Raw genomic sequence first — 144179 nt, 5'->3', positions numbered from 1 at the left:
AAAATAAAAAATAAAAGAAGAATACAAATACAGTGCATAAACAAAAGAACCCCGAGTCTGCAGGTTAGCTCTCTTACACTTGAGTTGTGTGCTTTACCTGACATGAATGAATTTTCCTTTGTAACCTGTTCATTTTTATGTGTCACTCTTGTTCCCTTGATGGAGACTGAACACTGAATCCAGGTTATTCGTTTTGAGAAGCCAGTCCATAAGGCAAAAACTCAGACGGGTGGTTTTACAGAGAAATCATTTAAATCCAGCCAAGATTAGAACCATGTAGACGCAGGTGTGTTCTCTTATTTCAGACTTCCCTCCTTCAGTATGACGTCACTTGTGATCATTTGTAGCAGGTGAATCCCTGTGGTGCATTAGGCCTCATCCAACAATATATCCAAGAGCACGGAGTGGTTACCTGAAGATTCATCTGTGAATCAGTTGCACGGACAGGGATTGACATCATTTGCTCACTATGTATGCCTATCTGAGAGGAATATGTGTTCCCTGTAACATTATTAATATCTGTCTGTGAAAACTTTCGTCAATTGGGGCACCTGGCTGGCTCATTCGGTAGAACATGAGACTCTTGATCCCGGGGTCATGGGTTCGCAAGCCCCACGCTGGGCATAAAGATTACTTTAAAAAAAAAAAAAAAGAAAACAATCTGTTAGTGTATAGTTGACACTTGAATCAAAGAGGCAGAAATAAACTAATAAATTCACTGCTGGGTCCTTTGCACGTATCCTCAGTTGGTCACCCTAGACTTTCCTATGGTTCGGGCACAACCAGGGTATCGTGGGCTCACCTTAACCTTTCTCCACGCCATAGATCAACACTTGTCTCCAGAAGCCCGACATTCCTTTTAATAACACCAGTAATAGTCAGAAACCAAGATTTGGGTCTCATTGTTTGATTTCTGCTATACTATCATTGCTACTAACTCTTTCCATTGTACTGAGTTACGATATAGTCTTTTTTTTACAAATTAAGAGTTCGTATTAACATTTTTCCTTGAAATTTAGCATGACAGTATTTTTAAATTATTTTGTATTTTGTTTTCTCTTACACTGAAAGCCTTCATTCCTCATGACATCACTATATCACTTTGTGTTGTTGCCGACATAACGTTGTTTTCTCAGTCTGATATAAGGTTAGATTCCTGGTTTTGTTGTTGGTAGTAGTAATGTTTGGTCTAAAAAAAAACCTCTTGGATTTAATTTTATCAACATATAAAAAATAAATACAAAATAAATATAAACATGAAATATTTATATGGTGTGAAAGTCAAAACCTCAAATGGGTGTTTATGATTATTTTTCATTTCTTTAACCCAGATTTTTTATTTAAAAAAAACGGGTTTATATTTGTTTTTACATCTATAATCTTAATCTGGATTTTTAATGAAATGCCTCATTTATTACAAGATTTTATTTTGCTGAAACACAGTCATAAAGGGTCATTTGGAAGATGGGAACATCACTATTTCTTGATTAATTCCTGTTTCATTAAAAAGGCATTTGGGAGAAAAATAAGGATTAATTAATGAGTAGAAGTCTGTATTTTCTGCTGTCCTTGCAAGTATGTGTTTTAAGTAGGTCTACTGATGTATGTTTTCATATATATTTATACATACATATATTCTATGCAGTTACCATCATTCTTTTTAGTTCTGGGTTTTTAAATATTTTCTGATAATCATTTGCACAATCATGATGCATAACAATTCTGTCACCTCAAAATTTTTCTCTGTGCTTTTTCATACTCGTACTTTCTCTGACGGGCACCTGGGAGGCTCAGTAGGTGACGCGTCTGCCTTTGGCTCAGGTCATGATCCCAGGGTCCTGGGATCGAGTCCTACATCGGGCTCCTTGCTCAGCGGGGGGTCTGCTTCTCCCTCTCCCTCCCCCCTGCTCCTGCTTTCTCCTGAATAAATAAATAAAAGCTATTAAAAAAAACTTCCTCCCAAACCAGAGTCCGTGGCAGACCCTGAGCTGATCTTTGTTGCTACCATTTTGCATTGTTGAGAATGTCATATAAGGGAATCAGGCTGCATGCAGACTGGCTTTCATCACCCGAAATAAAGCCCTTGTCCTGATGTGACTCCCACATCACATATATTGCTAGGCTTTTTTTTTTTAATTGTTGAATAATATACCAGTGTATAGATGCACTAAAATCTGTGTCTTTGTTCACTGGTTTGTGGACATTTGAGTTATTTCCCATCCTGTACACTTCTGCATAAACTTTGGGATTGCTGACTCAGATGCTAAGGATAGGCAAACCTTGACCAGAAACTGCCAGGCAATGGGTCATACTGTACCACCGTGCACCCCACCAGCCACAAATCAGGGTCCCATCTATTCTGCGTCCACACCAGCCCTTGGCAGCGGCAGCTTGTCGTTGTGGGGTCTTTCTTGTTGTTAGTGACCCTTTGCAACATTGTACTGTTTTTCAGAGTGGCTGCACCAACTTGCATTCCCACCAACATCGTAAGAGGGTTCCCCTTTCCCTACAACCTGTTGTTGTTTCCTGAGTTGTGAATTTTAACCTTCTGAGTGCGGTGAGATGGGATACATTAGCTATTTCGAATGGTTACCTGAGATTTCATGAAGACACTGAATTTTATGTAAGCACTGTCATGTTTTCCTACAAAACAACACATTGATCATGTTTCTGCTTGTGATTCAGATTAGTGTTTAACCACCTCTTTTCCTAAATTCACAGTGATACTTCAAGAAAAGTTTCTTTTGGAAATGTTTATCTAAGAGTTTCATAAAAGTTTCTTTTGGACTTCCAGATACAAGTTTCTTGTAGATATTAGACACACAGTCTCACATTCCTCCACTTTGTATTTCTGTAATTCCATATTTGCAAATAGTTATTGCTTTGATGAGCTTTAGTCTGTTTCTCAGAACACCACAGACTGGGTTGCTTCTCAACAACAGACATTTATTTCTGATGGTTTTGGAGGCCGGCTGTCCAAGATCCAGTCGCTGGCAGATTTGATGTCTCATAAGACGGTACTTCCTGGTTCATACGTGGCTGTGTCCTCGCTGTGTCCTCACATGGTGGAAGGGGCAAGGGAGCTTTCTGGGATCTCTTCTACAAGGACATTCATCCCATTCATGAAGCCATCCTCAGGACCTAATCAGCCCCGAAGGGCCTCACCTCCCAATACCGATTGAGCCGTCAGGATTTTAATACATAAATTTGCACGGGATGCAAACATGGACTCCGTAACACAGCTGGTTTTATTTTTTTTCAGCTGTTTTTAAATATTCACTTGATGATGCTTCATTTAATAAAAAAGTGTTAACATACTAAAACAAAAAAACAAAGAACAAAAACCCAGCAAGGAGAAACACTGCTGTGTAATTTTGTAGAATGATTTGCAAGTTTTCTCTCAGATGACTTCTCACTTGCTAGTTTTATTTCTGCCGCTCAAAAATAGCAACTAAAACACCTGTCATGAAGGAAGAGTGTTAAAATTACAAATAAGAGAAATACAGTGAGTGGGTTAACCAACTGAGCCACCCAGGCGCCCCAAGTGAGTGGGTTATATTAGGTGATAATAGGTAATGATATTAACTATTTTATAAATTAGAAGGCTCAAGTAAATTCAGAAAAAAAAACACAGAAAGATCAATGAGCTCTTAAAGGTGTGTATGTAAAGACAAATACTTGTAAAGTCAAAGGATAATGGTGTCAAATAGATTATTTCTCTGCAATATTCCAAATTAGGTCATAGGAACAGACTGATCTCATTATATCAATGTGTATCTGCACTGAGAGCCGTACTCTGGCGTGAACCAATGACAACTTTCATAAAGACATTGATTATGTGCTGAGTTATAATTACGGATTGATGTACAATGACGAACCCCTTTTTACTGCAAATCGCATTGAGAAGTCACCAAAGATTTTTGGTTGGCTCCCTTTTTACCTACCGTCTTCCCACGGGGTTCAGTTCCTCGCACATGGGATCAGCTGGGTTGAAGAATCAGACAAGACTCACGAAAGACTGACCGGTTATTGACAGAGATGGCAGCCAACCTCCGGATGAGCGTCTAGGGCCTTTGGGAACCAGCTTATCATGGAGCCCTCCGGCTCTCTGTTGTTGCCAGGGCGACTGAGTGTGATGTAATGCATTATGACGCCTTCAGCTTCCCTTGGTCAGAACCAATGGAAATGTGGGTTTGCCTCACTCCTCTGGCGTTGAAAAGGCAAAGGATTTCACTGTTATTTACGGTTTGGTTTGGTCTTTGTTTCATAAAATCAGGCTGACCTTTCCAGTTACACCTAAATTTGCTTCCTTTTCTTAGGATTATTAAACCTTGACATCTTTCTACCTTCCCATACATTGGGTTTCCCAGTTAGGATTATTAAACCTTGACACCTGTCTACCTTCCCATACATTGGGTTTCCCAGTTAGGATTATTAAACCTTGACACCTGTCTACCTTCCCATACATTGGGTTTCCCAGTTAGGATTATTAAACCTTGACACCTGTCTACCTTCCCATACATTGGGTTTCCCAGTTAGGATTATTAAACCTTGACATCTTTCTACCTTCCCATACATTGGGTTTCCCAGTTAGGATTATTAAACCTTGACATCTTTCTACCTTCCCATACATTGGGTTTCCCAGTTAGAGCAAGACTGTGCTTCCCACCTATCTTGCCAGTCCTTTCTTGAAAACTCTTGGTGAAGCCTGCATCGTTGTCATATTCCCGTTTGTGTATGTCCTACAGTAGCATTCCTGCTAAAGCAGTGTTAACGCTCAACATCATGAATTTGGAAGGAAAAAATGCAATCTTACTATTTAACAACAACAACAAAAAAGATGAAAACCATCATCCCTACGGCTCAAATGCAGCAGCGTAATATAATCCTATCAGAATATCCTCTTTGAGTTAGTGTTACTGTTCATTTATTTTATCAAGCTTACTTAAGGCAAATATTCTTTTAAGGTGTTAATTAACTATCAGCTTGAAAGGTGTCTACACTTGTCATCAGGAGATTCAATACAGAAGTTTAGAAAGCAATCATAAAACAAAGAGTAAAGGGCCAGCCTTGGCTTCCTCTGTGGGATCTGCATTAAACTGGCCGCCCATTTCATAGATCTATATTCCAGTTTTTGAATCCAAAATGAGGACTTGCATTACACTACTAGAGTTTTCACAGAGAACTGATGGTATGATTCTAGGTATCGCTGTCTTCATGATATAAAGCAAATGATTAACTCTTATTTTCCCCATCTGCTTCCTATGAAATTGGGCAGTTTTCTCATTAATAGACTGGCTTGATCATAGATTGATTTCAAGCAGATTATAGAAATGCAGGTAAGATAGATGGCAACGAGAGAGTAAAATCTAGACACATGGGCTTGCAAGGAGTCAGAAAACTTCCATCTGTCATAATTTTGCAGAGACCCCATATGGTGATATTTTATGGTACTGTCTTTTAAGTAATACATCCTTGAACTCAGACAACAAAAGTAGAACGTCTATCCAAGGGACACGACGTCATGGCTGCTTGCGGTTAAGGCATGACGAGGTCCCAGGATATTTGTGTGACAAACGACAGGGAAGGACCCCTCCACAGAAAGCATGGAGTGTGGGGCAGTGAGTTCAAGGATCCTAAAGGCTCATCTGGAGCTATAACAACATACAGACTCTCTCTCTGCTCATTTGTACATATATAGTCGACCCTTGAACAACATGGGTTTGAAACACGCGGGTCCACTTACATGTGGATTTTTTTGATAACTACTGTTATCAAAACTACTGTTTATATTATTGGAAATGCTTCTGGTCAACGGGGGGCTATTAGTAGGTAAGTTTTGGGGGTGTCAAATGTAGGCTAGGGAGCATCTCCATCCAGTGGGAGTATCTGCTGACATAAGAATTTGCTTTAGGTCGTCAATTGTGGCCCATGTTTAGAACGGTAGAGGCAAAAATTTGCTGCACAGAAGAAGAGAGGGAGGAAACCAGATGGCGGTGGATGAGCACCCCAAATGCCCTGTGTGCGCAGGTCTGAGTGAGAGAGGAGGGACATCGAGTGAACGTTGGATAATTCGGAAACCAAAGCCGTCTACCACTTTAACAGCCATCGAACACTGTATCCTCATACCATTTACTCAAAATAGAACTCTAAAGATTCAGGACCTACGTAAGGAGGAAAAGAAAAAGTCAGGTCTGCTCTCGCGGGAGACCTGGAAGGGTCTGCCCTCCCAACTACCTGCAAAACGGTAGTAGACGTTTTTCATTCCGAGCCTGAATCTAATTAATGGCAGTCCGTTTATGTGTAGAACTGCAATAATTTACCAAGAGATTTTTCACGTACGTTAGGTGGCAAAGTGGGTTTCCACCCATTTGGGTTTTTTCTTTTTTTCCCTCTCTTTGCAACAGAATGATTTAAATAGTGGCCCGAGGTCAAAGAACCCTGTAAAGTCCACAGAGTTTGAAACACATGGGACTAAATTAAGGATCAACTAGCAGAGTTGGAATCCGATCCAGATCATTTTTCTGGATCTTTGACACCCGTGTTCCCCTTCCCCCAATCTTGGGAAATAATCTTTCAGTAATGAATGAAGGCTAATGGGAATATACATTTTGGATTATTTTAGAAATACGGTTTTAAGAGTTTATTTATCTGAAAGAGAGGGAGAGAGCATGAGCAGGGGGAGAGGCAGAGGGAGAGAGAGAAGCAGACTCCCCGCTGAGCAGGGACCCCAACATGGGACTCGATCCCAGGACCCCGGGATCAAGACCAGAGCCGAAGGCAGACACTTTACGGTCTGAGCCGCCCAGGCACCCCTAATTCTATTTTTAAGGAGAAAATTTTGGAAACATCTGTTGAGGTTCCAAAACCATGATAGAATCTCATGCATTAGAAATATGCACATGAATAAAAAATTTTTATTCTCAATAATATTTCTCAATATTAAAATTTCTCAAAAATATTTTTAAGAAAGACCCCTCCCAAGAATACACAAAGAGATCTTCCTGGTTAGATGTCATGGCCGTAGTTCTAAATATAAAGCCTGCTCTCCTTTGTAGGTGTGGCAAACCCCCTTGGAGACTCCGGCACCCTGTTACCCATCTGCAAATTATTTTCTCTTCCTCGTCCCCTCTACCCCTGTACCTATTGATTCATAAAGTTAGGACAAATAAAGACGTTGTGAGGTTTGCCTTTAATTGCACATTGATTTTAAAACCGCCCCCAGGGTCCATGCATTGATCTAATTACCTTGCATCCATGTTTCCTTGGTGAGGAAATGCTTTCCATTATGGCTTTTCAACAATTCTGACAAAAACAAAAACAGACGTTAACCACACTCACGTTAATAAATGAGCTCAGTATAAATTATGAATTTGTGAAGTCATTTTTCCGGGGATTGGTAATTATTAGTTATATCCCAGTGGTATCTAAAAGGATGTCCCCATCATCAGTACACACGGTCATATTTATTGACAGAGACATACATGTACATGTATTCTATACATATATACACACAGATACACAAACAATATATTTTGTCTCTATATAATTATTTTGTATTTTATCTGTATAACTGTTTTGATTTTATTTATATATAATTTATGCATATAATTATAATTTTATACACATGTGTGAATATATATACATATATAGATGTATATATCATATCTAATAAACACCCATATAAATATGTTTATATAATTATGAATATATATTATTCATGTTTATTATAGCTCATTTTTATATATAGTATATAATTAAAATTATACAATATAATTTGCAATCTCTGTTCTATAGATTGAATAATATATAATTATATAATATAAAATATATAATTAAAATATATACTGTATATATATAAATAAGCATATATCATAATAAATACATGTGTTATATCATTCATATAATGTACACATTTACACATATATGTTATATATAATAAACCTACACATATAAATACATGTTCATATATAATAAACATAAATACATGTTTACAGTAAGTATAGTGAATAAATTATAAATATGTGTTTATTAAAATATATAAGAAACCTATATACATGTTCATAAATGTTCATGCATGTACATATAATCACACATATATCTGTATAATTATAGTTATGTACATAAATTATCTTTAAACAATAGAGCCTAGTATATATATTATGGTATATATATTCTAATATATATAATATGTTATATATTCTATATAGTATACACCTACTCTTATACTATTAAGTATATTACATTGCATTGTATTATATTGTATTGTGTGTATTAAATATAAATATTATATATTATGTTATATTATATGTATTAAAGTCCAGGATCTGAATCCAGTTATAGTTATGTGCATAAATTATATTTAAACACTCTAGTCTAGTATATATATTCTAGTATATATATTCTATATACTATGTTATAATTATATATATGCAATTACATATATACTATATATAGTATATACCTACTATTATATTATTAAATATATTATATTGCATTATATTGTATGTAAATATAAATATTATATATTATATTATATGTATTAAAGGTCCAGGATCTGAATCCAATTATAGTTATGTGCATAAATTATATTTAAACAATCTAGTCTAGTACATATAGTATATATATTCTATATACAATATTATAATTATATATATACACCTACTCTTGTATTATTAAATATGTTATATTGCATTATATTGTATGTAAATATAAATATTATATATTATATTATATGTATTAAAGGTCCAGGATCTGAATCCAATTATAGTTATGTGCATAAATTATATTTAAACAATCTAGTCTAGTACATATAGTATATATATTCTATATACAATATTATAATTATATATATACACCTACTCTTGTATTATTAAATATGTTATATTGCATTATATTGTATGTAAATATAAATATTATATATTATATTATATGTATTAAAGGTCCAGGATCTGAATCCAATTATAGTTATGTGCATAAATTATATTTAAACCATCTAGTCCTATACAATTTCTGCAAATGAGTGTAACAGACCAGTAATGTCAATTACAGCAGTTTCGCCACAGGACTAGAAATAAATTATTTCCAGATTAACGTGCTCTTAAGGTCTCGGGTCCCGTATGAGTAGTCTCGAAGGAAGAAGCCAGTATTAGAGACAATTCAATAACATGGGGGAAGGTTAAAAGACAGAAATAAAACATTCGCCACCCAAACATCTAGCTTGTGTAGAAAACCTTGCAGGTGCCGGATGTGACCGTCCAGGGAAGAAGGTGGTTTTGTATTAGGCACGTGGGTTGCTCCTAAGATATGAAGAGAAGTCCAGCAACACCTAAGAATAAGGATCCATAAGAAATGACCCTCTCTCACTACTCCTGGAGCAGGAGGGTGGGGGGCAGATCTAAACACCAAAATCCCCAGGGCCGGGGCACCACCATCTCTGCAGGCCCCCGAAGAGGGGAGATAAAACATCCCAAGCCAAAAAAAAAAAAATACGGACGAGCCCCTCTCGCTTCAGGGACTCGCTTTCATAAACTAGGAGAAAAAACTCTGAAGTCATTGTATGAAAACAAAAATCTCCAGCACGCTCATCCTCTCCTGTCCCGCCACTTCATTTATAAGCCTCGAAACCAAAAAGTCCTATTTTTCTTCCTACTCTGCAGCCTCCTCTGAAGAGAAACCTCACCACTCCTGCCAAAGCACCAAATATTTTACAAACCTGTAGTGAGCCACCGTGTGGCTTTCTGAAATGTGATGGGTACCATCCCCAACTTGCGCTGGCAGAAGGTGCAGATCCTGTCCTGCCTGGATGCCCACGCCCTACCTAGTTCGGCAACACAGTTTTATGTAGAAAGAAGGCTGTTGTTTGCTTCCATGGCTGTGGGTATCACTATCTTTCCACTTAGAATATAATTAAATTGCCTTTGGGTCCCAATATGTTTCTATCATGGTTTTCTGTGAGTCCCAGCGACAGACTCTAATTAAGCGTCCAAGACATCAGGCATTAAAATATTTGTGATGATACCTGGTAAAAGATACAACCTTCTTTCCTTCCTGGCGAGACAAATGGTGCCCAAGTGTGCTTTGCATAACAATTTGCATCCATGGGTAAATTTCCATAATCACAGAGCATGCCGTAAATTAATACGCCACACTTTGTCAACATAATTGGTCTGCCATTTTGCAAGGTGGCTCGGGGCTATTAGTTCCCAAATAACGAAAACATTATTTTCGTACATGATATCAAGTTACGGGAACACGAATGTACCTGCACTTCCCTAGACCTGCTCAGGGTTTAAATGTTTAACTTGCAAACTAGGAAGTGAAGTTTATGTTTCTGTGTGGGTTCCAAGTCCTTGCCACGGGGTGCTTAGACAAGAGTATATAAAGGTAGCATTAAAAGTATTTCTTTCTGTGCCCCGTCCTTCAAAAATTATAGCACAAAGAAATGGATTACAGGTACACTTCATAGTCATTAACCATTGGCTGGGATAAGCTAGGAGCATCTGTAAAGCCCATTCTGGAAAAATGTTACAAAAGCGATATTTTGTTGCATTAGGAACCATGTGTTGCAATTCGTTTGGCTTAATAAAAATAAGATTAGAAATGCATCATCTTTGATGCATTGTATTATTCGTATGTACAAAGACTATACTTACAATGCTATTAGAGGATGAATCGCGAAACTGCCATTTTCATAGGTCAGAAGGGACAATTCCCTGTGCTTCATCTGGATAAATTAACCCTCAAATATATTCTGAGATTTGTTGGTCCTGGAAAAATGCTCCTCTGAGTAGTGGAGAACTTGTGATTGGCGTCAAAAAGTTTTAATCACGTTAATAGGGAATTTTGATTCTGTCTGGCCTTTCCCCTAAAAAGGAAGCAAGAAAGCATGGGGAACAGAGATGGTTTACTGCCTTTTGAAAAAATTAAGCCGCATTCTTGGAACACGTATGCCACAATTTAAAAACACTGACTTGACGGAAATATCAGGGTCGTTAAGGTAAACCGGTTTATGACTCGAGGCCCCACGGTCAGCATCTCCACCCATGACAAAGAAGAAATGACCTTGCAAGGTTTTCTACACAAGCTAGATGTTTGGGTGGCGAATGTTTTATTTCTGTCTTTTAACCTTCCCCCATGTTATTGAATTGTCTCTAATACTGGCTTCTTCCTTCGAGACTACTCATACGGGACCCGAGACCTTAAGAGCACGTTAATCTGGAAATAATTTATTTCTAGTCCTGTGGCGAAACTGCTATAATTGACATTACTGGTCTGTTACACTCATTTGCAGAAATTGTATAGGACTAGATGGTTTAAATATAATTTATGCACATAACTATAAACACGGAATTTATAACACTAAAAACGGAATTTTAAAACCATAAATGTTATATAAACTTTACAGTTACATGAAATCACATGACATTGTAAATTGACAGAGCTTAGGAGAATGATCAATTATAGGAATTATCCAAATTATAAAATGAGTCGAGAGCAATTGATCCCTCTGCTTTTACTTCGAAATTGGATTGTGAAGAAATGTTATTTGGGAAAATCAATTGCAGTCACATATGGCAAAGAAATATCTGAAACAATATTGCTTGTAAAAAATAAAATCAGCCAGAATTCTGACTCAGAATGTCCATGCTCTTAGATGTGCATGTTGAATTTATCAGGGTGGGGAAGAATGTAACTTAAGGAATGCCCTGAACTTAAAAGGGTTTATAGAGGGGGCGCCTGGGTGACTCAGTCAATTAGGCATCTGCCTTCGGCTCAGGTCATGATCTCAGTGTCCTGGGATCGAGTCCTGCTAAGTAAAATCCTAAAAAAAAAAAAAAAAAAAAAAGATCCTTTAGGCTAGACAAAGAACCTCTTAGATTAACATTTCTTATTGCCTCCAAAGTTTTAAAACCTACCGTTAGGGTCCTGTTAGACCACTGTTTGCACAGAAGACTAACGTAAGTATTGTACTTGCTATGAGTTGAGTTTTACTCAAGTTACATTTTTTTGCGTCAAATAGTGAAAGGTTTGACACAGTCCATCCCTTCCTTACGAAGAAGGTTGCAGTTTTCACTTTGTCGACACAGCTTGGTATTTTCTCCGTGCATTTACATATTCAGCGTTTCTAGAGAGGTCTCTTATTTCCCTGGAAATGGAAGGTCCCATTCTGCGTGGCTGTAAACTCATCCTATTTCCTTGGTCATGTATTCCTTCTTCCCGGATGAGTCTTTTCCATTTGTCTTCCTGGAACTGAGTTTAATCGGCTTCCTGTGGTCTGATTTTAATCATGCATGTGTCCGGAGGCAGGGAGGCCCTTTTGGGGCGGGGGGGGCGGGGGCGGGGAGGGCCTTCCGATATTCGATTTAATTGCAAAGCCATTAGGTCATGCACATGCTGCGTGTAAGCAGGATTAGCTCATCCCATGAAAAGCACAGACGGTTCGGGGCATCCGGCGCCGTTCAGCTGGGTGTGGGAGCTGAGGGAACCTCGACTCACCTGAGGCCAATTACATCCCCTCGTCCAGTTCTTTGAGTCCTGTCTGGGACAGTGTCGTACCTGGGCCTCCGTGCCCAGCTCCAAGTGAACCCAAAACACAAGTGCTTGACACTGTACTCATGATGCTCATGGAGCATCTTTCGGGAACTCGGGAATGCCAAAAACATAAAACAAACGCTCAGTGTTTGGGTTTTCCAGTGAGAAACAGGAGACATCAGACTTAAGCCTTCTGAGAAGTGCATGCAACCCACAGAGCACAGATTACAGAAGGTCCCGGAAACTCTAGTCATCATTATATTTTCTGGGAACCAGGTAACACAACAAAGAAATGTCAGCAGTTGCATTGTTTAAAGAGCTTTGAGGGGAATCAGTCAGCCCACCTGCCAGCCGTAGCATGGATCAATGCATTGTGCCGTCTTCTTGGAATAATACAGTACAGGGAAACACAAATCAAAACCACAATGAGATGCCACCTTACACCAGTTAGAATGGCAAAAATTAAGAAGGCAGGAAACAAGTGTTGGCGAGGTTGTGGAGAAAGGGGAACCCTCCTACACTGTTGGTGGGAATGCAAGCTGGTGCAGCCACTCTGGAAAACAGTATGGAGGTTCCTCAAAAAGTTGAAAATAGAGCTACCATATGATCCAGCAATTGCACTACTGGGTATTTACCCCAAAGACACAGATGTAGTGAAAAGAAGGGCCACATGCGCCCCAATGTTCATAGCAGCAATGTCCGCAATAGCCAAACTGTGGAAAGAGCCAAGACGCCCTTCAACAGATGAATGGATAAAGAAGATGTGGTCCATATATACAATGGAGTATTACTCAGCCATCAGAAAGGATGAATACCCAACTTTTACATCAACATGGATGGAACTGGAGGGGATTATGCCAAGTGAAATAAGTCAAGCAGAGAAAGACAATTATATGGTTTCACTCCTATGTGCAAAGTAAAGAATAGCATGGAGGACCATAGGGGAAGGGAGGGAAAACTGAATGGGAAGAAATCAGAGGGAGAGATGTACCATGAGAGACTATGGACCCCGGGAAACAAACTGAGGGTTTTAGAGGGGACTGGGTGGGGGGAGGGGGTAACCGGGTGATGGGTATTAAGGAGGACATGTGATTGGATGAGTACTGGGTGTTATACAAAACTGATGAATCAGTGAACACTACACCAAAAACTAATGATGTTCTATATGTTGACTAATTGAATTTAAATAAAAATAATAATAATACAGTAGACAGCAGAGAAACAAAATGAAGCACAAGGCATTTGCAATAGATGCATCCATCCCATTATGTGACATTACGTGAAAGAGGCCAGAGGTGCAATCCTGCATACGCCACTTGCCCGTTTATATGAAACCCAGAGTTTGCACTCATAGGCATCAAGGTTCAGAAAAGAACAAGGAAGCAATTCTTATGGGATTCCAGATAGAGGTCACCCAAGGGAAAGTAGAGCATGCTCTGGGGAGAGCCTGGAGGTCCCGGCAATGCTGTTTCTTGACAAGGTGCTCTTTCTGGGTGAGAGAAAGCCTCTCATTTATTATTCAGCCTTTTTTATGAATGCAAGTCTCATGTCATCAAAAAAGCTTAATGAAGAAAGAACAGAAAGGGTCTAAACTGTATATGTAATCTTTATCTGCAAGGAAAATGCAGAAAGAATGTTTTATTTTCTGGACTTGGCAATATGGAAGGAAACAGCCCAGAAGGTTGAAGCAGGGGTTGAGAGCAAGTTTATCACCTCTGTGCTCACCACCGGCACCAAGAGACCAGACCCATTCTCTCCCTTGTGGAAAGCTGTGTCACTCCCCACTTCTTGAAGAGGAGGGGGTTGGGAACGGTGGACAATTTGACCAATAACTCAAGGTTAAAACTGCAGGGAAACTCTGCATTTTGCTTATCATCTCCTCTATTTTTTTTTTAAGATTTTATTTATTTATTTGACAGAGAGAGAGAGAGCACAAGCAGGGGTTTGGCAGACAGAGGGAGAAGCAGGCTCCCCGCTGATCAAGGAGCCCAACGTGGGACTTGATCCCAGGACTCTGGGATCATGACCTGGACCCAAGGCAGATGGTTAACCGACTAAGCTACCCAGGTGTCCCTCATCTCCTATATTTTGTGTACATAATTAACATTACATATGTGTACTTATCTCTATGTATGATCTACTTATCTTACCATCTATCCATCCATCCATCCATCTACCCATCCATCCACACATCCATCAGTCCACACATCCATCCATCCACCCACCCATCCATCCACCCACCCATCCATCCATGCATCTATCCATACATCCATGCATCCATGCATCCATCCATGCATGCATCCATCCATCCACCCATGCATCCATCCATCCATCCACCCATGCATCCATCCATCCATCCATCCATGCATCCATCCATCCATCCACCCATCAATCCATCCATGTATCCATCCATCTATTCATGCATCCATCCATGTGTCCATCCATCCATCCATCCATTGATCTACTGATCAAGATAGATCGATAAATGATAGAGAAACAGATAAGTAGAGACATATAGACAGATGATAGACGGTGGACCGACAGATGGATGGGTAGATAGATAACTACAAATAAAATATTCTTTTACTTTGCAACTCTTAGCTTTCAGTTGAATCAATTACACTTCTCAGTTCATGGCTTGATATCACCATCCTTGATCACTAGAAGCCTCCAGCCCACCCCTCCCCTTTCATTTTGTTTTACTGTTTTTATCACTTATTTCCAGGAGACATTCCCTGTCCGCACTCTCAAATGTATCCATTCTATTGAATTTCATGTACACGTTTTTTAAATTTCTCCTCGCCTGTATGTACTGCTTAACCCCTGACAGAATCCCCGTTCCTCCTCCGCCTCTGAGTAACACCATATTTCATCCTTCAGCTCTCATGACACCTCACTCAGTGGACCTTTCGTATCTGTTTCTCCCAGCACACTTGTGAGCCCTTTATCATTCTCAAGCAATCCACTTTTTATCTCCCTGGGGCCACTGAGATACTAAGTATTTATGTTTTCATTCCCTCATTTAAAGATGTTTTAGGTACAAAGCTTTCTAGGCTCAGGAAATTTTTATAGGAGGCCAGGAAGAAAAAAGAAATTGTCACAAGTCAATTGTCTGATTTTTGTGTTTTTAAAACCAGCAAACAATTCTGGGAAATTATGTTGGGTGTCTTGGAGAGTGATAATTCTGAGGGATGTATAAACTGGAAAGGTGGGAAGGAATTTACCAAACCTCCAGGAGTTTATTTCAGAGAGTGGAGGAGAAATCGCAGGTATGGTGTTTTGGTTTTGCAAGCAAGGAGGCTAGCTGTGCTCTCATTCCTAAATCTGAAATAGCTGCATGATTCTCCCTTGGCAAATGTCTCTGTCTGAAACACAACACAGAAGCACATTAGCTGCTAAACACTGAAGACACATTTGGATGAGGAAATGAGCCACAAAGAAACCCACCCCAGACACGTGGCACGTCCATGGCAACGTGAACTAGATTGAGTCTAATTTTCTCATCGGCTTGTTGAAATGAGCCCTCAGACTCATGATGTCAGTTGACCTGCAGAAACAAAGAAACGCAACATTCACTCTACCGTTTAGATGGGACTAACTTGGATGAGAACGTGTACCTACTGGCATTCATCAGCGTCTTCTGATATGCCCTGAATGCTAACGGATGTCCTCTCTCTTGCCCTTGTCGGTGGGCTTTGTAGGGACAACACACTCGTCTATTTATCATTGCAGTATTGGCTGCCACAACCTAGAAACTACATGAGTATCTGTTGATTGCATGGATTCGCAGAAGGCACACGCCTTCAGAAACTAGTCTGTGCACTAAAATGAGGCAGTGTGAGTAGCCTGAATTCTAACACAATGAAAAAAATGAAGGGTCGTGTCGGCTTGGGCTTCTTACAGCCATTAATTGATTATGACTCTTAGGGGCCATAGGTCTCATGGCATGCATTGGAGTTTGCAGCTGGTGTTTCAGAAATCCAATGGCAGTTCTTCTGTATTACCTACTTTGGTTCTTTCCCAAGGAACCCATCGTCATTGCCTAGAGAGTATTTTCCTTGTGGACCATCGCTCTTATCTACCCAAAGTCACGGGCATTGTAACTTTGGCAAATGCCACAATGTACTGTGAAGATTTGTGGCTCTTGGAAATAACCCGGGGTTTTGTCGCATAATCAAGACTGTTAATTAACGCCAGTGGATTTTGGGGGGCTGTAAGTAACTGTATTCATTTGCTAGAGCTGCCCTAACAAAGTACCACAGACTGGGTGGCTTAATCAAAGGACACATATTTCTCACCTTCCATAATAATATAGTGTTAAGAGCCTGGATATCCCACAGAACATCACATGGACCCAACACCTTGGTGGGCGTCATACCAACAGGTAAGAGCTAGAAGTCTTGGGCAAATGCATGCTCCAGAGGGTGGGCGATAAAGCCTGGGAAGATTTAGAGATAGCAGATCATTATCTCACTCTGGCCGCATTCCAAACTTGTGTTTTTCTTGCCACCAATTATAAAACCCCAGTTAGCATCATGTGACTATAAAAATTAATTCCCTTTTAAATTATTTCCATTGTAAGATGTTCATGAATTGCAAGAACTGGAAGAATAAACAAATAGCATAAACAGCATTCAGAGTCTCCCATGCTTTTCCGTAGGTGAACTCTAAAATTAAATGAAAGAAAAAACGGTCATGTCAGAATAGGAAAAAGGGAGTCCAGGGGCACCTGGGTGGCTCAGTCTGTTAAGTGTCTGCCTTTGGCTCAGGTCATGATTTCAGGGATTGAGTCCCACAGTGGGCCCCCGGCTCAGCGGCGAGTCTGCTTCTCCCTCACCCTCTACCCCTCACCCTTGCTCATGCTCATTCTCTCTCTCTCTCTCTCTCTCTCAAATAAATAAATCAAATCTTTAAAAAAAAGGGGAGGGGAGAAAGGGAATCCTGATGACCTTAGGTCATCGAAGGGGAGATGGAGTCCCACTGATTCTTCCTCCCATGCTCATTCTGTGATACTCGTGAGTTGTTGTTTAGTTTCTAAAGCAAATTACAATGACAGATGGGATTCTTGAGAATAAAGAAACCCCTTTGGGTGGGAGCTGAGGAAAAGTCTTGCATTTGCTTTTCTCAAAAGATGTTCCATCAACAGGAATACAAGAATTCGTAGAGGCTTATGAGCACTAATCCTGTTTAGAAATGGAAGGACCGTAATCCAGATGGCTTGAAAGCACAACACACGTCAGGGTAATGTACATCAGATGATGGACGTAGGGTCACCTGGGGGCGTGGACTTCACCTACCTGGGCTATGCTATAGAGGTACTCCTTCTTAGACCCTCTCGCTCAGCCTTGCGCTTTCTTGGAGATCAAGTTGCGTGGCGATCTTTTAGGATACGTGTTTCCTGTGATGTAGCAATTTCAGTGCAAGTTAGTTATATATGGAAGTGCACCTCCCCATAAAAACCCGCACACCGAGGTGCATAGTAGCGCTGTTTGTAATGGCTAAAAACGCAAGCCGCGTCGATGCCCATCAGCAGATGAATGCACAAGCCAAACGGGGTGTGTCCATTCCATCGGGGAATAGGATATTATCACAAATAATGGATGAAGTTGCGTGAGAGGCTGCAATGTGGATACATCTTGAAAACATTAAGTCGAAGAAAGCTGGCTGCGAACCATCACATGTTGTAGGATTCCACTGACATAAAATACACAGAACAGGAAAATCTACAGACCCAGAAAGTAGACGTGTGGTTTGCAGGGGCTGGGAGCGAGAGGCAGGGGGGAATAGAGAGGGACTGCTGATGGGCACAAGGTTGCTTTAGGGACTAATGAAAATGGCCTAAAACTGATAGTGCTGATGGTCGCACAACTCTGAAGAAATATAATACCATTGAGCTGTATGTTTTATTTTTTTAAAGGTTTTATTTTTAAGTAATCTCTACACCCAACATGGGGCTCGAACCTATAACCCCGAGATCAAGAGTTGCATGCTTCCTGAGCTGTATATTTTAAATGGCTAAATTGTATGATTTAAATATTAATTAAATTAATTAATTTAGGGGCACCTGGGTGGCTCAGTTGGTTGAGCGGCTGCCTTCGGCTCAGGTCATGATCCTGGAGTCCCGGGATCGAGTCCCGCATCGGGCTCCCTGCTCAGCGCAGGGAGTCCTCTTCTCCCTATGATCCTCTTCCCTCTCACGCTCTCTGTCTCTCATTCTTTAAAAAAAAAAAAAAAAATTAATTAATTTAATTAATTTTTTTTAAGAAAGATCCCTAAACATAGTCTTTTTTCCCCTATTTACTCGATTTTCTCCCCTGCTCCCTACAAAGTGTGAAAAGCCTGGGATTTCCATACCAATAGCTTTCTGAAAACGCCAGGGTATAACAACATCATTTTGTTTTGATTTGGGAAAATCAATTCCCCATTATTTCTGCTTTAAGCCAGCATGATCCAAGGACAAGATGATCAACCCCATATATCTGTGAACTATATGTTTTCATCTACCGAAGATGCTTAATAGGACTTGAATCCTTTTCTGAAAACATTATTACAAGTTATTTATATAGATGAGTTTATTCAGTGTAGTATTTTCTTGAAATCTGCTGCAGAGTTTGTGTGTACTTAAACTTTCCAAGCAATGTTATAGGGTTTTCCTCTGTTTTGTCTCTCTGCGTTGCCCCTGGAAGAAACGAGTGAGAGGGGGACACAAATACTTGATCCGTGTGGGGGAAAAAAAAAAAAAAAAAGGAACAGGTAACAGGCAGCTGAATCCTGTATCAAAATACCCGACGTAAAATGAGTGAGCGTCTTAAGTACCTGAGATGTAACGGACACAGTCTAGTGTCATTTCTAGAGCCCGTTTTTTGAGAAAGCATACCTGTGTGCAGGTGCGTTCCCATGCAGGGCGGGAGGCAGCCCCCTACGCCAGCGGACAGGTGGCCAGCACTCTGCTCAGTGACGCCCCCATCCGTGAAGAGACATCCACAGCCCCGTGCCCACGGGACCCACCTTGCCTCTGTGTGCACACCTGAAACCCTCCCTTCCCACACCCCGTCCCCCGACTCCTGCCCCCGACCTCATCACACCACCAGCTCCTGGGAACTCAACTGGGTCCCACTTGCATTGACTCATGTCCTCTGAGGCTCACATTCCATGGTCATGACCTCTGTCGCCATTTTGTCCTTATCCAAGACCCCTTTTATGCAACTGCTCTTCAGGTTTACTTTGTAGGGGGAAAGATCGTAATTTATACTCCTACTCGTAAAACACACATCGATTTCTGTTGTGAGAGCATCCTGGCATTATTGGAATCAGCCCCCTCAGGTCATGAAAACATGTCATTTGCATTCCTACTGCGATCCAGTTGCTATTGCTGGAGAAAAGTTGTATCATTAATCATAAATGATTTTAATCTCTAGGCGTTGGTGTTCAACGATGGCAAACCCATAAATAGAATAATGCTTTAGACGGTTTCCGTCTGTATCCCCAGTCTGAAGCAGCTTACATAGCTTCGAAAAAGCGTATTACACTAAGTAACATTTGTAGGAGGAAACATTTACGCTTTGCCTTTTAAAAAAAGTCATTGACATCGTCCTCAATAATTACACAATCATCATCTATGTATCTTCTGTCCTGTCATCAATAATTACACGATCGTAGTCTATATATCTTGTCACTATTTGAGTGGTTTTTGTTTCCTCTGAAAGTCATTTCATCTAGGCTTCATTTTTTTAATTTTTTATTTATTTTTAATTTAAAAAATTTTTTTTTAAATTTTTTTAGAGAGAAAGAGCACAGGGAAGCCATGGGGAGGGGCAGGGGGAAAGAGAGAGATTCTCAAGCAGACTCTGCACAGAGCGTGGAGCCCGATGCGGGGCTCAATCTCACGACCCTGAGATCATGACCTGAGGCTCAATCTCACGACCCTGAGATCATGACCTGAGCCGAAACCGAGAGTCCGATGCCTAATTGAGGGAACCACCCAGGCGCCCCCAGTTTTCTTATATAGCATCCGACAGCGAATTACCTGACACGTGATAACAGTTTCGCTCCTTGCTGCTTTCTTCTGTGTTCTCTGTTGTGACGCCTCCCCCTGCTTGTTTGGGAGCATTTCCAGTATTTCACTTGGCATCGACGATGTTCGTGATTGTTTATTCTCTCACCCCCTGACCCTGTATTCAGATCTGTATGCGTTAGCATCGTGTTCACGGTGATCTGTGTGACTTTAAGACTAGAACCGAGGCGAGAATCCGTATGCCTGGATCAGTGAGTAAGACTGTGCTAAACAGCTTAAGCAATGGTGTTGCTAGGCTGGAACGTTTCGTCCCCCCGATGCCGCAGAATTCCACATCGGTGCCAACAACGTAGGTTCGAAGTCAACCCCTCTCAACCATATTCTACGCCACCAGAGAATACTTTACGTGCACCGGATGCATTTCCAAAAAATTTTCTTTTTGCTGTTCTGATTGCCTTCCTTTCCTTCCTGAGAGAAAAATACTGGTCTTTCCTAGTAGGACAGACTTTGTATTTTCCAGTCGTTTATGGATCCTATTACCAGTAGTAGAGCTGATTCTCCATCTTTGGAATCCTGATGCACTCTGACAAGAGGCCACTCATTCCGTGTGGAGGCCGTCTTAGTCCAAACACCACAGACTCACTCGGGGGTCTTCAACTGGTTTCTCACTGTTTAGGGGGGCTGGGGAGTGCAAGGTGAAGGTGACCGTGTCGGTCGGTTCTGCAGAAGATCTTTTCTGGTAGACAGAGGGCCACCTCGTCTGTCCATCCCCACACGGTGGAAACAGACAGAGAAAGCAAGCTCTCTCGATCTTCTCCGTCTTGGGTCCTGCCGTCATGAGCTCATGGAACCCTGATCCCTTCCCAAAGACCCCACCTCTAACACCATCCCACTGGGGGTTTGGGGCTCCCACATAGGACACACAGGCATTTGCTCTGTCACTCCAAGTTTTCGACCTTTATGCTTGCAAAAATTAAAAAAAAAAACCAACAAAAACAAATGGAGACTATGCTTGCAGAAATTTAAAAAACAACAACAAAAACAAATGGAGACCAGCCTTGAAAACCCCCCCTGAGCTGACAAGATGTATGCATACAGGCAAGGCTTAATTTATTTTGAAAGCCTGGCTGATCCTGGTTCATGTCTTCCTTATGCCTCTGGAAGTCCTAAGCAAGTTAGTTTAAGTTTTAAACTGTTTTTTGTTTTTTTTTTAAAGATTTTTTTTTTTTAATTTATTCATGAGAGATAGAGAGAGAGAGAGGCAGAGGCAGAGGGAGAAGCAGGCTCCCCGCGGAGCAGGGAGCCCAATGCGGGACTCGATCCCAGGACCCTGGGATCATGACCTGAGCTGAAGGCAGACGCTTAACCGACTGAGCCACCCAGGCGTCCCAAGTTTTAAACTGTTTTTGCCTAACAGTGATGCAAGGCAGACACTCCCCAGTTCCCCTATCATTTATGAAAACTCTAATCTTCTAACCACTCGATTATAACCCGTCAGCGTGAGGAATAAACAGCCACGCCATCTTTTCCGAAGAAGCTGGTTTGCAGCTATATATTTATATATATACTCCTGAGCCTCCTTCCACGTTTGGGTTGAGGGCTCCCGCTTTGCAAACCATCTTCTTGGTGTGTGCATGATCAACTCATGCTGATTGCTGCTCACAGATTTATTGGCTTTGCCTCTGTTGTTTCTGGACTTTGGACACACTGGACCCCCGGGGTGGGGGGGGCACTTCAACCTTCACACGTCCCCCTTTCTCCTCCTTTTCCCATAAGCACTTTTCCTGCTTGCAAACAGCACTGAAATCCTTTACCCGCTAGGAAAAAGCGGGGGAAAATCCTTTACCCCTTGTTGTCAGATCCAACTTCGAAAACCACAGTTAATTTTAAGGCCGTCCGCAGGGGCAGGGAAGGTCATCAGCCAAAAGAAAACTCGTCTTCATTTTTAATGTTTGGTTTTTTTAAGTCCGACCATTACAGATGGGTCTCCTCTCTCCCTCTCATGCGTTTTATGTTCCTTCCAAAACACGGAACTTATGTAATCTGTGATTACTCTTTAAAGTGCGTATTAATATATTCAAAATCAGGGGCGCCTGGGTGGCTCAGTCGTTGAGCATCTGCCTTCGGCTCAGGTCATGGTCCCAGGGTCCTGGGACCGAGCCCCACATCGGGCTCCCTGCTCGGCGGGGAGCCTGCTTCTCCCTCTCCCACTCCCCCTGCTTGTGTTCCTGCTCTCGCTATCTCTCTCTCTCTCAAATAAATAAATAAAATCTTTAAAAAATAAAAAAAATATATATATTCAAAATCACATCCCGATGAATCAACATACACCTGATTCCTGTTCAAAAAGATTTGGTTAAGACAAAAAAAGTAATCGGCCTGCTACCTTCCCATAATCATTTCGAACTCAGTATTGTATTATTTCTAGCATTTCAAGGGATTTCTACTCACTCTCTAATAATCTGTGGAAGCACCTATCATAATATATCATCTTTAAGACAGCCACTTTCTTTCTCTATGCAAAGGACAGTGGAGATCTATTTCAAGTTGTACCTGGAAGGCTCTCTCCATCCACTCCTTTCTATTAGTGGTTTTATTGCCCTGTTTTGCATTTGAATAACAGAAGACACCTGCCCCCACGCCTTTTAGCATTACTGATTTGTTAAGTATGGATTTGATGTGCATTCCCTCGACTGGCTGGGTTTGGATTCACGTATTATTATTTCTTACGGAAGACAGGCTCCTTTAGGACTCCCAGGCTCGCCCGTGTTTGAAAATACCTTTCTCTTACATTTACACTTGAATGACGATGTTTCTGGGTATGAAACGCGTGAATCTCTATGACCTGCCCCAGGCATCTTGGATGCATTACCTTTCAGGGCATCGTACCACTAATAAAAATTGTGCATCAGTCATTCTTCGTCAGAGGAGTACGGATTATGCATATATTCGCCCCGTCTCCTGTCCCGAGACAGCTAGCATTCGGCTCTAACGGATGTTGAATTTTTGTCCTTCATCTCACGCAGCTTGGGACTTAGAAATCGAACCCCCAGCTCTATCTGTCTGTACGATTTTCGGGTCTTCTGCTCTATTGTACATTGCTCCACATATCAATTTCGCTTTTACAACAGCATTACTTTGCGATCAACTTTTCAGCGGGTGTGTGTTTGGGGTTTTCTTCATCTCCTGCGGTATTTCAGTTCCTTCTCAGATCCCAGGCATTGTGTCCATGAGACTGTATTTCAAAGACACCATAATATATTTATTTGTGTCATCCGAAAGTGAGTTCTGAAATATTATTTCATGTTCCTCCAAAATTATTTTTCCTGCGAATTCTTTTTTCATAAGTTCTACTTGCTTGCTTGTTTGGTTTTCCTTCCTTTCCTTTTCTTTCCTTCCTCCCTTCCTCCCTTCCTTCCTTCCCTTTTCCTTCCTTCCTTCCCTTTGCCTGTCTGTCTTCCTTCCTCCCTTCCTCCCTTTCTTCCTTCCTTCTTTCCTTCCCCTTCCTTCCTTCCTTCCTCCCCTTTTCCTTCTTTCCTTCCATTTGCCTATCTTCCTTCCTCCCTTCCTTCCTTCCTTCTTTCCTTCCCCTTCCTTCCTTCCTTCCCTTTTCCTTCTTTCCTTCCCTTTGCCTGTCTTCCTTCCTCCCTTTCTCCCTTCCTTCCTTCCCTTTCTCCCTTCCTTCCCTCCCTTTTCCTTCCTTCCTTCCCTTTTCCTTCCTTCCTTCCCTTTGTCTGTCTTCCTTCCTCCCTTCCTTCCTTCCTTCTTTCCTTCCCCTTCCTTCCTTCCTTCCTTCCCTTTTCCTTCCTTCCTTCCCTTTGTCTGTCTGTCTTCCTTCCTTCCTTCCTTCTTTCCTTCCCCTTCCTTCCTCCCTTCCTTCCTTCTTTCCTTCCCCTTCCTTCCTTCCCTTCCTTCCCTTTGCCTGTCTGTCCTTCTTCCTCCCTCTCTTCCTCCCTTCCTTCCTTCCACGAGGGAGCCGAAGGCTAGCCAAAGACAAAGCACAATCTGACACCCTGCAACTTCCCCGCACTCCCCACTGCTGGGTGGGACATGTGTGACATTCCTCCAGGAAGCTCCCACCTATCTTCAGGTTAACGCCTTGCTAGAGGGAAAAACAACCTTAACTTCACAATGGCAAGGCCTCCGGTCCCTTGTAGGTCCTCTTTCGCCGATGAACATTCTTTTGAAAACCTCCCTTTTCCTTACCTCCCCCAACTCTCAAGTATATAATCAGCCAGCCCTCACAAACCCAGCACCTCTTTCTGCCCACGGGTCCTGTCCCCATGCTTTAATAAACCACCACTTTGCACCAGAGACGTCTCAAGAATCCTTTCCTGGTCGTTGGCTCTGGATTCCACCCCACTGAACCTCACCCATATTCCGAAACCACATCACCTTCCTTCCCTCCTTCCCTCCTTCCCCCATTCCTTCTGTTAATGGCTGGCGCCAAAATGAGTCTCCTCCCGTTGTCAAATCTTCTACTCCAATAGCGCAAAACCCTCATTTCTGAGGTGCTGAATCTATGCGTGTCATCTCACCTCTTCTTTTCCTGACACTCTGTTAGGGAATCTTCAGCAACCCTCCTAAGCGCCTCTCACTCTCTAGAGCCTGCCGTTCCACTGACGGGCACATTAGGGAGCCACCGATTTTGGATGACTCGACTCTGGGGATGGAGGAACCTGTTCTCCAAAGCCTCCACGAAAACCACCAAATAGTAGGGGTGAGACCACGGGAATGATTTTCTCATTCTAGGAGAATCCCACCAGGGATTGTGCTGCATCCAACATTAAGTGTGATTGGAAAATATTTCCCGCAAAACGCAGTAGCTAAACCGAATGAGAAGTTGCAACACCTGACCCGGGGCTTCATTCCTATACCCCAACCGCAACAATGACAAATGACCAAATGCAATTAGCATAGCACAGAATCTAATCCAGAAAATGAGAGAAAAAGCAAGGAACATTGAATAGAACGTTCAACACTCCCTCTGGGAAGGTGGCACAGAGATTCTCCGTGGAGATGTGGGGAGGGAGGTCTTCCAGAGACCTTGCCTGTGCCCTGCAGGACGTCCTCGTCGTGTTTCACTCCCTTTGACTCTTCCCAGGCTCTCTCAGAGAGTGGCACCTCTTGTTCACGATGCCTTGATCTGGGGGCCACTCTCATCACAGCACCTGTGGGCCGCGGGTCACACTGAGGAGCCTCCGCAGCCCCATTCCTGCTCCTCTTTGGGTGTTTCTGGCCAATGCGGGGACATGTGTAATTCAGGCAGGTTGCAGACGCGCCCGGTGCGAGTGATGAGAGCTTTGCACTTTCACCCGGCCTCTTCCATTGTCCCCCTCCTTTCAAAGAAGGAATTGATCCTGAGGGAACATCATACTACAGCAGCATAAGGAATATCTGTAGGACATAATGAGGGTGGCGGCACCTTATTTTATCCCGCAGGGTCCTGCGCCTTCCCTACCCATCCATCCCGCGACGAGCTTTCCGAGGCGGGGAGTAAGCGTCCCGGGAAATCACAGTGCATTACAAATCATGCCTTGGCCTCCTGTTGACCATTCTCAACGGTGGCGAAGACCTTGGAGGGCTCTCTCAATCACTCATTTCACACTCTGTGTCGTGTGTTGAAAGATTTTTCGGTGCAGAAGGTGGTCAAAAGTTACAAACGTATTCTTAACGAAACCATCATAAAACTTTCAGAAAAAGAAGCAGCCGTGGGAGGGAAGATACTGTCCTGTATTTTTATGAAATACGATGACGCCGAAGAGGCACCGTTTATTACCACCTGCCCGAAGGTTATTGGACACTGAAAACAAACCTCCTTTCCGTGATACACATGCTCATGTGTGAGAAAGCAGTGAGGTTTTGCTTAGGCTAATACGTTATTGCTTCTTCATGATCATTACCCTGTGTTAAGTTCAGCCCTCACGTGGCGGACATAGCTTTCAATGTGCTCGGTGGGAGCAATAGTTGGTCATTTAAAACATACTGTGACAATTGCTCTCAACTATTCAGTTACTGACGTTAATAAACCGTAAGTATGCAAAAGAGTAATACTGAAGACATGAGTCATCAGCGATTTCGTTAACAAATGATCCATATTTGAAACAAGCTGTGCAGAATTTAGCTATAAAAAAACCACAGCAGGGCGCCTGGGTGGCTCAGTCGGTTAAGCGACTGCCTTCGGCTCAGGTCATGATCCCGGAGTCCCTGGATCGAGTCCCGCATCGGGCTCCCTGCTCGGCAGGGAGTCTGCTTCTCCCTCTGACCCTCCTCCCTCTCCTGCTCTCTGTCTCTCATTCTCTCTCTCTCTCAAATAAATAAATAGAATCTTAAAAAAAAAAAAAAAAAAAAAAAACACAGCAGGGGCACCTGGGTGGCTCAGTCGGTGAAGTGTCTGACTCGACTTTGGCTCAGGTCATGATCTCAGGGCTGTGAGGTCGAGCCCCACGTCGGGCTCTGCACTCAGCGAGGAGTCTGCTTCTCCTTCTGCCCACCCCCCCACTTGTGCCCTCTCTCTTTCAAATAAATAAATAAAATATTTTTAAATATGGCAGCATGAGCTGGTAGATGGACAGTAAAGGTAGCCTAGAAGTACAACTTAAAAAAAAAAAAGAAAGAAAATTATAGCAGTGATCTCTACAATAGTTGGGCCCTCATGAAAAGAGACCTTGCTTCTCGGTGCTTCTTCAGATATTTGGATGATTCAAACTAGTTATCTCTCATTTCTAACTTAAAAGCAAATGCACCGAGGGGCTGGCTTTGTTAAGTAAACAAATGTATCCGTAAAGACAAGTAAAAAAAACACCATATTTCATCCTCACTTGGGGAAGTGAGATGCTACATACATGCTTATCAGCCGCTCTCCTTGTGTGTTCTCCCTGGGAATCCACATTCACAATATGTTAATTCACAAGGAAATCTCCATACATCAAGCAATTACTGTTTTTCCCATAGACAAATAAAAAGATTTGTTGGTGGGGGGGAAGTGTGGTAATTAAAAGAACTCTGGAAAAGTTTACAGAGAAATATTTCAGAGTAAAAGTCACTTTGTGGAGCTTCGTGGGTGTTCACACGTTTCATTTAGAAAACCAAACTAACATCAACTCTAATTTCTAGAGCAAAGTGAGTACCATTTGGAAAAAAAATTAAGGATCAACACCAGTGTGGAAAAGAACTCTGATGGGATACTTGTGAATCGCACCTGATTCACAAACTGTAGACAGTTTTCGGAGGCTTTCATGTTTCACTTCTTCAATCGTGGATGCAGCCACATGTGTTCCTAAAACAACACCACAGATAAGACCGAAGTCCTCCCCACCCCATTAGAAAAGTAGCCAAATTGAGTCTCATAGTCTCTGATCCATTCATGTTGCTCCCGAAGTCTGCAAATCTACAGCCCGAGATATTTTCTCTGGGAGGGAAGAAGGTAAGACAATGGAGGATCTCATTTGTGAAAGGTCGTTTGAAGGTTTGCATATGGTAATGGGACAGAATCTGCTCCGTCTGCAGGGATGTGTTCACCCATTCTAACTGTGCTGTTATTTCCAGCCATTGCTAGTTCCGTTGCATGGCTCCTTCCTCCGTGAGGTGCACATGATCTCCAGTGCCCACGGAGAGATGTTTCCCTTTGGAACGTCGGTATCCCTTTCTATGGAGGGAGCATTGGAAAACTGGGTATCCCTCATATACACACAGGACTATTTCCATTCCTGCAGTAAATGTGAATCGTGGACACACCATTGTCCAGAGACTGCTATTTAGCTTCATTAAATAAAAATAACATTTTTGGGGGCGCCTGGGTGGCTCAGTTGGTTAAGCGACTGCCTTCGGCTCAGGTCATGATCCTGGAGTCCCGGGATTGAGTCCCGCATCGGGCTCCCTGCTCAGCGGGGAGTCTGCTTCGTCCTCTGACCCTCCTCCCTCTCATGTGTTCTCTCTCTCTCATTCTGTCTCTCTCAAATAAATAAATAAAATCTTTAAAAAAAAAATAACATTTTTGGTGGGGGGAGATATGCCTGTCCAATTAAGACCCAGACCAATAACAGTATCAACCCTTCAGTAAAGCCTGATCTGAACATCATCTCTTTCCTGCTTCACAAATGTAGATGGTAATTTTTAATTCTTCTGCCCTCTGAGAATGGCATACAGTAAGAGAGTCTGGTTTCTTGGGGAATGCCAAGTGATGTGCGATTGAAATGTAGACCTGTTGTGGATTGGTGTATTTTGTCTTAAAGATGGCTCCATGGACACCTGCCTGTGTAACTTCCTCTCTCTGGGAATGCTGATGACATTGCCTCTGAATCCTCTTAGAACCCTTCTTTGCTGACTTTCCATGTCCAGTCTTTATTCACCTGGAAATGCATCTCAAGACGTTGTTGGTAGACTTCTCTGTGAGACAGCAAGCGACCCGAACACCCCGATGTGTTGGCGTGTTCCTACAGCAGCCCCCCAGACAAGGCTCCCTCCTCCGCTTGCGCTCTCAGATGCATCATAATCTCCCTTCACCCCCAGCTGTCACTTTCGATGATTCTCACGGTTCGCAGTCAGATCATTACTAAGTAGACGCACTATGATTCTGGAGATGGAATACCACCATGAAAATACAGTCAGAAGGCTCGATGCATTGCTCACTCCCTTTTTATTAAGTGCACCTATGGGCGGAATCATGCGAAAAAGACTTTACACAAACTTCCTCAAAAGCAACAGATATGTGTAATCCCACCATTTTCTATGTTGAGATAAAAAATGGCATGTTTCATAGGATTCAGGATTTTAAAATATCAAAAGTGTCTCTCTTGAATCACATGTAATTAAAAAAATTAAGTCTATAATAAAATCAATATTGTAGGATCAAAATACTCATTCAGTTTGCGCATTAAAATGTCACTCTTTTGACACATAAAAATGTAACCGTAGTTTAAAAAGAAACACAAATGCCTATTAGAGATTCAAATTTATTGACATTTTGATGGTAATAATACTAGATTACGTCAGAATACTAAAACTTGTACACAAAAATAAAACACTTATTGTAGTTTTGTTTATAGAAAATGAACACAGTCTATTTAAATTAAAAGATTATGCTGAGTTTAGTGTTTTGTTCTCTTAAGAGAATGTTATGTTCTGGGAGAAGCATGAGCTTATAAAATAAATAGATGATGGATGGATTGGGTTGATAAATAGATGATAGGTAGATAGATACTTTGATAGATGGGTAGATGATAGATATATATAGTTAGATGAAAGATGGGTATAGGTAGATGGACAGTAGGATGATAGATAGATAGATAGATAGATGATAGGTAGATAGAGGATAGATAGGATGGATAGATAGAGAAGGATGGATGGATGGATGGATGGATGGATGGATGGATGGATGGATGGATGGATAGATAAATATGGATGATGATAGGTAAGTAGATAGATAGATAGATAGATAGATAGATAGATAGATAGATAGATAGATATGCTGGATGGATGACGGATGGATAGATAGATGATAGATACATATAGGTAGATAGATACATGAATAGATATTTTTTATATTAAAAAATCCAAGGTAAGCTAAAGTAACCTATTGACACAGATGTATACAAAAGTGTGTGGTTTGAGTTTTTCTTGAGATTGCTGTGTTTCACTCAATTGCAACAAAGCGAGGTACAAAGTTCCTGTACATGGTGTTCCCACCTTTTGCATTATTCATAAAAAAAGTACAGAGTGCATAGAAGCAGGTTAGGGAAACTCTCCCCAAAGTGCCAGCCATTCATGCGATTTTGTTCTAATTAGTGTTGTTTGTCCCCAAGCACCTACAGTCCCCTTCTCTGTGTTTCCTTCTGCCTCTTGAGAATTGGTGTCATCCTGCAGTAGGTTTTCCAAAAACTTTGTGACACACTGAAGCATCGCATCCTGCTGCTGTCGTTCATCACGCTGATACCTGGAATCAGAACTGCCCTATTTATTGAGCAGATGATCTCCTTTGAGAAAATCAGATCCTCGTCAATATTCGTGATGATGTTCCTTGCTGCAGGTCAGTGAGAGCCTCAGAAGAGATTGGGAGGCTAAGGCAGGGCCGTGCAGCATACTTTTGTTCCACTCCCGAATATTTGAAATACGAAATCCGCTATCACAGGCCTTCCCACCTGCGGCATAGAGCCTAGTGCAGTCAGACCAAAAATGAACCCAGTAGGTAAGCAAATGGAGGGATCTGGTGGAGCACTCCTTACACTTGTCACCCACCTCACACCAACTGATAAAGGTTACGTGCCCTGTGTCCAGGTTTGAGTAAAAGTTTTGAGACTTATTCACAGTACTTACATTTCATTAAAGACCATCATAAATTTATTTCCACTCATTGTGCCATCTGAAGATGTTGCATTTATTTGATATTTACCTATTTTCAAAACCCCTACAGGACCACCTCATTTCTGCATCAGGTTGCTAGCTTATGCAGAAGAAAATAATATCACACCCTGTTAAAGTTCAGAAAAAAATAATATCACACCCTGTTAAACTTCAATTCCCAATAAACACCAAATACATTTTCATATATGTATGTCTGTGCGGCCATTGGAATGAACTTATATTAATAATGAATCTGGTGTCTATTGGAAACTCAAATGTAACTGGGCATCCTCTAGTGGAACCACACTAATTCTGGAAGAAAAGTAGAATGGAATCACCAGGGCGTGCACGCACACACGCTCACACGCTCACACACACACACACACACACATCTCTCATTTTCATCTGGGAACTGGTAAATGCAGGATTGCACTTCTCAGGCCTACAGGGTGAGCACACACAGACACACAGTGAACTAGAAGGAAAATCCCTTAACTTTCCTTTGGACTATCTCAACCAGACCTGAAGGGACACCTGACCTTAGATGCTGGGAGTTTTTTTTACCTCATTTCAGATGCTGCACGGGGCTCAGAAGATCCCCAGTTTGTGTGCATTGTGGTTCCAGTGATGGTCTTTGCATTCCTGCCAAGCTCTTCCCCAGCACAGCTGACAGGGCAGGCTGGCTACCTGCTAAGATTCACGGCCATTCATCCTTACATCTATGATGTTTGTTGGCTCTCTTCTTGAGACTCCTGCTGTCTTGGGAACCAGAGCATCTCCTTAGAGAGTAAGAGCATTGAGCATTTTTTTTTTAAGATTTTTTATTTATTCATTTGAGAGATAGAGTGCAAATGAAAGCAGGTGCAGAGGGGAGGATCAGAGGGAGAGGGAGAAGCAGACTCCCTGCTGAGCAGCTGCCTGTTGAGGGGCTCAATCCCAGGACCCTGAGATCATGACCTGGGCCGAAGGCAGACGCCTAACTGACTGAGCCACTTATACTCCCCAACAAGAGCTTTTTGTGGAGATAAATTACATGTTAGATTAGGAAAAAAATAACAATTTACTCTAATACATAAAATCAGTTTATAGACAGTGCTCTAGATATTTAATGTATGTTTGTATAATTACCTTTTTGCTGCTAGGATATATATTTTATGTGGTTGAAGGTTGTTTCCCTTCATATGGACATAATTTCTGCATGTAAATCTCTACATGTAAATAAAAATATGAAAGTATTAATGAATACATATATATACATATGTGTTATATTATTATGATTATGTATATATGTGTATACAGTATTCACATGAAATTGCCATATTTTAAGTTACAGTTAGACATAGTCAATACCAGCAAATTTATATTTCATATGATAAAAACTACTGCATATATGTATGTCTACATACACATGTCTATCTGTCCATCCATCCACCTACTCATTCATCATCCATCCATCCATCCATTCATTTGTTCATTCATCCATACATCCATCCATTCATCTACCTACTCATTCATCATCCATCCATCCATCCACCCATCTATCCATCTATCCATCCATTCATCTACCTACTCATTCATCATCCATCCATCCATCCATCCATCCACCCATCTATCCATCTATCCATCCATTCATCTACCTACTCATTCATCATCCATCCATCCATCTCATCTATGTGTTTCCCTATACTCTTCCATTCCTCTCCACACGTGTTGATCCCAAAGACCATTCCTAATAATGGCATGTTAAATTCAATCTCAGAATCTGTATAGCAGAGAACACTAACTTGCACACCATCTCAAAGACAAGTGACACAACATCTTCTTTGCACTCTCTATGGCCACTGTCAGAATCATTCATTCATTTATTCCCTCATTCATTGTTTATTTGTTAGCATTTCTGTGTACCTTATGTTTTCCATATCATATAGGTGGTATTGAGGATATGGAGCCCATCATTTGTGCTCAGAGACCTCCCAGGCTAGATGATACTGAGGAAAAATTGTCAAATCCTCCCATATGTGGTTTAGTAGAAGTTTGAAACTGACATTCTAGAAGGAGCAAGAAGGATGGGCTATACTGTCCTAGCTGGGAAGGCAAATGAATTCTTGATTCCTGAAATTTCATGTTTGCTCAGGAGACTTGAATAGACACATTTGATTAAGGAGACCTACTACTTTTAAGAAAAGAAGGGAATTAGAAAAGAGGAGGAGGAGGACATAAGGAGGAAGTTAGAGAAAAGGGACAGGAAGGCGGTATGAAGGGCAAACTGAGAGATTCACACAAATACCCTGTAAAATATTTAAACTCTTGCTTTATTTTAACCAAATAACTAGCTTCTTAATCACTTTCCATCTGTCTGTCCCTCTAACTCATAGGATGGATATTTTGTCCATAACTAATCTTGAGTGGGTCATACACAAGACTGAAGGTAACTCAACTTTCTGAAATGAGAATTATTCTATAGGATAATGTAGCCTTGTTTCATAATCTGCTATTCTCAGAATCAGGTCCCCTTTCCTGAAATTCATTTTGCATGTTCTTTCAAAAATTTTTTCATACATTGTAAGTCTTAATACATAAATAAGGGACTTGGTCTCTGACAAAAACATGTATTTGAATGGTACATATTTTTCCCCCAGCAACACATTGAGAAGAATGAGTAGGGTGCCCCATGTGTAAACATTTGTCTCTGTCTGTGAAGGGCAAAGGCCCAAGTGGTACGAGATGGTGTGTTTCACTAAACCACCCCTTCTCAAGTATACCAGCAAACAGCAAAAAAAAAGTTTGCTTACCAGTCTTCACACCGTTTCCTATTTGGTATTCATGGAAATGATGCTCAGAAATCCTAGCACTTAAAAGACCCAGGGGTTCTCTCTTGATCCTCGGGATAATTTTTTGCTCTTTCTTCAACTTTAAATTGCATGGAAGCTCATCGAATGCATGCATAAAATCCACTCTGCTCTGAATTTAGTTCCGAAAGATAGTTCTGATATTCATGTTGTAGTTCATTTATTTGATATGTAGCTCATGTTAATGAAAGTGTTTCTGAAAGGCTCTCAGCACTTCTCCCCTTGATGTCTAAAATTTTGAGAATTATAACATTTATTCCTTGAATATATTTTGGGGATGAAGGGAGGGAAGGGAGATGTTTCCTTTAAAGTGGGGGAAGAATGTCTGTGGAAAGAAAGGGTTCCTTTCTAAACTCTTAAAACAACTGACCATCTTATTTGAATATATATTCAAATATAGTTCACTATATATACAGTTGAATATATATATGTCATTTCCTCCTAAAAATTTGACAATATTAAAGAAAATGTATAAAGTAAATGTATAAATATATAAACTAACGTTTGGCTAAGAAATGTCAAAGCATGGGGCACCTGGGTGGCTCACTCATAAAGCATCTGCCTTCAGCTCGGGTCATGGTCCCAGGGTCCTGGGATCGAGCCCCGCATCGGGCTCCCTGCTCGGCGGGAAGCCTGCTTCTCCCTCTCCGCACCCCCTTCTTGTGTTCCTTCTCTCGCTGTGTCTCTCTCTGTCAAATAAATAAAATATTAAAAAAAAAAATGTCAAAGCATGATGACCATGAATTAATTCACATTTCGAAGTGAATTATTTTGCACGTTACTTTCCCTCTCAGTTTGGTTCTGTCTTACATTACCTATATTCCTTTCAAGTAGCTTTCTTTTAAAAATGGTGTGTTCCAGCCATTTTTGAAAACTTGCTGTTTTACCAAAACAAACCTAGAAATTTTAAATCTTCAACTAGTAAATGAAGAAAATATTATCTGTCCTGCTCATTGCTGTCAAAAAGGACTATATATAAATATGTATATATGTGTGTACATATGCATAAATATATATACTATAAATATACATATATTTAAAGGGAACTTTAAAATCATAAGTATATATGCACATGCAGGTTATTATGATTGTTTTAATTTAAAATAAATCTCAATCATGACATTTCTTATTATAAGCCAATGTTCCCGTTTTGAATAATATTCCTTTCTGTGGAGAGACAAGAAGCACAAATCATGTTTAAGTACAAAGAAACACAGTATTCTTTCACTTAAAATGGACATAGTTCATTTACCAGACAGCACATAAGGTAACTTTTGGAAGTAGGAGAACTTATTTGTGTCTGTATAAATATGACGCTGTTTGGTGGAGGAGAAACCACAATACCAGGTTTATACAAACAAGTTAAGAAAGTAATTAGTAGTTTCTTTTTTAAGACTTTATCATTTTTTTTAGAGAGAGAGAGCATGAGCAGGGGGGAAGGGCAGAAAGAGAAGCAGACTCCCCACCGAGCAGGGAGCCCAAAGACGTGGGGCTCGATCCCAGGACCCTGAGATCATGACCTGAGCTGAAGACAGACACCTAACCGACTAAGCCACCCAGGCGCCCCAATAATTAGGACTTTAAGTTCACACGTAAGATGAGAGCAAGTATAAGGAAAAAAATGAAAAATGTCGCAGTTGGTCTTAAACTAACCTATATATTTGTGGAAAATGTTTGCTCCTTTTAACATTTCCAAAGTTTTTCGGTAATGGAGAATAAATATTATCAACTTGGTGAGCTAAGTGGTCTCTGTCTCAACTACTCAACTCTGCTTCTGTAAGCATGACATCAGCCACAGAAAATACATAAAACGAATGGACGTCACTGTGTCTTAATAAAACTTTATTTACAAAAACAGTTGGCCAACACATGGGCCATAGTTTTGCAGCCCCTGTTCCAGATTGATACAGTTGACTTGCTATATCCCACAGACTTATTGTTAAGACTACATCAACCTGATTAGACCCTTTCTTCCAGGCAGTGATTGGACACCAGTGTAAGGATGCAAATAATTTCAGAGTGAGATTCAGGACTCTCTGGAATAATCTATTCATTCAAAAGTTAGATGACTCTTCTGGATAAACAGCCTCCCTCAGAATCATTTATTGCTCAGAGGGGTAAACACTCTTGTTTATCACATCAACACTCTGCAAGACTCCGTCCAGAGCCCTGCAGGGCACTCCAACCCCAAACTGATATGCACCAAGCCTGCCCCAGTTCAATTTGACACCCACATCAAAAGGCCATCTTATAACCCTTGAAGTGAGACCTCCAAATGCTATCAGTAACGTCCCTTGATCTCCTGCTTTTAAAATATTCCTAAGATTCTCTAGTTGGTGCTCTGTCTCTGCTGTGCTTGATCAAGCCATTATCCCAAGCATCTTTTTTAAGTAATCTTTACACCCATCGTGAGGCTCAAACTTATAACCCTGAGATTAAGACTCACATACTCTACTGACTGAACCAGCCATGTGTCCCCTGAGCATCCTTTTTTTTTTTAAAGATTTATTTATTTATTTGAGAGAGCGAGAATGAGAGAGAGAGAGTACATGAGAGGGGGGAGGGTTAGAGGGAGAAGCAGGCTCCCCGCCGAGCAGGGAGCCCGATGCGGGACTCGATCCCGGGACTCCAGGATCATGACCTGAGCTGAAGGCAGTCGCTTAACCAACTGAGCCACCCGGGCGCCCCCCTGAGCATCCTTTTTGAGGACTAGATGTCAACAGGGAGAAAAACACATTTGTTCCAAAAAAGATGTCCTAGTTTTCCTATTTTCCTATAGATCCAGGAGGACAGCCAGTCTTCCCCCTTTCAGGAAAAGAAAAATCAGAAAAGCTAGCATGTATTCAAATCCCTGCCTTCTGAACAAACATTTGTTTTACTGGTTGTTTCAAATGAGAAGAGCAGAAGGCTTCTTTGGGGTTTAATTGTAGTCCTCGGAATCAGATTCGTTATGAATAACCCTCTTTGAATGCTCATTAAGTGAAAAAATGTTCACATTTTTTCCTCACCCAATTCCTTTAAGGAAATATTTGCATGTTTACTACTGAGGTATAGAACAGCAGAAGTTGGCACCCTAGGATGTCATTCTGCCCACCACTGGTGTTTATAAATAAAGTTTTATTAGAACACAGACTCACCCATTTGTTGACATATTATCTATTGCTGTTTCCATGGTTTCAGCACAGAGCTGACAGTCATGACAGAGATGAGTGACCTGAAAAACTACAAATATTTTCTGTCTGGCCCTTCACAGGTGTCCCTGACACCTGGCCTACAGAAGTTATCTTGCTTCCCCAAGGCCAGAAGACACCTAAGAAGTTCCTGATCCTAGTGATGTCCACTGATTAAGATGCTTTTTCCCATTCCCGCATTCCTAGCTATGTCTAAGGGACAAGCTATAGAGTGGTACATTTTTAGCACCCTATTAAAATAGTCTTATTTCACCACTTCCAATGCGGGGGAACATTTTGTTATTAAAAGTTTGAAAAATTTGTCTCTAAATTGTTAACTTCTGATATAAAAAGAACTGTATCCTACTTCCACAAATGATAATCACTCTTTTTAAAAAAGATGTTATTTTTAAGTAACTTCTATACCCAAGGTGGGGCTCAAAGTTACAACCTCAAAATTAAGAGTCACAGGGTCTACCAACTGAGCCAGCCAGGTACCCTGATAATCGCATTTTTTTATGTCAACTTTTTCCTAAAGACATGCAGACATTCAGTGTGTACAGGAAATGAATGAAAGGGAAATGTCCATGCCAACCACTTCTCGTGGGCTTCACACTGGAAATAAAGAGATTTTAAACTGACATTAATTCAACAATTCCATTCCAGGTATTCTTTGGGATTCCCAGATAGGCAAAAATAGTACTAAAACTATGAGGGATATTTATCTCCCTGAAGGTACTAAAAAGTACATGTATGTACATCTGTTTAAAAGGAAAACAAAATGTGAGATTTTAACCAAGCCCTTGCCTCCTTCTCTGCTTTCCATCCCACAACACCTAAATAAATGATCCTACTGTACAATGTATACTTTTGTACATTCTTCTCTACTTCTCTTAAACTCATAAAACAAATCCTACATACTTTTTAAAAAATCCTTTTTTAAAGTTGTTTTTATTTTTAAATTAAACTCTAAGCCCAACGTGAGACTCGAACGCATGACCCCAAGATCAAGAGTCACGTGCTCTAATGACTGAGCCAGCTGGGTACCCCAATCCTATATACTTTTAAGTATAACTGCAAAGCTAATGTTTTTAAAGATTTATTTGTTTATTTTAGAGAGAAGGAGAACGAGTAGGGGGGAGGAACAGAGGGAGAGAGGGAGGGTCTCAAGCAGACTTCCCACTGAGCATGGAGCCCAATACGGGGCTCGATCTCATGACCCTGAGATCATGACTTGAGCTGAAATTAAGAGTTGAACACTCAATGGGCTGAGCCACCCAGGCACCCCTAAAGAACACATTAATTATCTCCATATAATAGGTATGTTTTTCAAAAAAAAAATTTCTCAAGACACGTCTTATACCATGTACTTAAATATACTGCCTCATCAATGAATTGCAACATTATAATAATGACATTATTGAATAGAGATTAAGATAAAACTTAAAAAAATACAGAGATAGCTCTTCTCAAAGTAGGTGCTATGTTTTTAATATAAGACAGCACAATAAATTTAGAGATTTATTTGCAAATTAGATTTTTTTTGTCACAGATTACTCTGTATTAATCTAGTCCCTTTGATACTTCTGTTTGCTGGTATCTAGAAATGGTTGAATTTCTTTGGAAGCCAGTGTAGTTCCTGCTGTGAAGCTAATTGCAGCTTCTACCCTAAACAAGGGTCATTAAAGACACAATCTTGTTGAAAATATCCTCAAAATTCCCCTTGAGAAACAGATTCCTATTTTCTGCTTAGCAGCAGACTCTGGCTCTTCAAACAGCTTTTGACATGGGCAGCAACACTCTGATTTTATCTCTTCTAAATTTATCTACTTCCCTTTTTTAAAGTTCCTAGACTGTTTTGTACTTCTCCTTATTTTTTTCATTATTCAATCATCAAGTCTTTGTTGAATAAGGTATTAAGAAGGGCATCAGTAATTCAGAAATAAAAATGTCAGTGGATTCCCCTATAGTAGTGTCTAAGTAGATTCCTAAGTGATAAAGAAAATGTACATCATACAAAATTCAGATGAGAAGAAAGAAGAAAAATTCACCTGCAAGCTAACTAACCACCAGTACAACTCTCGCTTACATCTTAGAAGTATGTCATTTGGGGTTTTGGTGCATTTTCCAAAGTCAATATGATAGATTGGTTGCATAAATAGCCATGATTTTCCACCCCTGAGAATCGCAGATGACTTTCCACTTCTTCCCATCAATAGTTGGGGTGTGTTTCTCCATCCTTTGACTGTGCTCTGAGCTCGTGATTGCTTTGGACAATAGGATGGCTGCATACACATGGGGTCACAGCACACACTTGTGTGTCTTCTCCTGGATCCCATCACTGGACCGTGAGATACCACATGGAGCAGAGCTCAGCCATCCCAGCGCTGGCCATCCCACACCAGTCAGCCAGCCAGCCAGCGGTCAACTGCCAACCTGCCTTAGACACATGAAGAAGCCTGGCCAAGACCTACTCAGTCTGGCCAGAAAGACCTAAACTGTGCACCCATCCATTCGACATACCAGTGGTTAGTATTTTAAGTCACCAACTTTGGAGACATTTCTTTTGTGGCAATTGCCGGCAGAACTACTTCCAATCATACCCTACACTGTCACCTAAATGTGACTTACATTTCCTTTATGTGTATAAAACATTATAACTAGGGGCTCCTGGATGGTGCAGTCAGTTGAGCGACCTACTCTTGGTTTTGGCTCAGGTTGTGATCTCAGGGTGGTGAGATCAAGCCCCATGTCGAGTTCCATGCTGAGCTGAGTCTGCTTAAGGTTCTCTCTCCCTCTCCCTTTCCCTCTGCCCTTCTCTCCCCCATCGTAAAATAAATAAATCTTTAAAAAAAAATTATAACAATAAAGCAATTTCCCAGTGTGGGAAATGTAGGCTTCCCAGCATCATCTAATAAAGACTAAGACGTTCTTCCGTGAGCAGCTGTTTGAAGAGCCAGAGTCTGCTGCTAAGCAGAAAATAGAAATCTGTTTCTCAAGGGGAATTTTGAGGATATTTTCAACAAGATTGTGTCTTTAATGACCCTTGTTTAGGGTAGAAGCTGCAATTAGCTTCACAGCAGGAACTACACTGGCTTCCAAAGAAATTCAACCATTTCTAGATACCAGCAAACAGAAGTATCGAAGGGACTAGATTAATACAAAGTAATCTGTGACAAAAAAATCTAATTTGCTGGATGATTCAGTGTGTGTCTGAGGAGGGTGAGCAAAGCTATAAGCGCATGCAAACCAAACACTAAATTTTTAGCAGTTAAAACACTTTCCCCTTTGTTTTTCTGGGATTTTGTTTTTGTATTTGTTTTCATTTTTGTTTTGTGGCAGCAAAAACACTTTCCCCTTTGTTTCTGCTTTGTTTTCTTTTTTGTTTTGTTGTTGTTTTGGTTTGGTTTTTTTGTGGCTTGTATGATGTTCCTCTCTGCTATACTTTACAGGCTGTTGCTCCAGCCTTTTCTAGCTTGCATTGTTTACGACTAGAACACTGCCATCCCTCTTATCTCTGCCTTGGATAGGACACATTTGTTTTCCTTGGCTCCTATTAACATTTTATTTTTATCACTGGTTTTGAGCAAATAGATGATGATGTTCCTTGGTGTGGGATTTATGTTTCTTTTGCTTCAGAACCACTGCGATTCTTGTATCTCCGGTTTATAATTTTTTTTTATCAAGTTACTTCAAAATAAAGTTTATTTCTTCAAAAATAGATTTTCTTCTCTGTCCCTTTCATTGTGCTTCTCAGGCTCCAATCATGTGCAAATTACAGTATGTGCCATGATTCCATAAGCCCCAGTGCAGCTTATTTTTCTTCTTTCTTTAATTTTACATAATTTCTGTTAATGTGAATCAAAGTTCATAAGCCTTCCCTGGTGCTGTGTGTACCTGGCTGTGAATGACATCTGGTTTATTTTTCATTGTTCATCTCAGATACAGCCTATTTCCTTTCTGAGTCCAGTTTTTTGTCCTTTTGTAATCACTCACATGTCTCCTTTCTATATGCACTTTCCTGTGTTTCCTTGACTATGGAGAGTCGTCAAAGCCCTGTTCTCCTCGTTCCATCCTGTTTTTATGCCAGTCGCCAGGTGTGATGACTGCTTGGCTCCTATTCTTCCTTGTTCTTTTCATCCCCACTAAGCTTTTTTGTTGAATGTCCACCCACTGTCCTCTATATAGTGCTCGGTGCTATTTTTTAAACATATCTCTAGATGTGCTTTTCCTTTGTACTTCGGCTGTAGTTAATTTGCCTTCAGTTCCCCATTCAGGTCTTCATTTTGAGTTTTGAGGGTGCGGCACAGGGAAGTCTTCCATGTGGAGCTCATTTGGTCCCACCTTTTAGGTGATGCCACCCTGAGAACACTGTCGATGGTCCCCTGTGTTAGGTCATCCCACTCTGGTGATGAGGCCAGTACACTATGCTCAGCTCTGTGTGAGCTCCAGGGGTTGCTCCAGCTAAAGCCTCTGCATCCTGGCTCTTGTCCACATCCTGTTGCACATACCCTCATTCCCTCAATTTTCAGAGGGCTCCCTTGGCAGAGCTCCTACCTAATTGGTTCCTTCTCTGCATTAATTTGCTGTTCAAATTCTACTTGCGTTTGCTGCCTCAAACCTCACCCTCTGCCCCAGGATCAGAAAGATACCCCTGAGCTTTGCTTCTGTTTGCATACCCTGAGCATCAGGAAGTTGAGATGCTCACAGGGCATACTTAATTTGTGTTTCTTCCCCCAGTGATCACGACCTTGTGTTGCCTACCATCCAGTGTCTGAAAAGGAAAGGTGTCCCATAATTTTGTCTGGCATTCCCATTTTGTAAAGTGGTAGAGCATATCCAGCCTGGTATTCCATCATGTTCAAAAGCATATGTGTGGATATTCAAGTTAATTTGGAGTGTTATGTTGAAGTTTTACTCTGCTCTCTATGTTGTTGTTGTTGTTGTTGTTGTTTTTGTGGGGAAGGAATGGACAGATTTGGGTTTTTTTTTTAATTTGTGAGCTGTGGGGAAGAGAAGAAATAATTATAGGTAGGATTATGTGTCCTTCAGTATTTTTTTTTTTCTTGCAAGGTTCTATATGTCTCTTTCTTCTGCTTCCTGATACCACCCATGCTCAAAAGATAGCATTTCAGGGCTCCTGGCTGGCTCAGTTGGTGGAACGTGCAACTCTTCATCTCAGGGTCATGAGTTCAAGCCCCATGTTGGGTGTGGAGATAAATAAAAAAATTTTTTTAAAAAACATTTCACTCCTTGTTTTCATCTGATTTCTTCTCAAGAATTGATACTTTTCCATGTCTACCACCATAAAATCTATAAATCTTCCATGTCCATCTGTCTGGTCAACAGTCTGATATCCTAGAACACTCTTATGAATATTTTTACAGTTAGTGTGGATTTCTTATTTTTAGGAATACAATAGGCCCATCTTTGGCTTGTTACTCCTGTTCTCATTTCTGTGGCATTTTTACCTAGGATCCCCTGCCCCCAGTTCTTTTTTGCAGAGATGTGGGATCTCAAGAAATAGCTCTTCTGGAAATTGTTTTCTGGTTTTCGCATTTCTATTTTAATAGGTTATTTGAAGTTTGTAGTCTTTTCTCTCATATAGTTATGCAGTAGGCATGGGTTTTCTTGGTGTTATTTGGGGTTGTTCTGTGTTGTTGTAGTTTGGGAAGTCTTTTTTTTTTTAACTGTGTTAAGAGATGTAGCTGTAAGTGACCATTGTGATAGTGGTTTCCTCTTAAGAGTTTTTAATACCTACTCCAGTTTGGTATCGTATAAGAAATCAACATTTCAGTGTTGCTTTGAGATTTGTAGAAATGGCTCTGTTACCTCTTTCAACATTTGTTCTCATAAATTGTTCAGTTATGATAAACTGACTTCTGGGCAATATGCATTGTTTGGATTTCATTTTTTTCACCTTTCTAATAGCTAATAACTGGTAATAAACTACTGTTAAGCTACATTATAGGTAATAATTAAGTATAAGCAGAATACTACCTGGTGCTTTTGTTAGAACTGAAAGGTGAAGAATCGTTAGCCATGTTTAACTGTCCTGAAAAATTGACTTATGAAATATTAATCTTCTCATAGTTATGAGTTGCCTAAAGTTTTACTAAATTCTAACATTCTGCTGTTGCAATTTTTCTCTGTACCCTATTTGAATCCCAATAAATCCTGACCTATAGAGAGTTTTTCATACAAACATTGATCACTAATGAATGTATAAGATTTCTGAGGTTTTCTTAAGGGTCCACCAATGCATGCCCTTTAAATATACTTTACAATTCAGAAAAGACCCCATCAGGCATGATATTCTAAATAATACCTCCATAACTTCAGCTTCTTACCACTCAATCCACACGTGTGCCCATCAAACAACCTTTACTGTTAAAGATTTTTAAATAGTATTACTGGACAATTTAAGATGCAAATCCTGCATGCAGAATTAAAAACCATATCGCATTGCTTCTCCTGGCTTTAAGGAGGGAGTTGCTGAGGTTGTAAAGAAGTTCAAACATTCCACTTCCTCCACCCTGTGTCTGTCATCTGCGTGATTAAATACAATGGGTTTCTGGCAACATTCCTATAAGGCAAGGAGGAAGACAATTTTGGATTGCTAGTTAGGTTAATCTCTTCGGGATATCTCCCGTGGAGAGCCAAAGGCAAGTGTGTCAGACATCGCTGCTTCTATATAAGCAGGCGATCTGAATGCCCTGTCTCCCACTGGTCTTCAGAAGGAAACTCTTTCATAAACCTTCAAGGCTTTTGCTTTTTGTCATCCCCCATATTGCAGGAGCAAACATGCGTGTGATCTAAAACAACCACCGGCTTAGGTTTCAAAACGGGGCAATGATATAATGCTTCTTGGTAGAATTCTAAAAAAATAATCTTTTATTTAGAAAATGTTTGGGGGGGATTCACTTTTAAATGGTAACCACCCTTGTTAACTCTTCTTTCTGGAGAAAAGGCAATTATCTCTGCTCAGTTGGAGATTGAGGTCAATTTGCATATTTCTCTGTTCCAAGATTACTTCTCTGTTTAGGATTTTGGATTTGCACTTTGTCAAAGCATGCAGTTGAGCTCCTGAGTTGAGACAGTTTTCCCCATTTCTCTACGTAATATTGGAGAATTCATGATGGATGCAAATGTAGACTTCATTTTTTTTTTCCTATGCTGTGTATGGAGTACATATGAGGAAATCCTAAAAAGTACCCCAAAACCACATGTGTCAGAGTTTACCTTGATTGCTAAAGAAGCTGTTTCTTAATTTTTTAAATTTTTTTATTTAGTTTTTTTTATTTAACTACAAATAGTGTTTACAATTATTGTAATTATCTAAAGTCTTATGTTTTTGATGAAAACATCATGAAACATATATTGTAATGCTTATTCTGCAACATGCAAAAATGTAAGGGCGCAGTTTCGAGGTAACACATATTTGCTATGAACTTCTCTCCTTTCCACCTCCTCTGCGGTACCAGACAGATCTGCATGAGCATAGTGTACTATTGATAAAATCAGTGTTCCTCACCATCACCGAGAATGAGGATCTAGGGTGCCCAGGTGGCTCAGTCAGTGGAGCCTATGACTCTTGATCTCAGGGTTCTGAGTTCCAGACCCACATTGGGTGTAGAGATTACCTAATTTTTTTAAGATCTTATTTATTTACTTGTCAGAGAGAGAGCGCAGAAGCAGGGGGAGCAGCAGGCGGAGGGAGAAGCGACACCCTGTGGAGCAGGGAGCCCGATGTGGGATTCTATCCCAGGACCCTGAGATCATGACCTGAGCCAAAGGCAGACGCTTAACTGGCATCATTTCAGTGTTTAACTGAAAAGGGATCCAGGCGTCCCAAGATTACTTAATTTTTTTAAAAAATTTTAAAAAAAAGAATAAGGATCTAATAATCTTAGGACTTAAAAATACATTTTGATATAAAAAGCATATGCTATGGGCGCCTGGGTGGCTCAGTTGGTTAAGCGACTGCCTTCGGCTCAGGTCATGATCCTGGAGTCCCGGGATCGAGTCCCGCATCGGGCTCCCTGCTCGGGGAGGAGCCTGCTTCTCCCTCTAACCCTCCCCCATCTCATGTGCTCTCTGTCTCTCTCATTCTCTCTGTCTCAGATAAATAAATAAAATCTTTAAAAAAAAAAAGCATATGCTATATAACATTTTATCTACAATATACAAATGAATGAATATACAATATACTGTTTATCTACAGTATATATCTAATGAAGGGTTTAGTGTCAATAAGAAATACATGCAACTTTTTTAGAAGACTTTTACAAATTTTAATTATATTTAAATTAAAATAGAAATTAATATTAAAATAAAAATGAAAACTATTATAATAAATTTAATAAATTTATAAATAAATTTTCCTCGCACATTACCAGAATTAATTTGAAAAAATTTATAAATAAATCTACCTTATCTATGTTTTTTAAAAGTTTATTTTTTTTTTTACTGACCTCTACACCCAATATGGGGCTCAAACTCACGACCCCGAGATCAAGAGTCACATGCTCTCCAGACTGAGCCAGCCAGGTGCCCCTACTTCCTCTATTTTAAAATTAAATTGAAGTCAGGGGCTCTCCAGAAAAATAGACATTGGGAAAACATGATTAAGCAAATTTAGCGTCTGAATTCTGAATACTTTAACATTGCCTCAGGGATTTTCACCTATTTGCAAAGTATTTAGAACCCCCATTTCCCAAAACAATTAACCTTTATTTTTAGTTAAAGTTTGCAAAGAACTCTCTCGTCTTGGCGATGTGATAGAAATAATCTGGTAATCTATTTTAGTTGACTCCGGTAATACGGTGGATAAGAACGGGACCTCAAAAGGGGAAGGAGTGGAATCGATGAGAACAACTGCAAGAGCTCCCTTAGCCACTTTAGAAAACACCGTAGTAGTGAGTACCCATTAGTCATAATGCCATTTGTTTTATTATTGAAATTATTGTCAAATGCATTCAAATGAGCTCATCCACTTTGCATCCACTGTTAGTTGTAGGAGGTCGGGAAGGCAGAAAATGTTCAAAACCACCAGTGAAACAGTAAGACGTGTAGGGAAAAAAAAGTCCAGAAATAAATGCAACACGTTGGATTGTTTCACACGAAACAGTTTGAGCACAGTAATTCATTATGCAGCACAACGGGAAGGAACCCAGCCCCCATGCATCTTTCTTGGAGGTTCCTGCAACTGGGAATCCATCTCAGTGAAGGGAAGTGTGCATCTGATCAAGCAAACCCACACTCTCTTGTTACATGCATGTGCAATCACACCTGCGTGCAAATACGCACTTTTGTTATATGCACGTGTAATAACACACACGTGCAAATACGCTATTCCTCTAAAGAGAGCCCACAGCTCTAACGAGACCTGCAGAAATGCCCAGTCCCAAAAACGTATAAGGAACTCTTCCCTCTTCTGATCCTATGGGTGATCCTATGGATCCTATGGATCATTCAATCCATAACAAGTTACCAAACAGTGACACTGTGGAGTGCTGTGCCTTCCTTCCACGCATGCAGCCGCCCGTCCCACACACTGTCTTCCCTACAGCAGCTCATACTCACGTAGGGCAAATGGACACGGATAAGCAAATCAACAAACAAAACTTCGGAAATGCGTGTAGAGCTTGGGAGGGCATTGGTTGGCGTGGACAACCAGGGAGGGCGGATGTGGCGTTCTGGTTTGGTAACGGACTTGCCACAAGCCTGTAAAACTTTGCAGGAAACCCAAACCTGAAAGGTGGCGTGAAGGCTGAGACTCACACACTGGGAAGGGTTCCGTCATTCAAAGAGCAGGAGGAAAAGAACACCAAGGGGCAGGAACAGCATGTGCAAAAAAAGAGAAAGGGTTGCAGTGAGCTGTGCTGGTTGATTGACAGGGAGGATGACACATTCAGGGCAGACCGGCTTTGAGGATAGCCGGAGCGTGGGGAGGGTACAGAAGTATGGACTTTAATCTATGACATATAACGTAGGATTTATTATGTAAATTACTTATACATGGGATTATAACAGGAAACGATAGTGGATTGTTTTTAAGCACAGAGCATTTTTTTTGAGATTTTATTTTTTCGTTTATTCAAGAGAGAGAGCATGGGGGGTGGAGCAGAAGCAGACGGGCAAGCAGACTCCGTGCTGAGCACACGATGTGGGTCTCCATCTCACGACCCCAAGATCACAACCTCAGCCAAAATCAAGAGTCGGATGCTCAACCACTCAACCCACTGAGCCACCCAGGTGCCCCTAAGCAAAGAGCATTTTTAAAAATATGCAGATAAGATCCGTAATTCCTCCATACAGATGCAACTTGTGTCCATGTTGGAAAATCACAGAATTTGCTGAAATGTTAGCATGTTGTCTTGCCTCCCAGCAATGTGGTCGTTTGGTTCCATTGCCATGACCCATCGATTTCTCAGATATTCTGTAAATTTGCAAGTGAAAGGCTGGTGCTGACTGGTGTCGTGATGGTCAGGTGACAAACACCGGCTTGGTCTCGGTCATAAAACAGAACCCATGTCCCTGTCTTTCAAACACAGTTCACATATTGGAATACAAGAGAGCACAATTCTCATGGAGAATTTCAGACACTCCTTCAACTGCTCTCGAATGATTTTTAAAAAGTGTAACGGCCATGTGGCGCCTCGGTGGCTCATTTGGTCGAGCCGCCAACTCTTGGTTTCAGCTCAGGTCATGATCTCGCAGTTGTGGGATCGAGCCCCCAGTGGGGTTCCAAGTTCAGTGTGGAGTCTGCTTCAGATTCTCTCTGTCTCTCCCTGCAGCTCACTCTCTTTCTCTCTCTCTCAAATAAATATATAAAATCTTTAAAAAAAGTATTAACAGCCATATTTACCAAGTTACTTATATGTCACCTGTTCTTACATGATGATGTCTTTTGATCTTGCTCTTGAGTATCTCATTCATGTGTTCTTATACCGATTCACGTTATAGTTTCCTTTATATCCAGCCCCATGAGATTTTCAATAATATTTCTTTCTAACATATTGGTAATTTGGATTCTGCCTTTGTGTGTCCCATATCTCAGTCCTCAGAAGCTCTTATTTACAGACTTTTTCAATAAAAAATACATTTTGGGGGGGGCCTGGGTGGCTCAGTCGGTTGAGCATCTGCATTCAGCTCAGGTCATGATCCCGGGGTCCTGGGATCGAGTCCCGCATCGGGCTCCCTGCTCAGCACGGAGTCTGCTTCTCCCTCTACCTCTGCTGCTCTCTCTCTCTCTCTCAAATAAATGAATATAATCTTTAAAAAAAGTACATTTTTACCTCTCTTACTGGCTCTGCTGTTTAAATCACTTGTCATCTGCCATGACTTAACTAAAATATTCTCATTTACTTTCTCCACCTACCCTGGCGATCAGGCACCAGTCTTCTCGGCACTGTACAAATTGGAGACATGTATCCCCAAAAGGCCGAGTCACTTTTGCAGGTTCTCAGGCTGGTAACGGACAGGGTGGCAATTTGAATGCAAACAGTCCAATTCTCTGACAGGTTGTGGGGCCTCACATTGCAAACCTGAAACACAGATCTACGACGTACAGAGAAGAAAATACACCACCAGGAACAATCACTGTGTTCAAAGGAATATATGAATTTTTAACCAGCATTTTGAGTTTCATTTTGAGCAAACACAGTCCACCAAAGCTACTTATATTTGACATAGTTTTAACCTTAAAAGAGTAAAAACATTGATGTGCATGTGTTAGGTATTTATTTAGAATCATTTTATTTTCAGAATGGAATCATTTTCCAATAAGCGGAATGCAAATTTCAAGGAACACTTCGTGATCCAGAGTTTAGTGCTTTATTTTGTAAGCAGTTAGATTGTATTTTGCATAAATTTGTGGGGTTGCTTTAAACCCTGTTACTAAGACCAAACAGTCCATTTTCTTGTGTCTCAAAGAAAATGACCCAGCTAATGCAACTAAGAAGGAAAACAACTATTTTTCAGATTCTGAATGCTTATAATTTCATTGTCCCTCTAAATTATTTTTAATTTCTTCGACCGATTTTTCCTCAAATGTGTGGGTTTTTTTTTTCCCCTTTCCCCTATAGGTCTTTCATATCAGAGAGCAACTTTCCTTTTTACTCTCTTCTCCATTCTTACTCATCCACAGATCAGAGAAGGATCCTGAGCTTTATTGTGTGGTGCTCAGATGTTTTCTTAACAGTTCATTTTTCTATTCCACACACCTGCCCACCAAACTCTTGGCACAAACCTAGGCTACTCTGTGACCCACTGATTATTCCAGCCAGCCATGGGGGGAAAAAAAAATTCTCTGCAGCTTATTTTCAACAAATTCTATGCTCACCTGCATACACAATGAATTTGATTCTAAAATTTATTGGGGCGCTGATATTCTGCTTTCAAAAATATTTATGCAGCCTGGCTCTCTAAGAAAATCTGTTCGATGTTGACACATCATTTTCATATCTGCACGTGTCCTGAGAAGCCTTTTATTACAACACTTTCTAGGAAGAGTCTTCATGTAAAGTTGTACTGCGGTGATATTTATTAGTCCGTGGTATATTTGATGTGCATTCACTTCTGTGGAAAATTTACCACTGAACAAATAAATTTAATAAATGGAGAAAGCAATGCTTGCAGAAGAAAGAATCTAATCCTCATAGGGTGTTATATCCCTTAGAAACAGATCCAGACTTGCTCTGGGACGTCTCCGTGTTACCATAGTAGGAATAACAAAATGAGTGCTCGTGGTACTCCTCATCAGATCAGTAATACAGTAACCAGACTTTTGGTTGATTTGTATGTTTGTATATACATGCACACACATATACGCTTATCTATTCTTATATGTAGTATAAACTGCACTATATGATTTTATAATAATAAATATGTTATATACTATATAATTTATGTAATTATAAATTGTATAATACATTTACAGTAATTATTACAATTAGTACAATAATATACTATACATTATATATGTATTTATTACATTAACATTTAATATATAATATATAAAAATAGATTATATGCATTATATAAACCAAAGACTAGATAAAATCTGTCTAGATTATTACATTATATGTTATATATATATACACACACATATATATATATATATAAATAGATTATGTGCATTATATAAACCAAAAGAAAAGACTGGATAAAATCTACCTAGATTATTACATTATCTATTATGTTATGCAATATATATGTTACATATAATGTGTCTAGATTTATATATATATAATATCTGGATAAAATCTGACTACATTATTATGTTTAATATTTTATGTATAATATATATCATAATTGATATACATAATATGTATCATATAATATATTAGTATGCATAATATTTATCATATATATTATAATACATAATGTATAGAATATATATTATATAATAACATACCATATTATTATATATCACATAGTTATGTAATATATATTATATACATAATATATAATAATTATATATTATGTACCTTTATAAAAATACTATTTTATTTATTGCCTATACTATATATGAGTAGATAAGCATATGTATTATGCCGTGATAAAATATGTATGTTGATACATACTATATATCCATCCATCTATATCCCTTAGATCTGGAATTTCATTTACACCATATGAGACACTTGAAATAAAACTCCCCGAACACTCTTCCCTCCAACGTGTAAGATCATATCCTACATCACCAACACAGACTTTAATCCAGCCCTGTCTTTGGTTTATTGCTTTGCGTTCCCCAGAAAACAAACAAGCAAAATGAACGACTCAGACAGACCCCCTTTCGGTGGGGATAATGGGGGGACTCCTAGTCAACGATTGGATTGGATTGGTGTGGATTTCTGATTGGATTTTGTGTGGCCGGGTATTGTCATCTCAATAGCCAGAAAGAGGTCCACCTCCCCTACCCCGCCAGGCTGCTAGGACATGGGGAGGGTCTGGTCTGGAAGATCGTCTTTTCAAAAGTCTTGGAGGGAAATCTCTGCCATTGTCACTTTATTGGTGGGTGAGAGATGCCGTGCACCCTCCCATCATTCCCTGTCTGTGAATGCCACTCTTCTCTGCACATCAGCTGCTTGGTTTTGCAGACACTGCATTTGTGGTCTTTGACTCCAGAGTCTTCAATACAATTGATCCAAGTTACGTGGGTGCATGCCGTCCTTGACCCAGTCGTGGTAGAAAGTTATGTTAGCTAAGTACATCCTGAACCTGTCCACTTGTTCTTCCTGTTTCCTGAATTGGGGGGGACCTCCTCTAAATACTCTGGATCGAGTATTTTGGCAGGTTCCGGACAGACTTGGGCACTTGATTAGCTCTTCTGCAAATTACCCAATAGTTAATTTCTCAGGGACGAACTTTGATATTCAACATACACGATGAGACACAGTTCAAAAGCTAGGGGTGGTGTCGGGAGTGAGGTATTTATCCATCAGTTGGAGAGTATTTCCATATTTTAACAACCAAGGCAACTGAATATTCGTTTCCTGGTCATGAAGCCAAAATCTAAGACAGAAAATGGATGCAGGACGTTTTCAGAGTGCTGCTTATGATTTATGTCTCAGGATCCCATAGGGATCTAATTAATGGCGGATTCTGATTCAGGCTCAGGCTCACATGTAACTCAATGTTGCTTGTCCCCCACTTTGAGAAGCGAGAGAGTGGACGGCATTTACTCAAGAGAAATATGGTCTTCAAAACTAGAACTTCTTGGAGGATTATATGTCCCCAAATCTCTACCCATTACAGAAAGGTTAATTTACTAGTATGTGTTCCTTGAAAACAGACAATGAAAGCATATCACTAAGTATGTGTCTGCAAATTATCGGACTGGCTGCCTTTCAAACAAGGTGTGGAAAGCAGTGGACCCTGAAAATAATGGACAGTGGGATGCCAAAATCAGATAAAACCACACAGCTTTGCAACTTTCTTTGAAAACCCTCTGGGGAGAATAGCAGTAGTTTCTAGGTTTACAATTGCAAATCAGGTCACAGTGCCCCTAAAGCACATCACCAAGATGCCTTTTTGATCGTTTCGAACTCCCTCTCTGACACATGATTTTTAAAGCGCACTCATTATCCCCTGTGTCAAATGAAGTGGCGTTCAGAAATTACTTCTCAGTGACTGGGTGCACTAGAGTCCAGATTTCACTAGAACACATTTTATCGAGTTTGGAGAGAGCGATAATTGAGTTTAATTGTGGAGACTTACATGAAGCTTTCGTTGACATTTTGTCAAAGTTTATAGAAATGATAGTGTGGAAGAAGAAACACTTCATAACAAGTCTCCTTCTTTAATAGTTGAATATTGATATTCAAAAGGTATTGCATAAGGCATCCTGGGGCAAGTTCTTCCTTCCTTCCTTCCTTCCTTCCTTCCTTCTTCCTTCTTTCCTTCCTTCTGTCCTTTCTCTCCATCCGTCATCCATCTATCTATATATTTATCCATCCATCCATCCATCATATCTATCATCTATTTATTATCTATCCATCCATCCATCATATCTATCATTTATTATCTATTTATCTATCCATTCATCATATCTATATCCATCTATCATATCTGTCTATCATCTATCTATCATCATCTCTTGTATCTGTCTGCCTGTCTAGCTATCTAGTGATTTATGCATCTATTCTCTCTACATCAATATTTAAACAAATTGTATATGCTTATGTCACATGTATATATACATGTGTGTATGCATATGTGTATAACTAACTTTTAAAAAATCTTGGAATGGAGGCGCCTGGATGGCTCAGTCAGTTGAGTGTCCGACTCTTGGTTTCTGCTCAGGTTATGATCTTGGGGTCCTCGGATTGAACCCCGAGTCGGGCTCCCCACTCAGTGAGGAGTCTGTTTGTCTCCCTCCCCCTCCCCTGCTCCTTTTCTTTCTCAAATAAATAAATCTTTAAAAAAATAATTAAAAAAATTAAAAATCTTGGCACAGAATAATTTTTTAAAGATTTATTTTTAAGTAATCTCCATACCTAACATGGAGCTTGAACTCACAAACCCGAGATCAAGAGTCATATGCTTGGGGCGCCTGGGTGGCTCAGTGGGTTGAGCGTCTGCCTTCACCTCAGGTCATGATCCGGGGGTCCTGGGATCGAGCCCTGCGTCAGGCTCTCTGCTCAGTGGAAAGCCTGCTTCTCCCTCTGCTTTTTTCTGCTGCTCCCCCTGCTTGTGCTGTCTCTCTCGCTAGCTCTCTCTCTGTGTCAAACAAATAAATGAAATCTTCAAAAAAAAAAAAAAAAGTCGCATGCTCTACCAACTGAGCCAGCTAGGTGCCCATTGGCACACAATAATTTAATGCATTTTCCGTGACACACACTTTTTCTGAGCAACACCAAGCTTGCCTCAGTTTGTAAACCGATGTTTACCATCATTCAAATCTTTACTAAACCCTGCTCTATGAGTAGTAATATCTTTCTAATTTTAGAGAAGAATGTCCTTGCAGCCCAATGTGCCCAATTTATTGGGCTTCGTACAAGTTTAGGGAAGAGTGGTGCCATGTTATTTGTCTGTGGCAGAGTCCAAGTCAGTGACCAACAGCCCAACTATGTGGATGATCAAGGAGATGGCAACTGTGGGTGCCTTTATGTGCTTTTATGTTGTAGGGGCGCCTGGGTAGCTCAGTCAGTTAAGCATCGGACTCTTGATTTTGGCTCCGGTCATGACCTCAGGGTCCTGGGATCAAGCCCTGCGTTGGGCTCTGTGCTCAGCATGGAGTCTGCTTGGGATTCTCTCTTCCTCTCCCTTTACCCCTCCCCCCAATCATGCTCTCTCTCTTTGTCTCTAAAATGAATATATAAAATTTTAAATAAATAAATAATTTTAAAAAGGAGATGGCAGTGGTGATTTATAATTTCACATTTCCCGTATACCGTGTCCTCCACTGATTTTCTACTTGGTGCTTCTACGGGCTCACCCAACTGAGGGCCTTGTAGACTTGGGCAGTATTGGGGCAGGATGATTCTCCACGGTGGGAGCGTCCTGTGCATTACAAGATGATAAGCAGTGTCCCTGGTCTCCACCCACCAGGTGACAGCTGAGATCACCAAATAATCTCCAAGACCACCAGTGTCTCTTTGGGGCAAAATCACCACAGTTGGTGACCGCCATTGTGCATTAAGCTGAACTGCAGACTTCTTATTGTTTCAGACATGGAAGCCCACACACTGCCCTTAACTTTTTTTTTTTCCCTTCTGGTTGATGAGCATGAATTTGCTTTCTTGCCAACTCTTTGTCTCACTCATGAGTCTCAGAGTCCCAAGCTTCAGCAAAGCTTGATGTAGTCGATTTCTAAAAACTCTTTGGAAGCAGGAAATTCACTTTGCATTCACAGATTTACATGATGTCTCTATAGTGTGTTTAAAAAATAATTAGGACATTGGGGCACCTGGGTGGCTCCGTCGGTTAAGCGTCTGCCTTCGGCTCAGGTCATGATCCCAGGGTCCTGGGATCGAGCCCAGCATCAGGCTCCCTGCTCAGCAAAGAGCCTGCTTCTCCCTCTGCCTGCCACTCCCCCTGCTTGTGCTCTCTTGCTCTGTCAAATAAATAAAAAAAAAAAGCTTTAAAAATAATAATTAGGACACCTCCCCTCCCATTATTTTGTGTGTGTGTGTGTGAGGAAGGTCTTTCCTGCAGTTTTAGTCCCATATACATATAGGATGTGATATCTGTGAAAAGTCCTCATGGCGTAGAGTCCAGAAACATTGACCATTCGAAACCTAAGATGAATATGCCCTGCACAAAATGATACACATTGGCTTGTTACCAGAGTCTATAGTGAGTTAGTGAACATAATAACCTCTCTCTTGTATCCAAAGGTTAATCTCAGCTGTTGATTTCGAAGAGGAATTTCTCAAACCACCATTTAATAGTAGTATCATGGGATCCATAACCTACCAAGGATAAACGTCACTGAGATTATATGATTTTTTTTTTTTTTGTCCTTTAGGAACAATAGCTTCCTTCTTGGTGATTTCTGAATGAAATTAAACTTCCTGAGAAAAGAAAGCCAACTAATTACAGATATTTTTTGCATAGAATAAGTAATAACCAAAGTTATCTACGATCCTCTTCTCTGCTGAAACAATGAATTTGGGAGAATACATAGTGAAGTGTCTAGAGGTTAGGTGTTGCAACCTGATGAACCCAGATGGAAATCCATTTTCTGGGTTCAGCACCAGAGATGTATATTCATTTACAGTATAACTAGGAAGTGAGAAGAGAGTTAATACACTTGACCCTGGAATGAGTGCAGATTAGGGGCATTGACCCCCTGCACAGTCGAAAGTGCAGGTATCAATTTTGAGTCCCAGACACTTAACTACTGAGAGCCTACTGTTGATCAGAAACCCTACTGATAACATAGCCGATTAACCCGTATTTTCTATGTCCTATGTATTCCATACTGTATTCGTACAATAAAGTGCACTAGAGAAGAGAAAATATTAAGAAACCCACAAGGAAAATACATTTACAGTACTGCACTGTATTAATCAGAAAAAATCTGCATTATCAGGGGACATCAGGCACATAGTTTAAGCCCTTGATGTTCAAGGGTCATCTGTAAAGACAAAACACAATTTGGACGGGACCGTTTGGATCTGATAGAGAATATTTTGTCAGTAGAGTTCACCATCTCGCTTGCATTTGGTTAATAGTTCATGGCTCATTTTTTTTAACATTTTTTAAAATTTAAATTCAGTTAATTAACATATAATGTATTATTAGTTTCAGAGGTAGAGTTCAATGATTCATCAGTTGCATATAACACCCAGTGCTCATTACATCAAGTGCCCTCCTTAATGCCTATCACCCAGTTACCCCATCCCGTCACCCACCTCCCCTCCAGAAACCTTCAGTTTGTTTCCGGAGATTAAGAGTCTCTTATGGTTTGTCTCCCTCTCTGATTTCGTCTTGTTTTATTTTTTCCTCTCTTCCCCTATGATGAAATCTTGCCATTTGCAATGACATGCATGGAATTAGAGGGTATTATGCTGAGCGAAATAACTCAATCAGAGAAAGACCGTTGTCATATGATTTCACTGATATGTGGAATTTAAGAGACAAAACAAAGGATCATGGCTCGTTTTTCTTACTGTAGTAATTAGAGCCTTATATTCAACCCTCTTTTACATGGAGCCCTTAAGATAACTATAAAATAAATTGAAAATACTGTTATTACAATCCCTCTTTTAATTGCAACAATTAGCAACCTGATCTGGCTTTAAGTGCATGACATGTAGGAATCCCTTTCGATGGCATAATTTCAAGTGTGTTTACAGCAATGCAATTCAGTGTATACCAGTCTTACCCTTTCATGGGTATCTTCCTGTGAACGCTATGTGACTGTCTATAGAACATTCTTCACAAGTGAGAGAATTATAATATGATCTGCTTATATCAGATAATAGATTAAATTATGGCCAGGCCCAGTAAACTTGGTATATGAGCACAAAACACGAGGCCCCAAAGAGGAAAGCCAGCCAGAAAAGTAACTGAACACTAGGGAAGGAATGCAAAAGCATTTCTTGATCCAAGGCAAATTTCATTGCTAGAAGGTGGCTGTCAGTAGGCAGATTCACCCTGAATGAATTTACTGACGATTGCAATTTTGGATGTACATCTCCAATTTCCAACTCTGGATTCAGTGGAAATACACAGCCACTGCAAAAACTTTTTATTTTATTTTATTTATTTATTTGAGAGAGAGCACGACCATGGAGGAGGGGCAGAGGGAGAAGCAGACTCCCCGCTGAGCAGGGAGCCCCATGCGGGACTCGATCCCAGGATCCCGAGATCATGACCTGAGCCAAAGGCAGCCACCCGACTGACTGAGCCACCCAGGCACCCTGACTTTTTTTCTTTTTTTAAAGATTTTATTTTTTTATTTGCAAGAGAGAGAGCACACAAGCATGGCGGGGGGGTGGGTGGGCAGAGGGAGAAGCAGGTTCCCCGCTGAGCAGGGAGCCTGATGATGTGGGACTCGATCCCAGGACCCCAGGATCACGACCTAAGCTGAAAGCAAATGCTTAAAAGACTGAGCCACCCAGGCGTCCCTGCAAAAACTTTGAAAGCATTCAAGGTGTGAGTTAAGCGGGAACCTGATGATGCTTGAATAAACGAGTAGGAATATTTAGAAAACACATTAATTGTTAAACATCTATTGTGCATAAGGGAATTCATGATATTACTGAATCCAGGTATGCATTAAAGCAGTTTTAATAACAGACAGCTCTGACCACCTATAACCTTGTAAGACAGCTGTGGATCACTTTACAACCCTCCAGAGAATGGAAAATTGTGCAGTAGAGCACCTAAGAGTTTAATCTGTTTTCATGTTTTCCAATGGAATTAGTAATGCACCAGTTAGTTCCTTTTTGTTTTTTTCATTCCCAGAAATTAATGAAAATGGGTCTTTTCAAGCGTTATATACCGACTTCACATTTATTCGTCTAAAGCCATTTATTGAGCACATACGATGAGCAAATAGGTGTGGCCCTGTTCATAGATGCGAATATAAATATGATCTCCAGGAATCAGCACAATTAACTTTCTCTGCAGAGTTTCCAAATGGGCCACATTTCGCAGTGAGGAAAAGTAAGTCTGGTTGCAGATGATGATTGTGAACGATGACATGGTCTCATGGCAGATAGATACAATAAAGGAAAATATAAACTCTGGCAGAAAATGCCATGATTTTAAATCACAGAGCATGGAGTTCGGTGATGTTAAAAAGCATTTAAGGGGTGCCTGGGTGGCTCAGTCAGTTAAGCATCTGCCTTCGGCTCAAGTCATGATCCCGGGGTCCTGGGATGGAGCCCCGCGTCGGGCTCCCTGCTCAGTGGGGAGCCTGCTTCTCCCTCTCCCACTTCCCCCGTTTGTGTTCCCTCTCTCGCTGTGTGTCTCTCTGTCAAAAAAATAAATAAAATCTTAAAAAAAAAAATCCTAAAAAAAAAATAAAATAAGGTACAGCTTTCTATAAAATCACAGGGATTAAAAAAAGAAACCAAGAGGGCACCTGGGTGGCTCAGTTGGTTAGGCGACTGCCTTCGGCTCAGGTCATGATCCTGGAGTCCCTGGATCGAGTCCTGCATCGGGCTCCCTGCTCGGCATGGAGTCTGCTTCTCCCTCTGACCCTCCTCCCTCTCATGTGCTCTCTCTCTCATTCTCTCTGTCTCAAATAAATAAATAAAATCTTTAAAAAAAAAAAAAAAGAAACCAAGAAACAATTATAGAAATGTGAAATGTGATTGGTAATTATTTCTTCTTCCATACAGAGGAAATTGAAAAAGACCATAAATTAGACCTCTTTACAAAATGAAGGACATCTGGGGTGCCGCGGTGGCTCAGTCCATTTAGCTTCCAACTCTTGATTTTCACTCAGGTCAGGATCTCAGGGTTGTGAGATCGATTGCTGCATTGGGCTCCTTGGTCAGGATGTTGTCTGTTTGAGATGCTCTCTCTCCTTCTCCCTCTGCCTCTGCCCTTCCCCTACTTGTACATTCACACACACTCTTTCTCTCAAAATAAATAAATGATTTAAACCAAAGACATCTGTCACTATGTATGTCAAAAAGAGAAAAGTGATTTTGAAAATGTGGGGAAAAGAAGAAGAGGCAGGAAGGCAGATGCAGGAAGTCCTTGGGAAATATTAGGATTTTAACATTGAATTTTTAGCAAGAGAGAGGAGGTAGGAGAGAGAGAAGAAAAGTACAGAGATACAGAGATAGAATAAGCATGGAGGGAGGTGGGGGGGAAGACTTATTAAATAGTAATGATATCGACGATTTCAAAAGACCCAGGAACATCGAAATATCCACAGACAAGAGTGAGAAAGGCATTTCACATAAAGAAAATGACCAACACACGTGGAGAACCAGAAGAGAAAGGTGGAATGCCTTCATAAATCTCAGAAAACATATTTTTTACCTTAGAATTTTATATGCAATCAACGAAGGATAGGTCAACAGCGAGATGCAGTGACTAAGAAACTTTACTGCCCGCATCTGTTGATGATAAAATTTTAGTCAAGCATGCACCTGCATCAAAATGACATTTTCAACCGAACAATTGCCCATCAACGTTATAGTTTCATTTATGTAAGCAGTGTGGGTGCTCTTGACTTTTGTTTTTACACTTATATAAAATGTAAAAGAGACACATATACTTATAGAATACAATGACAATGATAAAAATCTAAAAAAAAAATTTTTAATTACTTACTTATTCCCACCAGAAGTGAAAAAAACTGAAGGTGCCTACTATTTAATTTTTTACATTTTGAAGAGCAAACAGATGAGGTATTAAAGTGGTTGAGTCAATTGTTAGACTTTTAGTAGATTCACATTATAAAAGTCAGCATTAGAAATATTAAGAATAATCATACATAAAGTTATCCCTTTCTTAAATATTTTAATTTTTTAAACACTGTACATGTTGATACATCATTTTAAAACCGTTTTCAAATATCTTCTAGTTTATGGCTGTATTTTCCTTTCTTCCATGATGTTTTTGTTAAAGAAAGTTCTTAATTTTTTTTAAGTCATCTCTACCTGCAACAAGGGGCTCAAACTCACACCCCTGAGATCAAGAGTCGCATTTCTACAGACTGAGCCAGCCAGGTGCCTCTGAAAGTTCTTAATTTTAATGCAATTAAATGTGTCCATGTTACCCTTCGTGATGCATAGAGTTCAAGAATTCTTTCAAGGAAAGAAGTAAGAACGTCCACCATTTTGCATAGGAAGTAGTTCATTTCCATTTAATGATGATAGTCAAAACTAGGAACAACGTAAGATATCTTAAAATGGAACATTGAGTTTTATTCATTCCTTTATTTACTTACTTTTAAAGTTTTACTCATTTAAGTAATTTCTACATCCCAAGTAGGGCTCAAACTCACGACTCCAAGATGAAGAGTCACTTGCTTTTCTGACTGAACCAGCCAGGTGCCCCAAAATGGAACATTGATTTAATGAGTTTGGAATGTTCATATCAAATTATACTAACCAAAAATACTGTTGAGGCCCCTGGCTGGGTTAGTTGGTAGAGCATGAGAGTCTTGACCTCAGGGTTGTGAGTTTGAGCCCCATGTTGGCGGTAGAGATTATTTAAAAAAAATAGTGTAAATATTAACTGACACAGAAATATATTGTATAGACATAAAAGTGTATAATGGTTGGATCACTTAGGTTCTGCTCATCAAAATATTTGGAAAGATATTTGACTGTTTTTATTCTGTTATGTTTTCCTAAGGAATATATATTACTTTTGTAATACAAAATATGGTAAAGATTTAAGTTAGGGAAAATAAACACAAAACAGAATGCAGACTATTTCCCAGCATGGATTCTGGAAAAATACCACATCAACTCACTTTAATGGACCCTAAACTTATTTACAACTTCACACTTAAAACTTGCTATATGAACTTACCTAATCAACTTTGAGATCATAAAGTTTACAGGAGGAATAATTAAATGCCAGATTGAACCCAGACTAACCTTCCCTGCCCAGGGGAATGTAGAGAGAGAAAAAGGAAAACATAGAGTATAGCTGTTTTGAGAGTAAAAAGCAAATCACAGGACACATATTTTGTTACAAACGTTACAGAAAAAAATATATAAAAAGGAAGAAAGTCTTGCATTACCTGGTATAAAGTACCATATGCTGTATTTTCAGAAAAATAACTGTAAAAAATTTAAGGACAGTCAACACTTAATCCAACTTTTATAAAGCCAATAAGAAGTTTCATGCTTTACTATTTTAAATTTAAAATATTAGTTAAAAAACATCCCGCATTTATATGAATATATGTGGATTCCAAAAAATTAGCTAAATCATTTGTCACAATGATAAATCAACTAGGGGAATGGCATAAAAAAATGAAGGGAACAATAATGATTTTTATTTGTTTACATACTAAATCTGACCTCTCCCTTGAGATAGAATATTTAAATTTTATGCTCATGTAATGTCAATATATTGTCTCCGCATTATTTGTGATTACTTAAAATATGTGATCTAAAAAAAATTTTTTATAAGTAAACTCCACACCCATTGTGGGGCTTGAACTCACAGCCCCAAGATCCAGAGTCACAATGCTCTACTGATTGAGGCAGCCAGTCAATATAAATATAAATCAATATATGCATAAGAAAATAATGTTGGAAGTCCTTTAAAACAAAAGACAAGACTTCCCCACCCCCCAAATTCTTCATACCTGTCTGAAGTTCTTGCTGTAATACCTTCACGTATTTGAAGGAAAGAAAAAAAAAATGCATGGATTAGTAATTTGGTGACCATGTCAATGGATGGCCACTTGTTGGTTAGAAATTCGCAAAGATTAATAGGTTTCTCAGGGGTGCCTGGGTGGCTCAGTCGTTAAGCATGTGCCTTCGGCTCAGGTCACGATCTCAGGGGCCTGGGATCGAGCCCCACGTCGGGCTTCCCTGCTCAGCGGGAAGCCTGCTTCTCCCTCTCCCTCTGCTTGTGCTCTGTCTTACTCTCTCTCTCTCAAATAAATAAAATCTTTAAAAAAAAAAAAGTTTTAACAAAGCATATTTAAAATGAATCTTTTACTAAACTCAAGTAAGTGAAAATTATAGATCATATCCCATGAATCCAGAATAAAACCTATTTTATAATGTGCATTTATTTTATTATGCTAGCCCACATATTTAAAATCTCAGTTAATTTCTAAAACAGTGCATTGAATGATGTGTAGTGGGTTAAACAATCTATTGCTCATTCTGAGCTTTAATATCTATATTTAAACATTTACTATATAAAGAAGTCAAATCTCTTCAAATTTACCTCTGGATTCAAAAACCAAAGTTAAAGCTGGGTTTCTGTAAAAAGTGATGTCAGTGATAAACTATAATGGAAATGACAAGTACTATGCATTGGTAAGACATTGTCGTAAATAAAAAATATGGAGAATTTACACCATCGAGTGATTATTTCAATATTTCAGCAGTGTGTTATCAATGCAGAAAATGACACAGATCGGTGGAAAATAATGGTGCATTGAGAAAAAGATGCAGACATATATTGTCATTCACTGAATAACAAAGGTGGCACCAGAGAGAGGAGCAGACAGAATATTTGGATATAGAAAAAGCAAAAAATAGAATATGGACTTCTATCTCCTACCATGCACAAAAATCAATTTGGATTATATTGTAGATCTCAGCGTGAAGGGTACCACAGAAGCATGATTTTTATTTTGACAGTTTTCAACGAATAATCATAAAAGGGCAACAGGCTTGTCGTCCAACCAAAATCTTCCTGGAACCCCCCTTACGGTCCCCCAGCCTACAATTTTTATATATATTTTATGTGTGCTAGCATTTTTGCTTACTTTGTTAATAAAACAACGAACCTGATTTATATGAATGTATGGTAACAGTGTATTAAGTAAGGGCTACAATTTGTTCTTTAAATGTATTCAAAAATTTTCTCTACTTTGGTAATTTTTAGGGTATAATACAGAATAAGGAATTTATTAATCTAACTTGAGGTAAAAGAAGAAAGAGCATTTCATTGAGAGTAATGTTATGTAAAAGGAAGCACTTACTTTTCTTAACAAACTCGTCCATTGATGTTTAAATTTATTTATTAAATTTCTTATTCTTGAAAAAAAAGTATTCTGTCCTATTTGATGAAGTAATGAGAAAAAGGGCAGCATTTCCATATAAATAAATATATACACATACAAAAACCTGACAGATAGTTATTTTGCCATTTTATTTGCCATAATGATGGTAATTAGGTAAACAACTATTTATTGTAATAGATTTGTTGAGCTATGAGTAGATCTATAAGTAGTATTGTCTATAAGTAGATATCAGTTGTCTGTGTTCATATTATTACATAAATATTTAAAAATTAAAGTTCAAAAGATGGGTTAAAATGCAGAATAGACTCAGTTATAAAGAGTATTAGAATTCTGGAAACTTGATTGAAGAAATTATACTGAGCTCCCTATGAAAAGCTAAAGATCTAAAAACGTACAGGCATTGTTAAGAAATGGTCTTACACGCTTCTGATTGAAATTGAGGAACATTACAGATGGAATTGCATTAAAGACAGTATCTAAAGGGACCACACTGGAATTGTAAAAAGTGCTCTTTTCTAGATTCAAGAAGATGAGAATTAAGAATTCCCATCAGGATTGCAGGGCAAAAAAAAACCAAAAAACAACACCTACTTTCTATTTATTCATTCAAAATATATAAAAGGAACAGAAAAAAAGCAGACTAAAAGTAGGACGCATAGAAGAGTCTGAATAAAATACAGACAAAAATATCCTGCTACATGCCTGGTACACACACAAAAAAAGACAGGCTCCTAAAATATAAGGGTCCTAAAATATAAGGACCCAAAAGGTTTATATAAAAGTAGTAGAGAGGTAATGGCTACCAAAGCTAAACGAGTATAATTATATCAGCTAAATAACTTTAAGATAAAGGAGGTAGCTGTTACTATAATGATGTAAAATGATGTTTTATGTGGAATCTAAACTTGCATGCAACAAATCATGCAGCTACAAAAAATAATACAGCTACAAAATACAGCTCCATGGAAATGTGGACAAAGCAATCAACATAGTCAGACTCTCCTTTATTACCAGGCCATTTGGAAAAAATAGAAAAAAAAAAAAACCCAGCTTGATTCACAAGCTTTGTCTAATTGATAAATATAAAACCACAAGTATAATTTGCTCCAAGCAGAGAGATGCAATTTTTAAAACGGACTACGAATTAGGTCACACAGCAAGTCTCTATACACCCGAGTACAAGTATCTTCCAAACCACACTGATTAGAAACAAATATAAATTTGAATGAATGAATGAATGAAATATTAACTAAATAAACACCTGCCTGGAATTTTGAAATACCTCTGCTAAAATAAAATGATCACGTAAGACATTAAAATGGAAATTTAAAAATCTATAGAAATGAAGAATAATAAAACTGCATTAAAACCTATTCCAATGAATCATGGATCACTACGTCAAAAACTAATGATGTAATGTATGGTGATTAACATAACATAATAAAAAAAAATAAGACCTATTTCATGTACTTTGAGAAAAAATTATGACATCCAGGATATAACAAATAAGAAAGGCTGAGAATCAATTACCTTAACTACAATTCAAGAAGTTGGGAAAGATACCCAAATAAAGAAAAATTAAGTAACAAACTTAAGAGCCAAACTTAATTAAATTTAATTAATTTTTGGAATAAAATTAAACTGAGAATTTCCAAAGGCTCTGAGATATTCTACACAAGAGAATTATCAAATATATAATATATCATAATAATAATATATAATCTCTATATAATATATTATCTATATGTAATCTATAATAATCTACAATATTTAATGTATAATATATATAATCTACAATTGATGGTAAGAATGTAAAAATAAGATAAAGGACCCCATGCAAACATTGTTAAATATTAAGAAGTATATCGTAGAGATGGTGTATAGGGTGATGTGGGAAAGAAAGGCGAAAGAAAAATTAAACTTCCTTTCTACTCACAGCCCACTGACAAGTCTTTGAAAACAGGCAGAGCGACATTCCTCTAGGGACTCAGCTGCCTTGATGTTAATTCTTTGCTTAGGGCAAAAGGCTAAAATCTTAGCCCAGCCCCCAGGATCCTGTAAGTCTATTGTAACATATAAAAATTCCTTTGGAAACTTCCTTTATCCCTACTTCCCCAAGATACGTGTTGGCAATCATCCCCCGAGCGTATGGCCCACCATAGACATCTGAAGGGTGTACATGACTGAGGGTTTTACTAGACAGTAATAAATGACCTTTTCCTCACAATAGCTAGCCCCTGTTTCCAAAATACCTTCCAAACGACCTTGTTTCCAAAATACCTGGGAGGCTGACGCTACCCCAACCCCTTCCCAACTTAATAAAATCACCTTTCTGCACCAAAGACGTCCAAGAATTCCTTCTTGGCCGTCGGCTTCGAACCCTAACGTCTCTCCTACATCGTAGAGGAGCTAATATGTTAAATTTAAAATAGCAAAGTATGAAACTTCTTACTGACTTTATAAAAGTTGGATTCATTGTTGACTGTCATTAGGTTTTTGCAGTTGTTTTTCTGAAAATATAGCATATGGCACTTTACACCAGGTAGTGGAATTTTGTACGTTTAGTGGTAGACGATTTTAGTCAATGGTGAGATTTTTCGAGTGCGTGCCCTACAAGTAACTTAATCTTCACTCTCAATAATAAAGGAGCAAACTTTACTGGACAGCAGGACATCATTGCTCCTCACCTAATGATGAGGGTTTATTTTTATAGGCACCCTCAAATATTTTAAGCATGTTTCGCCATATTCTTTTTCTTTAAATAACAAGCATTTGCCTGAATTTGGCCTCATGGGGTTTGAAAGAGGGGACTTGCAGAGGAAATACCTGTGATTTATAAGAGTCCTGTGTTTGGTCTTCATCCCTATTTCTGGAACCGAGCTCCTAAAACCCTTGGAATTTCCTGTGGTGGGAGCGAGAAAGGTGTCTTTTGTTAAGTTAATGAAGTGACTTTAGGATGTGGGCTGGTTGCCAGGGGAACCAACCCCCTCCTCGGAGGGTTGCAACTTTCTGCTGCATCCCCAGATCTCTACGGAGGGAGAGGGGTGGAGGGTGACTCCGTGGCCATTGGCCAATGAATCTTTCCTGCCTCTGTTATGAACCTTCCCTAGAAACCCAGGAGGAGGGGTTTCAGAGAGCCTCCGGGTTGGAGGACACGTGGAGGTTTGGGGAAAGAAGTGCCCACCTGGCCCTCTGCATCTCGTCATCTGAGTTACATCCTGTTCTAATCAACCAGCGATCTAGTGAGTAACATGTTTCCCCGAGCGCTGGGAGACGCTCTAGCAGATTAATTCAACCCGAGGAGGGGTTCTTGGGTGGGCCAGCAGCCCAGGTGGTAACTTGGATTGGAGATCGGTGTCTGAACTGGGGTGGGGGGGAGTCTTGTAGGACTGAGCCCTAACCTGTGGCTCCAGACGCTGTCTCTGTGTAGATGTGTCAGAATCGAGTGGGTCGGGGGTGGTGGGGAAAAGCCCCCTCCCCACAATGGAATTGGTGACCAGAATCTCTTACTGCCTCCTTGAAGAGACTATGCACTATTTCCCTCCTTCTTCCATATCCTTTTGCCCTACAGCTAGAGCATTCAAAGGTGGTTTTTCTTTGTTTTACCACTTGCTTGGTTTCTCCAAAGTTGACTTCGAAGATGGTGGTGGGGAATTGGATTTTAAAATAAAATTTGTTCTTAATGATCATGAAAAGGCCGCCATCAGTATCCCATTAATAAACTATGCGGATTAGCAAATGGTTCTTGGTGTTGAAAGTATCAGTTTGTTCAGTCGTGACTTGTGGCAAAATTACATTTCATTCTGTGTCACAGTTTTAAAGTTAATACAGCTAAACAAGTGCCCCCAAATTGAAATAGAAAATGAATAAATGGTGATACATTAAGAGTGGCTTGGAGCTCAGATTCAATCTTGGGGCACTTAAACAATTTACTTGAGATTCAGTAACTCATTACAGAAGAGAAAATGTTCAAACGTGCGAAGATGTGGAGTAAAAAAATGTTAAATTCCTGCATTTCGGTCTTGCATAATCTCAGTGAGAAGTTGTGATTGGCTTTGTATTTATATATAGAATATGTATGTTAACCTATTTACGGTATTGCTGTATTATGTTGATATATATAGCATAACATGATACATATAAACATATTATTAGCTCACATATCGATGTGCTGATTAATATGTTTATGCATGAGCCTATGTAGAAAGGAATTTTGGACCATTTAAATAACAAGCGGTCTGTAGAATACATAGAATATTGTGTGTTTTGTACTGTAGAAGTGATTGCAAGTAAATTATAAGCAAATTTAGCAAGGGAAATAATCTGTGCATAGTTAGATTATTCACAGATCCAGAAGCAAGTTCAACAGAGATTTGCAAGACTATAAATTAATTACCATGACAAGACTCCAGTGTTAGTGAAAAGCGTTGGCTTGTGCTGATAGACTCTCTAAGTACACATACCCATAATGCCACCTTTTGATCTGAGGAATGACCCAACACCAGTAGTCCTTTGGAAATACTCATCATCTACACGTTTAAATCTAAGACACGAGTTGTCCCCCATAAAGTTAAAAACTAACTTGTCGGACACACAGGCTATGCAATCAGCACAAACTGAAATAAATAAGTGAATTGTAAAGTCCTTTCAGAGTATCAGGGATTCATAGGTTTCAAAGCAAGCAGAACATTTAGCTGGATCATGATTTGTGATGGTTTCTCTCTGTCTCTGTTTCTCTCATTGGAGTACTTCTGTCTGTTTCTCTATATATGTATCTATATGTGATATAGAAATATATATGTGTATGTATGTATATATATATATCTATATATGAAGTACTTATGAAAGAAACACAAAAAATGAAAGAGAACCTAATTTTGGCCTTTTACCAGAAATTCATGAAAATCTCACTTTTAGGACCACATCAACTGACCATTATGTTGGCTTGGTTTATTTTTATAATGGATAGCTGTGTTCTGTACTACTCTTAATGACTTATTTTGTATTTACTTTGCTCTGTTTTTACAACTGTCCAACTATCAAGATGCTTATAAGGCAAAAGGTCTATGGTGATGTAGTCACAGCTTCTTCCGGCAAATCTCTGATGTTTTCATCCTTCTTAATAATTTTGCCCTCTGGTTGAATTTCTTAAAGACCGTTGAGAGGAGGAATTGTTTAGGGTTAGAATTTTGGAGCTGAGCCATCCCTAGGTCAAGGATTGGGTTAACTTTTCAACCTTTATAGCTCAGGGTGCAAAAATCCCTAAATAGATGAACTTGCATTAGCATTTTGGACAAATCCCCAAGGCAGCAATTTTAATCCCCCCCATATTTAAATCTCAGGGAGCAGTAGTAAGTGTAAAACAGGATTCTAGGCACCAAGTAACAACTACAAAATCTAGGCTAGACCATCAGGATAGAAATAACAGATGTTAGAAAGCATCTATTACTTTTTAGGTAAGAAATACTATATAGCATTTGATTATTACTATAGAAACACTGTATAGCACTTAGGAAAATGTGGAAGTAGAGTTAGACCATTACATTTTTTTTAAGATTTTGTTTATTTATTTGTCAGAGAGAGGGAGAGACTACAAGCAGGGAGAGCAAAGAGGGAGAAGCAGGCCCCTTTCTGAGCAAGGGGCCTGATGTGGGACTCGATTCCAGGACCCTGGGGGTCATGACCTGAGCTGAAGGCAGACGCTTAACCGGCTGAGCCACCCAGGTGCCCCATTACATTCTTGAGAGGTTTGACCAACATGGTGGCTGTGACACTTATAAACAGAAATAATGAAATTAAAGACACCAACTTGAGCAATTTTTAAGTTCTCTAAAATTGATGGATCAACTATCCACAAAATGGGAGGTTTTATAATAACCTGTTTAATATGCATGACTCACTTCACCATTTTTGAAGGAACTTAGAGATCTTTCCCTTCCTTTCCAATGATGGCTCAGTGTCATGAGATCCATCAGCATGAAGCTCTGGATTTTCCTATTAAGTCTTCTCTGTAAAAACTCTTCACAGCTTTTAAAGAAAAGGTCTCTGGGGTGCTACGATGGTGGATACACACCATTATGCATTTGTCCAAACTCAACAACGCCAAGAGTGAAACCTAATGGAAATGACGGACCTTGGGTGATGATGACGTGTTGATGCAGGTTTATCGGTCGTAATAAATGCACCCTCTGGTGGGAATGTTGACAATGGGAAAGACTCTGCATGAGTGCAAGCAGGGGGTGTTTGGGAAATCCTTCTAGCTCCCCCTCAATTTTGCCATGAACCTAAAGATGCTCTAAAAAAAATCTGTTTTTAAAAAAAAGAAGAAAAAGAAAACAAAGGTCATGTTCTTGCAAATGACAAATGGCAAAGAAAGTGGATTTTGATCCATGTGTTCAGCAATTGTCTCTGTGCTACTTGAAGTATATACTCAATTTAGACTGATAGGTTGTGGCTTCATTATTATTCTGGGAGGCACAGACCCCCAGTCAGTCAGCATCCGTAGACACCAAGACCTGAATATAAATCCTTCTGTGTCTACCAAAAACTCCTCTCAAAATAGCTCTTTCCCAACCCTGTAGACCCTCGTCTTGCACCTGGGTCACCAGCAGAGACTCTTTCCCCAAGGTACTATGTTTGAGATCCCTGTTCCCTTTCCCTAACCGCAGGTCTTGATGAAAGACAGCATCTATCAAGTTTTCCCTATTCTTGGTCTTGCAGAATGATGTAGGTTTTCTTGCAAAGGTATTTCTTTGGTCCCAGTGATCACCTCAGGTGACAGCAACCTGGGCTGTATCACGGAAGGCGCCCCTACTCCCTTTTGTCCCCATCTCAGACAAGTGGATGCTTGCTCCTCTAACATCAGCAGACAGCAAAACATAACCTTTCCCCAGCACGGACCCTTTTAATCTTCGCACCTGATTAAAATATATGTAATAGCATACATGTAATGATGCCTGCAAGTTTTCTATCCTGTTCATCGAGTTAAATAGCACAAGAGTTTCTTCCTAATGGTGTGTTGACTTGGACCCTTGGATGGGTACTTGACTTTGTGGTTGGAGGGAAGGTTACAAGGATTGCTTACAAATTCGGAATGCCGTGAGCCATTCCAAAAAGAGAAGATGATCCTCATAATGATAATGACCTCCAGTTTTATTATATCTTACATCCAGAAGGATCATAAAGTGCCTAACAACTCCTCTACTACAAATGAATATGAGGGTCGTTTCATATACAACTAAAATGTGTCATCTGCTTAACAGAGCACAGCCAGATTCGTCAACAATTTAGACGGAGAACTGAATAAAAACAGTTTAAGTGCACAAATGTCAGGCATATGCATGAGGCCATTTTACAAGCTGGAGCTGCTCCACGGGTTGAGGAGTGAGATTTTCCCCCAAGTACTTAGGAAACTCAGATGGGGGGAAAAGGTTGTCCTCCAGAAACGAGACCTGAGAACCACGAAAGAACATGAAAATATGAACTCCCATTAAATGCAGTGGATGATCCCGTTTCTATCTGTCACTAGATTCGGCGTATTAACCTGCCTAGGGGTGTTCTGTGCCCATCAGAAGGAAGACCTGCACGAAATAGGCAAAGAACGCAGAATCCGTCAGCATAACCGTGTCACACGTCACAGGTCCATTTACCAAACCCCACATTCTGCAGGAGACTCCACAAGATGATCGGAATCCGAGCTCGTAAGAATTTCTTTTACCTACCCAACTCTGTGTTTTGGGGGAAGAAAAGTCAGATTATCATTTTGCTAGCCACTGAAGTCTGCCTACTCATGGACCATGTACTACTTTTAATACTCAACTTTCAGCGAGAGGCATGCATTACAAATTCATATTTTGGCATCCTAACATTGTGTATCACTCTTGCTCATCTCAGTCATTTTGAATTTTCTTCTTCTGTAATGATGGCTTTACTCTGCATTTACAAACTCGGGTTTCTGAATCTTCGTAACTGAGGACCAGCGTCTGTAATAGAATAAAATCAGTTCTTAAGAAATGTCCAACGTGCACTCCCATGACCTATCACTTCTTTATTCATGTACATAAATCTATATATTATTTATTTGTATAAAATTTTACATACATTATATAAATTAAATATATAAGTAATATTTATATATTTTTATATAATATTATTTATAAGTAGTATTTTATTTATAAATAAATTTATATATAAATATACATATTTACATATACATTATACATAAACTTATATAATATATTATATAACATAATATATTTTAATATAAATTATATTTATATAATATTTAAGTTAAATATAGAAATATTTTATATATTTTTATTTGTATAAATATATAAAATATTATTTATATTTTTATTTATAAATAAATTATATGTATATGTAAATACTATATAGATAGATATAGAAACAGATTTAGATTTGCCCTTTGGGATTTCTCTGGTTCAGTATATGGAATAAACAAGGGAAAGTATGTGACGAAGTATTCATATATTTGTTCATGCAGCCAAAAATCTTATACTGTATGCCTAAGAAGAATCACTCAAATACAGCAATTAAAAGTGAAGTTTTCAAAAAAAAAAGAAAGTGAAGTTTTCCTGCCCAAACAAAAGTTGCATTTTAGTACAATGTGTAGTTAAACTCTGTGTGGGTTACAAGTCTGCTTTTTTTTGATAGAAGCATTATATTCAACATTGTTTAAATATACAGACTCAGAAAATGTGTAATTTTAAAGTGGACACAAGTAATTCAGTTGGGTGGTAACAACAGAATTCATTGATTCATGTTGGTGAGTACCTCTTAGTAAAGATCTACCTATATCTACATTTATATCTATTTTTCTATACGTGCGTATATTTGGCTTTCCCACTGATGTAATATGGACAGTTGCTTCACACATTTCCTCCTAAGTATATCAAGTTGTTCCTTTATTACTTGTTTAAAAGACTTTTTTTCTCCATACATATGGTTTGGTTCATGGAGAATTAACTTTTAATTAGTAATTAATTCCTTTATGGGAAGGAAATATACCATGTATGGCTGGGTCCGTATCTGATCTCTCCGGGCAAACACTACTATATGGATTCGTCTCATTTTTTTTTAAGTAGGTTCCACGCCCAGAATGGAGCCCAACCTGGGACTTGAACTCACGACCCTGACTGAGATCAAGACCTGAGCTGAGATCAAGAGTCAGATGCTCAACCGACTGAGCCACCTAGGGGCCCCTAGATTTGTCTCATTGTAAAGTCTGTCTTAAAATTATGTAAAGTCATCCAACATTCTTCTTTGAAATATTGTTATCCTCCAAAATGGAATAAGCATGAAAAATCTTTTTATTTTTTATAGTCCTCTTGTGTATTAAATTTATTATAACTAAAATTTTTATTTATTTTTTTATTATGTTCAGTTAGCCAGCATATGAATAATCTTTTTATTTATTTTTATTATTTTTTAAAGATTTTATTTTTGACAGAGAGAGAAACAGTGAGACAGTGAGAGAGGGAACACAAGCAGGAGGAAGTGGGAGAGGGAGAAGCAGGCTTCCCGCGGAGCAGGGAGCCCGACGTGGGGCTCGATCCCAGGACCCTGAGATCATGACCTGAGCTGAAGGCAGATGCTTAACGACTGAGCCAGCCAGGTGCCCCTGAATAATCTTTTAAAAAAGACAAAATTAGGGGCACCTGGCTGGCTCAGCTGGAGGAGCATGTGAATCTTGATATCAGGATTGAGAGTTTGAGTCCCATGTTGGGTGCAGAGGTTACTTAAAAAAAAATTATTGAGTTGCAGTTTATAGCATATATATATATATATATTTATAAATGTGTATTATATATAAGTAAATACATAAAATATGTAATATATAATAAATATATAAACTATATAATATGAATACATATAATACACACATGTATAAAATGTAATATAAATATGTATAAAATATATATAAATATGTATAATAAATATATAGCACATAAATCTTATTAAAGTATAATGTAATATATAAATACATAAATATATCATATAAATATATAAATAAAGCTATATAATATTAGATATAATCTATTTCATAAATGTATAAATAAAGCTACATAATATTTGTAATAGACGTAAATATGTAATGTGTAAATACATAATATAAATATCTAATATATAAATATAATACATGTAATCTAATCTATGATATATAGGTATATATTAAATATTACATAATATATGATAAATACAATCTAACACAATAAATGTATATAATATAAATATATAATATACAGCATAATATAATGTGCCATAAACTATCTTCACTGATATGTGTCTAATACTTGTTTATGCCCTTGGCCCACCTGGTCTGCTGACCTGCAGTCAGATGCATTAGTCAGGATGCATTCAGGGCCACACAGATCTCACTGTGTGTTTCAGTCGGGGTTCGATACGGCAGGTGGATAGAGAGATGCTCCAGACCTGGAAAAAGCACACGGGCCCCTGGGGCGCCTGGGGTGATGTCCGGAGGAAGAGGCTGTCCTCAGCAGGACTGGGCTAACTCATGAAGGTGGCTCAGGCAGGACTCCACGGACACACCATTGCTGCCGTGGCTGGTGCCCCTGAGCCTGTGTGAGGGAGTGCTCTAGGAAGCTTCTGGAACCTTCTGCCATTCGGTGACGGCCAACAGCAGGCAGGATGTCTTTGCCGCCCTCCTAACTCTCGGGTTCCCTGCAGAGCCTACTCACTGTCTAGAAAGTGACGGAGACGGAGTGAAGGAAAGTGACCAATGGAGAAGCTGAATTCAGGCCAGGCCCAGGCTAGCTCCCCGGGTGCATTGAAGGTTGGCAGATGAGCATCAGGTAGACCTGTTGGCCATCCTCCTTGTATGTCAGCCCAATAGCCAAGTCCTCCTGCAGTTAGATTTCACCCGAAAAAATCAAGAAACCACATCCCTTCAAACAGTCTGTCTCCTGGGTTCTAACCTCCCCGGGAGTGGGAAGTTTGATTGGCGGGAAGGTTGAGGAGCAGGTCCGGAAGCAGAGCTGCTCACTGCAACGAAAAAAAAAAAAAAAAAGCACACGAATAAGGAGACTTTTGGGGGGAATGTGGGGGGGGAAGCCAAATCCCACACCAAAATAAGGCGCTCAAGCAAATCTCTATAAAAGAACGTCGTTACAAGTGACTTTGTAATTTGGAGGGATAGGAAGAGAAATCCTAGGGGTCCTGGAGAATTTCTGAAATCCTAATGTTAAAGATAGCGAAAGGGTATAAAGAAACTTTGCAGGATGGGGATAAATGTCTTCCTCCCTTTCCTGGAAGAAATCCACTTTGAGCGAGACGGTGCATTTTTATCTGGCTCTTCTGCTGAAGTATTTTGCAGCCCATCTCTGTTAGTAACACTCTGGCTGAACACAGATGGAGCCTCTTCTGGGATGACGGACAGTTTGGAAGACGTATGTCCCCACCCACCCATGTCACCATCTACCCAAACTGATATCGGGTAGACGCTTTCCACAGTCTAATTTAGAATTTAGGGAACATTAGGTTTCTTTTCAATCTGGCTCCGGAGAAAGATAGTAATGAAGAAATGAATTGTTAAAGCCTCTGGCTAAAAAGACAGAAGTGCTTGTCATCATGACGGTCTCCCTGAAATCGCAGAATCTGTCATGTATTGATCCAGGCAAATTAAAGTTAGTTTGCACACAACAATTTTATACGGATGTAAGAAGATTTTGAGCCATCTGCAAGGTATTTCTTTACTTGCTGGTCCAGGCTTCCTGTCAGTTCTTTTAATTTACAATATGTCCCTCCTGACCATCAAAACACAAGATGTTTTTATTTGCAGTTAGGCAATCTATCATTTCAAAAAAGTGTTAAAATTTATAAGAAAGTATGCATTTCATTTTGGGAATTCAGTGGGAAAACTGAGTGTGGTCTGTCTTCATCATGTGTCCCAAGATAAAACATCTCAGAAGTACCTGTCAACAAATTTAGCTTTATTTAGGTTCAGATTTTTCACCGTCAAGGGTCAATACTTCCATAAAACGTAGGGCCATGTTTTATGAAACTTTGCTAAGAGGAAAGTAAATATTTGTTTAAAGAATAAAAACACCATTTGGTGAAAATACGCCCCACATTAGCAGGAAAGTCTCCCCACCTCTACTACACATAAAAAATATTGTCCTGCATGGAGATTGTGTTCCCTGTCATTCCAGAGTAAATTTTAGTAGCCTAGAAATAACTAGGTAATATTGCAGTTGGCAAAACGTTATCTACAAGGAGAAGAAGATAAAGGAGAGTGAGTTAGACATGTCTAGGAGGTGGGCCACATTGGACACGCATACTTCTGTCATTGATTAATGGCTTGCCCGAGTCTTCTTACAATTACGGAGTCTCTCAGATAGGATGTGCCGGTGAACATCCTTACTAAGAATGCCAACCTGAGCACTTCATTCCCCTGGGGAGATTCCTTGAATCCTTGAATTCCTTGAGATTCCTTGAATCCCCCTGGATTCAGAACCAGGAATAAACCCAGGGTCCCTGATTTCCAGATGGTCTGTCCACTGCTGTGTTCACACCTGGGTGGAAACTAAGAACTCCCGACTCCTGCAAAAATCAGCAAATAACCAGAGAATGGAGGAATCAAGTCTGTCCTGTTGGAGGAGAAGAACAAAATTTAGGGAGCATCGTTTCCAACTGGTTTTGGATGTAGAAAGCCTAATGTGTTTTCCTCTGTGTAGCCACGTGTGTGGGGGGGAAAAAAAAAGGTTTGATACAAGGAATAACCCGAACATCAGGTTCTTACAGTGGGAAGATGAGGCTTGGACATGTGTACACCTCTCTCTTGTCTCCCAATTTTTGCCTGCCGTGAGTATCAGGAATTAAGAATCCTGGTCATATTTCATTCAGGCGATGGCACTGATTTTATGTTATATGGCCTCAAACTATTCTCTGAGTTAATTCCCAGGTGATAAAAGGCACTTGAGAAGCCCCACAGCCATCTCTAATAAATAGGAACAGAAAACAGGAAAGTCTGAATCTATCTAAATAGATCGGTTTTTCGAGGTGTTCCTGGCCAGGAGCCCAGCCCCAGGGCATGCCGAGGAAAAAACGAATTCACAACCTCTTACCCATGTTCTTGTGCACCTGTCTTCACTTTCTACCCCACCTGTGTCCGTCACACATTATTTCTGTTCCTTCTTGTGATGCCCAACCCCGTGGCTGAGCTGTTGCTGCATCATCTCATTGTCTGAACGTTACATTCACTAACTTGTGCGACAGGTTGCATGATAACGAACGCATTCCTTTAAATCCTACTCGTAACGCTTTTGAGACTCGGGAACTTGTACTAATGGTGCTCCATTTTATTAGGGCTGTTTTGATCAACTTCCCTTAAATTGTCACTTGTGTTGACCCTGTAGGTGTTTGCATCCTGCCTTAAGTTCCTGAACACTGGTCGGTTACATCCCCCACACTCCTCAAGAGCAGACCTTGTAGCAGACAGGTCTGCAAGTGTTTTTGACGTTGACCATTACTGGATAAATAAATAGATGCTTAATCCTTAACCAAGTCCCATGTGCGGAAAAGAAAGCAGCTTCTGTAATCAACTATTTGATTTCATCCCGTGCAATAAAAATTACAATAATGGAAAGAGGGGATACACCAAAGGCATAGCAAGAAACCAAGAACATGTGCAATAAAGAATCAAAACGAAGGGGACAGTCTTGAATTTTCTTTACTTTTGGAACAGCTGTATTGGGAAGGAAACATGACAAGTGCAGGTGTTTGGAATAGTGGATTGAAGCAGGAAATGAACAGGGTCCCACACTTCCCAAGGACACCCGGGGGTCCAGTGCGATTTCTTCAAATATTTCCTTTTCTTGCCTGGTGGCTGCTGTCCTGAATTCTGAAAACAGGAGAAGCAGGAACTGACCATTCCCATCCTTGAAGTGCCCAGAGACCAAATACATTCCTGTCACCTCTGCATGAATTGAGACAAATCCCAACAGTTCTTACCGCGAGAGAATGCGGATCACTATAAAACGAAGGCAAAGAGACATTTGCCACGTGATCCTATAAATCTGAATTCAAAGAGCTTCATGATACAACGCATTCATGAAACACACTTTCCAGGGTGTATTTGAGTATTTGTATTTGAGTGCATTGAGAATTCAGAGTTTCTTGATTTTTTTTTTTCCTAATTTAAAATATTTGCAAATTTTTTTCAGGGGGGTTCACTTTGTTAGTAAAAATGTTTGCTATTTAAGCTGTGAGAATACTTCACCACACAGTGTCACAATATTTGTATGTGGTTGGAAGAGCCAACATTTTGAGTAGATTTTAATTTCCAATACTCTTTAGCAAGGTCCGTATGATTTAATTTAAAATATCAACCCAGTTATTGGTGCAAAGATAGAAAACATAGATCACCACAAAGATAAATCTCAGAAATTGCTCCTAGCAGATTGGTGAAACAGAGTCTGGCCGTGTTGATTTGGACAGGTTGATGGGGTCGTGGGATCTTGGCTTCACCCCACATCCTCCAATGCTGACATCTGTGTAATCATGATACGTTGATCAAAAGTAAGAAATTAACTTTCGGGCAATGCTGTCCATTACTAAGCTACACACATAATGCAAATACCACTTTTCTTTTTAAGTAGGCTCCATGCCCAGGATGGAGCACAACATGGGGCTTGAAGTCCCATCCGTGAGATCAAGACGCTCAACCAACTGAGCCACCCAGGGACCCAAATACCATTTTCTTAATGTATTTTTTTTTTCCTGTTCCAGGATCCAGTGTGGGATCCCATGTTACCTACTTGTCATGGCTGCTTACTCTCCACCTGTGTGGGGAAGGTCCTACGTCTTTCCTGATCTTTCGTGACCTGTATACTTGTGAAGAATAATGGTAAGTTGTTTTCTAGAGTATCTCTCAATGTGCATCTGTCTGATGTTTTGTTGCAAGGACACCGTCGTCAAACTGAAGGAGCTTTTCGTATCAAAAGGTGGGAAAACGGACAACAAAATAACAAGGCTACTGAATGATAACCCATGGGGTAACAGGGAAATCAATGGAGTTTGCGCCGCCATAGGCTATAATTTAATGAAGAAATGGGTGAGCAGGGACAGCTCTACCTTAGAGAAGAGTTTCTCTTAACAGCTATGGAAGGGATGAAGCTAATATAAAATCAGCATTACCCAAACTACCACAGCAATAATTATTATAGCCAATATCCCCCAATAGATGGTGAAATTATTGGGCACAGAGTTGAGGAAAAAGACAATATTTTCATGGTCTCAAAATACCTCCCACAGATACATAGTAATTGCAAACAAATAATAACTTTACAGAGGCAACGCCCCACAGACCCTAATTCATCAAATAATCAGGGTTACCAACAAGAGCAGCACCATGGTAACCCTGGAGCGATGTCCCAAAAAAGTCCTTAGCATCCCTTGCAATGCTTTTCACCTGCTGTGGGCGTGGAACTTATCCACAACACGCACGTCTCCTGCGATCGAAACTGGATCGCTTATACCGGAATAGGCTGCCGTTCTCGTTCTACATATATAACCCTCAGAGAGTCTCGCTCATTGGCACCAAAGGCATAGAAAAATAGAGTGGCGTTCCATCTTGATGAGTGTGCTGACCTAACAAAGAGCGAGAGCAATGGAGATGCTCCCCGAGACCAGAATACAATTAGCGGCTAAGACAATGGGCTACGGTCTGTGATACGAACCTTGATAAATGTAACATGTATCCAGTAAAAAGTTGCCCAAACGGCTCCGCAGTATTTATGTAGAGCGTACAAAGTACAGATCCTTTGTGGCTATACCGGATTATTATTAAAACCTGACACATGGATGGGAAGAATCCCAATGTTTTTTGGTTGGCCCTTGAGCATGGATACAGTGTCGTGGGATTGAGAAGGGTTATTGAGTCAGTATGGAATAGACGTATCAACGTTCTGCATGCTTTCTGGGATTAAAAAACTATGAGCGGCCATTCTTTCTGATACTTGTTCACGTGGTTATGATGCTGATTGGTCGTAAAGTACTGATACATGGAGAGTTTCTATATTCGTATTTACACTCGAATTGTCCCGCTGTCAACCGAAGATACTTTAAAAGGGCAAGGGGGGAGAACGAAGGTATGTGTACAGGTAAGAACACAGGATGTCTGTACGTAAGAGGGAAACAGCTCTGCTTTGGTGTCATGAGACTCGCGCCATGCATCTTGTCCCTGGATTATCCTGGTCATTGTCAGAGGTGGGCACTCTTCCGCCATACAGCCTGAGCCTCACAGAGTGTATGTCAGCACTCAGCAGCTACAGGTCGATTATGGGGTAGACTCATGACCTGGACACAAATGCCTATCCCCTCCCCGGCTGTCTCACCTTGGTTTTCCAGAGCCCAGAAGTCTCCCATTTGGGGAATCTGCTGAGACCCCCACTCTCTGCCACGGAGACATGATGGCGTGGTTCCCTTTGCATCTCCCAGGTCGGGTATCTGTACGTAACAGGTGCAGAAACCCAGCCCTACATTCAAACCGGGACGACGATGGCAGGGAGCTGACCAGTGAGAAAGCGTAAACAGACTCCCACACGCTCCCTGGTCCATAGACTGGCCGACAACCCGCGCATCTCAGATGCTACTTTATAGTCTCTGTGTCAATTCCTGTCACTATGAACTGGGCGCTCCTTTGTCCGGGACTGTCTCTGACCACATGAAAATCCTCTGTGCTTTCTGTTACGCCTCTTTGATTTTCCACACCCATCCGCATGGCCCGTTGTTGCTGTGGCTATTGTTGATTTTCTTTTATTTAGGTTGATTATTCCCTTGTTGACAGATGATCTGTCAATGGCAGGAAACACTCATGAATGTCTGCCTCAGTTCTTCATTGAACTCTCCTGCACCTTCATTTCTGTAGAGTCAACTGCGTGTTGCATTTTTCCTTGAAGTATGTTGTGCGTGCGTGTGTGTGTTTGAAACATTCTGTCACGCAAACGGAAAAAAAAAAAAATTCCTAGGTTGCTTGGTAGATTTCTCTCTTGGACCACACTCGAGACAACCAGCCTTCCCCTGCCCAGCTGCGGATCTAGGAAGTGATCATTTTATGCTCATTTTCCTGAGCGCTAGACAGACACATACGTAGGGGTCCAGAATATCGTACAAGGAACTCCCATTGTCTGTGGTCTTGCTAGCTGTTTGTTCTTTTTGCCAACTTATAAGTTTCTACCCCGCGACTTCTGGACCTCAAGCCATTCAGAGCAGCTGAATACAATGGCGTCCCATCTATGCGTAGGCTTTCATCTAAACTTGGCTTCCGGGCGCCTGGGTGGCTCAGTCATTAAGCGTCTGCCTTCGGCTCAGGTCATGATCCCAGCATTCTGGGATCGAGTCCCGCATCGGGCTCCCTGCTCCTTGGGAGCCTGCTTCTCCCTCTGCCTCTCTCTCTCTCTGTCTCTCATGAATAAATAAATAAAATCTTAAAAAAAAAAAAATTCATAACTTGGCTTCCGTTGGCTCCGTCATCACATATTTGTTGAATTTCTACCACGCTCCGGTTGTTAGACATGCAGATAAGATTGTGGAACTGTGGAACAGCATTGGAGGTAGGTCCCACCACCTCGGGGGGTAGAAATCCCGCCATTCACGCCTCGTCCAGGGCAGAACTGTACTCCTAAGGGATCAGAAGGGCGTGGAAACCAAACCTAACAGTTGTGTCATGTAGCCATGCCATGCACAACTGTGGTGGAAAGCTCGCTTGAATCCAGTGGCTTAGAGTTAAGGTCTCAGGGGGATTTTTATTCTACGTTGAATCGATAAATGGAGGTGAGTCATCGCTAGCACATGTGCTTGTGATGATGGAAGGGAGAACGTGGCACCCCATGTTCGTCGGCCCAGAGGTTCACCTCCAAATATAGGCTCTCAGCCAGCATCCACTGCTTACCCCTCTCCTCCATTGGCAGCCCGGCCTTAGAGGGAAGCAGGGAACAGATGAGCAAAGGCCAAATGCATTCGGTGATGTTGATAAAATTAAGTGCATACACGTGGCCCCGTGCCCTCAAGACCTTGGACTCCAATGGAAGGAAAATGTCACATAATGTGTTTGAATGTCCTTCCCACCACGTCTATCACCAGCTTTCTGGGACTTTTTTAAAAAATGGTTCAGCCAGGGGGTGCCTGGGTGGCTCAGTCATTAAGCGTCTGCCTTTGGCTCAGGTCATGGTCCCGGGGTCCTGGGATCGAGCCCTGCATCGGGCTCCCTGCTCAGCGGGAAGCCTGCTTCTCCCTCTCCCACTCCCCCTGCTTGTGTTCCCTCTCTCGATCTCTCTCTCTCTGTCAAATAAATCAATAAAATCTTTAAAAATAAAGTACATCCAGGAAATATTTGTATTTTATTGTGCATTTAACTTACATTCTTTTTAAAAAAGATTTTATTTATTTGAGAGAGAGAGAGGGAAAGCACAGAAGGAGAGGGAGAAGCAGACTCCCCGCTGAGCAGGGAGCCTGATGTGGGGCTGGATCCCAGTACCCTGAGATCATAACCTGAGCCCAAGGCAGATGCTTAACTGACTGAACCACCCCAGGTGTCCCTTTTGGTAGATTTTTTAGAACTATTTGAATATTTCCAAGAGCTTTGTCTATCTCTTGCCTCATAGAAGGAATCTTTATCTTAAGTTTGAACAACTCTGCCTTTAAAGAAAAAATACTTCTTTTGTTTTGGGGGTTTATTTTGTTTTGTTAAGTTCTCTCCATGGACCCCCTGTGGGGCTTGAACTCATGACCCTGAGATCAAGAGTTGCCAGCCAGGTGCCCCAACCTGGCATTTTTTAAAATTCTCCTAAATGTGAGCATATCCATAATAATTTTAGTCAATTGTGTGATTTTAACATCTATAAGGCTATAAGGGGTGCCTGGCGGGCTCAGTTGGTGGAGCGTGCAACTCTTGATCTTGAGGTTGTGAGTTCAAGCCCCACATTGGATGTAGGGATTACTTAAAAATAGAATCTTAAGAAAAAAATTAAAGTAAAATCTATAAATAATATATCCTGTTATGCATATAGTTCTCCAAGATAATCATTTATTTTTGACAAATATTCATGTGACTTCATGTAGATATAGTTTATATTTTTAAAGATGCATTCAGTGCAGTATTTATGGGAATACATAATACATAACCTTCTTCTATTGATGGGCATTTTGGTCCTTTTCGGGTTTTCTGCAAGTGTTTGTGTTTTATTTTTTTTTCATGCATTTCAAGTGTTTGTGGGTTTTTTAAATGCATTTCATTTTTTATTTCATGGAAAACTATAGCAGATAACCTGTCTCATTTCTCCTTGAGCACATACACTAGAGTCTCAAGGAATATATGGAAAGCAGACATACAGATTAAGGGGTTGTGCTCATTTTCAACCTTATGGATTAAGACACCTTCTTTTTCAGTTATTAAAACACACACTCCCATCAGAAGTGAGTGAGGATTGTCAGCTCCCCACAGGGCTTGCCATTATCAAGTGTTGTGACACGTTAATTCTTGACAAACTGACACTTATGCAATCAAATTCACTTTTATTTTAATTTGCAATTTTCTAATTTAGCAGTGACTTTGAGGATCTTGTCATTTACTGATTCATCATTCTCCATAGGGGAGGAAAAAACCCAGCCTATTCATATATTTTGCCTAATTTTCTATGGAGCCACTTGTGTTTGCTAGAGAATAAAATACAGACTTGTCTGTGGTTATTGTATATATCAGTCTGTTGTCTTGGGTATGTTGCAAGTCTATGAGCAAAAGCTGAAGTTTTTTGTTACCTTATGTCTATGGCGACGTGTTGAACTAAGTCGATATTTTGGGGGTTCATTATTCTGCTGACCACAGATGAACTCTCCTTTCAGTTGGGGGAATGCTTTGTCCTAGCACACTAGACTTTTGAAGGAATGATGATGCTCATGATGATAATGATGATGATGATACCATTAGTGATATAAAGTAGAATGTGGTAGTCATGATAACATGAACTCTGTCTGCTACTTGCTATGAAGAGCTCATCGGGTTGAACCTGTCATTGGAAAGTGTGAGGCAATAAAGAGACGGAGGTATTTTCTCTTCTCTGTTTACGTACAAATGCCGTGTCCACGTTAGGAGCATGTCCAGACCTAGCTCAGGTACTCGGTGATGTTTTCTGAGATATTTCTTAGCTCTTCCCCACAGCATGACTTGAGCATTGCACGATAAAGCTTCCTTCCGTTTGGTCAACCTCCCTTGGTGGATGGCTCTTACCACATCTAGGTGATCTAGTAACAAGATCAAATTGTGGTCACTATCCACGGGCACACCTTCCAAACCCTCAGTAGCTGAGAGATCTAGAAACCCTGTGGGTTTGGACACCACCTGCATTCTTACATTGCGCTTCCTTGCTTAGAAAGATGTGCACAATTACAGTTACTTCCAGAGGGTGAACAATGCTACCCTATCAAGAAAATGACCTGACAAAAAAGGAAATTCAGCAAGGTCTGAGGAAGCCCCATCAGATTAGAATTTATTAACAGTGCTATTTGTCATTTTTATATTTTTCGAACTGAAGGCTTGTTTATTTATTTTTTTAAGAAACGTCTATCCTTGGCTTTTCAGGAACCAATGAATCCCACTGTTTGAGAGGACCAGGTGGCAGGGGGCGGATTATCTCAGTCTGAGAGAGCAACAGTTATTGTTTAGATAAAGATTGTCACAGTTATTCTTCCAACTGAGCGCTCCTCAGCACTCACTACCTCAGTGGAAACAAATGTTTGAGGAGAGTCTATTCTCTGGGTGTTATTGTAACAGACGGTATCCTTGGAGTCTCTGATAACACCACTAGCATCTCTCTTACTTAGACAACATGTCTTCTGCTTCCATTAGAGGTGTCCCTTCTGATCTAAATGATTTAAGGGGCTTTCAAGGACTGCATAACTGGGTCTCTGTCCTACTTTTGCAGTTGGTCTTCTTTATGTTGCTGGTCAAAATTACATAATTATAGATAGATATCAGTATAGACAGTTGATAGATATGCCAGATGATAGATGGGTAGATAGATGGTAGGTAGATATATATGACAGATGATAGATAAATAGGGAGATAGTAGATAGATAGATTTGACAGATGATAGATATGCCAGATGATAGATGGATAGAGAGATGGTGGATTAATAGATATGACAGATGATAGATAAATAGATGATAGATAGTAGATAGATATGACAGATGATAGATATGACAGATAATAGATATGACAGATGATAGATAGATGGATACATATGACAGATGATAGATGATAGATATGATAGATAGAAGATAGATATGACAGATGATAGATAGATGATAGATAGTAGATAGATATGGCAGATGGTAGATAGATATAGCAGATGGTAGATAGGTGGATAGATATGACAGATGATAGAAAGATAGATATGATAGATGGTAGATAGATGGATAGATATGATAGATGATAGATAGATGATAGATGAATAGATAGATGGATAGGTGGACAGATAGATATGGCAGATGATAGATGGATAGATAGATGGTGGATTGATAGGTATGACAGATGATAGATGATAGATAGATATGACAGATGATAAATAGATATGACAGATGATAGATATGATAGATAGTAGATGGATATGACAGATGATAGATAGATAGTAGATAGATAGATATGATAGATGGTAGATAGATGGATAGATTACACATAGATATGACAGATGGTAGATAGAACAGACATGTGATATAGGATACATATGATAGGTATAACAGATAGATGATAAATGACAAATACATGGTAGAGGTAGATCAACATGATAGATACATAATAGATGATACAGAGATTTGTAGATCTTTATAATCATTCATAAGATATGTATATATAAAATTATGTAATTATGCATATGTAAAAGATGGAATTAATATATGGATATATGATAATATATGTGTACAGATATAGATAACATGTGCATAAGTCCATATGAGTCAATTACATATTGTATACACAGATGCATAATGACATCATTTAAATCTGTGTATATAGATGTGTGCAGTTTATGTGTATGTATAAGTGCATATACACACATTGTCAAACCCATCCACCCCAATCATTGCAAATGTGTATTTCCGGCCTACAATTCCATACTGAGATCTGGACCTTTGTTTACAAGTATCCGGGACATGGACATTTGGATATCACAGGAGTAGCTTAAATTCATTTTGCCCGGGGCGCCTGGGTGGCTCAGTCTTTAAGCATCTGCCTTTGGCTCAGGTCATGATCCCAGGGTCCTGGGATCGAGCCCCGCATCGGGCTCCCTGCTCCGCGGGAAGCCTGCTTCTCCCTCTCCCACTCCCCCTGCTTGTGTTCCCTCTCTCGCTCTGTCTCTCTCTGTCAAATAAATAAAATCTTTAAAAATAAATAAATAAATAAATTCATTTTGCCCAAAGTGAATCCAAAGTTAGAGGAGGACAAATCCAAATTCTTTAATACCCTTCCATCTATATTTTTCAAGGTGTGATGGGTTCCAGCAGGCACCAGCATTCCTAAACAAGGGACTAGGGAACACCTTAGATTCATTTCTTTCTCCCTAAATGTGGCTTTGCAGGTGACCTGAATGACATATTATAAACATTTGTCGAAAGAATGGCCACAGCTCCTCAGCAATCCTGGCACAGAGATGATGATCAATGATTTTTGTTTGTTTACTTTTTTTTACTCATTGTTTATGAACAAATTATATTACTAACTGAACAGTAGGTACACAACCCTTCAAGACCTTCAAGAGGTGTTTTTTTTTTTTTTCTTAATTTCTCACCATTAAGCTGGTGGCATTATTTTATGTAAATGCAAGGTTATTTTTATTTTCAGAATTTACTAAATTGAGGACAATTTACTTTTACTTAGGAAATCCTTGGAATATGGTGCCTGTCCCCATATAATTGTAACTATTCCCTTCTACCCACAAATATGTCCCAGTATGAATGATAATTACAGGACCAACCTATTTATACTTCAAAAGGAAGACCTTTATTCTGAATACCGCCATGAATTATCAGTATGGTAGCAAGGATTAGAAAGTATGGAGCATTAGAACTGCTTACATGGAATCTTACTTGTAACCTTGAACTTTAAAAATGCCATAGAAACAATTTGATACAGATTATAAATTACACCTCTTTACTAGAAGTTGTCTACTTTGCAACATGTACTTATTCTAATGTAGCCTTATTTTCCCTTCAGGGTGTAATTTTGAGATTAATTCAATTGACTTTTATTGCATTTATTTTAGCCATGAGTCAGTCATTTTAGGGTCTGAACTGAGTTTTCAAAAACTACTTGAAATGGCAAGAACATTGCTGCTTTGTCACGGGTCTATTTTTGAAAGAGAATTTCTGCATCTGGTAGTTGGAATATATTCTTGAGAAGTAATTTTGTCTTGGGAGTAAGTAGGAGTTTAATGTCCCCATATTAACTGTATTAGAGAGTAGGGGAATGGTAAAATCTCCTCTAACTTCCTAGAAAATGTCATATAAATCGACTGGCACTAGAGTTCCTTATTCCTAGCAAAAAATCAACATCTTTATTATTTTTTTTCTGAAGATATTCGGAAAATATGAATGATTTATAAGAGTGCCCTAGGGGCACCTGGGTGGTGCAATCAGTTTAGCGTCCGACTCTTGATTTGGGCTCAGGTCATGATCTCAGGGTTGTGGGATCGAGCCCCGGAGTGCAAATCCTGCTTAAGATTCTCTTCCTCTGCCTCTACCTGCCCCTCTCAAATAAATAAATAAATCTTAAAAAAAAAAAGAATGCCGTAGAGTAATTTTGGAAAATTAACAGTTGTGATCTTTACATCAGAGAAGGAAACTTAGTGAACAAGTTGGATTTTATGGAATGATTCTAAATCCTTGGGAAATGATAGCTTGTAAACGAGTATCATATTTTGTTGCTGTTGATGCTTTATCTTCAGAGTACTGGTTTCATGAATGTCGAATCCAGTTCTAATGGTGTAGACCTGATTCCTGGCTATTAATTGTGCTTTGGGATTTCATGTCTTCGGTTATAAATTCAAGCATGTTTTGGACAAATATTTATTTGACACGTGGGCTATGTGTGAAGAGCCAGCAAGTCACAGGGAAGATAGCAGGAAACGAAACAATGCTCTGTTCACATGGAGCTGAAGGTCATGTCAGGGGTCAGGCAATAAACCAATAAACAACATGGTATGATGGCAGGTTTCCCTAGCTCCAGACATTCTAGGAAAACAAGGGACCAGGAAATTAGGGCCCACCACTCATTTTGTTTTTTGTCAGTGAAGCTTTACTGGAGCTCATTTGTGCTCATTCATTTATATATTGTCCATCAATGCTTTTGCACTGACTCAACAGAGTTAGTTAAGGTTTGTGATATAATTGATATGTTAAAGCATGTCAATGTGTTGACTTGATATACTTATATATTGCAATATAATGCAGTATATGTGTATATATATATATTGCAATGCAATATATATATATAGAATGCAATATAATGACCAGGGTAGGATTAGCTAACCTCTCCATACATCACGTAATTACCATGTGTGTTTGTGTGTGTGTGTGTGTTGAGAACATCTAATATCTACTCTTTTTGCAACTGTAAAAGTGTATCATGCAGTATTGTTAACAACGATGACCACACAGCTCTAGATCCCCTGAACTTATTTAACTAGGTATTTGTACACTTTGACCAATGTTCATAGCAGGCATTATTCATAATAGCTAGAAGTTGGGAGCAATCCGCATGCCCATCCCTGGGTGAATAAAGACAATGTGCTCCATCATCTAATGGAATTGTATTCTGTAATTGAAAGGAATACACAATCTGATACAATGTTACAACTGGAGGAGCCTTACAAACGTGATGCCAAGTGAAAGAAGCCAGACACAAAAGGCTACATATTGTATGATTCTTTTATCCAAAATTTCTAGAAAAATCACTTTTCTAGAAATAAGTAGTTGAGTACTTACCTGGGCTATGGTCTTGACCACACATGGGGGCAAGGCTACTGTTGGAAGTGATGTAAGTGTTAGAAAATGGGTTTGCACGACTGTATAGATTAACCAACAATCATTGAATTGTGCCTTACAACAGATGAGAATGTGGTGTGTGTAAACTAGACCTCAATGAAGTGCTACAAATGTTTTTTTTAAATGGTGGCAGAGACTGCCTGACCCACCATGCCTAAAATACCTACTCTCTGACCATTATAGAAATAGTTTGCCAACCCCTGGTGTAGAGATTTACAGTTGCTTAAATTTTATTATAAGATAAACAGGGGTCTCAAAAAAAAAAAAAAAAAGATAAACAGGGGTCTCTATGAGGACATGAACTTTCAGCAACAGAGTCTACAATTAAATATGAGAGAAATCCATGCACATATTTGGGGAAAAATGTTTTCCTATTGAAAAACAAAAAAACACCGATATGTGGTTTGTTTTTGGAAGAAAAAAGAAAAGAGGGAAGGAAGGAAACATTTAGAAATGTAATGTGTCTGGGCAGGGTGTATAAATTTTATTTCTTAGTCATATAAACTTTAAAGTCAGTTTATAATGTGCAGAAGAGAACTTGCTGGGATTTTTATTAGGATTGCACTGAATCTCAACAGACCAAGTTGGGAAGAATAGCCATCTTGACAATACTGAGTCTTCCTATCCATGAACATGGCATATCTCTCCATGTATTATATTCTTCTAATTTTTTTAATCAGAGTTTTTTTAGTTTTCCTCATATAGTTCTTCTAGTAGAACTTTTGTTAGATATATGGCGGAGTATTTCATTTTGGGGTTCTTTTTGCTGCTTCGTTATTGGTGTATAGAAATGTAACAGATTTCCATATGTTGATTTTATACCCTGTGACTTTGCTGAATTGCTGTAGCAATTATAGCAATATTTTGGTGCATCCCAGAAATAAATCCCACTTGATCATGGTGAATGATTTTTTTTACTGTATTCTTGGATTTGATTTGCTAGTATTTCATGGAGAATTTTTGTGTCCATATTCATCAGGGATTTTGGCCTGTAGTTCTCTTTTACTGGGATGTTTATCTGGTTTGGTATAAGGGTAAATACTGTCCTCATAGAATCAACTTGGAAGTTTTCTTCCTTTTCTGTTTTTTTAATAGTTTGAGGAGAATACATATTAACTCTTTAAATGTTTGGTAGAATTCACCTGTGAAGCCACCTGGCCCTGGATTTTGTTTGTTGGGAGTTCTTTGGTTAGTAGTTCAATTTCTTTCCTGGTAATCAGTCTGTTCAAGTTTTCTATTTCTTCCCATTTCAGTTTTGGTGGCTTCTGCGTTTCTAGGAATTTACCCATTTCTTCCAGGTTGTCCAGTTTGTTGGCATATTATTTTTTATAATATTCTCTTATAATTTGTATTTGTAGTGTTTGTTGTTATCTGTCTTCTCATTTGTGATTTTATTTATTTGAATCCTCTCTCTCTTGTTCTTGATACATTTGCTAGAGCTTTATAAATTTTATCATTTTTTTTTTTCAAAGAACCAGCTCCTGGTTTTGTTGTCTGCTCTATTGTTTTTTTTTTTATTTTTGTTTTTTGTTTTTTGTTTTTTTTAGTTTCTGCATCCTTTATTTCTACTGTAATCTTTATTATTTCCTTCCTTCTGCTGGCTTTAGGCTTTGTTGTTCTTTTTCCAGCTCCTTTAGTTGTAAGGTTAGGTGGTTTATTTGAGATTTGTCTTGCTTCTTGAGGTAGGGCCTGTATTGCTATATACTTGCCTCTTAGGACCACTTTGCTTCATCCTAAAGGTTTTGGACCATTGTCCTTTCATTCTCATTTGTTTCCATGAGGTTTTCAAATTCTCTTGATTTCCTGGTTGGCCCATTCATTGTTTAGTAGCATGTTGTTTAACCTCCAAACATTTGTGGTCTTTCCAGATTTTTTCTTGTGATTGACTTCAGGTTTCATAGTGTTGTGGCCAGAAAAGATGCACCATAGGACTTCAGTCTTTTAGTATTTGTTGAGGCCTGACTTGTGACCTGTTATGTGATCTGTTTTGGAGAATGTTCCATGTATATTTGAAATGAAAGTATTCTTTTGTTTTAGGATGGAATGTTCTGAATATATCTGTTAAGTCCTTCCTGCCCAGTGTGTCATTCAAACCCATTGTTTCCTTGTTGATCTTCTACTTAGATGATCTGTCCATTGCTGTAAGTGGGGTATTGAAGTCCCCTACTATTATTGTATTATTGTCAATGTGTTTCTTTATGTTTGTTAGTAATTGTTTTATATATTTGGGTGCTTCCATGTTGGATGCATAAATATTTATAATTGTTATATCTTCTTGCTAGATTGTCCCCTTTATTATGATATGGTGGCCTTCTTTGCCTCTTGTTACAGTCTTTGTTTTAAAGTCTAGTTTTTCCAGTATAAGTATTGCTACTCCAGCTTTCTTTTGACCTCCATTTGCAAGACAAATGTTCTCCCATCTCCTCACTTTCAGTATGCAAGTCTAAAGTGAGTCTCAGGTAGGCAGCATATAGAGGGATCTTGTTTTTTCCATCCATTCTGGCATCTTTGGTCTTTTGATTGGAGCATTTAGTCCATTTACATTCAAAGTAATTATTGATAGGTATGTATTTTTTGTATTTTATTACTTATTTTGTGGTTGTTTCTGGAGATTTTCTCTGATTCTTTCCTGTCTTCCTCTCTTTCATGTTTTGCTGATTTTCTTTATTGATATATCCAGAATTCTTTTTTTTTTATTCTTTCCATGTTTATTGATTATATGATTTATTGATACATGGTTACAGTTAAGTTTGTATATAATATCTTCTGCAAATAGCAGTCTATATTAAGTAGATGGTTGTTTAAATTTCAACCCATTCTTCTCTCCATGTTTTAGGTATGTTATTATATCTTACATCCTTTTTGTTTGTGAGTGTCTTAACTGATTTTTATAGAAATATTCATTGTTACTGCTTTGGGTTTCTTGCCTTCACACTGTCACTTTGGGTTTCTCCTCTCCACCCCACGAGTCCCCTTTAATATTTCTTGCAGGACTGGTTTAATGATGACAAACTCCTTGAGTTTTTGTTGTCTGGGAAGCTCTTAAATGTCTTATCTTTAATTGGTAATTTTTTTTCATTGCATTTCTTTACCAAATGACACGTACTTATTTACTGGCATATTTTGCATATATGTGAAATTTTAGAATTATTTCCCTATAATAGGAAATAATAGGGAAATAATTTAATTTAATAATTAAATAATAATAATTTAATAAATAATAAATAATAGGGAAATTAATTATAATTAATTCCCTATTGTTTCCCTATACTGTATTTTTAAAGTATAATGTTTGATTAATGAATGTTAGCTAAAAATTATACTTTGCTTTTCTCTTTTTGCCTGATGAGCAGCAATACAACCTAAACCACATTTTTTAGAGCTAAGCTTTAATCTGAATGTCTGTGGATGTCCAGAAATACTTTCCAAGTGAATAAAGGTGACTATTTTGTAAATAAAAATTTATGTCTGTCTCTCTGTCTCTGTCTTTCTTCCTCTCTGTTTCCAACATGCTCACACATTCACATGCCTAAAAAGAAAGGAATACCCTGCGTCAAAGACCTTCTTGCCCTCAATCATGAACTTCCAGAACAATTAGTGGGTTGTAGACCTTCAGCAAAGTGACCTGTCTAATTCTGTGGGTTTGTTGGCCCAAAGAAGTGATTCTATTCCATTCTTTAAGCTGGCCTGCCATTTCTACAGTCGGATGTTTTAAGTGATCACAATCTGCTCTATTTTCCATCCCACCTAAGTGAGAGGGATACTTTCCCAAGACCAGTTTATTTTTTTTAGGAATAGCCAATTAAACTTCCCATGACTTTCAGCTCCTTCAAAAGGGTGCTTTAAACTAGATTTTTAGGATTGGCTTCATAATGACTGTTAGGCAAAATCTGTTCATTAATTCTCTTAGATCATGAAAATCCAGAAGAAATTTGAGATAATCTTAGGTTAAAATATGACAGAATCCTGCTGATTTTTCAATGCTAACTCAAATGCTTGGCACATACAGTGCACTAAGTAAATATTTGCTAAATTGCTTGTCATTTAGGCTAATGAGCTGTTTAACATATTATGCTTGTTTTATCAATAACATGAAAGTCAAATTTATTATAAAAATTATAGTCACTAAGGTATTTCAAAAATGCCCAACTTTAATTATTAGCATTTTTCTGTGAACCAACAACATTTTCTAGGATAAAGGAGATTCCTCATTTGTTGATCAGAAAAACACAATTTCCTTTTTCTGTACGGCAGTGTTATTAATTAGATAAAGGATAGGGATAATTATGATTAGCCGGATATGTATAAAATTGCCACAACTCTAGATTTACTTGATGATTAGTAGGATTCTTTTTGATGGTTGGTAAATATTTCTGACTTCCTGGATTAGACCTCCAATGTGTAGCGTTTCAAAGGTAGAGTTTATTATGAATTTTTCATGATCTGGTGTTACTTCACACGGTGCCCACGTTAAACAATAGCATTGTGAGAGCAAGGACATAACTGAGACTTTGTTAAATAGGAGACAGCTTGGGAAGGAGATAAGATGATGAGATACAATAATTCTGCTTCTCAAGCTTACTTATTATCTAGATAAAAGTCATGCCCCCACCTCCCAGTCCAGCATGGTTTCAGGATATTCAGTGCCGTTGGGGAGTCTTCCAAATCTCTAGAGTGTATTGCACGTTCTGAATCTTTCTGGTCACTGTTTGGGCACCTCTGTTTGGTCTAATGATTCAATCATGTTAGGTGTCTTATTGCTGATCCTCAGTCCTGGTCTAGCCCTCAGGAGATTTGACTGTCAGAGAATTAGACACCAGACCTTCCCCGAATTTACCAAACACAAGAGCATACAGGGTTTAAGAGCAGAACCCAAGCCCTAGGAATATAAATAGGGGAAGGCAACCCTGAGCATTACTGGTTTCTATGTCCATCACTCAGATTTTGAGTTTGGAAGTCCGCCAGGGATGCATTTCCTCTGGAAGCCAGGCTGTTCCTGTGGCTTCTCCTCCCTGCCTCTTCCCTCTTGCTTACCAGGACCCTCAACCTCCATCCACACAAGGATGACAAAAATTACTTACATGGTATATGTAAATGCCTCTGCTGAGGAAGATACCTTTTCATTGTAGTCACTTTCAAACTCATCCTTGTATCCTAGACTTGGGCTTTGAGTCCTATCCCTACATAAACAAAATCCCTATTTAAATTATTTCTCCACACAAAATAGCAGGCATCCTCAAAGGTAAAGTGTGCTTCCAACCCCAAAGAAGAAGAGAAATGTGGGTAGGCTGCTTTTCCATTTCTTTTGTTTTGCATCTTTGTTAGGAGGCAGTCAGAAATCTGTGATGCTCTGTAGCCCCATCAGTGGAGTGTGGATTATAATAACTGTACATGGCAGGGGACTAAATCACATATATATCATACTCTACATGGAAATACTATGACATATTTGTGTACTCACATTGGGTGGTCTACATGGATGCATGCAATGGCCTACAAATGTCAAAACAAGATTTAAATGATGTTAACCAAATTTTATGGCCAAATATGATTTATCGCAAAAATCAAGTAGATGAAGCATGAAAATGGGAACTCAGTAGAAGTAGCAGGAAATATCACTAGCATATTTTGTAGAATCTACAGAGAAAGTCTAGCATGAAATTTCGGATCTATATGTTGTACACCAAAGGAAAATGGACCATGTGAACAGAATGAAGCCAAAGATAGAAATGCACAGCTAATATTTCAGAGTTAAAGGACTGCAATTGGAACTTTGATTTTATTTTTTATTTATTTGAGTGAGAGAGAATGAGAGATAGCACGAGAGGTAAGAGGGTCAGAGGAAGAAGCAGACTCCCTGCTGAGCAGGGAGCCCGATGTGGGACTCGATCCCAGGACTCCGGGATCATGACCTGAGCCAAAGGCAGTCGCTTAACCAACTGAGCCACCCAGGCGCCCGGAACTTTGATTTTAAATGTCTGATCTGTTCCATAAAGATCAGATAGTGAATGGAATGAGGAATGAAGGCATGTACTGAATAACTTTTTCCAAATAAAATACACCAGTGGGTGTTATCCGAGCTTAAAATCGGTAAAGGTATGATTACCCAAGTTAAAATAATGGTGGACGGTGCAGGGGAATTCCATATAGTTCATGGAGATACTCTACCCTCAAGGAAGTGGAACATAATTCCTCAGTCCTTTGGGAAGGGGTGCACGGAGTGACTTCCTTCCAGGGAGTATGACAAAGATCACACATACCACCTTGGGTGATCAAATTCTAGCAATTGCAAGTCTGTTGGTTTAGTAAACCTCAGAACCCAGTACTCCCCCAACTATGTGAAGCAAAGCAGTTCTGTGGTTTATACTAGAAAGTCTGCAGAACATGGCAAAAAAACAAAAAAAAAAGCAAAAAAAAAAAAAAAAACCCACCCAACTCCAACAAAAAAGTTTGCATTTATCCAGAATGTCGGAGTCCAAGTGTAGAGAACCCATCGGATCCTCACCTTCAAGAATACAATTGGTTTCCCACGGAGATTTTTTCCATTACAAAATGGGATGGATTCTGGTGCTAACTGTCAATGCCGGTGGTTGTTCTACTGCTTAATGGCCCAGGGCGAAGCGTCATCTATTCCGGGAATTGTTTCCAACAGAAAGATATGCATAGTTGTTCACTGTTGATTTCAAAATTCAGATATTCAATCTCACTGCTCTGAAGGAAGGATTTATTTTGATTCCATTTGCAAACACCGGTGCAGGATATAAGATTTCTCCCCTGGAACTGATTAGAAATGTCATTTTCTCTAAGGAATATGTTAAATTTCTGTCAAGTGCAGTCAACCCTGACATCCATTAGCCGTGTGTCTTTACTCACAGATGAGAGTGCATGTTCTCCATGGTGGAGAGAGGCTAAACATTTCTCTAAAGATCTGGTGGACTCTTCCCATACTGTTTTCAGTGAAAAGTGACAACGTTTCATCAACAACCCCTTGGCTACTGTCACGTAGGACTTATTTGCACAAAGGTCCTCTTAAGGAAGCGAAAACACATCTTAAGATTCTCATTTGTACATCTTTGAAAAGTCTGCAATTACCATTAGTATAATTTGCTTTATTCAGAATATGTTTAATTTATCGCAGTCTTGATCTTACTCCTTTCGTTTTGTTTCATTATTTGCCTCCAAAATCCACTGCTGTCCCCACATTCTCTTCTATATAAGGGATTCTTTTTAAAGGAACCCTAATGTTGAAGATGCCCCTTTAAAAAAAAATTAGAACACAGAAACTAATGAGAGCAGAGAAAATCATGTTAGAAAATGATAAATGGAGACAATTTAGGTGATGCAAATGAACTTGAACACTTTGCCAAGCAGACGGTATCCATTGGTGAGCTGCAAAATAGGGTAGAAGGCAGGATGCTTTTATAGGGTCAAGAATAAAGAGGAGGAAGGGACAAATAGAACATCTCAGACTGGCTGGGCCACATGGTCACCCTTGGCGCATGGAGACTAGACAAGCAGATACCCTGTGTGTCTGGTCCCGCGGGACACATGCAAAGACACAGAAGCCTGCTCCGTTCTGTTTTATGACATGGTACCCTGATGGGAGCAGCTCCCTTTGGGACCTAGAATGTCATTTAAACAGTCAGAAGGGGATGATATTTTTCCTTTATTTTGTTTTTCATGCACACCATCAACATGTTTTAATTGTTTATCCCTCATGCTATTTTAAACCTACTGGGATGTGTTGAGAAGAAAATTTTATTGGGTAAAATTGGACGTTGTTTTTTAATGCACAGTGTTGTGTTTGGTAACAGTTGACAAGTACTGGTGTGTTTTTAATCTGAAGATCATATGAGCTCACACAACTCAAGAGCCATTTGGAAGGAATTGAGACGCAAAAATGCACATGGCTTCGAGTTCTAGGTATTGCAGGCTATAGAAAGGGGAAAATAATCTGAGAAACTGGAAAAAGAAGGAAGGAGAGAGGGGTCATCTGCCTCTGTTGGCACACTCTGTAGATCCCTTTAAAATATCTAGAGATGGGGGCACATGGGTGGCTCAGACAGTTAAGCGTCCGACTCTTGATGTCAGCTCAGGTCATGATCTCAGAGTCGTTGAGTTCAAGCCCCACGTTGGGAGCCTACTTTGGAAAAGTAAAATAAATAAAATAAAATATCTAGAAATAGAGGGCCTCTACTAGGAACCAGTAATTTCAAGTTTAACGCCATTTTACCTATTTTTGGCAAAGCACTTTTTTCCTAACCCTGAATTACTATCCTTGTATGATTTATGAATGATTGTTTGACATCAGACAAAAGGTGTGTGTTACTCAATTTAAGGTGTGATTTTAAAGCAGTTCATCCATAGTAATGTCCTTTTTTTAAAAAATATATGTGAGTAGTTATATTTTTTAAGTTTAAGGTTATCAGTTCAGACTTTCCCTAGTCTTTGCATATTTATCTGAAAGCTAAGTGCTGATGGAGACATGTTGATATTACTCTATTCTCTTGTTTTTCTGAGACACAGACACAGTGCAAGAGAACTTTTTGGGGTGATGGAAATATTCTAACCTTGTCCTGTCCAGTATTGTATCCACTAGCCACATTTGGCTACTGAGCCTTGAAATGTGGCAAGTGTAACTCATGTACTCAACTGTTAATTGTTTAATTAACTGAAATTTAAATATCCATATACGGTTAATGGCTACCATGTTGGATAGCCCAGATCTTATCAAAACTTCCTCCATTTCTTTACTGATTTTTTTCCTCTCTTATCAAGACAAGATTTCACTGCTTCCATTTATCTAAATAGAGCTGATCCTTGTAGACTTACCAGGAAGGATCACCTGCTCTTCATTTGTATTTTCCCCTTTATGACCCCAAACTTGGTTTCCTTCCAGCCTTTGACCTTCCTTGATATTCTGTTTATAATTACATTTCCTTTCTGTCTTTCTTAGAGGTGTATTACATCCTTATCTACCTTCTGTAAATTGGTTTATGTCCAAATGATTTTATTTGTGCAATGAGTTGAAAAAATAATTACATATATAACTAAATCCAATTGATTAAAAGCACAGGATTCTTGGTGAGACTTCCTGACTTGAGGTACTATTTACTGGCTAGATGAAAATGTGGCTAGTACCATAATTTACTAGCTAGCAGGAAATTGGAAGTTAGGAAACTCCATTTCCTCACCTAAAAATTGGAATAATACTAGTAGCATGATGATCAAAGGGTACTTATAAGTGAACTGGATGAGCAACTTATGTGTGTTGCATTTATCAGTCTATGAAAAAAAAAGCAACTTTTGACATTGATTTTAATACTCTTCCTGGTAGAGGAAAATAGAGTATAAAGACTTACTTGAATCTATTAAAACGTATTTAGGAATAAATTATACCACAATAATTCATGCCATAACATTATCTATGCCATGCCTCCCGTTACAAATTCTACAAAACAACATCTTTGCATTTGATTATAAGTAACAAGACCCTAATTTTTTTTAAGATTTTATTTATTCATTTGACAGAGAGAAACATAGCAAGAGAGGGAACACAAGCAGGGGGAGTGGGAGAGGAAGAATCAGGCTTCCCGCCCAGCAGGGAGCCCGACCTAGGGCTCGATCCCAGGACCCAGAGATCATGACCTGAGCCGAAGGGAGATGCTTAACCACTGTGCCACCCAGGTGCCCCAAGCCCCCCCGAGTTTTGCATAAGTGACAGAACTTCTAATGTTTTGAATATCAGTAAAGGTATAGTGAACCAGTTAAGTGGCAGTGAGGTATTTAGCCATCCAATTTCACCTCGAGTTCATAGATTTAGTAATAAACAATTGATCAATGTTATAAATCGACCCCTTCTTTGAACAACTAACTTGCTGGGTATCTGAAAGCACCCCAGGGTGATCCTATAATTAAACATACTGGACCAAAAATGGGTAATATTGCCACATATCAGAGAAGGTTTTGGAACATGCTGTCTCCAATCCCTTATTAGCTGGAACAATGGGTTTGATTTCAACTGCCAGGATGCTTCCTGCAGAATTGAGCAATCACCGTGGAAGTGTGCGAAAGTGTCCCCCAAACTAAAAGCATGGTGCACTGTCACTGGGTTATATTATGCTGGCAAAATAGCTTTTTAGAATCATATTTATTGGTTATAGCTCTGAGCTACTGTGTCATTATGCAGCTGGATCACTTCTCCATGGTTATATTTCAGTTCTCTTTTGCCTTTGGAGTGAAAATATTAAGAAAATGTTATAAAGAGGCAAATAGGCTGTGAGAACTCCAGTATTATATGAAAGAATGCCACAATTAAGCAGAAATGATGCTATTCTTTTTAGGTTGTTCAAAGCCAATGTCTGAGGTTATTGAATTGAGATGTGTAAGCATTTATACCTTGAAAGCAACACGTTTCATTTTGGCCAGCAGGGAAGACGCAGTCCGAGCAAACTGCACAGGAACCAGGGAAGAGAATTTGTGTAGGCTGAAGGCGATTATCTGAATGTATGCTCCCCTTTTTATAGAATGACGTAATGCCCTTGCAGTATTTATCAAAGACAGAAAAAAAAAAAAAAGGAAAACCTCCTGGGTGAAAATAATTTAATGATTTGAATTGGTTATTTTCAAGCTCAAATACTGTCTATAGAGAATAATTCTAATCCTACTGTCTCAGATTCTACAAGATTCTCAGATTCTACCAGAGCCCCCTTATTTTCTGCTGAAATCTGATGACATTAACACCGAGAGGGACCAGATGGGTCCCGGTGGACAGTACTTCCAGGCTTTTCTGAGCCATATATAACACTGAGACTCTAAAGAATAAATTCAGGCATGCACATCGATATCACATGACCCCCTTGAAGACAATCCATGGACTTGCATTAAAATGATGAAGTCAAGGGTCGCTCAGATGGTTAAGCTTCTGACTCCTGATTTCAGCTCAGGTCGTGATCTCATGGGTCATGGGATCAAGCCCCAAGTTGGGCTCCGCCCTCAGCTAAAGAGTCTGCTTGAAAGATTCTCTCCCTCTGCCCCTGCCCCCACTTACACGTATGCACGCGCATGCACTCTCTCTCTCAAATAAATAAATAAACCTTTAAAAAAAAATCAAGTCAACCTATATACTAATTTCAGAAATTAGGAGTCCCAGTGCCAGAAGGATACATTATGTGCCCAATACTCAATCAAAGAATTGAGTTCCATTGCTTTTACTCTAGTGTCGTCTTTCTGCTTTAGGACATCATCTCCTTTTCATTGTAGTTAGTGTTTTAAATAAGGACTTCAGAATATTCCCAATGTACAATATGCACGCTGTGGAAGAGCTTTTCTCTCTGGTCTCTTCCCTACAAGGGAAGTGCTGGGCTGTCCATCTTTGACATGCAGCCATGAAAGAGCAATGAGGGAATTCTCTGGAACTGGAGCGTTTGTTTTCTTCTTCTTCTTTTAGTACATAGTAAGGAACTTGAAGAGTTGGCATGGCTGACGGTAAAGTCCCGTTGAGGCTGGTGGTGTTGTGTGGTTGTATCTGTTCTTGTTCTGTGTTGTTTTTTCAGGAAACATTGGGCCCTCTACTGACAGCTACCATCATCTTAACATATCTCTGGGCGGATAGTAAATTCAGGGTTCATTGGTGGTTGCTTCTATGACAGCATTACTTGGAAATGTGTTTTTCAGTGACTATGCGTTTTTTGATAAACTTGTATTTGGATGACATTTTACTTTTATTGAGTTATGGAGACAGATGTTGCTCTGAAAATTATCTAAGTATTGATTTTTATGAAAGTTCCATTGACGCCTTAAACAGTAAATTCTCTAATTGAGGACTGAAACATCCCTCCATGTGGGTATGGATGTGGACACAAGAGCAAGTGGTTCATTTTATGACTCATTTTCTCTTTATTTTTATTTTGTATTAAATCTGCTCAGCCTGAATGACGTGTATTGTGTGCTTTAGATTTATTTTTATCATTTTCTGATTGTGTCTCATGTATATGGTTACTGGCATGTTGGTAATATATACAGATTTATGACACAGCATCAGAAATGCCATGTTCATGGGGCACCTGGGTGGTTTGGTTGGTGAAACATCTGCCTTTAGCTCAGGTCATGATCCCAGGGCCCTGGGATCGAGTCCCACATTGGGCTCTCTGCTCAGCAGGGAGTCTGCTTCTCCCTCTGCCTCTGCTGCTCCCCCTGCTTGTGCTTTCTCTCTTAAATAAATAAATAAAATCTTTATTTAAAAAAAAAAGGGAAATGCCCTTTTCACTCATTAAAAGTTGTCTTGATTCTGGTTACCATGCTTAACTGAAAACTCCATATCTATGACATTCAAATGACCCCAGTTACATTCTTTTTATTTGCATTCAGCTGGTACCTTTTTGCCCATCACTTAATATTCAACCTTACTTTACGTTTTAAGTACATTTCTGATAAATAATCTAAAAATTTTGAGTAATTTTAAAATTACAAAGTTGCACTTTCCATTTTAACAGGAAATATAATCCATTTACATTCAGTGTGTTAACATAAGTACATTTTATTTTATTTCTTTTTTTTAAAGATTTTATTTATTAATTTTACAGAGAGAGAGCACAAGCAGGGTGAGTGGCAGGCAGAGGGAGAAGCAGATTCCCCAATGAGCAGGGAGCCAGATGTGGGGCTCAATCCCGGGACCCTGGGATCATTACTTGAGCTGAAAGCAGACACTTAACCCACTGAGCCACCCAGGTACCCCTTTTATTTCATTTCTTTCAACTTTTTTTTTGTAGTTATTGTTTTTTTTTTTTTTTTAAAGATTTTATTTATTTATTTGACAGAGAGAGAGATAGCAAGAGCAGGAACACAAGCAGGGGGAGTGGGAGAGGGAGAAACAGGCTTCCCGCCGCGCAGGGAGCCCGATGTAGGACTCGATCCCAGGACCCTGGGATCATGACCTGAGCCGAAGGCAGACGCTTAACGACTGAGCCACCCAGGCGCCCTGTAGTTATTGTTTTTAATACTTATTTTTATTTTGTTGTGGTAAGAACACTTAACATGGGATCTATTCTCTTAACAGAAGTACACAATACAATGTTCTCTCTTCTTTCTGTATTTTTTTAAATTTTAAAAAATATTTTATTTATTTATTTGACAGAGAGAGAGAGAGACAGCAAGAGAGGGAACACAAGCAGAGGGGTGGGAGAGGGAGAAGCAGGCTCCCTGCTGAGCAAGAAGCCTGACGTGAGGCTCTATCCCAGGACCCTGGGATCATGACCTGAGCTGAAGGCAGATGCTTAACTGACTGAGCCACCCAGGTGCCCCCCTTTCTGTATTTCTGATTGCTTAATTTAGATGATAGAAATTTCCTTTATCCTATTCATTATGTGGGATGTTCAAACAGTATGTTTTTTCCTTTAATCCTTCTTAAATACAATGTTTGATTTATTTAAACGTATCTAGTGTTTATGCAGGAAGTCACAAAGCAAATATATAAATAAATCCTGTGTTATCCATGTCAATATCTATCTGCCTATTATCTCTTATCTATCCATTTATCTCTCTATATCTATTTCCCTGTCATCCATCTGTCTAATTGCATTTGGACTTTGAATCAGTTTTCAAAGTATTCTTTATATCCAGGTTTACAGAAGTTATTTCATCTCTGTTTCTAAAATTGTACATTTTCCTTTTTTTTTTTTCCATTTAGAACTGTAATCCATTTGGACTGTATTTTATGCATGGTGTGAAATACGGAATCATATCTAGTTTCCCCAAAGTTCCCATTGATTAGTGGTAAGATTATTTTATTGACTTCATTTTCATATGTGGTTGGGTTGATTTCTGGTCTTTCTCTTTGTTGAACTTGTATGTGTGTATATGTGCAACAATATTTTACTGAGAGAAGATTGTTAATATGTTTTAATGTGGTAGGACTGGTGCCCTCCATTAAGACTGCTTGTTAGTTTTTCCATGGTTCTGCTTACCTGCAGTACTCCAAAGCTCCACAGGCTCTGATGAACACCTTCTCTCCCCTACCCCTTCACACCCCTGGGCTAGTTATTAAAACTTAATAATTTTGCTAGTGGAAACATGGACTGCAGATTGTTGAGTGTACTCTTTTCCACATCTTTGTAAATCATCTTTTCATTGAACTCTCATCTGTACAGCTTTCGAGGAAATCTGTTTCCAACTGCTCTGCCATCCCCTGGGGACTTGACCATCATCACTGTACCCTTCCTTATGTTGAGGAAACAGCTCTTGGGAATCCATAAGTAAGCCTAATGCCCCATTTACTACTTGGTTTGAGCCCTCACTTAGAGCAGTGTGTTTTGTCAACATCATCCATGGGGCTATTTGCTTTGCTTTTTCTTTATTAGGTAATTTCTTTACAAAGACCATAAAGTTCCAGGGTTCATCACTTTAGCTGATTTTGCTGAACTTAATCCACAATGTGCTTACCTATGGAGGAAAGCTATGTTACGTATTCGCGTAAAAGGAGGTAGCGATAGCAAATTTACATCAATCAGTGTAGCTTAGCTCTTCCTAGATCCCCACCCCTTAATCTCAACTTTTTTTCCCCCTCTTTGGCTCCATCAAAGATTCATAGCACAATGCCAAATTCAGCCTCCATGGAATATAGAAAGTCACATCCGTCCTTACGCATTCGTTTTCACATACCACGCCATGATTGGTGACCAGCAAGCTTGACCTGTAGTTTAAGGAAAATAAAACACCTAAGGCAGCTTCAATGCAAAGCATTTCTTGCTTCAGTGGACAGATGGCAAAAATGCCATCTGGGTGAAGAACAACACATCAGTTATAGGCTGTGACTTAATAATAGCTTCTTAGAAAATAGCATCCCTTTGTTTCGCTTTATAGGCAGATCTTTCTCAAGTCTGTGGTCAAATCATTAGCAGTCCACTCAACGATGAGAGAGGACACGGGATCCTTTCTGGTACCACCCTTTGCTGTTGACCTTTGCTACCCGGGGGTGGTAACTTTGTGCTGAGTCACAGCACAGAACTGACAGCTGTCTTCTGAAAAGGAGCACTACGGGTCCAGTTTGTTTAGTTTTAGAAGAATGAAAGAAATCCAGGATGTTTGAGGGGGAAGGGAAGACTCTAATAAAAATGCCTTCCTATGGAATTTGGAAATGCCCTTTTTCTGAACACTTTTTGTAGCTGACAAATAATTGTGCCAAGGTTTACTGGTTTCCTAACTTCTCAAGATTTTGGGGTTGGGGGAGGAAAAAGAACTGCCCTCTATATAAGAAAAATTATAAGGTATTTATTGAGCATCATGAATATTTTATATATATTATATATAATAATATATTATATTTTAATATATATTAATATGTTTTAATATATTATCATATATTATGTATTAATAATATATAATATGTAATCACTAATAATATATTATTGATATTGATTGGATTCCCATTGTATTTAAAGCCATAAATTATTTTTGAAAAGCCCATTGAATTCACTCATGACCCCATAGAACCAAATAATCCCACGTGATATCCTATGCCCTGAAAACATTCGTTTGTTTAGAGAGCAAGGATCAGCAAACTCATTCCGAAAACCTTTCTAGAAAGGGACAGTAGTAAATATTCCAGGCATTGAATACCTTCTCACGATTACTCCGCTGGTAGCAAAAGGGAGCCATAGAAAACATGTTGATAAATGGGTGTGGCTGTGTTTCAGTAATTTTGTATGGATACTGAAATTTGAATTGCATATAATTTCCGCATGTCATGAAATAATATTCTTCTCTTGAGCGATTTGTTTCCAGCCATTTAAAAATGTAAAAGCAGTCTTAGCCTCCAAGCCCTACAGAACCAAGCAGTGGGCGGGAGTTGGCTTGTTGGCTAGATAGCCTGTGGACCTCATTTTAGAATAAAAATCTGTCGGAGCTAGTGTGAGAACGGCTGTTTTCTGAACCATGTCATTGACCCATTCCTTTCAATGTCTCTTGGATTCATGGCGGGGAGAGGGGCAGGGACAAAAAGAAAAACAGTAGAAGGAATGAAGAGGGATGTGATTCGCTTTGAGTTTTCCCCAGAGGTGTCTTCGCTCGCGTACTCCCGTGAGCACACACGTCTCTGACCTGCCATTCCCAAGTCACATTGCCCGGTTCTGTTTCCCAAAGACATTGTCTTCCTATGGGTGGGTTCTCTACAGTCCTGAGGAAGTCACTTTTTGTTCTTTTTTGGTACTCATTTAAGGACGAGAGGCCCCCTACTCCATGAAATGATGTCAAGTCCCACAGGCTAAAAATTATAAGGAAATACTGCTAAATGGGTTTCCCCATTATAGAGTTGTTGCTTTGAAATAGAAAAGAAGGGAAAGAAGGAAGGAAAGGAGAAGAGAAGGAGGCAGGGAGGAGGGGACAGAGGGAGGAAGGAGGAAAGATAGATTTTCTTCTCTTAATGAAAACACATGGGGGATTGTTCCTTGGTTCTTCTCCTTGCCATGCACTTAATTTATTCACACCTGCATTAATAATTCTGGGGCTATCACCGTAATTTTATATGACGACCTACTTTATAAAACAACCTAGTCTGTTACAAGAAAACAAAGACATAAATGTTGTCTTGCGTAGAAAAGTAAAGACACGCATCAGAGGTGTGCATGCTGATGTGCAAGGAGCTTCTCTGCTCCTTGCTTTGTGCTGCTATTTAACTGTAGAGTCAACCTTCATTCTCAATGTCACTTTCCCTTTTTTGTCGATAATATGCCTTTGAAGGAGTTTGGAGCCCTGGAGATAGCATACGTGCAGAGGACAAGCTTTAGCGTGTAAGTGCAGTCTACACAAGCCCAAATCGCCACCTTTAGCACCCATGCCCAGCCTGGTCTACAAACGCACTCCGGTTGAAAATAACACCACTGGATGTTTATCCATCGTGGAGCTAGGGTGCCATGTCACCGCGGGTAACTTCTATGCTCGCTGCGAGAACTATAGGCTGATTAGTTCTGTCTTTCCTACTGTATCACATGAGCTGCTTATAGTAAGGAGTCTGATCTGCAGTCATGTGAAAAAGTTGAAGAATAATGACATTATGCAGACCTGTCACTTGCATGCAGGGACAAAGAAGGAAGTGTCCCCCGATATCTAAAGGGCTGTATTTCCGCCACTGGCCCCTGGGAGTGTTGATACCTGAGGCTGATACCTGCATCTTGGGGACATTGTCCACCTTTGCTTAGACGTAGCTGGTGGTGATTGTTGGGACACCGGTGGTGATGCTCATACCAGGACTTGACCCCATGGGATGTGGCATTATAGATCCTTCAATCCGACCAAGAAGGGTGGGCCAGAAACAGCAATCTCAATCTCCAGCGTGGGTCTTGGGTTCCTTGGGTTCATTTGTGTTCTCTCCAATGCCTTGTCCGTTTCACACAAGATCCGTCAATCCCAGAAAGGCTATAAGAACCGGCGTCCTACTCACTGACCTGCTTACTCATCCATCCTGACACGCACTCCACATTTCTGCCTCCCCTCTGTCACCGTTGGCAAGTAGCCTCCCTTTTGGAAATGTCTTCCTGGGAGCTGATGGGCTCACAAGACGGTTCTGCGTAGCCAAGAACAATTTTCATCACCGTACCATCTGTCCTTGGGTAAAGCCTCGTCCCTCTCCCTGCAGTTTCTACTCACCCATTCTTCTCCTTCCTGGTGAATGCACGCACCGCTCTTCCAGATGTCCGCTCCCCTAATAACCAGTACCGAAAAGCACCTCTCACCCCGCACACTCCTTTTCTGAGACCCAGGACATGGAATCCTTTAGCGTGTGTCTTAAAATATGACCATCAGAATGACTTGTGACACACAGGGACGAGCTACCCAGAATTGTGAGTCGGTGAACACCTTTCCCATGACATCATGCCTCTGTTCAGTGGATCAATGAGGAGTTCCCAACCCTGCCTTTAAAAAAGGCAATGCGAGATTTTACCCTTTCTCTGTTAAATTTCATTGTCATTTGGATGGTCATTTTAATTTTCTCTACAATGCAAAATAGTACTCCAAGCAAGTTATCGTGTGGAATGAATGTGCCATTTATATCTTCCTGCAAGCTCGGGAGAATCTTGTGAGATCGGAGAGAGCCAGGGGAAATGTCCTTTTTTGTGTGTGGCCCTAAGGAACGCCTAGCATCTTGATAATAAGAAGCATTTCCTAGGCACTTTCTGAGGATCATCACCCAACCAGCTGCAAAATAATTTGCTTATACCATGATCAAGCTCAAAATTCTCCATATTCTGTGCAAGAAAGCATCAGAAACTTAGCCAGACGTTTTTCAAAACAGTCTTTTGAGAATTTTTCTCATGATCCTTCATCAAGTTCAAATAGCATTTTTCCTTCCTCTGCTCTTTGTCTTAATCAAATATTTTCTTGTGTTCCACTTAATTACTGATCACAGTGGGATTAAATTAGAAGTTGATGAACACTGCATATGTAGGCAAACTGCAAATATTTAGGAATTAAACAACACACACACTTCTGAATTAGTCAGAAGAAAATGTCTCAGGAAATTTAAAAAATAATTTTGTACGGACAGACAATGAAATAAAAATGTATCAAAATCTGTTGCTTGCACGCAAAGCACAGCACATTGGAAAACTTGTATCTTTAAATACTTATACAGAAATGTAAAATTATACAAAATAAGCTAAGTTTTATATCTTCCTGCAAGCTCGGGAGAATCTTGTGAGATCGGAGAGAGCCAGGGGAAATGTCCTTTTTTTGTGTGGCCCTGAGGAACTCCTAGCATCCTTGCTCATGTAAAAAAAGAGCAAGATTAATGGAAAATAGGTAGAAGGAATGACAAAATAAATTCATTATTAAATACATCATTGAAACTGGAAGCTGAATCATTACCAAAATCCAAAGCTGACTCTTTTCTGCACGCACACAGATGCACACGCACTCACACGCGGTTCATGTAAAATGTGGTGAAATCTGAATAAGGTCTGTGGTTAACAGAAGTGTTGTATCAATTTCAAAGTCCTGGTAATGACATTGTACCGTAGTTTATAAGAAGTTTGCGTAAGCGGGGTAAGATACGAGTGAATGTCTTTGTTACAGTGTATTGTGAATCTCACATCATATTTTAGGAAAGATAAATTCTTTATAAAAGCAGTTAGGTTGGGTCTGTAATGAGACCTCATAACAAAGGAAGTTTTAAAAATTACCAGTATCAGCAATAAATCAAGGATCAGCATTCCAACCATACAGACATGTGGAAAATAATAGGGAAACATGAATAACAACCCTACGCCAATAAAGTAGACCACCTGTTTAGAATAGACAAATTCTTGAAAGACAAAAATTACCTAAAGTGACATAGGAGAACAAGAAATCCTGAATTAGGTATTCAAGTACATATTAAAGTACTTTATAAGTAAGTACATATTAAAAAACTGAATTTTAATTTGAATAAGCTTCAGGGCACCTGGGTGGCTCAGTCAGTTAAGCATCCAACTCTTGGTTTTGGCTCAGGTAATGATCTCAAGGTCGAGAGATCGCGCCCCGCGTTGGGCTCTGTACTCAGTGCAGAGTCCGCTTGAGATTCTCCTCTCTCTCTCCCTCTGCCCCTCCCCCTGGTTGCACGTGTTCTTTCTCTAAATAAATAAATTAATTAAATCTTTTTTAAAAAAATCTTCAATAAGGAAAACTCCAAGCCCATGTAATTTTTCTGATGCCTTCTATCAGACATTTAAGAAAAAAATTTTTTTTCTTGTAATCTTATGCAAAATATTTCAAAAACCAGTAGGTAAGTGTAATCCTTGTGCCTTTGGTATGCTTTTCAAATGCTGCTCTAGCAACTGAGAACCCAAATGGGGGGAGAAAATGATCCACCTCAAATTTTCCTCATGGCATGCAGAAAAATGAATTCTAAATGGATCATAAATACAGTTACATTTAAAAGTATAAAATGTGGGGCACGTGGCCAGCTCATTCGGAGGACCATGCAACTCTTGATCTCAGGGTTGTGAGTTCAAGCCCCACATTGGGTATAGAGATTCCTTAAAAATAAAATCTTCAAAAAAAAATTTCTTTTAAGTGTAGAACATAAAAATTAAATTTAAGAGAAAGGTTTTTGTGTCACTGAAGTAGGAAAAGATCTTTTAAATTGTACACACCCACGGTAAGAAAATAAATATATAGTCTCCATTAAAATTAAAATATTATGATCTTTGAAAGGAAAATATGAGTCACAGACTCAGAGAAAATATTTGCAACATGTATAGTTAACAAAGAGATTATATGTAGAATCAATGTTTAAAAACGTAACTTGATAAGAAGAGAAATAATACATTTAAAAAAAATTTAATGGCCTAAAGAACAACAAGCTTCAACAAAAAATTCAATTCCAAAAATACATAAATGATAAATTCAATTCAAAACATATACAAATGCCAAGCGCATTAATTGCTGTTTGACATCATTTATTAGTGAAATGCAAATTAAATCCAAAAACAAATATTAACGCACACTGAATAAAAGGGATAAAATTACGATTAGATAATCCCGGACTGGCAGATAGCTCTCATACATTGCTGGTGGGAATGCACATGATTACATGGCTTCGGAAAAAGCTTTGGCTTAGTCTTATAAAGCGAAATATAAACTTTATACTCGACACAGACATCTTACCCCTAGGTATTTACTCAGAAATCAAAGCATGTTTTTTCCCAACAATGTGTGCATGAATGTTTATGGCACCTACAGGAAACCATCAGCAGGTGAATGGAAAGGCAAAAATATAGTCTATCCAGTAATGGATCCTGCAACCCCCTTTCCAGGAAACGCCTGGTGCAGCCTTATGCACGGTCACTAAGGCTTGGAAACAATCTCAGTGTCCGTTGGTGAATGACTAGATAAAGAACATGCGATTATCTAAGAGGACCCTCAATCGGGATGAGCACCAAGTAATGTATAGAAGTGGCTGAATCATTGCCTTGTACACCTGATGCTAATACAGCACTTCATGCTAATTATACTTGAATAAAAATTTAAGAAATAATAAAAGAACATGTGATAATGTGTACACATACATACGCAATGGAATAGCGTATGTTCATTGAAAAGAAAGATTCTGCCATTTATGGCAGCATGGACGGCCCTGAATGACTTTCAGCCACACACAGGAGGACAGATACTGCATGATGTCATTAATGTGTGCAATCTGAGAGAGCTGAACTCATAAAAGGAGAGAGTTGATTGGCAGTTTCCAGGGGCTGGGGGGTAGGAGAGATGGGGAGATATTAGAGGGTATGAACTTCCAGTGATAAGATGAATAAGTTCTGGGATCCAGTGCACAATATGGTGACCATATTGTTAGCAACACTGTATTGTGTGCTTGAAAATTATCAAGATAGGACCAACACACACGCATACACACACATTACCCATGTGTTGTCATGGACGTGTTAATTAGCTTCATATTATGGTAATTCCACAATGTATATGTATATTAAATCATGACGTACACCTTAGGTAGGTACTCTTTTTATTTGTCAGTTATATATCAGTATAGCTGGGGAGAATACAATTGATTAAAGAAAACAAAGTAAAGCCTAAGAACCTTCTGGTGCCTACGTCCCCTTGGAGGAATGGGAGAAATACAGTGTTGAGTGAATAAGCAGGGTACAAATGAGCACACAGCGTATCCTTCCATTGGTAAGTTCTAGCCAAAACTGATATGGACTGATACTGATCAGTTGGGGTTAAGGATGGAGGGGAATGAACCCCCCCCCATAATATCAGGCAACTGTCTCAGATAATGGAAATGTGCTTTATCCTGACTGTGGGGACTCTGGCAGGGATAATTCATAGGTGCTAACACTCAGATCTTCTGAGAGAAACAACATTTGCATTTTGTAAAGTATCTCTATTGTTTTATATTTAGTGGATTGCCAGTGTATGATTCCCTTCTACTTACTTTGATTTAGCTTGAGCTCCTTTTGTTATATAAATATTCCATTTTTTGCTCCTCTCTGGTTTTTACTCATTCTTTTTATCTAGTTTCTTAGGTTGGAAAATTTGATCCTTCATATATCACATTTCTTGTCTTCTAAGATATATACATGCCATACAATGCAAGTTTACTTGTCATTGCATTAGGTACATCCCACAAACTCTCAGATACTGTGTTTTAGTTATCCCACACAGATTGGGAGAAGATATCCATACCTCATGTATCGATAAAATGAATTTTATCAAGACTAATTTAGGAGCAGATAAATAAATATATAGAGATACATAAATATTCATTTAAACTCACGATGTACTTAAATTATTTATCATACATATAGAGCATAAATTATTTGTACTAATATATATTGGTATGAATTTAAATATTTTAACAAATACAAATAATTTTTCAAAGGACTTGTGCAAATATGTCACAGCGGATAATATACAAATGGGCAAAGAAAAAAAGCCACTGAAGAATGGTCAAGAAGAGCAGACAGTTTTGTAGTTCTTACCAAATTATCCCCACATATCCCATGACCACATCATTCTACTTTTAGACACTTACCCAAGAAAAACAAAAGTGTATACCCCCAATGGACTCATCCATGAATGTTGGTAGCAACTTTATTCTTAATGGCACCACACTAGAAGAGGCCAGATGTCCTTCTGTAGGAGAATGGACAACCAAACTGTAGTATTTTTCATAATAACAGGAGGCTGTTCAATAGCCAATATGAAAAAAAAAAAATGGTGGACAAACACAACAAAATGGGTCAATCCCAAGACATATGTGAAGTCAAAGAAGGTAGAGAAAAAGAGAACGTGCACTGTATGATCCCATTCATTCAAGTTTCAAGATGAGGCAAAATTACCCTATGGTATTGAATGGTAGAACTGTGGTCACATCTTAGGGATAGCATGGGTTGACCAGATGTGATTTTTGTGAAGTGGTGGGAATATACCTCCTTTGGCTTTGGACATGTGTACTTGTATGGATGATGCCTATATGATGTATTCACACATATTTGATAATCCTGATTGAACTATAGATTTAAAATCTATAATTTTCCCTTATGCACATTTATTTCCAAAAAAAAAAAAAAAAGCTCTATTTATAGCCCCATAGGGTATAAATCAATGAATACACACATTAGTTCACTAATACAGGAAACATAGTCACCCAATCACAGTTTACCCCGAGGGTACTGGAGAACCCAAATACACAGAAGTTCACAAAAATTTAATCCTGTGCCAGAGTTGGGAATGTCTCCAGTTTCATGCTTGGGGATCTTAGAGGCTTCACTTGATTTTTATGGGACACCTTTAAGTTCATCCTATTTTCTCCTGAGCAACATAACTCACAGAACTGTTCTGACTTAGAATCTTTTCTTCCTATAGTAGTAGAGAGTAGTCTTGCTTTAAGTTACAGCACTAAATAAGTTTAGATCTATTTCCTTTTCCAGGAGAAGTCTTTTTCCAAAAGGCTTCTGTATACTTCTGTGCCTGAAGCTCTGTTAGGGTATCTTCCATTGGACCCAGGTGCTTCTCTCAACCCTTTGCTATGAAAAGAAGCAGAGACTGCTTTTATCAGGCTCGATCTATATCCCTCATTTCTTACCCATCTAAACGTTACTGAATTTCCCTCCCAAATGAAGCGTGATAACTCTACTGTGTCCTATTTCTGGTACAATTTGATTGAAATATCCATCAAGTTCTTATGTGACCTTCTTTCTGTAGTCTGGCTTATGATGACAAAGATGGTAGTTATTTTTATTTCTAGGTGGTTAAATAATGATGCCTTGTTTTTAGTTTGGGCCTCCTGGATTTCTTACTGTGATCAGTAGTCAGCTATCCAAAATAATCTTTTTTTTTTTTTTCTGAGAGAACACTTATTTCTGCTGCAGTTTACATTTACAGTTTCTCATAATGGTATGCATTTTTAAATAAGTGTTTCTTTTTCTGGGACCAGGTATTGAATTATTTATTTGTTGTATTAAATTTTCAGAATTAGATAGATGTAGAAAGAATCATACGTTCAATACCCACCATTTTATTTTAAGAAAAAGTTAACATTCCATCCTAGTTGCTACAAAGACACACATACATATGTGTATATGTAGGTAGGTAGGTAGATTGATTGATTGATAGATGATAGATATGATGAATAGATAGATATGATAGATGGGTGGATAGATGATAGTTAATGGATAGATAGATGAGGGATGGATAGATAGATGAATAGAAAGATACCTACATACGTAGATACATAGATAGATGATTGGTACATAGATGATGGATAGATGGATGGATGGCATGGATGGATGGATATGTAGATGGATGGATGGATAGATGGATAGATAGATAATGAATAGATAGAAATGATGGATGGATGGGTAGATTATAGATGAAAAGATAAGTAGATAGAATGGATGGATGATAGATAGGTGATAGATGATAGATAGATAGATAGATAGATAGATAGATAGATAGATAGATAGATAGTAGATAGATAGGCAGACAGATGAAGGAAACAAAGTCTCATCATCTGAGGCCCTATAAATGTCTGTTGTGTGGGGCTGTCCTGTGCATTGTAGGGGATTCAGCATTCTTGTTGGCCTCCACCAACTAGAAGCCTATAGGGACCTCACCCCCCCTCCAAGAAAAACCCCTGCTATCTCCAGACAGTTAGAAATGCCCACTGGAGGGAGAATCTCCCCTACTTTAGAAATAGAATATTAATATATAAACAGGTAGATATGGTGTATTATGGGTATATAATCATAAGCAATTCAAATAAATATAGACATCATAGCATTTCTCCCCAAAATAATTTACTGTGCACCTCCAAAAATAAAAGAATATTTTCCAACAGGACAGTGATACCCTTCTCACATCTAATGCAAATAAAGCAAATTTTCTGCTATCATAAGATTCCATCATTTATATTCACATTTCTTCAGTGGCATCCAAAGAAAATACATGTTCCTTTACACAGGATCGTCATGTCTCTTAAGTCTCTTTTACTCTGGCACAGTCTTCCACTTTCTTTTTTTTCTGATACCTTATACCTGTTTGAGGGGAGACCGTGGCTTTTGCAGAACACCCCTCCCGTAGCCTGGATGCATGTGATTGTGTCTCTTGGAGTCCACACATGCCCCTTCACCCTCTATTTCCTGTTAGAATTGAAATTGTATATGGAGGCATGATTCAGTTAAAGTTAATCATCCCAGGTAAGAATTCCAAGGAGTGATGCCCAGCCCTTCAAGTGGCCTTAGAATAAAAGGGTAACATCACCCTGATACCCCTGACTTCTGGATGGACGACTGGCCTCAAGTGACATCAGCCAGGAGACATCCTCTGTAGAGACACTGGTACCCCTTTCTAAAATGCAGTGCTTTTCTTATCACTGAGTGCTCACAGCCCACTTCCTGTACGTTCCCCACTCAAGTCGTGGAAAATTTGTATGTACGCATCCTTTTACGAGCAAAATGTGCATACAGTACATGAGAAGAGATGTCCTATTTTTCCATGACTGTCCACAGACCGTGCCCTGATCAGTACGATCATGCTTGCGTGTAATGAATGAACCCACGTGGAATAACACATACAACCTAAGACCCACCTTAGGATCCTAACAGGTGACACTCAAAGGCACCTGAAAATGGGGTATTTGTTGGCTTTCAACTACATACAATTAGCTTCAAATATCAACTCACACCTTGTGCCAAGGTTTCTCCCTTCTGTCGTTTTGAGCCATACAGTTTTAAAACGCAAGAGTCAGAAATGAGTTAGAAGATGACAGGTCTACCATCAAGAGTCCGAAATGAGAGGTCATCTGGCTTCTGCCGGCATCTGACAGTTTTCAGGCCAATAACAGCTGCTCGTTAAGGTCTGAAAACAGCATTCCTTTTATGCTGAGTTGCCTCTTTCTGTCAAGAGGCTTCTGAGTGCTTGTCTGATCCATAATAGACATTTGGCCATTAAGAGTCTGACACTCAGCGTTCAAAGTGGCATATTAGCTAGAAGTTCTAAGAATGCTTTTGGTGTTGTTATTTATGTGATTTTTAAAAAACACTAAATTTAATATTACACCCACAAAAATTGTTAAAATGTGAATGATATGCATAGCATATTCAGCTTTGAAGTTCAAAGAGTCAAGTCACTAAAATTGCTTGATTTGCAAATAAATTGTTTAATTGACAATTTCTGTACCTATTAACCTATGCAATGTCCAAATAAGTATTTTTTAAAAGATTTTATTTATTTATTTGACAGAGAGAGAGACAGCGAAAGAGGGAATACAAGCAGGAGGAGTGGGAGAGGGAGAAGCAGGCTCCCCGCTGAGCAGGGAGCCCGATGTGGGGCTCGACCCCAGGACCCTGGGATCACGACCTGAGCCGAAGGCAGACGCTTAATGGCTGAGCCACCCCGGCACCCCCCAAATAAGTATTGCAGGATTCCATGTTCCATGTTTTAATGCACTACATAATTTGTTTTCTTGGACTTAGCTTGATTTTTTTTTTTTAATAGTACTGGAACAGTGAACACAGGGACAAAATAAAAAGTATATTGCCATAAATCAGGGCTAAATATTATATTTTGTCTTAAACAGCATTGCCTCTATATGATAAAATAAGCTTTTAGTTTTTGTCTAGGTATCAGGCATCCTACCAATTCAAAGAAAGTCAGTGATGAATATAATTTATTTATTCATTTACCACAAAGTAATGAGAAAAACAACCTTTAGCCAGTTAAGCTGTTTAACACATTTAGTATAAACATCGAGTAATCTGAGAACGAGTAAATCTGGATGTCTTTTTTTTTTTTTTTTAAGAAAGTCCAAGAAGAAAACACATGTCAAATGTAATAGGACCAGTCAAGGTCAACAGGAGAATTAGTCAGAGGAAGCTTTAGTATGTATCAGTTCTCAATTGCTGCTGTAATAAATTACCACCAACTTAATTGAGTGCCTTTAAAAAACTCTAGAATGCAGTTCTCGAGATCAGAATTGGATACATTTCTCATCGGGCTGCATTAAGCCATCCACAAGGCTGTGTTTCTTCTTCACATTTTAGCAGAAAAAAAATTTCTTGCCTTTTCCAGTATCTAGAGAGCCCCACATTCCTTGTCACGGAGTCCCTTCCTCCATCTTTAGCAACAACCATGACTGCTCATCAGCGACTCTCACTCCTCCAGCTTCTACTCTAAGGCCCTTTATGGTCATAATGGACCAACCCAGATAATCCAGGATTCTCTTTCAATCCCAAGGCCAGTTGATTAGCAACCTTAATTCCATGGGCAGCCTTACTTCTGCTTTGCCATGTTAACCTAGCTGACTCACAGGTTCTGGGGAGTAGGGCATGGACATTTTGGGAGAGTGGGCCGTTATTCCACCTACCACGGGCCCCTGAAACATAGATTTGCATCAGGCTCTGATGCCACCTCGCAGGAGTGAGGCAGAAAAGCAGGGAAGCATAACAGGATTGCAGAGGTTTAAAAACAACACAGTCAGGCTGTGTTATAGATCAGACTGGTGGGTTTTGGGGGAAGAAAAAATGGCTGGAAATACTTGTTTGCATGATCTAGTCAGCACAAAACTAAGATTCAATGTAAAAAACGTTTGAATTCCATGCCACCTTGCAATGGGGAGATGTAGAAGGTATTAGAAACACAAAAGGATGACGTTCTTTCCCACAAACAGAGCCTTAGTTTAAAGGATTCAGTGCCACCGGATGGACCAACATGAGCAAGCACAGTGGAAATACCTTGATATGATGGCCCATTCGAGCCCCATGCACCTTCCCAACCCTAGACGAATTCTTCAGGACAGGTCTCCGAAAAATATCCGTATTTACAATTGGCCCTTTTGGCATCTGTTCTCCGCACGTGGTCAGCCATATCGCTTGGGACTCTTAAAATGGCGGGAAGTCTCCATTCTAGATGGTCATTGAAGTGTTCTGTGATAGGAATCATGGTAAGTGCTAATTTATTGGTCTAAGGCTTGAGTGACAGTCTACAATAAAACCTTCGTTACTCCGATGGTGGCCGTCTACAATTAAACCTTTGTTATTCTACTTATGGAATTTAGTAGAGCAAGATCCCCAAATAAAAAATGACTCATTAACAGTTCCTTCTCCTCATCCCTCTGTGTACCAGACATGTAATTGTTGCAAAACATAATCCATCCACAGCCAGCACTAAATGAATTGCTAATGCCTCTGTTTAATGTCTTAAAATATAATTGATTCTTTTCTTTAAAGATGCATCACACAAGTAGGACATACTTGTTTCTTTTCAGCCTCTAAACACTTATTTAGATCCTGGTGCTCTATTTAACGTTCTTTAAAAATATTACAAATAATCCTACCCTTCGATATCTGTAACGTAAGTCTAGAAATACACAAATGACAGGAGCTCTTGTTGAAGGATGTAGGCAAAGAGCCTCTGAATTTCAGTCTCTATATTGCTCTGCATTTATAAAAATCTCCACCATGAGCTTGCCTTTGATGTTCAGAAATTATAATTTTAAATAGTCGGTATACTGTATTTTCTCAAATTCGTGTGTCATGAGAACACCACCGCTTCACAACGTTACCGTTCCATGAAAAGTATGTATATTCTGGTTTTAACACATGACCCGTCTCAATTTCCTAAAAGTGTTTCTTCCCTCCTCCTGGCTTTTCCACACACCCCCCTCCCCAATACGTTTCTGACCTTCTGAAAATCAAAGATGCTTTAAAACTACAGTTTTATAACATTAAATTAAAACACTGCAATGATAAGCATATCTTTGCCAGTGAAGGAGAAATACTTCTTTTTTACAATGGCTCTTTTCTGGCAGTATTATTATTATTTTTTAAAGATTTATTTATTTATTTGAGAAAGAGAGCATGCATGTGTGACAGTGGGTGACAGTGGGGAGGGGCAGAGGCAGAGGGAGAGGGAGACTGAGAACCTCCAGCAAACATCCTGCTGAGCTCAGAGCCTCACTCGGGGCTCGATCTCACAACCCTGAGATCACAACCTGAGCAGAAATCAAGAGTCAGTCACTTAACGGATGGTGCCACCCAGGCGCCCCCTTTCCTGACATTAAGACAATCCTACTCTTACATAGTAAGTATGGAAAAAAAGCGAACTATTTCATTAATAATTTGTCACGTATTTACGTGACAAAACGATAATATTTTTAATACGATCTGTTACTGTAGCCAGACTATTTTAAAGTTGGTCTGACTTTATCATTTCCCGTTGTTTCAACGTGGCCCACGTAAATGACCACAGGCGCCCCTTGCGTTGACCCAGGAGCATCCTTTTCACACCGTGGGCTGCTTGGTCTTCCGGGGTGATGGGCATCCCTTAGGATGACAAGGACCACAGATCTGAGAGCTGAGGACCCTGAGCCCCACAGCTGACCGGGCTCAGTGGAGCCCAAGGTTCTGTTTCAGATACCATCTCTGAAGAACCAATACCCTCATCCGAAAACGGTTAAAGCGTGCTACCTTGTAAGAAGCGGTGCGTGGGGAAGTCGAGTGCTTGGTTGTGACTTGTTGGCATCGTCAGCCCCAACCCGGGGGAAGAGGGGCCTGGAGCCAGACACGTCGGGTCAGCACCAAGGCTGTGGGTGCGACCGTGACAAAGACAGGGACAGATATTCAAGAGGCACAAGACACACCAGGAAGATGTGGGGGTTGGAGAAAGTGGGGCGGCGCGTGCATTGCCAGAATCGTGGCGTGTTTCCATCATACAGCAGTCCTGAAGCTCGAGCACGTGCAGACGTGTGAGAGACACACGATTTAGCACCAAGGTCGGGACCGCTGGGTGTTTGTCTGTGAACAGCTGTAAATCGAAAGACGGAGCCTCGGGAGGAGCTGGGCTCCTTGCAATCAGTCAAACCGTGGAAGAGGTGTGTTGTTTTTTCCCTCTTTACTGCACAGAGTGAACCAGCAAACCCAAGTCATTTGCAAGGCGGTAACTGTGATAGTCTGTGGTTCCAGTGAGCCCTAACCATCGATAAATCATCTGGCGGAAATGGGTGCTAGCATCTGGCTTCTCTCCTCCAACAGTTAGAATGGAGGGCAGAAAAACTCTTGACGAAGAGAAGTTGAGCAGATAGGGATTTAGCGCTCATCGCCCTGTTTTCAAGGAAATTTCGCTGGTGAGCCCTGGGATCCGGGACACAAGCCATCCGACGTTTTCAAAGTAGTAGTAGTTTAAGCAAATAGGAAAAGAACGTAGCCCCGAATAACATCAGCTGCATTCCCTCTGAGGCTACTGTTTGCCGAGAAATTGCATGAGTTGCTTTTTCGCTTAATCTGGAAGACTCTTATTTTTCTTGCAAACATCCCACTTCATCATGACTCAGGATGAAAGGTTTCACTCCTATCTAAAGACAAGTAGATTTTTCTTTCTTTCTTCATCTTGCCACGTTCATTCCACTGCAGATCCCCTAGCGGAAAAGTAGTCCCTTCTTCCTATATTTCCAGTAGGACGACCACTTACATCTTTGAATCTATTTTGTTTCTTCCACGTATTAGGCAGTTACGCCTTGCTTATAAGTCATGTTTAAATGCAGCTCTCTGATAAACACGTGGTACCTGAGGGATCATTCTTTAGTAACCTACTTAGATGGGCAGGTCCTTATATTTCATTTGTCATCATCAAACCAACACTGGGATTATTCTTCCCATTCTGTTCATATCTACGCATTCTCCTCAGAACCAACTCTAACTCAGACTGGATTTCTGCAGCAGGAGGGAAGGCATTCATCAGTCAAGGCATTGCCCAGTGCATGCACAAATTTCTTCCATGGAGGATTCATATCCTTGGATTCTTGACTTGGTTGGTGCTCCCTGGCTGTGTCTGGCATATTTCTTGCTTTATGAGTCTCATCTATTCCAGGATGAATCCTTCACTTTCAAATTTCCAGCTTCCCTTGCAGCAGGGACCCAAACCAGTGATGCGGCCTCCTCCAAGCAGAGGGATTTTTATGGGCGTCCATGGCAGGAGTGGTGTCCAGCTCTCCAAAGTGACAGTCAGAACTCTGACTTAAGGCATGGCACCCCAGAGTGGGTGGCATCCGAGTTAGCAGTCACCCGCCAAGTGTCTATGGCAATGTCTCCACCAGACCAATTCGTAAGCTTACATTGGATATCATCCCTGCATGATTTTCCTGTAACCTGGTCCTTGGCCCTTCCCAAAATCTTGGGATCTGTGCAGTCTCTTTCAATCAGCGTCTCTCTGCTTCACCAGCCAGAATGAGCTTCTGATGGCAGATGTTCAGAGCCCTGGCAAACACACATCCGATGGCAGCTGGTGGCCAGAGGTTTTCTCAGCATTGTGAAGTCACCGGCAACATCACGCCCAAAACACAGGACAGTGGGCTGATGGAAATGCCTTGCTTCTTCAGGTTTCTTCAGTGGTGATTTTAAAAAAACACAAAAAACAGAAGCAAGCATTAACCCAGAAGAGATTACTCTTGGCGTCCGTAGCCCAGCATATGCACTCAATCCCCGCCTCCGACCTCATAATCCACAAGCATTTAAAGGAATATTGTTCCGCTCACCCCCTCCCCCCTGTCCCTTAACCTTCTGAAAGGTACGGAGACTCAGTCATGCTTGTCTCCCGCGTTAGATGGTAGATTATTTCAAGGGAGGGTGCATTGCATTTCTATATTTTCAATTTATCATTTAAGTGAGCGGATCACTTTTGCATAGACAAACGTTCCGTGAATGTTTTGCAGCATGAGTGAACGTATTGGACTTTAAGTCCAGAAGGGACCTGTCAAGGAGGTAAAAAAAAAAAAAAAAAAAGCAGAGCAATAACAACAAAACGGTCATTTTGCGTGAGTCCCCTGGCTCAGCCATAGTTTGTGCACATTTAGGGAAGAGCCGTGTGATAGGGCTTGTAACTCTGCATCTGCCCTGCTCTTAGCGGAGCTTACACTGGGGCAGCTTAGGAGGGAGGCCAGGCTCTGCAGCAACAAGGAGACACAAATGGTAGAATTGCTTACATGCTTTTCTTCCAGAAAGAATGCAATGTGTTTCTCTGTCAGGTATAAATGGAACTGGTCTCCACGTGTGCATGCACACGTGCAAACAAGCATGCACACATATGCCACACACGTGGACATACATACCCACACGTGCATACACGTGTACACACAAACAAGCATGCACACATACACCACACATGCACACACTCCACACATACACAGTCTTGTATGCACACACACACCAAGCATGCACACTCCACACGTGCACACGTATGCACACACACAACACACGTATGTCACATGCACACTCCACATGTACACAAACATGCATACGCTCATACACCACACATGCACACACTCCACACATGCACAGACATGTATGCACACACACCAAGCATGCACACTCCACATGTGCACACGTATGTCACATGCACACACTCCACATGTACACAAACGTGCATGCACACATATACCACACACACTCCATACATACACAAACATGCATACACTCTTACACCACACATGCACACACTCCACACACACAGACTTGTATGCACACACACACCAAGCATGCACACTCCACATGTGCACACATATGCACAGACACACCACACATATGTCACATGCACACACTCCACATGTACAAAAACATGCATGCACACATACACCACACATGCACACACATTCCACACATACACAAACATGCACGCATTCATACACCACACATGCACTCCACACCTGCACAAACATGCATGCACACATACACCACACATGCACACACTCTGCACACACAGAAACATGCATGCACGCACATACCACACGCACTCCACATGTACACAGACATCCACACACGGATACCGCAAATGCACACACACTCCACACATATGGAAATGTACACACAAACATGCATACATACCACACAAATGCACACATTCCACATGTACATGCACCTGGACACACAAACATGCATGCACACATATACTACAAATGCACACACACTCCATACACACAGAAACATGCATGCACGCATACACCACACACATGCACATCACACCTAAACACACATGCAGACAGGTGGACACAGGAACATGCAATAAGCAGGTGGAAAGCAGCCCATCCTGTTTCAGAGTCCATATATAGGCTCCTCTGTAGAACTCTACCCTAGAACGTCTGTGGGCAAATAGTTAAGATTCCTTCCTTATTCTTTGTCAACTTGGGTGCTTACAGATGCTACTTCTGTTATCAAACATGGTACGTCCCCTTGCCTTTTTGTGAGTCTGTTAAGGATGTCGACAATCTTGCGTGCTTCATTGACACCCATGTCCCTCACACTGCAACTCACCCATCTGGAGTTATTCGAAGACCTGTTAATGATGAAGACATGAACCCCTGGAACCATTTCTATAGTTTAATTTTAAAGACGAGACTCCTGATTCGGAACAAATCAAAGCAGGCTGATTTTCTCTCAATCACATTGTTTTACCTAATTGCGAATGATGATTCAAGTATTTGAAACTTCCTAGAAAGTGTGGTGGCACTTGGATTCTGCTATTCCGTTGTTTCCTGTTCAAAGGCCTTGTTGGAAAGAAAACTAAGGAGCAGACTTGGTAAAACATAAAAGGATGATATTCAAAAGAGAATTAAAATAAAAGCAGAAGGAAGATGCCAGGTGCTGAATCTAACTACTCAATACAGTTTGGAGTCAAATGCAGATAAATTTGGGTCCACTAACATAGCTTCCTTCTCGGAGCATGGATTTGGTAATGAGAGAATAGACAGGTTGGAGTATATCACTCAATAAGCATATCATCTTCAGTAAATCGCTATAGACGTCCATAAAATGCACAGAGAGTGTGGCGCCATGTTGACCTGTCAAATAGGCGTCAACATCCCTGGAACCTACGGACTTGCTCATGCGCCTTTCCGTGGAGCGCCTGTCCTCACTCATGTGCATCTGTGACACCAAACGCATTTCATCCAGACACCTGGCAGTGCCGCTGCAGAAAACACGCTTCCCACTTGCCTAGCTGTCCTATTTCAAGACTTTGGTTCATCTGTGTAGCGTGTCTTCATTGAATCCATCCTGTGATAACTCTGTGAGTACCACCTGCTGTGCTCACTGACCACCCGTGTCCGTGTTCTCTTTGGAGGGAACCAAAGGTCCCTCCTCTTCCAAGGTGTTTAAAATAAATACGGTTCTTTCTGCACCCTGCCCGTTCCTTGGGCATCCTTTACATCAGTGCCTACGTCGATATGTATGCCCCTGTGTAGAAAAGCTACATTATGTCTCTACCTATGGAAAATCTGTCGTCAATGGTGGAATGACGAGTCTTACGGACAGAATGTGTGTGCCCCCACCTAAATTCATATATTGAAGCCCTAACCCCCAGTGTGCCTCCTTTGGAGATGGACCTCCAAGGAAATAATTCAGGAGAAAGGAGATCATAATGGGGCAGCACCGATCCTATAGGTTTAATGTCCCTATAAAAAAAGATACCAGGAAGCTCTCTCTTCCTGTCTCCACCACATGAGGACACTGCCAGAAGCCAACCGTCTGTATAGCAGGAGGAGAGCCTTCCCCAGACACCAACCACACGGAAACCAGTGTTTTCCAGAATGGTGAGATCATATCTGCTCTTTAAGCTGCCCTGTCTGTGGTATATGTTAGGGCAGCTCGAGCGGACTGAGCTTTCATGAGAGCAGTTCTCAAAGGAACTGAGCAAACTCTCTCAAGGACTTTGAGGGTCATGGGAATTTCTTTTAGTTCCTTATTCAGAATCCTCTCCAGCTGCTGTGTTCACTCAGGTCAGAGAGGATGGCCATAAACATGCAGATGGCCAGCCACCCGGCTACCCTGAGCACGAGCAGCTCATTCGTTGTGTCCTGCATTGTGGCATTTGAATTTCCTGCAGTATGCCTTCCGGTCCTGTCTAGTTATTCTCTGGATTTAGCTGGGGCCTTAGCTAATTAGCTAGTTAAGAGATGGATGGTGGTGGGACCCTGTTGATTTTACTCTCACACTGTGATATCATAATTGCATGGAAAATGAATTTGAACCAAGTGGTTCATGTTTCTATTGTGTAGTGGAATCTCCACTCCATGAAAACAGTGATATAAAAACAACAGTGCATGTCTTTTGCTTTGTTTAATGGCATACATGTCTCTCTTTCCACAATGGCTTGCTCTTACTCTTTCTCGTCTCGTCTCAATATCTCTTGGTGATTTTCTTTCTTAGTCTCTCTTTTCCTCTCCCTAAAACTAATACCACATTACATATCAACTATATTTCAATTTAGAAAAAAATAAAGAAGGCTAAAAAAGCAAGAAGAGGGCGCCTGGGTGGCTCAGATGGTTAAGCGTCTGCCTTCGGCTCAGGTCATGATCCCAGGGTCCTGGGATCGAGTCCCGCATCGGGCTCCCTGCTCGGCGGGGAGCCTGCTTCTCCCTCTGCCTCTGCCTCTCTCTCTGACTCTCATGAATAAATAAATAAAACATTTAAAAAAAAAAAAAGCAAGAAGATTATAGAAACAAACAAAAATGCACCAATTATTCTAAAACATTTTTTCCAATGTTCTGTTTTCAACTTAACTTCATCTTAAGCTTTCTGTTGCATAAATTGTTTAATTAGCCAGCTTACCTATTGAGGTTTTGCTTATTCCTATTTTTGGATTTGTTAATGTTGAGAAGGAAAGAAGGAAGGAAGGAGGGAGGGAAGACAAGATGGAGGAACAGAAGGCAAAAAGGAAGACAGAGGGCTTGTCCTGGTTCTGTACTGGGTTTTCGGTACCACTATGCCCTCCCATGTCAGAGCTAACCTCTGTAGCTCACTTCAGATTGAACGAAACAGGAAAGTTAAATTTGGGAGTTTGTTCATACATCTTATTAAGGTTTGAGAGAAAATATTATGAGCGATCATACATTTCAGTTGAGTGACACATACAATGCAGAGATGGGTCATATCAGCTAACGAGAATATAGCGTGTACTGGGGAGTCTGACTGGCTCAGTTGGAACAGCATGTGATTCTTTATCTTGGGATCGTGAGTTCGAGCCCCACATTGGGTTTAGAGATTACTAAAAAAAAAAAAAAAAAAAAGAATATAGCGTGTATTTCTGTTGGCTCAGATCATGTTTTGTGTCCTTCAGTAAGATGTGATATGCTTCTTCCTAATGTTTTTTTTTAAATTTAATGCACTTCCAATATTTTTTTATAATTATTGGATTTAGAATAGAGTGTGTCTACATTGCTTTCTAGGTAATTACTGGCAGTAGGGGTAAAAACTAAGAATTTTTGTTTATTTACTTTGTATTCAGCATCTTTACCAAATTACCTTATACCTTCTCATAGATTTTTAATAGATTTTCTCAGGACACAGTCACGCTGTCAACTAAAGAGCTCCCATTTCATCTCTTCCTTTCCAGTGGTTGTAACACATTTACATGGCTCAGTCGGTTGGGCATCTGCCTTCAGCTCAGGTCATGACCTTGGGGTCCTGGGATCGGGTCATGATCTCAGGGTCCTGGGATCGAGCCATGCGTCGGGCTCCCTGCTCAGCGGGGAGTCTGCTTCTCCCTCTCCCTCTGCCTGCCAGTCCCCCTGCTTATGCTTTCTCTCTTTCTGTCAAATAAATAAATAAAATCTTCTTAAAAAAAAAAGAAGACTGCTTCTGTTGCTTAAGTTTGTTTTTGCTCATTTTATGTATCCTTTTAGTATATCCTTTTTATATTGGCTGCATAATTATTTTCAAATACATTTTCCACGTCTCTTGGTATAATCGTATGGCTTTCTTCCTCTATTGGATTAATGGATTATATTGACAGGTTTTCAAATGTAGACATTATTCATAGTAACCCTACTTAGGAAACATCACATTTTGATGTGCTAGTTGATTTTAGTGGCATCTCTAGTCTCCAGGTGTACCTGGTCAACATCTCTGTGTTCCCAAGTGTCCTCACACTTTTCCAGACTTAGCCTAAGGAACAATCAACCTGTGTCCATCTCCCTGTTGGCTTCTTAGCTATGAGGGTGTATTAGCACACTAATTCAGACTGAGAAGAAACTGTCTCTGGGGGTCTACCTGTTCCCCGGATGCGCTGGATGCCAGGGCTCCCAAACTTGGCCTGGGAGCATGCAAGGGCAGCGGGACTAACGATCCATCCAAGTCCTCCATGCCCCAGCTACTCCTAATTCTATAGGCCCCAAATTTACCTGGACAGGTCTCTTTTACAGCCACGGGGATTAGGGAACTCCCCCACTTTGAGAGTATTAAGAGTGCCTGATGGGCTGGCATCCACCGCCCATTGAGTTGAGATTTAAGAACAGATCAATTTGTGATGTTGTGGTATGGCAGATGCAATGCTATTATTAACAGATAAATGTAAAGAGTAGATAGTCATCTTGCAATTTCAAAGTATCCTGAAAACCTTGACTAGTTTGACATAGAAACTGTGCAAAAAATGCACTTATCTATAATGCCACATGATCAGTTGAAAAATGTACTTTTATTTTTTTAAGGATTTTACTTATTTATTTGAGAGAGAGAGAGGAAGAGAGAGCACGAGCAGGGGGAGGGCCAGAGGGAGAAGCAGGCTCCCCGCCAAGCAGGGAGCCCGATGTGGGACTCGATCTCAAGACCCTGGGATCCTGACCTGAGCCGAAGGCAGACGCTTAACGACTGAGCCACCCAGGCGCCCCAGAGAAGGGTACTTTTAAAATAAGTGTAAGAGGGGCGCCTGGGTGGCTCAGTTGATTAAGCGACTGCCTTCGGCTCAGGTCATGATCCTGGAGTCCCGGGATCGAGTCCCGCATCGGGCTCCCTGCTCGGCAGGGAGTCTGCTTCTCCTTCTGACCCTCCCCCCTCTCATGCTCTCTCTCTATCTCATTCTCTCTCTCAAATAAATAAATAAAATCTAAAAAAATAAAATATAAAAATAAATAAAATAAAATAAGTGTAAGAAAACTACAAATTTAGTTAGCAACGTAATCTATTTTTCTTTATTACACCTGCTTCATAAAGAATTGCTTATCATAATGTATTTATTAAATAAACATTAGAGTAACTTTACTTTCTAGGAATATATTTTAATTTGGAGAAGAAAAATGTGCCTGCTTGTGATTAACTTTTATTCTGTATACTTGAAAATCTGTGCTTCTCGAAATTTATTTTTCTGCTCTTAAAAAAATAATAAAAGCCACAGTGCATTTACATTTTAACAAAAGTACCATCTTTGAGCTCACATATTTTATTTTTTATTTATTTTTTTTATAATTTTTTTTTTTTTTTTAAGATTTTATTTATTTGACAGAGAGAGACACAGCGAGAGAGGGAACACAAGCAGGGGGAGTGGGAGAGGGAGAAGCAGGCTCCCCGTGGAGCAGGGAGCCCGATGCGGGGCTCGATCCCAGGACTCTGGGACCATGACCTGAGCTGAAGGCAGACACTTAACGACTGAGCCACCCAGGTGCTCACATATTTTAGACAGAAACAATAATCCAGGATTTAGTTTGTTTCCCAATTAAAGTCCACCCAGAGTTAATAGTGGTCTAAATTGAATTTTATTGTGCTGCCCACTTACTTAAGATAGTTAATCAGCAATAAAGTTGCAAGATTTTCTATTTTTTTGGAAGGTTTTTTTCACATTATCCCCTAATGAAGACATTTTAGAGAGCTATATATAGTAGTTTCTTCTAGAATATTAAATACAAACTCAATCAGGCCCTGTTCCCCATAATGTTTATGCCACTTTTAAATGTTACAAAGAAAGCTAGGTTCTCAAAATGTTTCTACTCTGAAGAAATATGTTTTTTTAAATTTATTTTTTGTATTTTTTGTATTCCATGTTGCTGCTGTGAACCATAAAAGTCTATGTTGATTGTGTTTTTAAAGTTAGTGGGTAATTTATTATTTTTATTTTTTATTGTTATGTTAATCCCCATACATTACAACATTAGTTTTAGATGAAGTGTTCCATGATTCATTGTTTGTGCATAACACCCAGTGCTCCATGCAGAACGTGCCCTCCTCAATACCCACCACCAGGCTAACCCAGCCTCCCACCCCCCTCCCCTCTGGAGCCCTGTTTGTTTTCCAGAGTCCATCGTCTCTCATGGTTCGTCAACCCCTCCGATTTCCCCCCCTTCATTCTTCCCCTCCCGCTACCTTCTTCTTCTTTTTTTTTTCTTAACATATATTGCATTATTGGTTTCAGAGGTACAGATCTGAGATTCAACAGTCTTGCACAATTCACAGCACTCACCAGAGCACATACCCTCCCCAGTGTCTATCACCCAGTCACCCCATCCCTCCCACCCCACCCCCCACTCCAGCAACCCTCAGTTGGTTTCCTGCGATTAAGAATTCCTCATATCAGTGAGGTCATATGATACATGTCTTTCTCTGATTGACTTATTTCGCTCAGCATAATACCCTCCAGTTCCATCCACGTCGTTGCAAATGGCAAGATCTCATTCCTTTTACATCATTAGTTTTAGATGAAGTGTTCCATGATTCATTGTTTGTGCACAACACCCAGTGCTCCATGCAGAATGTGCCCTCCTCAATACCCACCACCAGGCTAACCCATCCTCCCACCCCCCTCCCCTCTAGAACCCTCAGTTTGTTTCTCAGAGTCCATCGTCTCTCATGGTTCATCTCCCCCTCCGATTTCCCCCGCTTCATTCTTCCCCTCCCGCTACCTTCTTCTTCTTTTTTTTTTCTTAACATATATTGCATTATTGGTTTCAGAGGTACAGATCTGAGATTCAACAGTCTTGCACAATTCACAGAGTTAGCGGGTATTTTAATTTCCAGGCTGCTGAGTCATGCTGAGGTGTTAAATCAGGAAAATCACTAGACACATAAAATAGCAAACACAGATATATGACCTCTCGCTATTATTTAGGGAAGAATAAAAATAAAAGCAACCAAACAGTTTGAAGATGAAGCAGAGAAAGATGCTCCAGAGGATGGGAAACAAAAAAAGCAAATCAGAAGCTGGTTGATCTGAGAGAGAGGAAAAAAAAAAAAAATACTGAAAAGGGTGACATTGAGAAAATTTGTTTTCATAATTGCAGGTGATAATATAAACAATAACGTTAATGAGTTAGTGAGTTAGTTCTTTTGAATCTGAAATTTTATTTCCAAGAGAAGCATAAAGTGTAAACAAAAGTGTCACATATTGTAAACATTTAAAAATACCTAAAGGGGAAAAGTAAGCCAAATATGTGTAGCAAAAAGCATCAAAGTATTTATAAAGTAACACAGTGTGCCATTACATTTAATGTCTTTTTTAGTGGTATCAGAAAATGACAAGAAAAATGCATTGTTTAGGGCATTAAGTTTAATCTCTGACCAGATACAACACACCTCACAGTCTTTTATTCATATTGCATTTCATTTTTTTTAAATTCAAGAATAAGTATAGAGTCACAGGAATTTGCAAAGCAGTACAGAAAAGTCCTGTGTACCCTTCACTGGATCCCACATTGGTGACATCGTGCGCACTATCAAAACCAAGAAGGTGGCATTGATACGGTGTTTCTAGTTCTCTGCCATTTTGTTCACACAAGTGGATGGAAGAGCCAACGCCATCAAGCTACCGAACTGTCCCCCGCCACTCAACCTCCCACACCCCCTCTGTCATCCTTCATCCCTCCAATCACAAATATCTTCCCCTTCCCTATAATGTTGCCACTTTGAAAATATCTTGTGAGAGGAGTCCTAGACCATATGACCTCTAGAGCTTGGCTTTTTCTTTACTCCACACAATGCCCTTGACATCATTCAAGTTCCTGAATATATCAGTAGATGTGTAATATCTCAAGCTCTTTTTATCATTTCATCTTTGTGTTTATTTCAGCCAGATTTCCGTGTTATCCATTTGATAAATTGTTTTGTACACAAAAATATGCTTTATATGTTTTTTATGGACTATGCTTTGTTTTCCCCCCAAAAGATAAATATGGCAGGGAAGATGGTTTCACAATTAAAAATATACCCAAATAAAAGTGACTTGAATGATGAGGGGTTGATGTTTCTCACGGAAGGAGGAAGAGGCAGGAAGGTACTTCTAGGGTCTGTTAATTCAGCAGCTCAACCATCCAGGGATGTTGGTCAGCGTCTTGGTGATGCTCTTGCCTTTCTGGTTGGGATTCTGTTGTCCTCAAAGTGGCTGCAGTGGGTCTGAGCATCATATATCCTTCCATGCCATGTTCAAAACCAGGAAACAGCAGATTTTGGTGTTATCCATTTGATATACTGTTTTGTGCACAAAAATGTGCTTTGTATTTTTTCATGGACTATCTTCTATCCCATCTTCATTCAACACCGACATTCCCAGGATGTACCTCCCGGGCCTCAAGAACCAGAATGGGATGGGGCGCCTGGGTGGCTCCGTCATTCAGCGTCTGCCTTCAGCTCTGGTCATGATCCCAGGGTCCTGGGATCGAGTCCCGCATCGGGCTCCCTGCTCGGCGGGGAGTCTGCTTCTCCCTCTCCCTCTCCCCCTCCATTGTTCTCTCTCTCTCTCAAATGAATAAATAAAATCTTAAAAAAAATAGAAGCTCACTTAAAAAAAAAAGTTTCTATCTTTTCCAAAGTTCAGAATCTCATATGTGTAGTTAATATTTACATCTCTCTTACATGTGGGATGGAATATTTTCATGATTAAAAGCCATCTTGGGGTACACTTTTAAATGCCGTTAGTGGTTTAAATTTCAACTCAAACATTTATCTGTAAACTCTATGACTCTATTAGCTTATGAATAAAATATTAACTGTGTACCTTTTACAAGATGTTTTGATTGGGTTGGCCATTTCACGTTGCTTTTAAGTATCCATGTCCATACTCTGTTACTAGCCTGGTTTTGCTGAAATAGTTTACAAGGTATTCTTCTAGGGGCGCCTGGGTGGCTCAGTCAGTTAAGCATCTGACTCTTGGGTGCAGCTCAGGTCATGATCTCATAGTCCTGAGATTGAGCCCCTTATCAGGCTCTGCACTAAGCACGGAGCCGGCTTGAGATCCTCTCTCCCTCTCCTTCTGCTTCTCCCCCAGCTCACTCTCGCTCTCAAATAAATAAAGAAATAAAATCTTTTTAAAAAAGGTATTCTTCTAAACTTCTTCTTCTCTTATGTCTGTGGATTTGGGGGATCAAGGATTCTTTCTGAACATACAGATTCCGGTCATATGAAATGTGTGGTATGTATCTGCATTTTATCACTCATTTCCTTACCTTACTGTGTGTTACAATCTCAGACAGATAATGTGCCCATTTGGGCAGCCGGCTTTCTGCGTCGTTGACCTCAGTACCCACATGAGCAAAATGAATCTCAAGGAGACACTGCCCTTTGGGAATAGTGACCTGGGCTTGTGGACCTGGAGGGGGAGTGTTTTCATGGACACGTAGAGAGACCTTCCCGCGACTGTTTGCAGACTCGATCTCATTGCCCTCAGTGACAGCTTGCAGTGACGAGTATGAAAACTTTTTTTTATTTTGTTTTTTAAAGATTTTATGTGTTTATTTGTCAGAGAGAGTGCGCACAAGCAGGGGGAGTGGCAGGCAGAGGGAGAAGCGCATTCCCCACTGAGCAGGGAGCCCGATGCGGGGCTCGATCCCAGGACACTGGGATCATGACCTGAGCCGAAGGCCGACAGTAAATCAACTGAGCCACCCAGGCATCCCATGAAAAGTTCTGTTCCTAAGATGACTCTCCTTCCAGTCAAGCCCATGCTCTTCCTTTGTGCCAAATGCAAACGTGCTCTTTGTCTCTGAGATTTTACCTCACCATATCTGTTATTTGGTCATGGTGCATCATCCGTTTTATATGTTGCTGAATGGGATGTGCAAGATTTTCCTGAGGAATTTTGTGCCCATGTCCCTAAGGGACATGGGTTGTCGTGTTCTTGTGTCCTCATGGAATAAATCGGGAAGAGTTTCCTGTTTTCGTAATGGAAACGTTCATGACGTTATTGTATTAATTCTTCTAAAATATTTGCTGGAATTCACCAGTGAAGGCATCAAGGCTGCAGTTTTCTTTATGGGGAGTTTGTGTGTGTGTGTTTAATTACTAACGGAATCTCATAATTACTATTCAGTAATTTGAGTCCTCTTTTTTTTTTTTTTTTTTCAGTGAGCTTAACTAAAATCCTGTCAATTTTGTTGATCTTTAAAAGAACCCACCTTAGATCTCACTTCGGTATTGTCTTTCAATACTCTCCTTCATCTATTCACACTTCAATATTTATAATTACCTTCCTTCTGACTGGGTTTAATTTGCTTCTCTTAACTTAAATCTTAAGGGGCATGGTGATGTTACTATTTTGAGATTGTCTTATTTTTTTTTAAAGATTTTATTTACTTGATAGAGTGAGCACAATCAGTGGGGAGGGGCAGAGGGAGAAGGAGAAGCAAACTCCCCGCTGAGCAAGAAGCCCGATGCGGGATTCGATCCCAGGACCCTGGGATCATGACCTGAGCAGACCCTTCACTGACTGAGCCCCCCAGGTGCCCCAAGATTGTCTTTTTTTTTTTTAATTTTTATTTATTCATGAGAGACACAGAGAGAGAGGCAGAGGGAGAAGCAGGCTCCCAAGGAGCAGGGAGCCCGATGTGGGACTTGATCCCAGGACCCTGGGATTGTGACCTGAGCCGAAGGCAGACGCTTAACCATCTGAGCCACCCAGGTGCCCTGTCTTATTTTTTAGTATAGATTTTTACGTTGATAAATGGCCTGTTCAGCCCTAGTCTAGCCACATCCTATGTATTTTTGGAGTGCGGTTTTCACTCCATATTGATCTCAAATTCTTTTCCCACGTCCCTTTTGATTTATTCTTTCTTCTCCTGCTTACTTATGAATGTGCATCTGATTTCCACACGCCTGTAAGTCTCCCACACCCCAGTGTCGTGCATTAGCACCTCACTTCCACTGTGGTCAGAGACCTACTTTGCCCAATGTCTATCCCTGTATGTTGACCGAGACTCACTGTATGACGTCCTCACATCTAACCAACAATGTGCTCCATCTGTGCTTGAGAAACCATGCATTCCTTTGTGCCAAATGCAAACATGTGCTCTTTGTCTTTGACCAGAATGTGTGGAAAGAGGCTTTCTCACTGGGCAAGCTTTTGGTCAAGTCCACCTGTAAAAAAAAAAAAAGTGCCCTGTAGACGGAGGAGCAGGAGGCTCCATGTGGGCAGGAGGTTCTGTTGGCCTTTCTGTGGAGCTCTGCTGGATCTCCTGGTTCCTGGGAAGCTGTTGGAGGGGAAGGGAGTGGACGGATGGACAGCACCACAGGCTTCGTGCTCCTCCCAAGATTCACCCCTCTTTCTTCAACACACCCTCTGCGGGTAGTTGGAAGCTTTTCGTGAATTAGCAGCGTTTTGAGTCTTTTAATTTTGACAAGCTGTAATCCTCAGTGCTTTTATGGATGAGCAAACTTTTAGCCTGTATTTCACAATTTCAGAAGCCAGTCCTGTTTTCATTGTTTTCCTTTCCGCTCTGACCTCGATTTACGTTCTTCTGACATCTCTGAGTACAGTGGGTTGTGTTTTTTGGTCTCACTTCCTCAGACAAGCATTTATAGCATCAGTTTTTAGCATTAACCCAAAGGATATACGTGTACATTTAAGGCTTATCTTTTCCTCTGCGTCTAAGTTCGGGCGCATCCCACAAAGCTTTCATGAAGTCGCATTTTAATCGTCATTAAATACAAACTATTTTCTAATTGTGTTTCTTTTGTCCCGCGGGTTCGTTAATTGTGTTTCCCTTAATTTGCAAACACTGGAGACTTTTCCAATGGTCCTTTTGCTCTGTAACTTCTGCTAATCCCACCATGACGAACATACGTGTCCTTGGTATTTGCAGCCTGTGGAACACGGTTCATTTGTTTTATGACGCAGCATACGGTCAGTGTTGGGCACTTGAAAAGAGTGGGCAACGTGTAGCTGCCGGCCACGTCACGCTGGATAGGCCAGTCAGGTGCCCTGTGCTTTCATATCATCTTTATCATTTCTAATCACTTCTTTCCTGTTCTTTCAGCAACTTCGGTAGACATGTGACAATAGTCTACATCAGGAACATGTCCGTTTCTCCTTTATGATATGTGAAATTTTAATGTCAATATTTGGAAGCTCTTTTTTTTTTTTAAGATTTTTTAAAGTAATCTCTACACCCAAAGTGGGGCTCGAACCCACAACCCTGAGATGAAGAGTCACATGCTCTTCTGACTGAGCCAGCCAGGCTGCCCCATAAATATTTCGAAGGTCTTTTATTATTCACCCGTGGATGTAACATTTCATGTTAAATTATGAAATACCCCACACTATCTTTCATCATGATTTCCACCTTGTGTTTCGTTTTGTTTGAGACTAGTATTCCTGCATGAGCTTTATTTTCGTTAGGGTTCTCATGGTAACACTTTTTTCCAGAACTAAAATTTTAACCTTTACCTATTTTTGTGTTTAGGGTTTATCTCATGGACCCTGCATGTATTTGGATTTTATTTCCATTCAATATGAGAGTTATTTTTCATTGTACTATTTAGAATGCTACTATTGGTTATAATTGGGGTGTATTTACATTTTGTGATAGATTAAATATTTTTATATTAAGGCATTTCTACCTTTTTTGTTGCTCTTACAGTAGTTTACTTTTTAACTCTACTTCGGTGTTTGCTCTGGAAGATACAAAATGAATGAATGCCTTCTTCAAGTGTTATGAAAATGAGCATCACAGACAATGTCATGAACCTATGGGGACACTTTATCATCATTTACCATCATTTACCTTCTTTCCTACTGTGTTCATTTACTTCTTTCTAGTGTGTTCATTGATTGTATTAACTTCCTTTTCTCTCTCTCTCTCTCTCTCACATACACACACACACACACACCTCTGTGAAGCATTATTACTACACTGCATGAAGCCCGCAGTGCTCACATCTTAAACTGTCAGTAGTGAAATTTTCAATCATCTCTGAGCTTCCATCTAGAAACATTTTCCATTTGTTTGAAAAATCAACTTAGTATTTCCTTTATTTCTGGTCTGCTGATAAATTCTTAGGTTTTTTTTTGTTCTTGTGGGATATTTTGCTAACATTGAGAGAGAAAAAAAGAAGGAAGAGTGGTGGGTCCTAGGTAATTCAGTAAGAAACAAAAAGAAAGTAGATAGATTCATGGATGGATGGATGGATGGATAGCTGATAGATATGGTGGATGGATGGATGGATGGATAGATAGATAGATAGATGATAGATATGATGGATGGATAGATGATGGATGGATATTAGATGATGGATAGATAGGTAGGTAGATAGGTGATAGATGATAGATAATAGATGATAGATACGATAGATGGATAGATGATAGATGATGGATGGGTAGATGAATGGATGGTAGGATGGATAGAGAGATAGATGGACAGATATAGATGGATGGATAGACACAGATAGATGATACATAGGTGACAGATAGATAAGCGTATTATAATACATAGATGATAAATAAATAGATAAAAAGATAGCAGATAGGTGAGAGATAGATAAGATAGATGGCTTCACTGGTGAATTCCAGCAAATATTTTAGAAGAATTAATACAATAACATCATGATAGATAACAATATACAGATAGATTATAGATAGGTTACAAGAAACAGACAACAAACCCATCCCTACAGGAGAGTAGAAATCAAGGGCTGGAAGTAACAGTGGTCATATTAGATCTGAGTAACAGATCTAACTCCAGCCCTGAGTGAAGATGTCACAGTAGTATCTGAGTCCCTTCTGCCCTTTCGTGTTTCTCCTGCTGGACATCTCTTTGAGGTCATTTGTTACAGCTACCCCTGGGAGCACAGACACAGCCCATATAATGCATGTCCTTGTGTACATTGTACTGAAAGCTTGTGCTGGGTGGGAATTGTGACAACCCAACAGAACATATAAAGTCAATACCATTGGAAATAACTACCCTACCAACTCCCTCGACACCCCCCACACACACTGATAATGTGTCTCCCAGGTGTGGAGTTGACCCCGCTGCCCTTGTAGCCCCCTGATTTGGTCTCTATCTGTATCTGTCCTTCCCAGTTTCCATCCTTCCTCCATAACCAAACCACATTCAATTATTTTGTATAGCATTATGGCAGCCTTTGATTTCCTTGTTCCCTCTGCACCCTTTGCTAAGGGCTCTTGGAACACTTAAGATACTCTGTGAAACAAAACATCCTCTGAGGACAAGTCTACCATTTCTAGAAATTAAAGTAGCATCATCCTCAGCAACATTAACAACAACGCGTGGCTTGGGGAAAACATTTTCCTAAATTTTAAATGCTTCTAAATTCTATGGCACCAAGTATTTTACGCCCCCCTCCCAATCCATCCAGAATTCTGGTCAACTAAAGAACTGTGGGCATATTTGTTGACTGATGATCATCTTTTCAAATACATACAGGACTGTATTTCTTTTACAATACAAGCTCATTGATAAATGAGATCTCTGTATGTCTTCCATTGTCCTCACCTACGCTTCTTATGAAACTATGTGGCTTAATCATTCCCACCTTCGTAGATTATCTCTCTCATTGTCTTACGCTTTCCTTAAGTATCTTCAAATGTCTTCCTTTCTACATCTGTTACGTCATCTCTAACTGGAATGTCCAGTTCATGTACTACACCAGCACTGGAGTCTTGATAATTTATTCTACTGAGAAATCCGCTCCTCGTGGGATCGTAAACAGAAATTGTTCTTTGTACCAAGACGTCTGAGATGCAGTTAAATGTCAGTTAATCTCACGATAGCAGGCCTACAGTGGTTTCGGAAACAGATCCTCATTAGCGCCATTAAATACCTTTTCTCGTAGGTTATACAAAGACACAAAGAAATAGGGATGCTGTGATTCTGTACAATGTGGGAAACAGTGTCTACCTGACTTCTCATGGGAAGCCACATCACTTGGGATTAAGGAGTTTAATTTCCCATTTCCAGACTCTCCGTTCTATGGAGACTGAGCTCTTAGGGCTAGACAGGCAGAGTTGACAAAGTAAAATCAGTGCAAAGCACAAGGAGAAAAAATTACACACATACAATCATTGTTTAATTCTATAAAAGTATTTAGCAGCACTTAGAAGATATACTCTGAAACTAAATGCTAAAAAATTATTTATTAAATAAATAATTGGCAGGAAAGACATCATGTGATAATTTAATATTAGTGGGCTATGAACATCCTTCTAGGGTCTGACCCAGAATAAAATTTTTTCTTCCCTTCCATGCTAGAAGATGATCACTGTCTCCCTAAGAGAGAGAGGTGTAGAATTTGAGTGTCTTGAGTGTAGCAAAATGCCTACCATTCTCACCTGTGTTTTCCTGGGTCCAGTCATCTCGAACAAACACCTCATCTTTATCAAATCCTACGTGGAATGTTTTAAAGTCATTTCACATAAATACCTTTTGTCCAGCAAGCCACCCCCACATCCGTGTTCTCCATCAAAATTGCTGACTTCTTTGCTTCAAGGAGGGATAATTTGTAAGCATCAATGGGATGACAGTCCCCAGTGTTGTGGGTTATTTTCAGTTCAACATAAATCAGAAGTGTATCATGAAGCCAACAATGATAAGTTAAAGGCTGTTTGTGTAGTCAAGCTATGATGGCCTCACCCCATGCTTAGAAGATCTGAAACATCATTTTTGTCCCTTGATGTAGTGATGGGTCTGTACCGAAGATGTCGTTCTCATGGCCTCCCTCCCCTGGATTACCCTACGTACAGCAGAGGCTCTTAAAATACCAATCTGACCAATAGAGTGAAGTTCACTGTTGTCATCCCATGGTGTTGGTCTCATCCAAGCCACGGGCATGCAGGCCCTGCGCAAAAGATAAGTCAATGCCAAAGACCATCAACAGGAGAACAGAAGCAGAGCATTTGAAGGAGAGCAATGATATTTCTGTTTGTCACATTGACCAGACCAGAAACATCCCCCTTCGTCACATGGGCAATGTATTTCCATAATTCTCCGTTGTGAAGACACTGAAATCGAGCTCATCCCATAATCGGTCCCCACTTAGGTAAAGCGTTCTTGTTTGTACACAGCGGTCTATGGACTTGATGAGATACCCACACATTAAAACAATTTTTTTAAATAAACAAGTACGTGGTTTATATCAGTTATGTGGGTTCTAGGACAGGCAGTGAATTTGTTTATTTATGAAGTAGGAGTCAAAGCTAAGTAGGAAGATTTCCTCCTGTGTCATTAAAAGCGGATCACCGTCTGGGTGACTCCTGAAAGAAAGGTCAGTTCAAGAATCTGGGACCCCAAATGGGAGGCCACATAACAAGGCCCCTGTTTAAGAAAGCACAACTGCTTCTCCATTACCACCCTGGGGCCATACACAGTCCTAGGATTTTATGGCGTACCTTCAGTGGTAGTACTAAGTGATATCCTATGATATGATGAAAATCAAGAGCTAATTTAATATTCTTTTTTTTGCAGCAAAGACATATTGACGTAACTGTCATATATTGTATGCAATATTCTTTTAATTTATATCCTGTTTTTGCAAGTATAGCAACATAAAGACATACTGATATAACTTATAGATTGTATGCAATATGCAAATATAGCAACATAAGAACATATAACATAACTTATATCTTGTATGTCTTATCACTTAGTATTAGTGATTCAGAATTACAAGTAGCAAGGAGAAGCAATACCTATTTTTAATTAAGTAGCAAGGAGAAGCAATACCTATTTTTAATTAAGTGAGGATCTCTACTTTCTCATACAAATATTCACATTTACAATTGTTCGAAGCTAGGCTGCAAGTCTTAAGAACCAGGCGTGTGTAGGAGAGAACTATCATCTTCCCATTTTATGAATCTCTTCACACCAGTCTTCAAAACATTAGGCGTAGACTCACTTAAGTATATTAGCTGATTAAACAGAACCCACTCTGTGGACTATATGTAAAGCCTTATAAATAATTGTACAGATGAAACTAAGCAGAGAATGTCTTTGCTTATACACACTGTCTAGGATTTGACATGGAGACAGAGATTGGCTTTGCCTTAAGGTGCATTGGACCCCCAGCAACTGAGAATCCACTGTCTTCTGAGGGTACCCTTTGATCGTGACAAAACCTTCCAGAATTTGCTGTCCTATGGACAGCATGTCTTTTGCAAAGGAATGTCCTGCCTGAAACCAATTTGGAGCAGATATTCATGATTTCATAGAGAGTAAGATTAATCCCTATGACTTCTTGCATCCTTTCCAGCCCTCCCAAAATAAGAACCCAAGTCTGTGATAGAGGGATATCCCTTCTGTTTGACCTAACATTTCCTTTTCTTACCGTAAATGTCAGGGTACTTGATGATCAAGCGTACCTCTTTACTTTGAAGAGCATTGGCATTTGACATGGCATTAATAATACACCAGTAATCCTAAATGAATATGCCAGACAAGGGAAATCCACATATATTCAAACATTTTTGTTCAGCAGGTATTCTACCTACTGTGTTAGGGAGAAGTAAAACATAAATTTAGTTATCTGAGATTCATGTCTGGACTTCTGTCTAGCTGAGGCCAGGGGCGAAGTTTGCAGGATTTCATTTTCCCAGACCAGATTTCATTGTGTCTAAAGCGCACTGTTCGATGACTCTAATATTAACAATGTCCTAACTCCACACCTGTAGTTGGAAATGCATAGCGAAAAGTTGGAACATGACCCAAGCCTGTCGTTAAATTCGAAGACGATCATGCCACGTTTCCCTTGTATTTGTAGCTTCCCATTGGCCACACGTTCAGGTCAGGTGTGACTAGGGGAAGCAGGTTGGTGTCCGTCCACCATGATGTCTCAAACGGTGTGAATGGCTCCCTGCTCACAGTAAGGGGCTGTCCATGGAGTCTGATTCCAGCTTCCCTTGCTTTAAATACTGGTGTTTACATGAAATGCAAGCTACTCTTTAAAGGATGTAAGTGTTGGATACAAATACCGTTAGATTTCTTATTTATAGCCATCCTCAGACTCTTCCTAAAGTCCTCAAATCCTTGTCCCTCTCTTGGTACTCACAGCCACGTGGGGTTTATATGTCCACTTTGCTCATGTGTTATTCTTCCTGAAGTTGTAAAACAAAGTTTCTCAACTTCAGTCTTGGCGTGAGGGGCTGGATAATTCTTTGCTATGGGAAGGCGGGCGGGTGCGGAGTGGTGTTTCCCTGCGCATTATAGGGTTTTCAGTAGCATCCCTGGTCTCTACCACTAGATAGCAGAAGCATCCTCGGTTGTGACAACCAAAAATGTCTCCAGACAGCGCCTAGTGTCCCCTGGGGTGACGAAGCAAAATTACCCCCTGTTAAATATCTCCATTGTAGACAACTAATGTTTTATCCACGATCCCGCCATTAGATAGCAAGTATGATGATGCCAAAGGATATATCCTATTTATATATGAATATACCCGGGGCTGGAGCCCAGCCTGGCTATGTTAGGTCAATCAATATTTATTACATTAAATTGCCTGAATCCAGCATTCGAAAATTCCTTGAAATAGCAGAAAAGTTTTACCTACCTCTTTCAAGAAACGATGGTTTCTGGAGACAAGGACATCTCGTAGATTCAACCACAGCCATAAACTTGCAGTCCACATAAATCTTAATTATCATAATATGCAAAGGCAAAAAAAAAAAAAGCAATCTGCAAGTCTCATAGGGAGCTTCAGCATTCATTTTTATTCCATAACTCAAGGTTTAGGAGCAGAACAGGCCAATTATTATCAGAGAGATTTATTTTCACATTGAAATTAGTCCATTTCCCTCTGCTTTCCTTGTATAAACAGCCAGCAGTTTGTGCATCTTCTACATAATCTCTGCCGTTCCATTTCTGTGAAGCCGAGACACAGGGGAGGACTTCCCAAATCGGTGTCCTTGCCTTGACCAAATCAGAGGTCATTTGTCCCCATTGAGGAAGTGCGGACACTGGGAAGTTATTGGCCCTTGACTCCTTGCACGTTTGCGCTTTCCTACTGAAATCAGCATGACGAGGGGAACGTCGTCATGATGTCACATTCTTGGCTGTGTTCTCTGTAAGGAGAAACCGTCTCCAGCCTCGCGGGTCCAACGCACCTTGTGACAGATTCCTGTGTTGGTTGCAGGGTTTATAGCTTTGGAACTGCACGCTCAGGCAAGGTCATAGTTCAGTGGAGACTCATGAAATGCAGAGAGCAAGCGACTTCAGCGTTTGCCATGTCCTTTGAAGGATTCTCAGCAGGTGTGTACTCATCGTGGATTGCAAAGAAATTAGGAGAAGATGAAGGGTAGGCAAGACTAGTAGCTTTCCTCAGGGCAATTTAATTATAAAAGTGATAATTCCTCAAAGATTGTGTCATAAAGAGATAGCACTGTGCAACACGGGAATAAAACAGATCGTATCTTTAAAGGAGATAGGAACTCTTAGCTTCTATTCAGGTGTTCACGGTCTGTCTTGCACGAGAAACATAGTTTTGACATAAGTAGGTGCAGCTTCTAAGAATTGACTCTGTTATCAACTACGAAGAGGGCAACATAATCCCATTTAAAAACAAAAAAAGCATGTCCCCATCTTTGGGGGACCTTAATTTATTTTTGCTTACCCTTTAAAGATAATATATTATTTTGAGAGAAGGCTTTAAGGAAATGAAAAAACAGAAATGAGCCAAATTATTCATTTTTATTTAACCTATTCTAGTTGGTTTATAAGACTCCATAGCACTTGGCAGGAACACATCAGAGTAATTCCATTTAAAAATATTTGGACAAAAAGAGATCGCACTATTGAGCAACTTGGTAGAGAACTTTCCATACTTCTTTTGGTAAGCAGGAAACTCAATGCAATGTTTCTAAATGGGGTCTTTGCTAGAGTGAAAAAAAATAAGGCACCACAGGTAAAATTGCAGTATTGGGAATCGTTTTGCAATTCATTTTGTAAGCCATGTGCTTTGTAAATGGCAACCACGTTTTCAAGTCCTCAAATCCTCCTGAACCGCTGAAAATCCAAGGCGTTTCATTCTGAATATTGTTTCAAAGGGGAGATGTCTCCCTGATGTTCCATTGTGGTCCTATGTACACAGACAGACTTTACAGAACCATTACTCCAAAGTTCAGGGAGGTTGAACCAGAGATTTGCGCATTGCACCAACCACCTACCCACGAGTACGCTCTTCCAGACCTTTTATAGTATGATCATAATATTTTGTAGAAGACATGTGTCCACGTGCTATAATAACCTTATTATGCTTGAATATCAAAAAGATAGTTAAATGTACCCTCAGTGTTTTCCCGCATTCAGATCCTTCATCCAACACATCGTTTCCTTCTTGGGCAAAGAGTTGCCCATGCACAAACCATTTCTCCTTCCCTCGTAGGATGATACCTGGATGGAGCTGTTGGATCAAAAATGAGACAAGAGGCCCAACACAGAATCACTTGTGCAAATCCAAAGCCCCATATCACCAAACAGGGACTTGACACCCAACCTACGTACAGTTTCAGCGTCTTGCAGGAATGGCATCTTAAACCAGGCAATCTGAGGTCACCTCGTCAGCCCTAGTGAGGTCACCTGCCTGGTAGACCCCTGCCATCCCCGAAAAGAAGGGGACTTTGCCACAACCAATCCACTTTTTGCTAATAGAACCTCCTTCTCTCCCCGTCCCTTCTGCCTATAAGTCTTTCATTCTTTATGCCTCCTCCAAGCTCCATCCCACCTGCTGCCCCATGCAGGAATCCTTGACTAAAACAAGGAAGATATTTAGAATTTGCTCTGTTGAAATTATATTTTATTTTTTCTGGTGGTTCATTGTGGACGTAGGACTACGTTCTTCCTGACCAACTGAGGGTGAAGTCTCGTCCTTCCCTTGCAGACATGGGGCAGGTATAGAAATGGTTCCCCTCAAACCTGTGTCTTTCCCACCCCAACCTGAATGGAATCAGGCTGAATTGGGATGGATTTGGAAATGGCAGGTGTTAGTAGCCTGGATCATGCAAACTCTAGCCAGGGGCACCTGGCTAGCTCCGTTGGCGAAGCATGCAACTCTTGATCTTAGCATTGTGAGTTTGAGCCCCACCCGCTTCAAGGGTAGAGATTACTTAAAAATAAAATCATTAAAAAAAACCCCAAAATACAATTTTGAAGGCATTTTACTTGTAGTGTATTTTTGAATGGGAAAATACGTAATTTTAGTATTTTCCAAAAATTTTGCTCATGTGATGATGGTTCTTCAAAGCTGAAGGTATCCATCCCTCGGAAGGCTTGCTGGATGCAAATCAAGTATCATCCATGTCTCCCCAGGCTCACTTTTACACGTGTATGCAAAGATCGTCCTTCGAATTCTGTTTTTGTTTTATTTTTAGTAGGAAGTTCAGTAACCTCCTATTTCATTACGGGTGATGGTTTGGTTCCTGGAAGATCTTCACACTGAAATCAAAGAACCCATTTCCCTTGCTAGCTCTGAAGACTTTGGGCCAGTTAATAATTGTCTTCAATTCTTAGTTTTTATGTTCAGGAAAGGAGTGTGAACTGGAATAAAGCATTGTCACAAATATAAATAAATCTGGAACAGATGCTGCCTAAATTCTCAGCATGCTTCTCATCAGCCTAGCGTCTTCAGGTCCTTCAACAGAAACGTGAATGAGCTTCTCTGGTTTTATCTGCAGGAAGCTAGCGTCAGCTAAATGATGTTCTGTTCCCACGTCAGCAGTGAAGTTTCTGCGTATGTAAAATAAAGAAGAAATAGGCAGTTGTACTGGAAAATTACTTGAAACCAAATTATTAAGGCTCTAAGTTTTACCAGAAACCAGCCAGCAACTTATTCTTCAGTATGAAAAATATACAGATATCAGTCAACCAAATGTCTCATTTTAAATAAAAATATATATGCATTTCTACACACTAGTGTTCTTCTATTTTTGATCATGTGACTTTTTTTTTTTTTTTTCAAAGAACGGCTTTATTCCCAACGTGAAGAAACTTGAAAAGGTCTACTTTTGTTGCGCATTTTGGGTCAATGTCTTTGATCACAAATCAGCTCAGGGACAGCTCAAAGGCCCATACCCATTGAACTGCTGAATACATACAATCTGTCACACCAATTAGATCTGTATAAATATTTGTTGATCAATGATGTGTATAGTTTACATAAATGGATGATTTTAATTTACTGAACATTAAAAATAAAAATGAACAGGGGCACCTGGATGGCTCAGTTGGTTAAGCGACCGACTCTTGATTTGGGCTCAGGTCATGATCTCAGGGTCGTGGATCCAGTGCCGCGTCAGGCTCCATGCTCAGCACGGAGTCTGCTTGAGAATCTCTCCCCCTCTCTCTCTCAAACAAATAAATAATTATTAAAAAAAACCCCAAACAACTAGCAGTATCCTACATGAAATACCATGTAATATCACGTCCTAAAATTGAAGTTGCTGGTGGACTCTAATTGTTTTGACATAGTGATCATAGTTGGTTTGCCTCTGAACATCTGAAGGCATTCTTTCCATTTTCCCTCCAACTATTCAACCAACTACCTGCTCTTTCTAGACTTTAGTGCAGGTATCAGGGTTCTTGCTTTCAAAATATAACATTGGATCTTCCAGGTGCAAGCATTTTGTATTTTCCTTCATTTACCCCTTGCCTGGCTTGTAGGCTTTTAGTGAACTAGGTATTGAAGATTTTTTTTCTAAATATACGCAATTCTTAAACATCTCATTAGGTGTTTTATAAAATTGTGTGCAGTATCAAGGGACCTTATAGAATATATATTCTCTTTCAACTTTTCTTTTGGCAGATGTTTTATGGAACCCCAAATCTTGCCGTTGGGAAATTTATGATTCAACATGTTGAGCGGGAAAGGTTGTCATGGGGGAGAAGAGAATGTTGAATACTGCATTGACCCTCCATGCTAATGGTATATGAGGAATCTTGGGAAAGGCGGCTGATGTGTGCGTGCCTGTGTGTGTTTCTCATTTTTCTGTAGGTTTATAAAGAAGATGACTTTTATGTTGCATGAATGCACACTGCGGAGCATGATAATTATTTCTGTTTGTCAGGAAAAAAACTGCTCCTTTTTATAACCGGCAAACGTGGTAAAAAACCACCTCAAAGCCGTCCACGTATATATTCACAGAAACCATCTACAGGCTTTCTTGTCTCGCATTCAAAGCGTAGCAAATATAAGAGACAGCTTCATTAACAATGAGTTGAATGCCCAACTGCTTTCTGGGTGCAGAACGTTCCGGGCAAGCCTGGGCAAATGGATTAATGCCAACCTGAAAAATTAATACAATTAGAGACAGGTGTAAACATGATTGCCAGCCAACAGAGCTGTCTCCCTAAAAATAGTGCACCATTTCAACCTGCAACCACAAACCTTGATTTATGCATCTATCAAGCACGAGATAATTTCGTCTCCTCTCCCTCATACCTTCATTTCCTAACATTCAGAATGCATCAGCCATGAAAAATACACAGAGCTCGGAACATTAATAAGGGGTTGGAACGTGTTTCTTCCTGAAGGTTTTATATCTTCAGACGTCCTCCCATCTGGGGCAGCATAGGTAGGCGATAAACCCAGTTCAAAAGGAAT

Source organism: Mirounga angustirostris, unplaced genomic scaffold, assembly GCF_029215605.1.
Source record: "Mirounga angustirostris isolate CCGP_5_RB_7025 unplaced genomic scaffold, mMirAng1.0.hap1 SCAF_11, whole genome shotgun sequence".
Classification (NCBI taxonomy): Eukaryota; Metazoa; Chordata; class Mammalia; order Carnivora; family Phocidae; genus Mirounga; species Mirounga angustirostris.
This window is presented reverse-complemented; position numbering follows the sequence as displayed.